Genomic DNA, 144,179 nt, shown 5'->3' on the forward strand with positions numbered 1-144,179 from the left:
TGCGGTATGCGGGCCTCTCACTGTTGTGGCCTCTGCCGTTGCGGAGCACAGGCTCCGGACGCGCAGGCTCAGCGGCCATGGCTCACGGGCCCAGCCGCTCCGTGGCACGTGGGATCTTCCCGGACCGGGGCACAAACCCGTGTCCCCTGCACCGGCAGGCGGACTCTCAACCACTGTGCCGCCAGGGAAGCCCTGTTGTCCATTTTAAAAGTTGAGTTGTCTTACTGCTGAGTTTTGAGTTTCAATTTCTCTATATATTTGGACACGAATTCTTTATCATACATGTGATTTGTAAATATTTTCTCATGGTCTCTGGCTTGTTTCTTAACTATATCTTTTCAAGAGTAGAAGTTTTAAATTTTGATGAAGTCCAATTTATCAGTATTTTCTTTTATGAATTGTGCTTTTGGTGTTGCAACTAAGAAATCTTTAACTCAGGGTCACAAAGATTTTCTTCTTCTGGAAGTTTTATAACTTTATGTTTTACCTAAATAGGTTTATAATAAACTTTGAGTTAATTTTTGCATATGGTATGAGGTATTGATCAAGGTTCATTTCTGTGTGTGTGTAAAGACATTAAGTTGTTCCAGAATCATCTGTTGAAAAGACTATCCTCTCTCTGCTGGATTGCCTTTGCAACTTTGTTGAAAACCAGTTGACCATATGTGTGTGGATCTGTTTATGGACTCTATTCTGCTCTAATGATTGCTGTGTCTGTCTTTACACCAATATGTCACTGCATGATTTATATTCTTATAATGTCTTAGATAAAGTGCTTTCACTGACAGATATAGAGCTGTGTTCATGATGTGGACTCTGGAGCTAGATTACTGTGTGCAAATCCTGGCTCTAGCACTTACTGGCTGTATTACTTTGGGCAAATTCTTTAATATCTCTGTGCCTCAGTTGACTCATCTATAAAATGGGGATGAAGACAGTATCCACTCATCAGATTGCTGTGATCGGTTTGTGTTGATACAAATAAAATTCTGTAGAACAACACTCAATAAAAGTTTTCTCTTATATAACTTCCTGAATAAAACAGTCAGAGGATTATTGTATAGGTATAGGTATAGGTATTATTGTTCCCTGAAATGTCTTGGCCAGTGTCACACAGATAAAGACTACACTTAGGTCTTCTGGCTCTAAACCCAGGGTCTTTTCCACTCCATCTCTGAGACTATAATGGAAACCCCAGTCTTTTTATAATCTAATCTCCGAGGTTATTGTCTATCACTTCTGCTGTATTCAGTACTTTAGAAGCTAGTCTTTAAATCTGGCTCACACTCAAGGACAGGGAACTATATGAAGTATAATGCCAGTAGGTGGGGACCATAGGAGACCATCTGAGAAGCTACTTATGACAGGTCCCTTCACTTTTCTAAGATTCTCACAAGTCTGGTAGGAAGTGTTGTGGTCAGAGGCTTCTGAACTATGGAATGAGAAGCCAGGGAGAGTATTCCTGAGCCAATGACCTAATAGGAGTCTTTGCCTTCCCCGCATGGAAAGAAAGCGAATCTTAGCTGCTTCGTTCACTGTTGCACACTGGCCACACCTTTTAATTAGGAAGTACAGTCTGAGGCTATGCCTGTGGAAATAAAGGAGGTATCAAGTTTGGCCAAGCAGTTTTCTTCTGCCTTTCAGATGACACTAGAAATGTGTTCATACGAAGCACAGAAGTGGGAATCTCACTTATGAAATAAATAACTTATTGATTCACCAAGATTTACTCAGCACCTACCATGTGCTAGTCCCTCTATTAGGCACTGGGGGCACAAGAGTTTCTTTTTTCATAATTTTTCTGTTGATTGTTAAGGCCACAAAATCAAGAGGAAATTACATTGTGTTAATTTAGGTTCTCTAAAAGTGGATACCAGGATAGGATTAGACATGTAAGAGATTTCTTGGAGGAAATGCCTATGAAGGACAAAGGGAGGGAACCAGAGAAGGTGGGGGGAGCTTTCAGACTGCATTACCGGTCTGACATCTGTGCAAGGCTGGGGGAAGGAAGGAGGGGCGGGTAGGGAGAGTTTTGCACTGCAGTGCAATTCCAAGAAAGGATGTGCCGGGTCCCTGGGAAGTGTCTGAGCCCAAGTCACCCATCAGAGGAGTCCTGTGTGTAACAGAAGTGAGCCTGGATTTGTATCTTCACTGTGCTCAGTCCTTGACTGGGAGCACCTAAGGGATATGTGGCCTCAGCTCTAGTGGAGCAGTCGGTCCAGAGGGACAGCAGCTAGGGATCTGAGCAGCTTCTTCTCACATCTGTCATGTGCATGTCACAAGGTATGACTAGTGTCATGACGAGGTGAGCATAGGTACTAAAGAAGTACAAAAGAGGTGCACCGAATCCAGACTTTCAGGGGTAGGGCAGGCTTTCTGCAGTGCAGTGGTCAAAACTGAGACCTGAGAAGAAAAGAGGAATTAGCAAACTCACACATACTGCTGATGCAGGTGCAAACTGGTACCACCCCTTGGGAAAACCATTGGTATCATGTAGAAAAGTTGAAGTTTTACATACTCTGCGAGGTAGCATTCCACTCCTAGGGACAGCAATCAGAGGAACTCTTTGCACGTGCACATATATGCACTGCTCTCTATGTAGAGGAATGTTCCCAGCAGTTTTATTTGTGATAGCCACCCACAAAGGAGACAACCCGTGTCCGTCAGCAGAGCAGATGAATTGTGGCACAATGGAGTAGTATCAGCAATGAAAATAAATAAATTTATAGCTACGTTAAATAACTTGGATCATAAACACAATGTTGAGGGGGAAAATCAAGATACTCATACAATACTTAACAAGCAGGCAGCAATAAGCTACGGCTTAGGGGATGCATACATTGATGGTAACGCCATAAAGAAAAGCAAGGAAAGTGGGGAGAGTTGGGGTTGTGTTTGTGGAGACGCACAGAAGAGGATTCTGGGATGTGCTATTCTGGCGTGCTCGTTGAATAATTCTTCTTTAAATTCTCCATATGTGTTTCATGCAATCTCTGTCTGTATATTTCATAATTTAAAAAAGGGGGTGGATAGGAGTAGACTGGGTGGAGGGAGTGGGATGTGTTCCAGGCAGAGGGCAAAGGACAGGGGGGAAGTGCATGCAGAGCTCAGGGACTTGCAAACACAATGGGGTGATGTGGTAAGGAGTGACGAGAGTGATGGAAGCAGACAGGAGGCCCCTACAGAAGGAGGGGCCTCATAAACCCCTGCTGAGGAGTTTGGACTTTACCCTGAGGGCAATAGGGAGCCACTAAGGTATTTAAGCTGTGGAGAGACTGAATCAGATTTACATTTCCAGAAAGATCCTTCAGCCCCAGTGTAAGGATGTGCCTCACAGTATCCAGGTGAGTGGCGATGAGGTGAGGAAAGGACGAGCGTTCCTGATCCTAGGTGTTGCTGGTGGCTGGTCTTCCTCACCATCGGAATAACTGCCCTGCTATGCTGCTGCATCTAGGGACTTGTAATTTCTAAACCACTGAATCATTAATAACAGGAGGAGAGTCTCCTATCTGCTTGCTCTCCAATGTCCATCGGTCATATTATTAATTGAGGTGAAAGTGTCATTCTGGGTCCAAAAGGCCATCTCATTAAGATGCTGAACATTTTGGTGCAGAGGAGAAAAGAAAAAAAGCGAAAGGATTTGTAAATAACTGATCATTCCAAAAGATAACCCTCTGTAGGAATCATTTAATAATAGCACTATAGGTAATGATTCTTTATCACTAAAATGACTTGTTCCATTTGCAGTGCTATTATAGATGAGCATGTGGTTAATATGGGAAAGTTTTCTTAATGATTATGTATTTAATGCTAAGGTCAGTTGTGGACTTCTTTATTCAAGTGAGGAACTAAATTCCCAAGACATTTCCTGCATGTTCTCTTAAGGCCTCAGTAAACCGAGGCTGAAAGTTCAAGATGATTTATTGTGGGAGGAACCACCTAATAGCTCCCAATTACCTTGTAATTTTAATTGCATGTGAGGAAAATTTTTTTCTTACTGGCAGCATGGATAGCTGCTATTGTTGCCATTGCGTTTATTTTTTAAAATATGGGCAATCTGAGAAAGTAGATACTCTCTAATATTGAAATAATATATCTAGATTTGATACTTTCTAAAGTATAAAGTCTTCCTCATAACAGCTTTGGAGGAAGTTGGCTACCTACTAAATACCTTCTCCAGTGACAATAATCATTTACCTCCTGAATATGTTCTCTGTTGGAATTCCCTCTGCCTCCTACACCCTCTTGCCTAGCTGTCATCTTCCTTTGTCAAGGGAAAGTCAACGAAGTTCAGATCAAGGGCACAACTCTGTTTTGCCAAGGCAAACTTGACCCTGAGTCAACGGGGGCTGCACAGCTATTAGGCGTAATCTAGTGCCTATGGGCTTTGCTTCTTCTTTTTTTTTTTTTCCAGTATGCGGGCCGCTCACTGTTGTGGCCTCTCCCGTTGCGGAGCACAGGCTCCGGACACGCAGGCTCAGCGGCCATGGCTCACAGGCCCAGCTGCTCCGCGGCATGTGGGATCCTCCCGGACTGGGGCACGAACCCATGTCCCCTGCATCAGCAGGCGGACTCTCAACCACTGCGCCACCAGGGAAGCCCATGGGCTTTGCTTCTTTTACTAAAGCTCTATTCAGTCCTGTCTGATGACAATGTGGGCATTCTTGCAAACGTGCCTCAACAGAGCCCCAGAAACACAAAGTGGGATAATCCTCACAGAGGGCTAGACTCTGAGATGGTACTTGAATGTATGACCTTCTTACCAGGAAGTGTTGACCGGTGGTGTCATGACACCCACCTTTCAACATTCCTTGGGTGGCCAGATCATTTAGGTGGTGCTTCTCCTGCAGGCTTCAGGACTGTCACTTTCTTTCTTTTGGTTAAACTCCTGAACAGGGAGACAATTTTGAGCAATAAAAAATATCACCTAGGTCCTCCAGAAGATTATAACATTGTTATGAAGATTTATGAAGGTAAGACAGTCAGAAAAAACACCAACACACTGAGTTGTAATATAAGCTTTATGAACCAGGAGCTGAGGAAACACCACATGGGGGTGTGACCAGAACTAAAGGAAATTCAGTCAAGAATGTTTGTTGCCATTGTTGACACGTGCCTCGCTAGCTGCCCCTCAGATAACTGATCAGTCTCCAAATCCTACAGATTCTATCCCTAATGCTCCTGCCTTCAACCTTCACAAGACTCCACCCCTTTTTTGGCCTGCACAATGCCCTCTGAGCTTGTCCCTGCTTGCACACGTGCTCACTTGCACACATGCCCCCTTTGAATCCTTTCATCCCTGATCACCTCCAGCCTCGAAACTCCTATGTGCTGAGCAGGGCAGGCTCATGCCCCTCTCAGGCCTCCCCTGAATGACTGCCCATCTAGCTTATTTTGCCGGGTGCTCCCACCTCTCCCAGAAAGCTTTGCCCCTCCAAGACCCCTGTAGAAGTGTTTCATCCACCCACAACCTTCTCCAGCTCCTGGCCTTTGTTTATTTTACTAAATCTCAAATCCTTCCACATGTTTTCTTCTGTATTTTGCACTTGTGGAGAAAGAACATAAAGCTTTTTAATATCTTCAATATTATTGCCATTTAACATTAAGAACACTTGTGGGAAGAGACCTTCAAGACGGCAGAGGACTGAAATGTGGAGATCACCTTCCTCCCCACAAATACATCAGAAATACAACGACACATGGAACAACTCCTACGGAACGCCTACTGAATGCTGACAGAAGACCTCAGACCTCCCAAAAGGCAAGAAACTCCCCAGTGTCCATCGGTCATATTATTAATTGAGGTAAAAGTGTCATTCTGGGTCCCAAAGGCCATCTCATTAAGATGCTGAACATTTTGGTGCAGAGGAGAAAAGAAGAAAAGCAAGAGGATTTGTAAATAACTGATCATTCCAAAAGATAACCCTCTTTCTTTTGTACCTGGGTAGGGCAAAAGAAAAAAGAAAAAACAAGAGACAAAAGAATGGGGACAGGACCTGCACCAGTGGGAGGGAGCCGTGAAGGAGGAAAGGTTTCCACACACCAGGAAGCCCCTTCGCAGGCGGAGACTGGGGGTGGCAGAGGGGGGAAGCTTCGGAGCCGCGGAGGAGAGCACAGCCACAGGGGTGCAGAGGGCAAAGCGGAGAGATTCCCGCACAGAGGATCGGTGCCGACCGGCACTCACCAGCCCGAGAGGCTTGTCTGCTCACCCGCCAGGGCGGGCGGGGCTGGGAGCTGAGGCTCGGGCTTCGGTCTGAGCGCAGGGAGAGGCGTGAACACAACCTGCAGGGGTTAGTGCACCACGGCTGGCCGGGAGGGAGTCCAGGAAAAGTCTGGACCTGCCGAAGAGGCAAGAGACTTTTTCTTCCCTCTTTGTTTCCTGGTGCGCGAGGAGAGGGGATTCAGAGCACCGCTTAAAGAAGCTCCAGAGACGGGCGCGAGCCGCGGCTAACAGCGGGGACCCCAGAGACGGGCATGAGACGCTAAGGCTGCTGCTGCCGCCACCAAGAAGCCTGTGTGCGAGCATAGGTCACTCTCCACACCTCTCCTCCCGGGAGCCTGTGCAGCCCGCCACCGCTAGAGTCCCGGGATCCAGGGACAACTTCCCCGGCAGAACGCACGGCACACCTCAGGCTGGTGCAACTTCACGCCAGCCTCTGCCGCCGCAGACTCGCCCCGCACTCCGTGCCCCTCCCTCCCCCCGGCCTGAGTGAGCCAGAGCCCCCGACTCAGCGGCTCCTTTAACCCCGTCCTGTCTGAGCGAAGAACAGACGCCCTCTGGCGACCTACACGCAGAGGCGGGACCAAATCCAAAGCTGAACCCCGGGAGCTGTGAGAACAAAGAAGAGAAAGGGAAATCTCTCCTAGCAGTCTCAGGGGCAGCGGATTAAAGCTCCACGATCAACTTGATGTACCTGCGTCTGTGGAATACCTGAATAGACAGCGAATCATCCCAAATTGAGGTGGACTTTGGGAGCAACAATATATATTTTTTCTTCCTTTTACTCTTTTTGTGAGTGTGTATGTGTATGCTTCGTTGTGTGATTTTTGTCTGTACAGCTTTGCTTTTACCATTTGTCCTAGAGTTCTGTCTGTCGGTTTTATTTTTATTTTTTTTCCATATAGTTTTTAGCGCTTGTTATCATTTGTGGATCGGTTTTTTTGGTTTGGTTGCTCTCTTCTTTCATTCTTTCTTTTTTTCTCCCTTTTCTTCTGAGCCGTGTGGCTGACAGGGTCTTGGTGCTCGGCCGGGTGTCAGGCCTGTGCCTCTGAGGTGGGAGAGCCGAGTTCAGGACATCAACCAGAGACCTCCCAGCTCCATGTAATATCAAACGGCAAAGGCTCTCCCAGAGATCTCCATCTCAACGCTAAGATCCAGATCCACTCAGCGACCAGCAAGCTACAGTGCTAGACGCCCTATGCCAAACAACTAGCAAGAGAGGAACACAACCCCACCCATTAGCAGAGAGGCTGCCTAAAATCATAATAAGGTCACAGACACCCCAAAACACAACACCGGACGTGGCCCTGCCCACCAGAAAGACAAGATCCAGCCTCATCCACCAGAACACAGGCACCAGTCCCCTCCACCAGGAAACCTACACAACCCACTGAACCAACCTTAGCCACTGGGGGCAGACACCAAAAACAACAGGAACTACAAACCTTCAGCCTGTGAAAAGGAGACCACAAACACAGTAAGTTAAGCAAAATGAGAAGACATAGAAACACACAACAGATGAAGGAGCAAGGTAAAAACCCACCAGACCAAACAAATGAAGAGGAAATAGGCAGTCTACCTGAAAGAGAATTCAGAGTAATGATAGCAAAGATGATCCAAAATCTTGGAAATAGAATGGAGAAAATACAAGAAACGTTTAACAAGGACCTAGAAGAACTAAAGAGCAAACAAACAATGATGAACAACATAATAAATGAAATTAAAAATTCTCTAGAAGGAATCAATAGCAGAATAACAGACAGAAGAACGGATAAGTGACCAGGAAGATAAAATAGTGGAAATAACTACTGCAGAGCAGAAAAAAGACAAAAGAATGTAAAGAATTGAGGACAGTCTCAGAGACCTCTGGGACAACATTGAACACACCAATATTCGAATTATAGGGGTCCCAAAAGAAGACGAGAAAAAGGAAGGGACTGAGAAAATATTTGAAGAGATTATAGTTGAAAACTTCCCAAATATGGGAAAGGAAATAGTCAATCAAGTCCAGGAAGCACAGTGAGTCCTTACAGGATAAATCCAAGGAGAAATACGCCAAGACACATATTAATCACACTATCAAAAATTAAGCAAAAGAGAAATATTAAAAGCAGCAATGGAAAAGCAACAAATAATATACAAGGGTATCCCCATAAGGTTAACAGCTGATCTTTCAGCAGAAACTCTGCAAGCCAGAAGGGAGTGGCAGGACATATTTAAAGTGATGAAAGGGAAAAACCTATAAGCAAGATTACTATGCAGCAAGGATCTCATTCAGATTTGATGGAGAAATTAAAAGCTTTACAGACAAGCAAAAGCTAAGAGAATTCAGCACCACCAAACCAGCTTTACAAAAAATGCTAAAGGAACTTCTCTAGGCAGGAAACACAAGAGAAGGAAAAGACGTACAATAACAAACCCAAAACAACTAAGAAAATGGTAGTAGGAACATACATATTGATAATTACCTTAAATATAAATGGATTAAATGCTCCAACCAAAAGACATAGACTGGCTGAATGGATACAAAAACAAGACCCATATATATGCTGTCTACAAGAGACCAACTTCAGGCCTAGGGACACATACAGACTGAAAGTGAAGGGATGGAAAAAGATATTCCATGCAAATGGAAATCAAAAGAAAGCTGGAATAGCAACTCTCATATCAGACATAACAGACTTTAAAATAAAGACTATCACAAGAGACAAAGAAGGACACTACATAATGATCAAGGGATCAATCCAAGAAGAAGATATAACAAATGTAAATATTTATGCACCCAACAGAGGAGCACCTCAATACATAAGGCAAATGCTAACAGTCATAAAAGAGGAAATCGACAGTAACACAATCATAGTAGGGAAATATAACACCCCACTTTCACCAATGGACAGATCATCCAAAATGAAAATAAATAAGGAAACACAAGCTTTAAATGATACATTAAACCAGATGGACTTAATTGATATTTACAGGACATTCCATCCAAAAACAACAAAATACACTTTCTTCTTAAGTGCTCATGGAACATTCTCCAGGATAGATTATATCTTGGGTCACAAATCAAGCCTTGGTAAATTTAAGAAAATTGAAATGTTATCAAGTATCTTTTCTGATCACAACGCTATGAGGCTAGATATCAATTACAGGAAAAAAATCTGTAAAAAATACAAGCACATGGAGGCTAAACAATACACTACCAAATAACAAAGAGATCACTGAAGAAATCAAAGAGGAAATTAAAAAATTCCTAGAAACAAATGACAATGTAAACATGATGACCCAAAACCTATGAGATGCAGCAAAAGCAACTCTAAGAGGGAAGTTTATAGCAATACAATCCTACCTCAAGAAATAAGAAACGTCTCAAATTGAGGATTGAAATCGAAATTGAGACTGTGATTAAAAACCTTCCAACAAACAAAAGCCCAGGACCAGATGGAGTCACAGGCGAATTCTGTCAAACATTTAGCGAAGAGCTAACACCTTTCCTTCTTAAACCCTTCCAAAATATATCAGAGGGAGGAGCACTCCCCAACTCATTCTACGAAGCCACCATCACCCTGATACCAAAACCAGACAAAGATGTCACACAGAAAGAAAACTACAGGCCAATATCACTGATGAACATAGCTGTAAAAATCCTCAACAAAATACTAGCAAACAGAATCCAACAGCACATTAAAAGGATCATACACCATGATCAAGTGAGGTTTATCCCAGGAAGGCAAGGATTCTTCAATATATGTAAATCAATCAATGTGGTAAACCATATTAACAAATTGAAAGAGAAAAACCATATGATCATCTCAATAGATGCAAAAAAAGCTTTTGACAAAATTCAACACCGATTTATGATAAAAACCCTCCAGAAAGTAGGCATAGAGGGAACTTATCTCAACATAATAAAGGCCATATATGACAAAACCACAGCCAACAACGTTCTCAATGGTGAAGAACTGAAACCATTTCCTCTAAGATCAGGAACAAGACAAGGTTGCCCACGCTCACCACTATTATTCAACTTAGTTTTGGAAGTTTTAGCCACAGCAATCAGAGACAAAAAAGAAATAAAAGGAATACAAATCAGAAAAGAAGAAGTAAAGCTGTCACTGTTTGCAGATGATATGATACTATACATAGCAAATCCTAAAAATGCTACCAGAAGACTATGAGAGCTAATCAATGAATTTGGTAAAGTAGCAGGACACACAATTAATGCACAGAAATCTCTTGCATTTCTATATACTAATGATGAAAAATCTGAAAGAGAAATTAAGGAAACACTCCCATTAACCATTGCTCCAAAAAGAATAAAATACCTAGGAATAAACCTACCTAAGGAGACAAAAGACCTGTATGCAGAAAACTATAAGACACTGATGAAAGAAATGAAAGATGATACAAACGGATGGAGAGATATACCGTGTTCTTGGATTAGAAGAATCAACATTGTGAAAATGACTATATTACCCAAAACAATCTACAGATTCAATGCAATCCCTGTCCAACTATCAATGGCATTTTTCACAGAACTAGAACAAAGACTTTTACAATTTGTATGGAAACACAAAAGACCCGAATAGCTAAAGCAATCTTGAGAAAGAAAAATGGAGCTGGAGGAATCAGGCTTCTGGACTTCAGACTATACTCCAAAGCTACAGTAATCAAGACAGTATGGTACTGGCACAAAAACAGAAATATAGATCAATGGAACAGGATTGAAAGTTCAGAGATAAACCCACACACATATGGTCACCTTATTTTTGATAAAGGAAGCAAGAATATACAATGGAGAAAAGCCACCCTCTTCAATAAGTGGTGCTGGGAAAACTGGACAGCTACATGTAAAGGAATGAAATTAGAACACTCCCTAACACCATACAGAAAAATAAACTCAAAATGTTTTTTTTGTTTGTTTCTGTTTTTGTTTTTGCGGTATGCAGGCCCCTCACTGCTGTGGCCTCTCCTGCTGTGGACCACAGGCTCCGGACGCACAGCCTCAGCGGCCATGGCTCACGGGCCCAGCCGCTCCGCAGCACATGGGATCCTCCTAGACTGGAGCACGAACCCGTGTCCCCTGCATCGGCAGGCGGACTCTCAACCACTGCGCCACCAGGGAAGCCCTCAAAATGTTTTAAAGACCTAAATATAAAGCCAGACACTATAAAACTCTTAGAGGAAAACATAGGCAGAACACTCTATGACATAAATCACAGAAAGATCCTTTTGGACCTACCTCCTAGAGAAATGGAAATAATAACAAAAATAAACAAAAGGGACCTAATGAAACTTAAAAGCTTTTGCACAGCAAAGGACAACTTAAACAAGATGAAAAGACAACCCTCAGAATGGGAGAAAATATTTGCAAATGAAGCAACTGACAAAGGATTAAATATACAAGCAACTCATGCAGCTCAATATCCAACAGGCAAAAAACCCAGTCTAAAAATGGGCAGAAAACCTAAATAGACGTTTCTCCAAAGAAGACATACAGATTGCCAACAAACACATGAAAGAATGCTCAACATTACTAATCATTAGAGAAATGCAAATCAAAACTACAATGAGGTATTACCTCACACTGGTCAGAACGGCCATCATCAAAAACTCTACAAACAATAAATGCTGGAGAGGGTGTGGAGAAAAGGGGACCCTCTTACACTGTTGGTGGGAATGTAAATTGATACAGCCACTATGGAGAACAGTATGGATGTGCCTTAAAAAACTAAAAATAGCACTACCATATGACCCAGCAATCCCACTACTGGGCATATACCCTAAGAAAACCATAATTCAAAAAGAATTATGTACCACAATGTTCACTGCAACTCTATTTACAATAGCCAGGACATGGAAGCAACCTAAGTGTCCATCGACAGATGAATGGATAAAGAAGATGTGGCACATATATACAATGGAGTATTACTCAGCCATAAAAAGAAACGAAATTGAGTTTTTTGTAGTGAGGTGGATGGATCTAGAGTGTGTCATACAGAGTGAAGTAAGTCAGAAAGAGAAAAACAAATACCGTATGCTAACACATGTATATGGAATCTAAAAAAAAAGAAGAAAAAAATGGTTCTGAAGAACCTATGGGCAGGACAGGAATAAAGACACAGATGTAGAGGATGGACTTGAGGATACAGGGAGGGTAAAGGGTAAGCTGGGACGATGTGAGAGAGGGCATGGACTTATATATATACTACGAAATGTAAAATAGATAGCTAGTGGGAAGCATCTGCATAGCACAGGGAGATCTGCTCAGTAGTTTGTGACCACCTAAAGGGTGGGATATGGAGGGTGGGAGGGAGACGCAAGAGGGAGGAGATATGGGGATATATGTATATGTATAGCTGATTCACTTTGTTATAAAGCAGAAAGTAAAGCAATTATACTCCAATAAAGATGTTAAAAAAAAAAAAAAGAACAATTCTGGGCCTGCAATAGGCAGTTGGGGATACTTCACAATAATGTTAGAAGAAAAACTAACTGCTTCAATAAGTGGAGATGCAGGAAGTATTTTGTCTTTTTAAAGTCATAAAGTTAAAAAATACATTAAGCATTTCTTTCCTAAAAAATAAGATATTGTGGTAAGGAGAACATCTCCCACAAACATCCCATAATTTATTTGCAGGCGAGAGTAGGCAAGGGTGCAAGTAAGAGAACATTCCATTTTAGGCAAACTTTGCTTTATCTTCTTTTTTTTCTTATAAGTGGAGCCCAAATTTGAGCTGCACCCCCCCACCCCCCAAAAAAACCTTATTTTTTCAAGATTAAAAAAATAACTTGGGGGCTTCCCTGGTGGCGCAGTGGTTGAGAGTCCGCCTGCTGATGCGGGGCATACGGGTTCGTGCCCCGGTCCGGGAAGATCCCACATGCCGCGGAGCGGCTGGGCCCGTGAGCCATGGCGGCTGAGCCTGCGCGTCCAGAGCCTGTACTCCGCAACGGGACAGGCCCGCATACCGCAAAAAAACCAAACAAACAAAACTTGGAAATTGGGGAATTAAAAGAGAGGAAGATGTTTAGGGAACTCCTCAAATGCCTGACCTAACAACATATGTAGCACACAGGATTTCATTCTGCAAGGCACACAACCAATAGCACATGCAAGCTGACGGGGTGAGAGAGGTAAAGATTAGTCTAGATATTTCTTAGAGGCTTGCTGAGAAGACAGAAAGAATCACAGGCAAATCAACAAGGCTGAAAGGATCTAAAAGGGTGGGCAAGGCTGTGGGTAGGGGGTTTAGGAAATACCACCGGTATACTGGTAAATCATTTAAAAACAAAATAAGTGTGAAATGTTGTCACTTGGGTGTGGGCCATCGGATGAGGAACAAAGGTACGTACTGAGCAGCCAGGCAGAGAAACAGGATTTTACAGGTCCATGTTCTGGGAGCAATTAGCGATGGAACAATCTCAGGTCTTAGTGAAGTGAGATACAGGATGGGGAGCTCACATTTGCCAGAAATGGTGGCTCCCTTTCATCAGCAAGAAGATGATAGGCTGATGAGAGTGATGATTGACAGCCTTAAATATGACTTGATTCCACCGTGGGATTATTTTCTCCGTTGATTGAAAACATTCACATTTCTTCACTTTCTGAGGGTTGTATTTAGAGATACAGGACTCTTTGAGATATCTTTGAGAATTAATGATCTAGTGTGACCCAAGGTCAAGCCTCATTATACTGTAATATAAAATAAAAGGGTAAACGTGATTAAACTTATGTAGGGCATAAGCTGAGGTTACTTTTTTGAAATAGGATCAGATTTTGACTTCTTATTTTTTCTTTTCTATTCCCTCTCATAAAAACTTACTTGAAAATGTATTATAATTTCTGGCTAATCAAATCTTAAACGTATACCATATCAAATCTTTAGGAGACTCTAAATTACAGAGTAATTTTTTTTTTCTTGTAGAACTGAAACTGTGTTCTTTGACTAACTAATACCTCCTCTTTCCCCTGCTTCTCCCAGGTCCTCCCAATCACCATTCTACTCTCTGCTTTTATGCGTTTAACTATTTTAGATGCCTCATATGAGTGGTATCATATAGTACTTGTCTTTCTGTGTCTGGATTATTTCACTTTCATAATGTCCTCCAGGTTCACCGATGTTGTCACAAATGGCAAAATTTCCTTCTTTTTAAAGGCTGAATAATGTCCCATTTACCACATCTTCTTTATCCACTCATGGACATTTAGACTGCTTTCCTGTCTTGGCTGTTATGAATAATGCTACAATGAACATGGGAGTGCAGATATCTCATTAACATCTTGATTTCATTCCTTTAGATATATACTCAGAAGAAGGATTGCTGGATCATATGGGAGTTTTATTTTTAATCTCTTGAGGAGCCTCCATACCGTTTTCTATAGTGGCTGCACCAATTTACATTCTCACCAATAGTGTACAGGTTTCCCTTTTCTCCACACCCTCGCGATACCTGTTGTCTCTTGACTTTTCGGTAATAGTTATTCTAACGGGTGTGAGGTGATATCTCAATGCGGCTTTGATTTGCATTTCCTAGATGATTAGTGATGTCAAGCTCCTCTTCATGTACTTGTTGGTCATTTGCATGCCTTCTGCTGAGAAATGTCTGTTAAGTTCCTTTGCCCATTTTAAAATCAGGTTATTATTTATTTATTTAGTGCTGTGAATAGTATGAGTTTCTTATATATTTGGATATTAACACCTTATTAGATATATAATTTGCAAATATTTGCTCCCATTCTGTAGGTTTCTTTTTCATTTTGTTGATTATTTCCTTTGCTGTGCAGAGGCTTTTTAGTTTAATGCAATCCCATTTGTCTATCTTTGCTCTTGGTGTCATATCCAAGAAATTATTACCAAGGCCAATGTCAAGGAGCTTCTTCCCTATGTTTTCTTCTAGGAGTTTTATGGTTTCAAGTCTTATATATACATCTTTAACCTATTTTGAGTTGATTTGTGTGTGTGTGTGTGTGTGTGTGTGTGTGTGTGTGTGGTGTAAGACAAGTCCAATTTTATTCTTTTGCAAGTGAATATCCTGTTTTTCTGGCACTATATGTTAAGAGACTATCCTTTTCCCATTGTGTATTTTTAGACCCTTGTTGAAAATCATCCATTGATCTCATATGTGTGGGTTTATTTCTGTGCTCTCTATTCTGTTCCATTGGTCTGTATGTCTGTTTTTATGCTAGTACCGTTTTGAGTACTATAACTTTGTAATACAGTTTGAAATCAGGAATTATAATGCCTCCAGCTTTGTTCTTCTTGCTCAAAATTGCTTTGGCTATTCAGCGTTTTTTTTGAAATTCCACATGAATTTTAGGATTCTTTTAAAGAAGTTCTCTAAAAATTGTCATTGAGATTTTGACAGGGATTGCACTGAATCTGTAGATTGCTTTGGGAACTATTGGCATTTTAACAATATTAATTCTTCCAACCCATGAACATGGATATCTTTCCATTTATTTGTGTCTGCTTTAATTTGTTTCATCAGTGTTTTGTAGTTTTCAGTATACAGACATTTCACCTTTTTGGTTAAGCTTATTCTTAAGCATCAGAGCAATCTTAAAATTTATACATGGATACTGAAGAAATATTTTATAATTCTAAATGATGACTATACATTGCACAAAAATCTTTTTTGGTGAATTTACATTTATAGTTACAGTAGGAAGACACTAAATTCGCAGCAGCATTCTCTATGATTTTATTATTATTTTAAAATGATCCCGCCAGCATTCTGCAGCTGTGCTTAAAAAAAAAAAAAAATTGAAGGGGTGTAAAGTTTATTAACAACAACAAAAGATGGAACAGTAAACAGCTACTGAACATGGGATACTTCCTTATTTACAAGTTTCGCTGCAGAAGGCCTGTTTTAATCAGCATTTCAAATAATCAAAGGAGTACAATGTTCCATTTTCTCCTTTTCAGAAGAAATGGAATGAGCCCTCAGGCAGCCACCAGCTTGGGAGAGTTGGGGGTGCTGACTGTGTTGGAAGCATTAGGCAATCAGGCTAATTTCCTTATGCTACTTCTCAGGTTAGAGGGAGGAGGAGAAGCAGCAGCCAGATTCTCACTCACCCCTGGGCACTGGAGGAAACTGTGGCGCTTCCTAGGTGGAATGCTAAAAGCTAAAGTCAGCTCTTGGTATTGCCCTGGTCTTTGGCTCAGCATATTCCTTTGGGGTCCACATGTTCTCATTCAAACGGGGACATATGATTGATAACAGGAGGGACAGTTGAAGTAGGGACCATCCTGGGAAACCTGTAACTCACTTCTGAAGGTCCAGAAAATTCCTTACTTCCTTATTTTATTTATTTACAATATTCTACTCTTTATATCCAAAGGCGAAATTACACTAACCAGGTAATTTGTATTAATACTTCTATGGTTTCTCTTTGGAAGAATATGTGTGGTGTAGTCCACGAAAGGAAAATGTTAAAATCCAGGTATCACAGAAGAGTTTGTGTTCAAACCATCCTTATCTCTGGTGATGGATGGGAGGTTGGGGATGAGAAATAGAAAGGTGTCTGGATAAGGTGACAAAGGGACTCGTTATTGGTTCACACAGAGCACGTCTACTGAATAAGAGTATGAGCTCAGTCTCCACAGTCTGGATGCAAACTTTGTCTCTGTTACTATCATAACCTTTGCGTGTCTGTATTTCTAAATCCCTAAAGTGGGGTTAAGAATAGTTCTTTCCTCATTGCAATGTAAAAATCGTAGCGTGGTGCCTGATCCATAGTTAGTGCTCAGTAAGTTTTACCTATTATTAAAGCACTTAAAAGTTGACAAACATTTCGCCTATGGACCATTTTAATGGGGCAAGCATGGGCAGAGGCTACAGTTGCAGGGGACTCCGACTCTAAAGAGTGCAGCTGGAGACAAATGCATTTAGTACAACTCCTGCCAGGGAGAGTACTGCCAACGGATGGAGGGAGGTGACCTCTGCGTTCGTGCTTGAGGGGGTAAGGGGTACACAGGATGAGGCTCCACTCCTTCCAGGGCACGCACGATCCTGGACAGTTACTAAGTGGCTTTCCAAGCATTCAGCTGGTTCTCTAAATGAACGCCCAGTAAACATTTGCGCCAAAGTCTTAGCCTATCCTTAGCAACAGCACGTGGGTCAGGCCGTGCTCATAGAATAACAAATGCCGGTCTGTGCAGGCATCGTTCTCAGCGGTTTAAGAGCATCAACTCACTCAGAGGCATCACAGCCCTGGGAAGTAGGTGCCCTTCGCATCCCCTTTTTGTAGGAGCCTGCCCAAGGTCAGGCAGCCCGCGAGGGACGGGCACGATCCGAACCCGGCGGCCCACTGCCTGCGCCTGGCGCCCACTTCGCCGCAGAAGGGGCCCCGGGAAGCCGCGCCAGCAGCCGCACTGGAACAGAGAGCTGTGGGCAAGGGCGCGAGGGGTAGCCGGCCCCCCAGCCCCTGTATCCCCAGCGGAGTGCGGGTGGGGGACGCAGAGAGAAGCGGGAACGTTCCGGAACCCAGGTGCGCGGCCGGGGGCGGAGAGAGCCCCTGGTCCGGCCGAGATCCCGCACGGAGCAGCTCAGCCACGGAGCAGGCCCCTCACGCCGATAAGTCGCGGGGTAGGGGCGCGCGCACGGGCCAGACCGCACCGCAGCGCACGCGCACACGGGGGCGCAGGCTCGCCCGCCGCCCAGGATGAGACGGAAGGCATGGAAAGTTCCAGCTGGTTCGAGAACTGTACGTAGCAAGCGCGGCGGCAGCGGCGGCGGCAGGGTTGGAGGGGGCGTGCGGCTGGCGCTGGAGGTTCCCGGCCGAACCCGCGGTGCCTCCCCCGCGCAGCACCTGCGGGGCCAGGGTGGGGGGTCCGGCGGGGACCGCGGCTGTGGAGGGGGGCGGCGCAGCCGCCTTACAGAGGGGGCGTGGCTTGGCCTACGGGGGCGTGGCTCGCTGAGGGGGCGTGGCGCCCCGTCTGCGCAGCTGCCAGAGCCTTAAAGCCCGGGCTCGCTCGGCCGGAGTGTGCTTTCGCCGCCTGGGAGCCTTCCGGCCCAGCATCCTGTCCGGTCCGTGCGGTCCCCGCCCTCCTGCGTCCCGGGAGCCGGCTCGGTTCGGAGCCGAGAGCTGCGTGTTCGGGCATGCCCCGCTACGAGCTGGCTTTGATCCTGAAAGCCATGCAGCGGGTAAGTGACCTTCCCCTCAGAACCCGCCTTCCCGCGCGGGCGCCCTCGCAGCCGCTAGGCCGCCGCCCCCCGCCCTCCCCGCCCTCCCCGCGCGGCCGGAGGGGGCCGGGGCCGCGGGCTGCGGGCGGCGGGCGTCCGCGCTGAGGGGGCGCGTGGGGCCGGCCGGCCCGGCGAGGCCGCGTGCGCGCGGCCGCGGGAGGGTGTGCCTCGCACGCGGCCGCCGGGCGGTCTGGCTGGCGGGCGGGGGACGGGGGGCGGGGCGGCCCGCGGGAGTCCAGTGGAAGGTCCGCGGGAGGACACGCGCCAGCGCCCGACCCCGGCCCGGGTCCCGCGCCCGCCGTCGCGAAGCTGCCTCGTCGTCGGCCCCGCCGCTGCCGCCCGCTCCGGCCCAGCTCCGCCGCCCACCCGCCTCCGCCTCGCCTCCGCCGGCCGCCCCGGAACTGTCCGCGCTCAATAAAACCTTCTCCAAAGCGTGTTTGTGCGATTGTCTGGACCACGGTCGCGTAGAACCGGCTCTCACGTCAAAAAAAAAATCTTTGACTTCTCGTTTTCTGACTTCAGCGACAGCCCTGCTCCGGGTGCCCTTAGCCCAGTTTCATTCATCCAAGTTGTGGCCTTTTTTGCGCCTTCCGGAAGAAATTTGGCTCCCTCTGCTTTTGATTGCTCTTGAGGTAGAGGATTTCAGGTTTGGAGGGATGTTAAGCGATCCTGCAGTCCGTTCACTCCAGGTAACGCTGTGGCCGAGGACAGGGACCCGCGGCCCGGAGGCAGCTCTTCGTTCTCTGTTCTGGGTCAGGTACTCCTCAAGCCGTCGCCGAAATCCCCATTCTTCCGTGAATTCGGTAACGTAGAGTGTGGTGTGTGCTTTTTTTCCTCCCCCCTTCCCTTCCAGGTATAATAATAAAAATGATAATAATTCGATGTTCGAACTTTGGGAAGGTAGCTTCCTACAGCGCCAGAGGCTTGGGCACATTCCATGTTTTGGGTCAGTTTTGAAAAGGAGCTGTTAGGAAGTTAAGCCTGGGGTCTTGGTCCAAGCGCTGTTGAAACGCTGCCAATCACAGAGCATTAGAAAATCGTTCCGTTCTTTGCACACTGTAAAGTGGAAAAGACACCAGTGTCTCTCGATCAGGTCTGGAGAGTCTGGTCAGGCATGCCATTGTGTCCCCAAGCTTGTTCTCCCTGAATTTGGGGGAGGGTAAGATTGCATTGTTTAGCCTCCTGAGTATTGCCCCTTTCTTGGCCCTCTTCTCTCTATACTGAAATACACTGCTTAAAGAGAATGGGAACAATGAAGAAAAGAAAAGCACAGTATTAAAAAGGAAACATTTAAAATTATGTGGCAGTTTAAGTCCTCCCTTTAAGTTATGCGTTTTAGGAGCTATCAGAACCTGGGAAATGGAGATACTGAAATTTCTTTTGTTTCACCTTGTTTTAGGGAGAAAACAAGTATCATTAAACAGTCAATGTATTTGAGTCAACGTATAGACATAGTATTTGTTCATTCCATAAACCTTTGGAATGAAAATTCAGAACTCTTCTTTGTCTTTAGCATAGCTGCCAAGTACTGTACATTTGTCAACAGAGCTTCAAGTATGTTAGTTAAATGTATTTCCTCTGTGTTCCTTTTTTTTTTTTGTATCCTGTAACAACCAGGATTCACAGTCTTTGGTGTGGATCATACATTTTTTACTCCAGTTCAGATAAGCCACATAGTACAGTGTATTTAAAATAATAATTCAATTAACCTTCCTTGAAATCCTGGCGAGGTTGGGCAGGGGCCCTTTGCAAATAATCAAGGTGAACTCCTCCCTGGAGGCGGAGGCCTCCATGGCTACAGATAAGGACATTGTAACAATGATGAAGTTGTGTTGAAGAGATCCTTGACCTAAATAAAGTAAGATTAAACAACAAAAAATTTCTCTTTTTGTATTGTTCATAAAACCTGTTTTTGAGTAGGTTGTCAATGGGTAACAAACACAAAGACTTACTGGTTTTGAACAGTTTTGCTTGCTTTCCATTTGGGGAAATTGGATCCTAAAATAAGATCCATACTTTGGGGGAAATGAATGAAAAATGCCACCATGAGCTTGTATATCTCTGACAGGCTTTGGGGAAGCCTTCCTTCTAATATGCAGTGGTTTGCAGGTCCGCTTGCAGGTAGCCTATTCTATGTAACTCCTCAACTTTAAGACGCATATCTTTTATATTTTTAGATTCTGAAATGTATACCTCTTAGTGTACCCCTTGATGACTTATTTTCCTTTTCCACCTTCCTCAGATCATTTATGTATCTTGGAATTGAGGAAATATTCTAATGTTAGACAACTCTTGTAAAAGATGTGGAAGTTGCAGTCTTTTCTTGGATTCCCAGAGAGGTTTTCCTGTTTCTTTTTTGTGGTACTCTGTAGGCCTGAAGAGCATTCCTCCTCTCTTTATGGTGAAAACTGAGCATAGAAGAGATTTAAAATTTTAGATGCAGGTACTGTGTTGAGGCTCTCACAGCATTTCTTGTGTTAAAGACCCACTGCACTGTAGCACAGACTCTCGTGGGAGTCCCCATTGGAAGATTTCAGGGTGTAGTATATAGAATGAATCTTTATTGAACTACATACAATTGTGTGTTAGTCACTTAGAAGTTTCAGTTCTATCTTTTTCTCAGTTTGCAATTGGAAGTCCATTATAATGAATCGCTGCTTGTGTTGCGCTTTCAAGTTTGTGTACTAACGAATGTAGATACCAGCCCTCGCAAGAAGAAATTTATTTGCAGGTACCATTTAGCTTGAATTTTATTAAAACGTGTGTATGTAAAGTTGTCTTTCTGTATTCCCCCTGTTTTTAATTTAGCGTGAAAAGTAGATAAATGTGGTTAATTCTGAAAGTTGATGCGGTAGAGTAATGGATGTTGTGAAACCAGACTTTTAAAGGTGATGACTAAAGCCATTTGAAAAGGTGGTTGCTTAGACCAGTTGTAGATTGTTACGTAGACGTGTCTCCAGAATAAAAAGGTATTGAAAAGTCTTGTCATCGGTCAGCATCGTAAGAGTTTTATTCCTTTCTGGCAAACACGGTTTTCAAGGCTGTAGTATGGAAGGACATAGCTGTAGAAGAAAGATCACAAGCTGCAGGGTTCCAGGCAGTCTCAATTCAGCATATGGAAAACCTTTTCTAACAACTGAAAAAGTAACGAATTGCCTGTGAGATGGTGAGTTTTCTCTCCACCTCTACCCTGACCTCTTGCAGTGGGAATGTTTAGGTAGATAGAGGAGGAGGGGTCATGCATTTGGTAGGTGAGATATGACACTGAGTTCTGAGGTCCCCTGAGAGTTTGAGAAATGGCTTGTCCTTTGATTTCACTTTGAAATTTGATTTAACACATTGGTATTTCATTTCAGCTAGGTAAAAGATAGATTGAAAAGACAATTTTTGAATTTTAAAGCCACACACTGTGTTGAAAAGCTGTGTGAACTTCGTAGAAAATTTTTACGTTTGGGATAGGCTCAGGAAGAGGAATTTTGAGGTTAAAAAAAGATCTATGCAGGACATTTATATATTTTGGTTACTTAGTTTAGGAACACTTTATCATGTCTTAGCACGTTTGCCCAGAGGATGATCACAATTGGCATATTTAGAGTTGTGAAAGCCCTGGGAAAATATTTTTTCCTGAAGTTTTCTCATTTCTACTTAGGAATTTTTACATGAAGAATTAAAGGTTAATGGTTTAAATAATAATTAGTTTAATTCTAAGTGAATATAGGTATGTACAATAAAATAGCATTTATATATCCTCTGGCATAATTTTTCAAATAAGAATAAAAATAGATAGCTACTTTGGAAATCAAATTCTTTTTCATTAAAAGAGATTTCACAAGTTATTTTATGTTTAATATCCTTCATTTTTAATTTCATTGAAAATCAGATTATATTTTAAATTTTACGATAACATTGAATTAGTTCTTTGTAAGTAAAGAGTTTTACGATGTACTGAGTTTAATTTATGACTTGGGTTTTATAAGTTTAGAAATAGGAGTGTAGTGATATTCCTAAAACTGCAAAGCAGTAGGTTTTCTGATAATGCAGTGAAGAGTCTCTTCTATTTCTCCTCAGTCAAGCCTTTTGGGTTAGAAAACCTGGCAAAAGTTGTGTACTCTAGAGTTGTGTCCCAAGTTTAGGATCTTGTGAAAGTAATTGCTACAAAATGTTTGCATTTTAGATACTTTTTGTAGGCATAGGGTCTAATAATGAACTCAAGTATGGCACTGGCCAACCGTAGGTCATTGTAGCTTGACTTGCTTGGCAACATTTGATAACTAGGAGCTAGTGATACTTTTGTTGTCAGTTGGTGGCAGACAGAAGTTCAAATGGAAACATATTTGTTCTAGTTGTCAGATGGCTAAGTTAGTCTCTTTTTCCTTCTGTGAGCCCTCCCTTAACAGCTTAGCTTGTATCTTTAATAATCACCCTTTGTGTTTTGTCTACTTGAAATCAGGCAACTTAAAATAGTTATCCAGTAACGAAAGACTTGAGCCTTGTGGGCAATGTTGTACTTTCACTTGGTACTAAAGTTTTCTTGGGTTACAGCTTATTGCCGCAGCAAGTGATTGAAGAAGGAGTCCTGTTCCTGCCCCTGAGCTTACAGCTAAGGTACAAGGAGTGGCTTGGGGGTAAGGAATCCTTCCTCACCAGACATGGTTTGTATGTATGAAGACTGCCTGTCAGAAGTTTGACATTCTGCACTAAATTCTTTGGTTATTCGTGACTCACACATTCAGTACAGCTGTTTGTTGCTTTTTAGAATCTACATGTTTCAGATGCAGACTGCTGTTGAATCTTCTCACCTTTAGATTATAAAATCACTTTAAAGAAAACTGAGTGTGAAAGCATTGAGGAAATTCTGAAGTAATGTTTTTCATCTAGTACCTTCACTGTATTTGTAGTTCAGGTAGAATTTGTCTGTTCAAGATGAGGAATACATCTTTTTAGTGGAAGGCAGTTCTAAACCAACAAGAAATGTTACCAACACATGTAGTTAATCTCTTAGGGGAATCAAATTTAAGGAATTAGTCAGATTTAAAGAAATCATTCAAATTTAATGAATGTTTGGTAAGTTCTCAATTAATCTAAAGGAAAAACTACCCTCAGAAGTTCGGAAAAAGACAGTTAATCCAGTCCTGTTATCCTTGTTGAACTTAGAGCAGGAGTTGGCAAACTATATGGTTCACAGGCCAAATCCAACCTGTCACCTGCATTTGTATGGTCTGTGAGCTTAAGAAAGGATTTTACATTTTTAAATAGTTGGGAAAAAATTAAGAGTATTTTATGAAAGTTATATGAAGTTCAAATATCAGAGTCCATAAATGCAGGTGTTTTGGAACATAACCCTATTCATTTGTTTATATTTATTATCTGGTCCTTTACAAAAAAATTGCTGATCCCTTATTTACAGACACATGATTTCCTAGGTTCACCATTTCTCTTAGCTTCTTACAGTGCTGTTTTCTGAGATTTCTGCTTTGATTCCTTCCTTTCCCTCTTCTTTATATACTGTACCTTTGCCTTCATGTAGTTTGACCTTCATATGGTTTGCCTTTTTTTTGGTAACAAGTCAAGAACTCTGGCATTTTGTACTCTTCTGTGCTGGTTATAGCCTCCTGGATGTTCCCTTGGGTCTGCAAACTCAATGTGGTTCAAACTTAATGAGTTGCCTACCCCAAAACTTGTCTAACTTATTTCTGTTTGTAGCTTCTGTTTTCTATCACATGTGGCTGAACCAATCCAACTCTTTGTTCCTTCGGTCTCAATCCCATATAGTCTCTTCTCTGCCCTAGCTGAACTACTTATGTTTCTTGCTTGGATTCTTGCAGTTTCTTAGGTGGTCTCTCTAACATATTGCTGGGGGGAGGATAATCAATGCCTGTAAATATGCTTTTTGGAGTGCAAGAATATAAGTTCTTGAGATACTTTGAAAGAATTAAATTGGGATGCATTTTTAAGGAAATAACACAAATCATTGTCACAAAGCATTGTATAATGATGCCTTTTTGATTACATCATTACCGTCCCATATCAGTTGATTGTGTCAACACCATTGCCAAATTACAGCACATTCAGAAATGTGCTCTTTTTCAAAGATATTCCTAATGAAGTCTGGCATCCAAGGCCACCTGTGATATGACTCCAGTCTTTTTTTTTTTAACCTCATCTCTCAATTTCTTTCATTCTCCATTTCGTATAGTACTAAGTAAAGAGAATTGCTGTAGATCCCTATAAATACCATTCCCTTTTATTTCCTTCGGTGCCTGTGTCACACTGCTTTTCTTGGAATGCCCTCCTGTATTACCCCATCATCTCCATGAAAACATGCTTCAAGTTCATTTAACTCATGTGGTACGTGAAACAAATATTGAGGACCAGCACTGTTATGAGTATAATATTTCCTTTGGACTTGCATGGTGTGTTTCTGTGTCTTATCACATGGACCACTTTCTACTTAGTATTACAGTTAATTGGTGAATGTTTCATATCTCCTTTGGTAGGTTACATGTTCTTGAGGGTCAGGTCTGTTTCATTTCTGTCCTCTGCTCTGCTTTGCACACAAGGTTGATGTTCACTTAGCTGCCTTATGGGGAATCCTCTTCTATCTGTCTAAAACAGTTCTTGAATGTGAGATAGCATGCTGACCTCTTGTGCTAGTAAGTTGCTTTCAAGTCAGTACACTTTGCACTGAGAGAGTTGTATGCTTATCAGAAGTTGTGTTGGTTTCCAAGACTCTTTCATGGCAGGTAATCTTGCTTTTATAATAATTTAAATATGTAAACTGATGAAATGAATGCAAACTTTTTTTTTTTTCCTGAAAACCAAGTTGGATTCTTTGGAAAAACTTGATAAAGGTGAGTCACTAAAATAACGGCTATAGAATTAGATATGGCTGTAATACCAAAGTTTTGGAGGAAGAATAACAATAATCCAGGATGATTCTGTATGTAGACTGCTTTACAAGATTTCTTAAAGCTTTCCACTTTAATGAAACTGGAATGGAGATTGTAGATGATGCATTTATAGGTACAGTTTAGATCAAGCAGCAGAAACTTCGGTCAGCAAGGAGCTCCACATCATCAATCCCATTCTCCAAGTGCTTGACCCCATATTAAGATTGGCAAATACGTTTATGTGTTAAATGAGAATAAAATGTTATGTATGTATGATTTTTTGATTTCCTATTTTAGCCTTAATCCCTTTTTTACTTACTACTTTTGTATATGATTGTTTTGGATACAAAGGCTTTTGCTTCAATAAGTGCTCCGATTTTTGTTTTCTAAATGAATAGAAGAAATTAAGATCCGAAATGAAGATCCTGGTTGTGTTATGTTGGAATAAACAAAGAACTGACACTGGGACAGCAGAAAGAGCTTTAGAAACAATGAACCTGGTTTTGGTTCCTGGCACCTACACTAGGAGTCTTAACCCTCTTGGATCCTCATTTCTGTCTGTAAGACGGGAGTGATCCCTCAGTTGGAGCGTCTTTGAAGATAAAATGGTAACACGACCTTAGAGGTAGTAGGTGTTCAGTATGTCATTAAAGTAGCTTTGTGATCTCAGGCAAGTTATCAAACTTTATTGTGTAGTTTTCCATTATTCCCACTTTCTTAATGAAGCGACTCCAAAAGATAAATTTTGTTATGTGTAAGCTACCAGAATCCAAGACTGAATCAAACCTGGAATATAGTACTTGCTCAGAAATTTTTGTATTAGTGAACATGAGCCCTATTGCATAATAGCTTGCATGCTAATTAAGCAAGGTCTAGCTTCTGCATCCGTGAAACGTAGAATGTGTGTGTGAGGGAGCCCATGAATGAACTCCACTGCTTGGAACGGCCTCTCTGTCAGACAGATGTGCAGCGTTTATTCAGTAGCTACTGGCCTTTCCCAGTCTGAGTGCAGTGGGGTTCCTCATCAACAACTAAACTGTTTGCAAGTGGGCTTTGTGTTCATCTCTCTCATCTGACCTTGTATAACTAGTACTTAGGTTTAATGTGTTTTTTAAGTGAGAAGGTTGGGAAAAGTGAAGAACAGGGAACAATCTAAAGAAAAGAATTACTTTAGATAGGCTAAGTGTCCAGGTGATTTGAGGCAGGTGGATGGAAAACTTAGTATTTTAATCTTCAGTAAATGTTTGATTGCTAATTGCCAATTGCTAAATCTTTAGGGATGACCCTTTTTCAGTAAAATCAATACATGGAGCAGATAGATCATAGCCTAATTGATTTCTGCTGCTACGTGATATCTTCAGTTAGTATTTTACTTTTCATTTTTGATGGAGCTATGTATTATAAAACTACATCTTTCCTTTTAATTGTTGATTTTGAGAGATTTTTTTCCACTCCTATTGGTACAGATATTTTTCTTACAAAGGAATTAAAATACAACAGTATTATTTTATTTTTTAAACATAGCATATGTTGCTGGAATGTATATGTTTCATTAACATTAACATGTTAACATTCATTAACACGCTTGATTGATTTTTAAATAATTGTCTTGTAAGCCAGGGGTACCTGTGATCCAAGTGAAAAATAAGACCATTTACAAGAGAATGCACATATTGTATTGATGTGTACTTAACTGTCAGTTTTTTAAGTCCAGCTTTGTTTCAGACTTAATTTGTGACTTTTTTCCTACCTGATTATTTTACTCTGAAGCTGCATAATGAAATATTGGGTGATGTAGGGTATTGGGTGCTGTATGAAGCAGGGTTGAGAAATATGTGTGTGTGTGAGTGTATAATAGTGGATGAAGAAACAAGAATGTGACCAAGAAGATCGAATAGTAATGCTGCTAACTTTGAAATCATTTTCATTGTGTTTGGAGATGGCAATGTGGAGTGTGAATCTATTCATGAGTTAATGAAAGCTGTTTAACGAAGTTGCCTAAGAAATGGAAAGGTTATATGTTGAATTCTTTTGACTACGGTGTTTTAAAAACTGGGTAAGTATGAATCAGCCTTATTTTGTCATAGTTTGGAGTGTTGTAATTCAAGACTGAAAGGAGTTAGGTGGGCCCGTGGTAAAATGGTAGAGCTGCTAGGGGTGGGGGGAAGGTAGGGGTGTGTGTGTGTGTGTGTGTGTGTCTGTACGTGTGTGTGGGTGCACACATACTTGTGGTGCTGGTGCTTACCACTACAGTCTATTATTGCCATGGGGAGTGTGGGCCAGGTTTTGCCAGCTTGTCCTTTTCTATCCTATTCTTAGCCAGAAATCCAGATTTTACAGGAAGTCTGATTTTTAAGATGTCGCAACTAAAAATATTTAAGCACCATGGACCTAAGGAAATGTATCTGTTGGTCAGGTATGGCTGCCATCTTGTAATTTCTAATTTAGATGATGGGCTTGAGATGTTCTTTAAAGACATCCTTAATTGCCTTTAGAACTCTTTTAGCATTTAGGTTACAAAAATTGCTGCTCACACATTGACAGAAACCATCTAGTTAATTGGTCATTGATTTACAGTAGAACTTATAATTAGTAAATGGCAGACATGTTCATGTCTTAAAAGTAGTATCAGTTTCTAGTTCTGGACTCGTGGATTATGTATGCCCATTTAGGCTAAGTGTACGTACAGACTTCAGAGAGCTGTACAAAGACTGAGGCGTTGACTTAGTATGAACTGTCAGAAATTGGTATTCATAGTCCACTTTTTCTTTAGATGTCTGGGTGATTGCTTATTTTAAGCATGGTTTACACCCACTGTACTAAAGCCTTACAGGTTTGAAATACTGCTTCCTGGAAAAGACTGCTTTATCTAGAAAATGACATTTTTTTGCTCAGGGTATATCTGTGAAATTCACATTAGCTTATATGACACATGATCCTTGGAATATAGTATTACTATGAAAAAAATTAGGTGCTCTTCTAGTCAGAGGATAGAACAAGAGGATGATACAATATTATAATTTTTGGTCAGGCTTCATGTTTCCATGGAATGGAAGCCAAGTCATTACCTTGACTGACTTGCCCTTTTTGTCTTTATTACTTCCCCACTCTCACTCCAGATACATAACAGCAAAAGTGCAAATAAACTCAGGTCCAGTTTGTTCTTCCCTACCTTTCAAGTCCAGGATACAGTTGATTTGTTCCCATCCCTCTCCCCCATCATTTTTATTATGATTACAGTGCCCTAGTTAAGGGAATCCTTACCCACTTTGGGAACATTTCAGTAGAGGTTGATGTGGATGAGAGCTTAAAAATGGAATTGCAAGTGAAAGTAGGGACTTAAAACCTCGACCTGGAGCTCCCAGTGCTCATAAAGTGGCATTTCCCTGCTTCTGTCCTAGCATCAAGAATTCCTGGTTCTGAATTCCCTGGCAGTCCAGTGGTTAGGACTCCGTGCTTTCACTGCTGAGGGCGAGGATTCGATCCCTGGTCGGGGAACTAAGTAAGATCCCACAAGCCATGTGGCGTGGCCAAAAAAAAAAAAAAAAAAATCTTGGTTTTGTCTTTGTTTAGACTTCAGTGTCTCCTTGACACCTACCTTGCCTATTATAACGCTTTAATTTTGTCAGGTGTAGAAACCCAAGTGCAGCTATAACAGCCAGATTGCTGTGGATATACTTCAGTATGAGAACACATTGACTGTGTGGTGGTCAGGTCATAGCTGAGCTTGGATTTCAGGTGCTGGGAAGGTCCTCGTGTGGGGACCCATGTGTAGTCTTTGCTTGTATTAGAAGGATGGAGGACCAAAGTCCCAGATACCTGTCCTGTTTTCAGTTGCTCAGGTGTCCTGTGTGCAAATTATGAATATAAGACATTGTTCAGTACTGGTTTTGATTCGGATTCAAGGTGAGTTTCTGCTGCTGAATAAAAAGCGAAATTTTGCGGTAAGGTCTTTGCCGGGCGTATGTTGCAGGGAAGGTGTACTTAAGTGTCCTTTTAAAAAAATTGCTTCATCCATTATTAAGTAAATATATGACCCAGTAGTAGGTTGTTTTGATTGTCATTCTTTTGTGCTGGTGTACTGCTTGCCTTCTGTTTTGTTGGCAGTTACATGAGAAAGCAGTTTTGTGAAGTATACTACCTTGAAAACCTTAGACACTGAGTTTCCATCAGGGATGATCTTTAGTCCACCAGACTAGTAGCATGATTGGTCTCAGGAATGCCATTCTTATGTATAGACTGAGGGCCAGGATTTTATGCAAATTCAGTTTAAGGAGATTAAAGTGAAGAAAAGAAATTCCTTCTAATATCATTTCCTTTATTAAATATTTTATCTGATTAGGATGAAATAATTGGAAGCTACTTATAATTTCAACATCTCCTACCTTCTGACATCCAAGGAAAGCACTTCTGATCTCACTTTTCTGGATTTTTATACCAGTCTACTAGTTCTGTCTTTGAAATGTAAGAGAAAAATCCAGCTGCGTTTGTAATCTACAAAACCATGCCTCAGTTTTATGTTCACTTCTTAGGTTCAGTTCAGGGCATAATTTCTTCCAGTCCTTCCAAATTCTGTTAAAGTTATCCTGTTCGTGGTCCTATTGTTTACTTCTTGAAAATCCTGTATTCCCTAAACCTTGGAGAAGATGAGAAGGTTTTAAAATTTTCTAACCAAAAGTATCTGCCTGAGGAAACATCCCAATTTCAGGATCTTCTATTTTATGACTTGGCCTCCTGGGAGAATTAGAATCTGGTCTACCAGGAAGACTCTTGTGTTTACATTTTCTGGCCTCAGTCTCATGGAAAAATGAGAAACTTCTTGGCCTCTGTTCTTCTAGGAACATAAAATTGGAGCCAAGTAGGATGAGAACAGAAAACATGACGGTAAACCACCAAGTTGACCTGGTTGGATGTCCGAGATCTGTAAATCTTACGGTTTGTAATACCTAATTCTTAGTGGCTGGTTTAAGCAGGGTGTGTGTGTGTGTGTGTGTTACATATATGTGTGTGTGTGTATTCCCTCCACCCCTTGAATATTCAGCCATCTTAAGGGTTAGATAGTGTGATCTCCATTTTACACATGAAAAAACTGAAGCAGAAAGGTACCCGGGACCACACAGCTCAGTAAGGGGCCAAGTCAGGATCCTAAAGGCAGTCTCAAACTAGAAGCTATACTTTTGATCACTGCATCTGTAGAAAACAGTGTACACTGTACTGTTATTAGAGCTATAAAGTCCCTTTAGACTGAAGGATACCTGTTTTGAGTGCCTAGTAGGTGCCAGCACTACCATGTGTTTGGGGAACAGAGAGTTAAACTGTAGGACAAAGTTCCAGCTTTCATAGGGCTTACATTCTAATGAGGGAGACAAACTAGCAAATGCTGTGAAGAGAAACAGCAGGATAAGGGGACAAATGTGGCCTTATATTTTCGTTATAGTGCTCAGGCAAGGCTGAGACTAAAGTGAGGGAGCGAGCCATGGCCATTAACTGGGGGCAGAAGAGCAGGGATGAGTGCAGAGGTCTTGGAGTGGTTATATTAACATGGCATTCAATTCAGCAGGCTTTTATTTTATAGGTCGTCTTCAAGCTTTCCTGAAAGAATTGACAGCATATGACAGTTTAATGCTTACTTTTTTTCCACAGGACTTTTATCTAGTAATCTATCTTGATGAATTTGGCTTGAGGTACATGTTTTTCTCATTTTATAGAAGTGAGAATTAAGATGTGGACTCGAGCATACGTAAAGGTGACTCGTTTAACGAATCTCCATATTGTACCCGTCACCCAGTTTCAGCAGTTATCACCATTTACCACTCTTGCTTTATCTCCACCACCCCTTCCCTTTATTTATTTATTTTTTTTGCTGGAGTATTTTATATTTATCTTAAAATTTTAAACCTTTAGAAGAGTTACCAGTATAAGAACCATTCAGTTAACACCTGTATGCTTTTCACCTAGATCACTAATTTGCCATATTGACTCTTTTTTTATCATTTGAGAGTTTCAGGCATTGTTGACATGCCTTTCTTAGGAATAAGGACTTTCTTCCTAACCATAGCATGACCATTACACTCAGATTTGACATCAGTACAATACAGTTATAGAATGTTCAATTTGTGTTCTAATTTACCTTGTTATTCCAGTGTTATCCTTTAGTTCTTCAGTCCGTTATTCAGTCAAGGCTCATGTATTTGGTTGTTGTTTAGTCTTTTTGATCTAGAGCAGTTCTCAAGCCTTTGTCATTAAGGACAGTGTCACTTTGAAGAGTCCAGGCCCTTTGGTCGGGAGAATCCCTCAATTTGAATTTGTCTAGCTGCTTTCTCATGATTAGAGATTAGGTTAAACATTGTTGGCAGGAATGTTACATAGGGATGTCAGTTTGTCCCACTGTTGGGGATGTCAAACAATTATTTGGTTTAGGTGATATCCACCAGATTGCTCCATTATAAATGTACCTTTTTTCCTTTAGTAATTATTAAGTGATTTATGGAGTGACAAACTTGATTGAGACTCAATATTCTTTTTTCCAGCAGTCTTCCACTGGATTTAGCATTTATTGATGATTCAGAATCAGTTATTGCTGGAGTACTGCAGCAAATGCAAATGCAGATATAAAATTTCTCCTATAAATATTTATCATGTATCTAAAAGGTAAGGGCTTAAAAAACAAAAACAAAAAACCACAGTGCCTTTATGCTACCTCACTACAATTCCTTAACATGTAATATCCATATTCAGATGCCCTGAATTGTCTCAGTTGCTTCTCTACAGTTGATTTGCTTGAATCTGAATCCAAGCATCCACAGGTTGTATTTACTTGATGTTTTTGCAAGTGTTCCTGGGTATAGCATTCATGTCTGCCTTTAGAGATAAGATTAATTCTTGATGGGTGTAGGTGTTGACAGCTTCATGCATCCATTCTGAAGTTCCCATCAAACTTTCTTTCACCTAAGCGTTCTAGCATGCATTGTAATCATTGCCTAGGGACATTACTTCATTAGGGATTACGAAAGGTGATTCTCAGATTGCATCATTCCTTCTGTATCGATGAGCAGATTTTTTTCTGACCTGTGTTTATTTCCACTTTTTTATGTATACCTTCCTGGGGAGAGTTGTAAAAGGATACATTCTTCATCTTTACAGAGGATGGTTCTGGACTTCCTTAGTAATTCTGTAATATGTCCTCAATTTTCTCATATGTAAATTTGGGGGTAATTATGCCTACCTCTTGGGGATTTTGTGAGGATTAAATGGTCTGGTACATGTAGCTTAAAAATGGCGCCTGGCACTCATGTTGGGGTAAGCGCTAGTTATTAAAGTAACTTTTTCATTTAATTCTTCAAGTGTAATGGAGAGGCAGAGATGGGAGAGGTTCTTCATGTGTTGACATCAGCAGGATGCTTGAATTTGTATAGAGTGAGCTGAGCGAAGTGCTGCTTGCCCACACCAGGCTGTCCTTTTTGACTGCATGGAAACAACCATAATACACGAAGCATATATCACTGCACACTGTGAAATGGATATTGACAATTGAAGAGGTAAAATCTGGAACACATTCTGAAATGGAGTTAGTACAGTGAAGGGAAGTAGGTAGGTAGGGAGGATGAGATGGTGGCTCCAGGTACAGGTTTTTACTATGTCACGGCCCTTTGAGATTTTTATCTGAACAAAGGGCAGCATGCTTGCCTAGTCTGATTTGTCTTGTTATCATTCTACACTCAACTAGAGCTGTTTCAGATTGCAAATCACTTTGGTAGGGGAGGAAATGCTTTACTTCTTCTTGGCCTTTTAATCTGCCTTCTCTTTCTGCTTTAAAAAAATCCCACTGTTGATAATTGTATAGAGTGTTGGAAGTTTAGCACTCTTTTTTTTTTTTTGCGGTACGCGGACCTCTCACTGTTGTGGCCTCTCCCGTTGCGGAGCACAGGCTCCGGACGCGCAGGCTCAGCGGCCGTGGCTCACGGGCCTAGCCTCTCCACGGCACGTGGGATCCTCCCGGACTGGGGCACGAACCCATGTCCCCTGCATCAGCAGGTGGACTCTCAACCACTGCGCCACCAGGGAAGCCCAGTTTAACACTCTTGATCAGGTGTTTAGTCATTAATATTTGATTCATTTATTTAAACATTTGAGCACCTGCAGTGTGCAAGATAGTGTTCTAGACACAGACCCACATCAGTGAGCATCAGAGACTAGGGTCTCTACCCTCCTGGAATTTACATTTTGGTAATGAGGTGACAGTAAATATGAGGAAGTTGTATAGTATGTTAGAAGGTGTTGAGTCCTGTGGAAAAAAATAAAGCAGGATAAGGAGAGATTGAGATGGTTAGGAAGTTACTTTTAAGCAAAGACAATGAGAGGAGAGCAAGTCTTGTGAAAATCTGGGGGTGCAGAGTGTGTCCTGCATAGGGAACAGCTAGTGTCAAGGTCCCGAGGCATGTTTGGTACATTGTGCATTGTGAGTGAAGAGGTGACTGCTTGCTGTGTTAATGCCCTGTAGTGGGCCAAGGGCCAGAGCTTGGAGACAGGTTAAGAGGCTAGGGCAGTTAACTGGATGAGATGGAATGGTGATTTGGGGCAGGGTGCTAGTGGTTGAGATTCTGAGTGGTCTGATTCTGGATATAGTTTTTGAGAGAAAGCTAACAGATTTTGCTAATGGATTGATTATGAGTGGGTTGAGAGAGAAAGTGAGCAAACCTTCAGGGATGACTGATAATTTTTGGCTTGAGCAATAGTAAGGATGGAGTCGCCATTTTCTGAGGTGAGGAAGATTGAGAATGGAACAGCTTTAAGGGGGTGAGCCAAATTATTCACACTCCCAAGGAAAAGGGTAGGTGGTTACAAACTCTTCATTCAGTAAGGACAGTGGTCCATAGATTTTGCTATGAGAACTCATATCTATAGATCATATAGCCAGTTCTTTTAACCTAATGTCTTAAGGATGTAAGAGTTAGCAGATGAAGGAAGGCTGAGATTCATATAGCCTGTGGTAACAAGGTCAGATGTAGAATAGACTTTGAGACTTAATTTTTTAATTCTAACACTGAAAAAGAGAATGGAGGCAAAAGCCTTGGACTTGGAGAGTGAGAAGCTGTTTGAGCCTTGATCTTCTAGCCGAATTTCCTGCTCTGTGTGTTTTTACTTATATGAGAAGCCTGTGCCTGGGACTACTTTTTGTTTTGAATCTCTTCGTTTTCTTCATACATATATTCATCACAAATGATCATACATAAATACTTCAGTTGGATTTTATCCTGTACACTCTTTGCAGTCACTTTCGTTAACATTTGTTATATATACATCTCAGTTGTTTTCTGTGCAAACTCAAAATTTTTAAACATGGGTGATATTGAATGATCTTTTATTAATATTGTTTGTTTCTATTAATAAATGTCCTTTTCATGAAAGATAGTATTGCATAGTGATTAAGGGAAGAAGCAATTTAAACCTAGATGGGAGTGCAAATCCAGATGTAAACACAAATAACTGTATCCTGGGGTGTTATACTACTTCATTGGTTTCAGTTTTGTGTGTAAAATGATCATAATAATTGTACTTATCCCATAATTGTTGTGAGGATTAAAGTAATGCATACAGCACTCTAGGTACAGTACCTACAAGGTGTTAGGACTTACTGCCAGGTAGTTATTTTTTATCTCCATTATTTATAACTCATTTATGATAACTAGTCGTTTGCAAGCAAATAGTGCTGAGCCTCTTGAATTCTTCCCATAAAAAGTTAACACAAAACGCTTGGTCATTGGGATTACATGATATGGTATCATAGGCTCTTCTACTCCGTTACTTTACATTTTCATTTCTCTCAAAAAATATAGGTTATTGGAGTTTGCTCCATACACATGTTCTGGTATCATCCACATAAATATTGAAACCAGTGGTAGTTTCAAATTTACCCCCATACCCAAAAGGTCTTCATTGCTGAGACTTCTTTCGAAAAATAAACAAAACCAAAAAGACCCCTGGTGAGCCACACTTCTACATTCTTCGAAGCAAATTAAAATGACTGTATCTTGGGGGATGTGTGTATATGGATGAAATGATAAATCTAGTGATTTATGAACTTTTCTAGGTGAATAAGATTTTATTTGAAGAAATGGCTTACTTACATGGGAAACCATCCCTCCTAACCCCCCACCCCCAATAATTTGCTAAAAGTAGAGCCGTTCTGGTTGGTAGAGGGTTGCTGGAGGGGTGCTTAAATCCCTGTTCACTCTGCCTCACCTCCCACCCCTGTGATGGGACACCCCCATGTCCCATCTAGGAACCCTCAATATAGTTTGAATGCCATTTGAGTTCAATCACGGTTTCATACATTTCTTACATACTTCCAAAAACTTGAATAGCAAGATTGTAGGTATAGTAGAAATGTTTTGCCAAAGAAATTTAAGGGCAAGCTCCTTAAATGTTTTAGGGACTATTATATGATTACATGTCTTCAGCTCCACTTGTAATTTAAAATTGGCTGGAATTCATATCTGTTGTATTAGAAACACTCATTTTCCTTTCAGTGTCACTGATAAACTGCTATCATAGCCAAGCTCTACAATTTTAAAGTTAAGCAAGGGTTGAGGAAGGCCCTGTTATGAGTATGTATATACCAAGCGCCAGTAACCTATTCCACTAGAGGAGTTTGCTTTGCTGGACTTTGAATCAAGATAACAGAAGTGAAAATGTGTCTGAAAAGTCCATAAGTAGAATTTTATATAAATTTAGTGAGTTTTTTTGTATTTAACTTGAATGAAGTGATGTAGATAGGAGCTAATAGTTGAGGTGGTTGGGAGCCTGTTTAAAATATTTGTGAGAGAACTGCATATTTAATACATTATTTTATTTAGTTCTTTTTATCTATAAACTTTTATGAGGCTTTTAAAACACCTGGGGTATCGTTGACAGTTTAATTTGAAAGGCGCCGATATCACCACTTCCAGTCTATGCAAGTTGTAGACAGTGAAGTGACGTTTACTGAGCACCTGCCTGTGTCACTGGGCAGCACACTTTCTAGGTGTTACTTATTCCTTATTAAACTATTAGGAGCTGCATGGTGCTTTCATTTTACAGATGAGACAGTTGAGGCTCACAGAGATTGTTACTTGCCTAAGATCCTGCAGTTAGGAAGTGACAGAGCTTGGACCCCCAGCCCTTCAAAGCTCGTCTGCTTGCTTGACTATGCCACCTACACATGTAAGTTTTCAGATGTGTTGGTGTATTCTGTACCCCTTAAATTACTAGTTAGTAAAGGGAATATTTTCCATTGGATCAAAATGAGCAAGACTTGGCAAGCCTGCTGTTGACAGTAGTGGGCTCTGCCTATTCAGATTGTCCTTTTGAATGTTTGGTTTTTAAATCGACCCCAAAGATAAAAAGGTTGTGGTTTGGTCACTTTGAGGGTCACTTTGTTCTACTCTTTGGTAGTTCACTAGCCTCATTGAGTTTATTATGACTTGCAGCCCTGATGGCTTTAAGGTTTGTTTTTCTTGTTCTTTGTTTGGTTTTTATGGCAGATGACTTTCTTTTAAGAGTGACCATACATCCTGGATTTTACAGAATGTCCCAGAATAGTTTCCTAGTTTGGAAGATAAACTATATGTTTTTCCTAGATAATAGAAGAGAGATGTTAGATTTGGTCATAACTAATTATGTTTTGATTATATTACCTGAAGGGGTTTAATAGCTGATTTAAATTTGGTCTTAACCTATTTTACTCTTTCTAGTTCAAACACAGCAAATATTTGTGTACACTTCTTTATTTGGATTAATTCTTTAACTGTAATTTAATTCATCCAAGTAAATGAGATAGTACTTTCATGTACCAAGATTGTATTTTAATTTTGTGCGGAACTATCAACAAAACACTGCTTTCTGAGACAGAAGCCCCCTCCTGTTGGGGAGAGTCTCTCAGTTTCACAACACCCTTGTGTTTGATTGAAATCAGCTAAATTTCTTACACTGGCCATCATAACTAGGGGACCGTTTCTTTATACATTCTACGTCTATTACTCTCATTATAGAAATAATCATTTTCTTAAAAATGCACTACCAAGGAGCCAACCCACATACTTATCATTACTATACCTACTTTTATTACTTGTCCCACCTTTCTCACTTACGGGATTTATCTGAACCGTAAACCAGCTTAGTCCTAGAAATATAAAAACATAAATTAAAAAATTTCATTTTAGCTGGAGAAAAAATTTTTCCATGTATATTCTTTCTAACAATAAAGGAACTCTGGATAGTGTTCGTTATATTTTTGTTGTAGAAATGTTTACTTCTTTAAAAGAGTGAGAAAAAATATGCAAAACTTGTATATTTTATTTGGAACCATTTTTTAAGAATTGCACAGTTTATCTCCTGAAAGCCTGTGACAGTCTCTCTTAATGACTAGAATGTGAAATTTGGCTGCATTGTATTATAGTATTTTATATCTTTCTGTAAACTAATTTGATCTGTTTTTGTTTTTGTTTCCTTTTCCAGTCTTTACTAGGTGCTGGTCTCTGGATGTTTTTTGTTTAAGTTGGAAAAATCTTAAATCTGTCCAGACTGATATGGTATCCAGTGAGATGGGGACTGTTGGCAGTGGCTTTTGAAGGATCTGAGGGGGCAGAAAGAGTTGAGAACTCGGCCTTGAGCTAGTGTTTGGCGTCGTCCTGCTGCCTCTCCTGTGGGCCCAACGTTTTTTCTCTCTAGCTTACCTGCCAGCTGTTCTAGGGAAGTTAGGGGTTAGACCAGTGTAAGCATTCATCAGGGAGCAGAATATGGCTTGGATATCTTACTTGCATCCTATTTGACAATGGGAAACAGTGTTGTTTATTTTAGCAGTGCTTCCTGGTGATCGGAGAAGGAAGGGCTTGTTTTGTTTCTGAGCACTCTGTTCTTTGAACAAATAGGCTGCTGCAGCAGCCACTACAACACATACCCGCTTCCACCTTCCCTCCAAACAAAAATAAAAACACTCTGGGTGTTTGTCCCTTCTTGAGGAGACAGATAGTCAAGTATTGCTGTTGAGAAGAGAGACACTTGAAATGGCCGTTCTGACCAGTAAGCTAGGCTTATCTGTGTGTAAGTTGGAACAAAATGGCAAGGGTATGGCTTGGATGTTGGATGGCAGTGGGAGCTCTGTTGGAGGCAGGGATCTCCTAATTGCCAACTACAGTTTTCTTTGTAACTGAGGACCTAACCCTTATACTGAAATGTTACAGGTACCCTTTTAAATAATTAATATTTATTAGTCACCTGATTAGATTTTATTAAAAATTTAGGTAATTCTTCCTAAATAATGTCCAAGTATTTTTTTTAATAACTTGAACATTTGGGGGTCAGAGAAAGTAGTCATAGAAATACAAGCAGCTTCAGGTTTTGGCAAGTATGAAGTGATACAAATACCAACTTTTAGTGTATTTTATGTTTTTGTGTGTGGCAGTTTTACTCATGCCAGTCATTATTGACACTGGCTTTTAGGAGGAAAGATTTTAGTCAGGTTTTTTTTGGTGTAATTGTTGTAGTGCTTTATGCTTAAAAAGGCATAAAGATGGGTTTAAGACATTTCTACGTGGCAGCATTATTAATTAGACCTAATAACCTAATTCGGTAGCATGTTTATCTTTAAGCATTATTTCCAGCTCTTTTCCTTACCAGTAAGAGGTTTGTTGTTAAGTGTTTAGTACTGTGGTCTATTTGGAAAAGAGGTGGCTTTTAGTATCATTTATAGAACTTAATGATTTTTAAAGGAAAGTATCTAGATTCATCAAAAAGCATCTGCTTTGTCAAGCATAAAAAAAATTACACTCTGAGGTTGCCTTATCTCGAAAGGAGAAATCACTTTAGGAGTTAACATGTGGAAGGCATTAGGTTGAATAACAAAATGTTTTTCATATTGGTCTTTCAGCTCCAATTATAATAACTTTGAAGATTCAGAATTTGTCTCTTTTTCCAGGAGAAAACCCGTCATATTCATAAACTCAATTTTAGGTAAATTTAAATGTCTGTTTTTCAATGATTTTCTTAATCCAGGACTGAAAAGATCTGATTGACTTATTGAAGACAATTTATTATCTAATGGTTTATAGATGTCTGTTTTGTTTAGGTTTGGAAGATATAATAATAATAATAATGACGTTATTTTTCAGTCTTCCAGAAAAATTTTCTATTTCTTCCTCCTCTCCTTGCTCTGTATACCCTTCAACAAGAAAGCATTAAAAGGAAAAATTATTCAGCAAAATCAAACCTTGAGTCAGTGCCTTTATCATCTCAGAGGTTCTCTTGGAAATAATGCCTGATGAAATGGAAGGGAAGGAAATGACTTTCTGTAACATTAAAAAAATCTTTTTTTCAATGTCTTCCTTCTAGCTAGCAGAGTAAAATTTTAGGGTTGTTTAGGTATGTTCCTAGTTTTTTTGTGTGGAACATCTTGTTTCCCCTTAGGGCAGGAGTCATGTCACAATTTCTAGGTTAATGTATGATGACTAGCACAGATGTACATTTGTAGTAGGAATTTAGGAAAATTTTGTAACAGTAGTCTGCACAGACTAAGCAGTACTTGGTATTGTGTTTGGGGGTAGATGGTAATACTTAGTAAATACCTGTTCTGTCCAGGACCCTAACTGGCTATAAAATACATTACTCTCAGGATTCACAGTATTTGAAGATTCATTTTGGTGTCCTTATTTATTATGAATAATTAGTGTCATCCCCCCGCCCCCAAAGTGCTTTAAGACCTTGGTGCCTTTCCAATCTGAGACTACCACACTAAGACAAGAAAGGGCAGTGTCATGGTGGGCATTTCTTAGTTGCCAGAGAAGTTAAGCCACTTAGTTAGGAGGTCAATTAATTTTTGTTCTTACTTCAAAATGATAAATATTCTCCCTGACTTTAAGTATCAGATGTGATAGTATGGATCGCTCTTTCCTGTGGAACTAAAGTACATATATTTTAAAAGTTTTTTTTTTCTTTTTATAATGTCTTGTTGCGCCGTTTTGCTAGACTGAAAGTTTCCTCATCGCTTGGTGAGCCCCTCCTCTAATTCAATCTTTGTCTTTTGTCTTTGCTGCCTTGCAGGGTTGGTACAGTAGGCTTCACTAGACTTAGCTGCAACTCAGAATTTCTCCTCCAGCACCTGAGTAAATGCTGATGGTCTTGTGGAGAGTGGATTAAGAGTACGAGCTAAGTTCTCAATCCCAATTAAGAAGCGGAGGAAAATTTAAACTGTCTCCTTCAAAGTTTATCACAACCGCCACCATCAAGACAGCAAACCAAAGGACAAAGACTTTGACCTGCTGTGTTGCTCTGTGTAGTCCAGTTCACGTACGGTTTACAGACTTGGCTGGGGTTACTAATGAGTAAATAAAAAGTTGGACACTTCTGTCATTGGACACTTTTATTCACAAAGTTACCAAAATGAGGGCTGTGCTGGAGACAGCAGACATTGCCATAGTGGCCCTGTATTTTATCCTGGTCATGGGCATTGGTTTTTTTGCCATGTGGAAATCTAATAGAAGCACTGTAAGTGGATACTTCCTGGCGGGGCGCTCTATGACCTGGGTAGCAATTGGTGCCTCTCTGTTTGTGAGCAATATTGGGAGTGAGCACTTCATTGGGCTGGCAGGATCTGGAGCTGCAAGTGGATTTGCAGTGGGCGCATGGGAATTCAATGCCTTACTGCTTTTGCAACTTCTGGGATGGGTTTTCATCCCGATTTACATCCGGTCAGGGGTATACACCATGCCTGAATACTTGTCCAAGCGATTTGGTGGCCATAGGATTCAGGTCTATTTTGCAGCGTTGTCTCTGATTCTCTATATCTTCACCAAGCTCTCAGTGGATCTGTATTCGGGTGCCCTCTTTATCCAGGAGTCTTTGGGTTGGAACCTTTATGTGTCTGTCATCCTCCTCATTGGCATGACTGCTTTGCTGACTGTCACCGGAGGCCTTGTTGCAGTGATCTACACAGACACTCTACAGGCTCTGCTCATGATCGTTGGGGCACTCACACTTATGATTATTAGCATGATGGAGATTGGCGGGTTTGAGGAAGTTAAGAGAAGGTACATGTTGGCCTCACCCAATGTCACTTCCATCTTGTTGACATACAACCTTTCCAACACAAATTCTTGTAATGTCCACCCTAAGAAAGATGCACTGAAAATGTTGCGGAATCCAACAGATGAAGATGTTCCTTGGCCTGGATTCATTCTTGGGCAGACCCCAGCTTCGGTGTGGTACTGGTGTGCTGACCAAGTCATCGTGCAGAGGGTCCTAGCGGCTAAAAACATTGCTCATGCCAAAGGCTCTACTCTGATGGCTGGCTTCTTGAAGCTTCTGCCAATGTTTATCATAGTTGTCCCAGGAATGATTTCCAGGATACTGTTTGCTGATGATATAGCTTGCATCAACCCAGAGCACTGCATGCAAGTGTGTGGAAGCAGAGCTGGGTGCTCTAATATTGCGTACCCACGCCTGGTGATGAAGCTGGTTCCTGTGGGCCTCCGGGGCTTAATGATGGCAGTGATGATAGCAGCTCTGATGAGTGACTTGGACTCTATCTTTAACAGTGCCAGTACCATATTCACCCTCGATGTGTACAAACTCATCCGCAAGAGTGCAAGCTCCCGGGAGCTAATGATTGTGGGGAGGATATTTGTGGCTTTTATGGTAGTGATCAGCATTGCGTGGGTGCCCATCATCGTGGAGATGCAAGGAGGCCAGATGTACCTTTACATTCAGGAGGTAGCAGATTACCTGACGCCCCCAGTTGCAGCCCTATTCCTTCTGGCAATTTTCTGGAAGCGCTGCAATGAACAAGGGGCTTTCTATGGTGGAATGGCTGGCTTTGTTCTTGGAGCAGTCCGTTTGACACTGGCCTTTGCCTACCGTGCCCCAGAATGTGACCAACCTGATAACAGGCCAGGCTTCATCAAAGACATCCATTACATGTACGTGGCCACAGCGTTGTTTTGGGTCACAGGACTCATTACTGTAATTGTTAGCCTTCTCACGCCACCTCCTACGAAGGAACAGATTCGTACCACCACCTTTTGGTCTAAGAAGAGCCTGGTGGTAAAGGAGAGCTGCTCCCCAAAAGAAGAACCGTACAAAATGCAAGAGAAGAGCATCCTGAGATGCAGTGAGAATAGTGAGGCCATCAACCACGTCATTCCCAATGGGAAATCTGAAGATAGCATTAAGGGCCTGCAGCCTGAAGATGTTAATCTGTTGGTGACCTGCAGAGAGGAGGGCAACCCAGTGGCTTCTTTAGGTCATTCAGAGGCAGAAACACCTGTAGATGCTTATTCCAATGGGCAAGCAGCTCTCATGGGTGAGAAAGAGAGAAAGAAGGAAACAGAGGATGGAGGCCGGTACTGGAAGTTCATAGATTGGTTCTGTGGCTTTAAAAGTAAGAGCCTCAGCAAGAGGAGTCTCAGAGACCTGATGGAGGAGGAGGCTGTTTGTTTACAAATGTTGGAAGAAACTCCACAAGTAAAACTAATACTAAATATTGGACTTTTTGCTGTGTGTTCACTTGGAATTTTCATGTTTGTTTATTTCTCCTTATGAACTTTTAAGGATATGATGAGACACTAACTTAAGAAAATACTGGTCTTTGAAAAAAACAAAACACTTATGTAACTGTTGCATCTCTCAGGCATTGTTTACGCTGTAGGTTTTAGCCAAATTTTACTTAGCAGAAAAATCATCTATTTGCAAGACTTTATTTTCCCAGAGATGGATGAAAGTAAAATTTCAATCTAAATGAAGTAAAACTTGTTTAACAGACTGAATTGTGCAAATGTGGTTTAAAATTTTCCATACCAAAGTAAGGAGAGACCAATTATTCTCATAGAGCACTTAGAGCAGAATATATGCTAAGATATCACGAATAAGATATACTGTCTGCACTGCCAAATCTTGGTAGGCCTTCTTACCCTGAAGTAGAAGACTTGCTCATTTTAAAGTTTTTTCTCTCTCTGTAATCCCTACTTCCATTTTAAAAAACTGAATTTGTAGACATTGTATAATCAATTATGTACTGAAAATCGCTAACATGTGCTTGTTTCAGGGCAAGTTCGTTTGCCAGGTTCGTTTTGTTAGCATGAGCCTATGGATTCTGAATGCTGAAAGAAAGGAAGAAGAATGTTTTCCTGTAGCTATTCTTGTACCGCCAGTATATGGAATGTTGGGAAAAAGTTTGTTCCAGTTGCTTTTTTCTTTTTTTCCTACTTTGAAGTTTAAGTGAACCATACTCAAACGACCACCAAGTCTGTCTTTATAAAGTTGTATGTCATGATTGTATTGTACATGATTATGGGGGAGAAAATGAAGTAAACATTGCTGATGATCCCCAGATTTACTGACCAAATTAAGATCATTTATATAGTTTGGAAATTAGCATCCCCTAAGCAGCATTTGATCGACTAAGCTGAACAGGTGATAGTCTAATACTAAATATTGGACTTTTTGCCATGTGATCACTTGGAATTTTCATGTTTTCATACTTCATTAATTCTCTAACTTTGTTCTTGTCATTTGGTAATATTCTTTATTAGCCAGGTACCTTCCCAAGTGGATCCATTTGGAAGATATGTCCGGAAATTTGAAGAAGAATTAACTCTGCCTTTGTGCTGGGTTGCCCTACTTGATTAGATTGTGAGATATTGCAGTTGAGTTTTTAGAGTGAAAATTTAATTCTCAGATCATATTGTATCCTTGATAAGTCTTTTTTTTCCCCGATTTACTTTTTTTTCAAAAGACTTGCCATGTGTACACAGCCTCTACATTTTTGTTTAAAAAGTTAACAGTGACTTAGAGTGTGATGATATTTTGTTGCAAACTGACCATCAGTAACAGAAAACTCAAGAGTGCATGCTTTGCCATTGGTGGATTGTCAGTATAGTTTTTCTGTAGAATGGATAGCATGTTCAAGAGGTGCCATGAACAAGAACTTCTACGGGTTTCATAGTGTGTCTTGTAGAGGAGATTACAGGACTTGCGTTAATTGTAGGACCCTCTATCTTGACATGGCTTCATACCCAGTTACAGCCTTCCTGGAAGAGAATCCATTTTTCACAGAGTGATTCCCTTCATGAGGACAGGGTACAAAAGACGTCTGAGAAGAGCTCTACAGATTAGGTAGTTCTTTGTGTGTCCTGTCCTTTTTCCTCCATGACAGATGAAGGAAACTAATTGTGTATCTACTTTGACTTTTCTGTAATCTCTGATATTTTTTAAATTGCATGATTTTATTAACCTTTATTCTTCAGGGGAAAATTATTACTTTTTTTAGATATTTTTGTAGATTTTGAATCAAAACTCAGTCCTAATGACTTTAAATTTTTTTGTACTTATAAACTAGTTTCATTATGATGGATTTGATTAGTTCAAAGTTGATTTTAGAAATTGTCAGGTAGCATAATGTCTTCCCATCTCCAGGGGGCTTTCTGAAGGACTGAGTCTGTAGATGAAAAAAATAATTCATGTACGAATAGTATGATTTCTGAGAGCTTATTAGAGTGCCTTGTGGAATTTTGTTCTCAATTTCATTCTTAAGGTTTATAAGCTGGGGGCCAAATAAAAATAAGGACCATCCTTTTCTTGTGTGGAGGCTGAGGCTGTGACATGTCCAAGGTTACAAAGTCTGTTGGGAAGAACAGAAAACCAGGTGTCCAAATCTGGATTCATGGTTTGTCCTCTTCTTTTTTCAAAGGAACTGTTCTTCCTTTGAGACAGCCTTTTGATATTTGGGGAAATAACAGGATCTTAGATTTTTCAAATTGACATTAAGTTGTAGGAATTAAAATTTTTCTTTGACTCTGAACACCTTGCTGTGTAACTCAGCAGTGAGGACTGACATATTGGCTGAGCAGCCTTCTTACCCCTTCTATTAAAAGCATAAATGAATAGGTGGTATTTAAGTGGATTTTTCCCCCTTTTATTTAATGTTGACTCCTAATAGTTTGGGATATTAGCATCCCCCTACCTTCTCTCTGCTGTTGTCTTAGTATGATACATAAAATACATCATCTTGTGTCTATTCATGTGTATATAGCAGTAGGTCAAGTTTAGAGTACTAATGTTTGTAAATAAGGAATGATTATTAGCATATCCATTAGGATTGTTTATTCTTGCCAGTATAAACATTTTATTTAGACTGAAGTCCCTGAAGCTTGCCCTTCTTATTGCCTCCCAGTAATAGATAATGTGCTTGAATAAGTATGTGAATTCCTGATTGCAACTTCATTTCAGGGGACCATTCTTCAGTCTGTATTTCATTAGAATGATTGTTCATGGAATGATACATGGTCTGTCTTAAAGCTAGCAAAATAGTCATACTTTACACTAACTAAATGGGTCCTAAATGATGACATTGATACCTAGACATTAACATGTATATGTTTTCATATTGGCTCAAGCTGAGGTTCAGAATTGGCTAAGAGTGATTGACTACAGTAGTTAGCTACGAGTCAGAATGAAGCGAGGACACTGGTCTTCAAAGGTGGAGAAAAATATTGTCTTATCTGCTGTTAATGGTATCTCCAGTTCTTAGATTTTTGTCCTCTCAGGCAATCTTAGTCTCCAGATCTGATGAGAAGAGCTTATTACCCTGACATGCAGAATGATTATTGGTTCCTTTGTGGTACCTCTAATTTCCCTGTTCATCTCAGAATATTTTGTCCTCCCACCCAAGACAGTAAGCGGCTTTTGAAACAGCTGAGCCAGTCTTTTCCCCCAGCCTTTCTTTCCTGGTGAGGTTATCACTCTTATCTTTTGGTTAGAGAAGCATCAAGCAGTAGCAATGGCGCTGTGTCCTTTGGCCTAAATCCAGCAGATCTGATCTCCCAAGGCTTCTTTTTCACTTGGCTCAAAGGATCCATTGTCTGTTTGCGCAAAGAGGCTGGCCTGGGTCACAAAGCCCTAGCTCTTGGGGATGGCAAGTCAAGTAATTAGTGGGGGCCCATCACTTCATGAAACTTCACATTTTAAGAACTGAGTGGGAAGGTTGTTACTCAGTTCTCTAACCTGAGGCTAAGTGGGGGCTTGAAAGTCTTGTCCAGGGTGATTAGAACCTTTAAGTCTCTACATTTCTCAGTCCATTGCTGTCTTCCCTATATTGGGTGTGTGGATCTTCCCCTCTCTTTAGATATCATTTAATGTAGCTTATGGGTTATTCTCATTCTTTACCACCCTATAGAGCTGCTATATTATTAGCTATTAAAAGGTTAGACCCATCAATGTTCCCACTTGGCAGTATTCGGCCTACTTGCTTTTCTTATACTTTACTCCCATACGTCATTTTCTTCTGAGGTATGATGGCTGAAAATGACCACATGGGTATCTAGTAGTGACACCTCAGCATTTCCTGAGTTTGGGTTGAGAGATGTATAAAGACCATTGTTGTTAAATTCCGTGAGTACGGAGACTTGCCAGGACAAAATTTTCTTAAGAAGTCAGAAACACTATTAAGTGAGATGCTGAGAAGTACCTGGATGATGCAGACTTAACAGAAGACAAAATTAGCTTAAAATGTGTTAGATGTAGAATCATATTCATTGAACTCTAGAACTTGAGGTATCTTTGCTATCAGCTAGTTTAAACCCCTCCGCATATAGATTAGGGTACAGTGAATAAGATCAAGCTTGTTAAACCCTGGTTTGATGTTAAATATCGTAAAGTATGAGTTTATTAACATATTTGAGGTTAAAATGACTGATATTTCATAATGATACTTTAGTAGAAAAAATACTTTTAGGTTTCAGTATTCATAAGATTTATCATTAGCCAGGTGTTAAATTGTTTAAGTCATTTTAATGTTGACATTAGCCTGAGCAGACTTTACAAATGGGATATATTCCTATTTGTGTGTATGCCTACCTACCATTCAGAGAGACTGGTTTCCCCCTTTGTCTTCCCTCACGTTGCTTTAATTATTCACCTATTCTTTCAACACTTAACAGATTCCTATTTTGATCTTTTGTCAGCTTAATTCACTTTGTTTCAGGCTTATTGTCATGGTGTGCAGAAGTGCTGCTTTGCCCCATATTTGAAGGTCTGGATCCAAATAGTGATTCACTAAATATAGTTGTGTTTAAATATACTAAATTTCTATTAGCTTAAACTGTTCTCAAGAATTGTTTTCTTAGACTTTGTGTTCACTAATAATAAAAGCCCTTAATAATTCATCAGTATTTTATTCTCGAAACTCAGTTTTCAAAAATTAGGAGGCAAGAATAGTTAAATTCACACCAGTCCCTTTGAAATGATGGTGTCACAATGTAGAGAGGAATGGAGTTTGTTTTGATGCCGAAAAGCCTTGTTCTTGCAGTAATTAAAGGTAAAAAGTTGGAACTAGTCAGTTGGCATATAGAGAAACCCTTTTGTACTAGTTAGGTATGAAGCTGGATTACAAAAGAAGTAATCTTTTGATCACTACATTTGGTTTTCTTGGTTGACTTAACTCAGGGCTGCAAATCCCTTTTCCTCCATTAAGCTAACTTCTCTTAATTTGGTATGCTTTTTGTCAAACTCTCACCTCTGTTGGAAGAGTAGATAGATACTCAACTACTTTGACTCCAGAACAGAATTTAGCTAAGGTTCAAAATAATTGATGGGCTTTGCCAGCATTGAGTCCCACACCATTATTCATGTTGTCATATAAATGTTTTTATTTAAACTTCTCTCCAGTGCTGGGAATAAGGCTTTAAACTACTGATTCACCTTTAAAGGAATGTTAAGAGAATTGATATAATTTATGTTTGTTTCCATCTCAAATCCTTTATAAAAGATAGGATTTAGCTTATTGTTTTGGGTTAAGCACCCCATTTATCTGATAACCAACAGGCTTAACCATTGGCATATAGTCTTTTACTCAGAAGTAAACAGAAAAGGTTTGATGTATCTGTATCATTACTCATCTCGTGCACTTTACTTTTTCGGGGAGAACCATAATCTGAGACTTGACTTAAACCAATAACCTTAATTTATGTAATGACTTTTAAAAGTTTGGTTTGGTTACCTGGATACATAGTGTGTTTGCAGAGAGGGATGCTAGAATAAATAAGTCAAGACAAAGCACAGTGGTCTCAGATTCTTGTTAGTGTAGGAGCAGTGCTTTGCTCTCCTCAGAGAAGCACTGTATTATAATTGTTGCCCAGGATAATGGAGCCCCCCACCCCAGTTCAAGACAGTTTACAGTAAGTGAACTCTGTCATTGAGGGAAATACATTTTCCAGTGATTTCGGCAACAGCACAAGTTGACAGTAGGTAACCACACCTTTGTTGGAGACTTATATTGGAAATTCACCTTGTACCCTAGTGCTGCTGGATAAAGGAGTGTTTACTTTTTTTATTGCCTCTGGACAAACTACTCTGGATAATTTTCCAATATATCAGTGTAGCCTATACCTCTATAAGTGGAATGTTCCTTAATAACTCACTTTTTTGTTACACTAGTTGGAAACTGAAATTAAGCTCATTGCTATCTATATTATTGAAACCCCCAACTGGCAAAGGCCATTCTGTAGGGTATATTCCATAATATAATCATCTTCTGAAATTTATGTTTTGATTAGTGCCTTCTGGCTGCCAATACTGAATCTGCTAGTTCACACCTTTCCCTTTCTTGATAGATAACTCTTATTTGTTACAGTTCCTCTTTCTAAATATCGTTATAGCTAGTGAAGAAAATACATTTATATTTACATACTTTATATGCAGCCTCTGTTTAAGTTCAAGGAACCAGGTAAGTCTGGTTTGTGTTGCAGCTTAAATGTTATTTATTCATCTGAATTTGTTTCTTTTATATCCTTAATTAAAAATTTAAGGTTACTTATTCTGTGGGTATATTTTAACTTTATCATTTTCCAGTGTAGGTTGGATAGGCATATCTGAGAACATATATGTGACAACCGTTTCACATTCCATGATAAGGAAAAAGCTGAAAGTAAGTGTCCATAGAAAGCACAAAACCATGTTCCCTCATATTTGTAACTCCACATGTAGAAAGCACAAGACTAACAGTATTCTCATTGTCCCACAAGTGCCAGGCATAAAAAGCCCACCATGGGTTTGTCTCGAGTTGTCAGGATGAGGACCACAGTACTGAAAGCCCTAGACAGTGAGGTACCTAAGATAGGGGTCCTAAATCATAAGGGATTCAGTGTTCTAATCTGAGTACGTTTGTACTGCTTTGGTGGAGGAGAGAATACCAATGTCAAGAATGCTGCAATTGTATTGGGGGGTTACTAGCTAAAATGGGGTCTGTGGGCTCTTTCCTACAATCTGGAACTTGAGAAACAGGGACAGACTTCTAGGTTTTTGGTGGGTGGAACATTTTGACAAACTTCTGCTTTAAGCTGTAGAGCCATTGGATTTTTTTTTTTTTTAATCATACATCTTTAGGAAATTTTACCTCCCGTCAATAGTACCTTGAAAACATGGAGAAATCTCACATTTTAATAGGGCAAATACTAATCTTTAATCTTTGCGTAAATTTAATCTAAACTTAATGAAGTTATTTTTTCATATGCTTCACTGCACTTCATTTTAATAGAGCAGAATTTGATCCAAGTGTTACGAGCATCAAACTAACAGACAGATCTGCCAAATGAAGTGCTTTGCTTTTCACAATGGTTGTAAGAGTCTAAAGGATTCTTTTGCCTGTCTCATTACCCGCTTCAAGACTAGATTAGATGAAATCTGTGAATATGCATGCAGAAGAAGAAAATAATGTGTTTTCTTGAACTCGACATTATCCTTATTTTACTCCTCACTTTCTACACCTGAATAGTCCCTGTTTGTAAACAATGAATAAATACATTTGTGTCTTGGATTTTGCCTGTATGTCAAAAGATGGAAGGACTCTCAGGATGGAGAGAAGTGACTAGCTTTGTTCCCACTCTCCTCTATTTTGTATGTTTATCTTCTTAGGGATAATCATCTTTAATAATATATGGAATGAAGATTAAAGCTGGTATAGACTAATGGAACATGTTTTAGAAGAATTAACCTGAGCACTTTGAGGGAGAGACTTACGCCCTCTAGCCAAAAGTTGCCAGGTTGTGGACCTGCAGCATTTTTTAAGAATGTAAAACCTCAGGCTTCGGTGGGGTTACTGGAGAGGAATACCAGAAATGCAGGAGAAAGGAGAGGTTTGAGGAACATCTTTGGCTTAGCAATATGTGATAAGGCAAAGCAGTAATAACCTGTTAGTCCTGTGTAGAATGTGTTCTGTACCTTTAAATTTTGTTTTTAAATTTAAAATAGTTTTTAAGAACTTAAAGGATGCTTTTGAAGATTCCTTTGGCAGAATATCTTTCACCTGTAATTCCATGGAAAATTGCTTTAATTAGTCTAGGTGAAAGTAGTCCTAGCGGTGTAAATATGTATAAATAGAATTTTCTAATTTCACTGTGAGATCTCTAACTTTTGAGTGGCAAACAGATCAACAGGTCTTTTGCTCATGGACTTTTCTGTGGGGTTGTTAAAATGCAAAAGCTTTATTTTTTAAATAATGACATATTACATTAGTGTCAGATGATGGTATGGAATCTGTTGCCCTGCTTTCCCCCACCAATAATGCTTCAGTTTATAGATTGCCAACAGAGTTCCAAAATAAAGCGAGAATTTACCCATTCTTTGCTTGGACATCCCATTTTCTGTTGCCTGGACCTATGTTGGCAATCACATACGAACTATGTTATGCTTCTCAGTGCTTCTTCTTCTCCTTTTTTTTTTTGATAAGGTGGATATCAAAAATAGTTGCTGTGCAAAAGTTAGTAGTCTTCTTCAAGAAGAAAACCAATTCCTTTTCTAATATCCTGTGAAATTGCTTCATTCATTCCTTTATTTTTAAGCCAAATGTCAGCAGAGTACTGCTGCTTTTATCTAGTAATTTTGATATGTAAGTATTAATGCATTTTTAAAAGATGTCTACATTGAAAAATGTTTTTCCCAGTGTCCTGCCTCTTAAGCTTTGTTCAAATGTTCTGTGAGAGACCAGTCTGTGCACTGGGGTTGTGTATTGTATACATGGATTGTTTTGTCAGTTATGCATTGTAGACCAAATGTGATTTTAAATGAAGTTGTTGGGTTATTGGTGAGTTTTTTGAATTGTAAACTGATTTCCAGGGTACCTTCATTGTCCACAGCATTTTTTTTTTTTTTAAGGCTTGACTGATCAGGTCCATCTCACTGTACAATGTTTTAGTTGCAAGCAGAAAGTAGAATTTGATATAAACCAGGTTACTTCCATATTGAAAGGAATACAATTAAAATTGTAGATTTAGGATTGTTAACCATACATGACAATTCTAACTTTGACTTATTCTAACCTATTGTATACAATCTTATTTTTTAAATTGTAGACATGTATGATCTTGGTTTAATGTGTTTTTAAAAGTGTTAACTGTTTAAAAATGAAAAAAATGAAGCAAATCTGCTAAAGAGCTGTCAGTTTTCATTACTGACTCTGTAAAATACACTGTTCTTTGTGTACTATGTGTTATTTTGCCAGCTGCTGCATTAGCCTTTAAAAGTATTTGGAAACTTAAGATGAACTACATTTCTTGCAAAGTATATTCCTTTCTGTGGTATTTTGTCCTGTAACTGAAGTATAGTAATTATTTTATGGAAATGTTAGCACTTCTGTACCAACTTTGAATAAAATGAAAAATTTACACTTCTGTGACTAAGTATTTTCAATATGAACACATGTCTACCCTCAAAAGGTTGTATCTCAGTTCCTTTTCTCTTGGCTCATGAAGAGTTCCGGTGGGTTTCCCCCACCAATTATTGCCATTCTTTACCTTGGAAAACATGGACTTGCAAATACTGACTGAGAATTGAGTTGTATATAAAACATTGAATAAATAAAAATATTCTTGGTTTTTTCATTTCTAATTTTGAGATAATTCCAAATTATAGGAAAGTTGCAAGAATAGGTTGAAGAACCCAGGAATCATTTTCATCCAGATTCATAGAGGTTAACATTTTGCCACAGTTGCTTTGTCATTCTCTCATCAGACACTTTCCTGAACAGTTTGAAAACAAGTCACAGACATCATTCCCCTTTACCTTCTAAGTACTTAGGGATATATTTCTTAAGACAAGGATAATCACAATATAATCAAAATCTGGAAAGTAACTGGTACGATATTTTAATCTAAAGTCTTTATTCAAATGTTGCTGTTTCAATAATGTTCTTTTATAGCAACTTTTTTTTTTAAGTTTGGAAACCAGTTCATTGCATTTAGCTCTTATGTCTATCTCCTTTAGTCTGAAATAGTTCCTCAGCTGTTCTTTTTGTCTTTTGTGGTATTGATATTTTTGAAGTGTAGAGGCCAGTCATTTTGTGAATGCCACCCCTATTTAGGGTTGTTTCCTCATGATTTGATTCACACTATGCATTTTTGGCAGGACTACAACGTAAGCAATAATATGTCCTCAAAGCCTCACACTGAGAGGCATGTGTTGTGTTGTCTCATTATTATTGACATTAACTTTTGATACTTGATTGGGGTGGTACCTACCAGGTCTCTCCACTGTTTAGTTAATGTTTTCCCCTTTGGTAGTAAGTAAATTGTGGGGAGATAATTAGAGTTTATGTAAATAACTTATTCCTCATCAAACTTGAATCCCTAGTTTTAGCATCCATTGATAATTCTTTTTTTTTAAAATAAATTTATTTATTTTTGGCTGTGTTGGGTCTTCGTTGCTGGGCACGGGCTTTCTCTAGTTGTGGTGAGCAGGGGCTACTCTTCGTTGAGGTGCTCAGGCTTCTCATTGCAGTGGCTTCTCGTTGTGGAGCACGGGCTCTAGGCGCATGGGCTTCAGTAGTTGTGGCTTGTGGGCTCTAGAGCACAGGCTCAGTAGTTGTGGCACATGGGCTTAGTTGCTCTGTGGCATGTGGGATCTTCCCAGACCAGGGCTCGAACCTGTGTCCCCTGCATTGGCAGGAGGATCCTTAACCACTGTGCCACCAGGGAAGCCCCAGTGATAATTCTTGCCTGAGTAAGTTATTACTGTGGTGGTGTGAAACAGTGATTTTTCTAACTTTTTTATTTTTACTATACTGAAATCAAGAGTTTCCCCTTTTCCCCATTTATTTATCAGTTTGAACTCATGTATTATTTAGTGGGTTATAATTCATTACTGTCATTTTGCTCAGATGTTTCCAGATTTAGCTAGCAGGTCTCCCTTCAGGCTAGTTTGTGTCCTGTGGCACGTTCCATCGTTTTTTGAGTACTTCCTTGTTTTCCAGCACAACAAAGTGTTACAGGCTCATCTTGTACTTTCCCTGACCCATTCAGGATCAGGCATTTAGTAGGGTATGGTATTTAGAAACTAAGGTCTGGGTGTGCTCATTCTTACAGAGGTAAACATGGTCAGTGTACAGAACTAGGAAGTTCGCGTACACATCTCCTGATGTCTCCAGTTGTAAACCAGCACCAGAGGTTTCTTTTTAGCCTCCCCTTTCTATGTTTGTATCTCCCTTCTCCAACAGCAAGAATCTGATAATACTGATGCATTTACTTATTTTTTTTCAATTTTACAGTGCCTTAGAATTAAAATTTTTGCATGTCTAAAAGTGTTTTTATTCTACTCATTTGTCTGAAAGTTTGGCTGAATATAGAATTCTGGATTGGGAAGTAGTTTCCTTCAGAAATGTGTAAACATAAGGCCATTCTTTTCTAGCTTCTAATCCCTGTGTTTTAAAATTTCATGATCATGTGCCTTGAAGAAAGCTTTTCTTTCACTTGTACTGGCCCTCAGTGGCCTCTTTCAGTTTGTCAACCCCGTGTCCTTCAGTTTGGGGGTAATTTTTCTCCTCTTTTGGAAGTTTTGTTCTTGTCTTGGATCTTCTGGACTGGTCCACTTGGTTTCATACAGTCTTTTAATTTTCACCTTTGTCTTTTTGGTCTTTCTAGAGGTGTATCTAAACTTTATCTTCCAACCCTTATGTTAAAAAAGAATTTCTTTTAAATTTCTGTCAGGTTTTTAATTTTTAAGAGATCCTTTGTTCCCCAAATCTTTCTTTTTTATAGCCTTGTTCTTTTTTCATGTATGCTGTATTTTTCTCATCTTTGAAGATGCTTAAGTTTTCTCCTTCTGCATTGTTTCCTCCAGTTTTTATTTTGTTTGTGTTGGTCTCACATGTTAAAGGCTTTTCACAAATGTGTTCTGATCTTTGGTGGTTTGCTTATGTTTAACGGGGTGGACTAAAAAATGCTCTGAGTGTGTGGGTGGAGTTTGTCGGCCTCATTGTTGGGCCTTCAGGGCCTGGCTGTTGGTTGAATGACTACTGCAGTCTCTTTAGAACAGGTCAGATTCCCCACAGAAAGTTCTTTGAAAGATAAAAGGCCTTGGGCCATCATTCTGGAAGCCAGTCGGGAGGAAGAGCACAGGGGTCTTCAGCATGCAGTGTGCCTTTTTTTCTTAATTCCTTTTTGGTATAATGTCTCCTCTTACAGCTGTGCCTGTGTCCTGCAGTCCATGTACTTCTCTGTTTTACCCACTGCAGAGAATCAACCTCCAAACATGCATCTAGAGGTCCAACCAACTTTCATAAACTTTCAACCAACTTTATTTTAGTCCCCCACTCACCCCTATTTTCCGAGGTGTACTCAGTGTTACCAATTCCCAGATTTTTTGGGGAATTCTACAGTGTAAATATGGTTGACTCTTGGTTTTCCCCATTGCTGCTTTTCTCCATCTGCTTTTTTTCTAAAATTGAATTGCTGTTTTCCCCTCCTTTCTCCCTCATTCTTGCAAAGTTGTACGTTAAAAAAAACAAACAAAAAAACCACTCCTTTACAGTAGTTCTAGTAGGTTTTCAGGAGGGAGCATAACATGCTTATGTTGAATACTCCAACTTACTGGGAAATCCTGGTATCCACTCTTCACTTAGCATTTGAAGCTTAAAATTTCAGAGCCTGTTGCCAGTTTCTGCCTTATCCTAAAAGAACATGTTGTCAACCAGAAGCACAGTGGGAGTTTAAAAATTCTGCTTATCTTAGGAGTTATATGTGACCTCCAAGTTTGAATGCAGTACTCCAGGGTAGATGCTGCTGATTTTAGACTGGAGGGAGAAATAAACACAACAAAATTGGGGCTATCGTTACTTTGGGTTTTACTCTCCTTCCAATTCTAATTTGAAATTTTATTGTCATGCCCTATGGCAGATTCTCTGTAAAATATTATTGTCTCTACATAAGGCTTGCTGACTAAGTTACCAGATTTCATAGGTTTTTGGAGGCTGAGTTTTGTTGTAATATTCTCTGGTACACTCTAGGAGTCGAATGTCCGTTGGTTTTATTAGTAGTTCCAAGAATCTTCAGAAGTTTGGAGGCACCTTTACGTGTCTCTCACTATGGTTTTTCTTTTCGTTTTTGTTTGTTTTTTTTTGCGGTACGCGGGCCTCTCACTGTTGTGGCCTCTCTCGTTGCGGAGCACAGGCTCCGGACGCGCAGGCTCAGCGGCCATGGCTCATGGGCCTAGCCGCTCCGCGGCATGTGGGATCTTCCCGGACCGTGGCACGAACCCGCGTCCCCTGCATCGGCAGGCGGACTCTCAACCACTGCGCCACCAGGGAAGCCCCTTTTTTAAAATTAATTTATTTTTGGCTGTATTGGGTCTTCGTTGCTGCGCACGGGCTTTTCTGTAGTTGCTTCGAGCGGGGGCTACTCTTCGTTGCGGTGCGTGGGCTTCTCATTGCGATGGCTTCTCTTGTTAAAGAGCACGGGCTCTGGGTGCGTGGGCTTCAGCAGCTGTGGCTCATGGGCTCTAGAGCGCAGGCTCAGTAGTTGTGACGCACGGACTTAGTTGTTCCGCGGCACGTGGGATCTTCCCGGACCAGGGTTCGAACCCGGGTCCTCTGCATTGGCAGGTGGATTCTTAACCACTGTGCCACCAGGGAATTCCCGCCCACTATGTCTTTATTTCCACCTTCCACCTGTTTGTTCCTAGTTCCTTGACCATATACATCTCTGTTTTTGACTAACAGGATATGCTTAACTTTATTATGTATCTCTGCCTTTATATATATATATATACACATTATATATATGCATTATATATATATATATGCTGTTTTTGTTTTTGCAATGAAGATCTTATTTCTCCTTGAATTTTATTTCATTTTTTGGTTTAATCCTTTCTTCCTTTCTAGTTGAATTAAGTACAGTTAGTAACTTCCATCTCTCATCTGTCTTTCCATTTATTCTTTGATGTACGTATTCATCAAACATTTATCGAATGCATCCTGTGTGCCAGGTTCTTTGAATCTCCAGCATCTAGTAAAGATGAATAGGAAGCAACCTTGAAGAGGCTTTGTTAGGGAAGGACATGTACTTCTAAATAATTACACTTGCAAGATAGGATTAGGGGAGGAAAGGCACACTTTTCCTAGGAAGTAGCTGAATCTCGAAGGGTGTTTTGATCCCTTCAGTTCCTCTGTGCTTTTATGCCCTTTCTCCTCCCTGCTCTTTGGAGCAGTGTAGTCCCGTAAGTACCTTCCTCCCACCACTTGAGTTAATACACACCACTGCAGTGGCTTAGTTGGTGATGACACTTTTGGTGTGTTGTTCAGCAAGGTATGCAAATCTGACTGTCTTGCCAAAGCCCAAGGTTCTGATTATTTCGAGGCATATTTTAAAAAAATTTCTCCTAACCCAGTCAGACTGATATTTTTGCTAAACCCATACGCTGATGCTTAGAAGATTCACAGAATCTAAATTGGCTTTTCTCATAACCCTTTTGTCTCTACTGTCAATATCCTTTGCTGATTCTTACCTCCTTGGTCTCCCTGTCATTCCAGTGCTGTCCCCCTTCTACTCTCTGAACAGGATGAAATATAAGGCGGAGGCAGTGAACTGAATTGTGCATGAAGGAGAGCAATCAACAAGACAGGTACAGCTCCATGATGTCTACCTGATGCCTGCTCTCACTATCAGTTTCATGAGCTGTGGCATTTCATTTACTTGCTGCCATAGTAACCAGGACTCCTGCCAATCTTCTTGTTTCCCATCTTTTATTCATCTGTAAGTGCATCTGGAGGGGAATGAGGAGGAAAGAAATGGAAATCTCTCAGTAAAAGGATTGTGGATTTTGGAATGTTCTCAGAGTAGCAAACATGGGTACCTTAATTTTGGCATTTTCCCAGCTGTTCAGGCAGTATTAACCACAAGTAGTCACCTGTTGTGATTGTCATTTCACATTCAGGGAGGGCTCCATTATTACTGTGAGAAAAGTGGAGCATTTATGTTCCTTAAATTAGAGTTGAAGGAGATCATTGCTGAAAATCCTTTATAAACTACAGTTCAGCCAGAATCATTCATCTTTGGAGTGGTGAGAGGCTAGCCAGCTTCCTACTAGAATGTGGTTTTCACCTTTGTCCACACCTGGGGAGCTTTGAAAAATCCTAGTGCCCAAGATTTTTGAATCCCCAATAGACCAATAGAATCGAAATATCTGAGGATGAGACATAGGCATCTCATTTTAAAAGCGCCCCAGATGATTCTAATGTGCTCTAGAGGAATGCCTTGGTAATTTTGCCCTTTTCCTTTGACTTACCCGAATCACAAAGGGAATGGTTGGTTATATGCAAATGAGCCCCCACTTTTGGCCTTAAATGGCCTCTGAATGGCATGCTTTGAGTTGAGACCTTGGAAAGAAGTGGGTTTATTAAGGAACAAAACTGCATTATGGTTGAACTACTCATGTTTACTGATAACCTAGGCACATAAGTAATTGACAACTAGTAAATTCACGTGAAGTTGGATCTCATGTAATCATGACTTCCTTCTTTCTCTCTGTGTTAGTTCTTTAACTTTATTCATTTATAGCCTTTTGATACCAATGCCGGTATTTATGTCTCTATGTGGACTAGCTGCAGGGGTCCCTTGGATGCCCATTGCATTTAAGGTAAGTCCAGTTTATGATTTAAAGACATTCTGCCTACCTTGCAGCTGAAGTTACTTTACCGATCATCCTATTATTATTTTTTTTATTTATTTATTTTTTGCGGTACGCGGGCCTCTCACTGCTGTGGCCTCTCCCGTTGCGGAGCACAGGCTCCGGACGCGCAGGCTCAGCGGCCGTGGCTCACGGGCCTAGCCGTTCCGCGGCATGGCATGTGGGATCTTCCTGGACCGGGGCACGAACCCGTGTCCCCTGCATCGTGTCCCCAGCAATTGGCATAGACTCAGGGGAAGAAATTCTTCTTAAAACAGAACAAAACTGAATTCGCTCCCACCCCCACCCCAAAAGTTTTTAAATCACCTTTTCATTGCTCATTGTGAGAGAAATCAGGTAATAAAGTGCAGAAGGAAGAGAATAGAATACTCCTCTCATCTTACTACCTAAGGAAAACTGGTATCATTTAGCTGTATATTCATCCAGACTTTTAAAATATATGTATCTTAGTACTTTTTTTCTTTTGGAAAAAACTGGACTGACCCTACATGCTGGGTTTTTTTCTTTATTATTATAATATTTTCATGTCAGTATGTAAGGATCAGCATTCCTTTTGTTTTAATGGCTGCATAGTACTTGTTCAATCAGTAAAAATAATTTATTGAACCAGACTCCTATTAATGAAGAACTACATTTCCATTTATTCACTATCCTAATAATTTTGTGGTATTTTCATAGCTAAATCCTTGTGCCTGGGTATGACAGTTTTCATAGAGCAATTTCCTAGAAGTGGCTGTAGCATTGAAGGCATACATATTTTAAACTAATATATATTGCCAAATTGTCCTCCAGAAAGTTTACGTTTTTACCAAAAGTGTGTTTGAAGAAACTAAATCTTAACGTTCTGGGCAAAAAAAATATTGCCGCGAGTGGAAAAAAGCAATGGCTTCTACCTGTACCGAGTACAGTGTCCACATTGATTCTACCCCAAATATAAATTCCATCAGAACCTTCTTAATCCAGACCTGCTCTGAGAGGACCCTAATAACGCTCCTTCTACCTCTTGAAGAGGTGTTCTTCAGCCTTTAGAGTCTGGCTGAGGTCTGCCATCTCCAAACCACCAGTCAGAAGTGTTTCACCCTCCCTTTATTAGTTACTTATGTGTGTCTGCATATCTACATCACAGACTTCTAAAGGGCAGGGACTTTGTATTTCATATCCCCGTGGCTATCCTTTTGGAGGTGGATTTCACAGTGAGCAACTTGGAAATACCTGTCTTGAGGGAGACACTTTGAGAGGACTGTTTGTGGATAGCTATTAGGTTGAGCCTTAAGAAATGGTCAGTATTTGGACTGTTCTTGATCCTCCCAAATGGCAGTTTCGTAAGGTTCAACCTATAGTTCTGATACTCACAGAGTTTGATATATTTATAAGAAGTCATCCAGTTTGTACTCACTCCATTTCCAGATGTGGATGTATACACCTTCTCTTTTACAGCTGATTTATGCCATTAAGATTATTTTAAAATTGTTCTGCGATGGAGAGTTCTAGATGCCCCCGCATACTTGTTTCTCATGAATATGAGTGTGTATATTGAATATCATATTCATGAGTGCTTTTCACTTAGTACATGCTTCAGCAACTCCTAGGGCTCTATTGCTTTAACGGTTAAATGACCACTTGATATGTCTGAACTGTGAATTTGCAGTATTTAACATTATTTTAAAATTTTGAGATATTTTCGGTTTGCAGGGTACACAACAGTGGCTTATAAAAAGAAACAGGTTTTCACCTCATTAGAGTATTTGTTACTTTCCCAGTACACTTGATGTGTATTGGTTCCCGTCTCTTCTCCTGTCCTCTCCCCCGCTTTTTAAAGTCTGTTAAGTCTTTTTTCGTAGTTGTTTTATATTTTTTTAAATAAATAGTTTAATGATTCATGGGCAAAGTAGTAGAGCAGTTAAAAGATCTCAAGTGTTTTCTATCGTTGACCTTTAAAAAATCTTTAAGAGTTACTTTTCTAGTCACTTACCTACAAGTTATAATAATGTATAATAGTTCATTATAGGTAAGTATAATCATGTTCCAGCATGTATTTATGTATCTTTACTTTTTTTAGTGTTCTAGACTTGCCCTTACTGAATTTTATTCTAATTTTTAAAATAGCTTCTGTGCTTAGTAATTTTTATCCTTAATTACTGGGAGGACTGCAGCTCTTGATTCAATAAATTGTGGGGCAAAGAGGTTCTACTGAGTCATAAAAATATTTGATAAAACAGTTCCCATGGAATCATTCCCAAAGTTGGGCTCTGTAGATGTTAGGCAGGGCTGGCACCTCACACGTTTTGAGGTAGGTGGTGTCCATTCTCTGCTTCCAGCTGAGGTCTGCTAGTGGCAGAGCTTTCCCTGGAAGCTGGTTCTTCTGTTGAAAGCTGTGCTCACAGATTTTCTTTTTCAAATTGCTGTGAGACTCTCAATGTAGAATTTCCAGGTACATTCTCTCTATTTGGAAATGTAAATTTCAAGGAAATTTTCTTAAGGAGATTAACCTTGGAATTAAGATGCAGCGTTGGTTGGGAAAGGCTTTTACATTTACATTTTCACAGGTTTTGACAGTTTTCTGACCTGGCTCCACCTTCCCTAAATCCTACTTGCTCCTGGGAGTTGCACTACTCTTTGTAGAGTGAGAAGGGTGAGGTGTAGGTAGATGCTTCACGCCATTAAATGTTGTGGATTCTATGTGGTTTTCATTTCCTGGTGGGCCGTGAGGGTGTTGTAGTGATAGCTGGGTGCACCCGAAGGCCACTGGTTCAAAACTGTCTTTGCCAGAGAGTCTAATTTACAAGATAATTTTGTTGAAAAGCTTCTCTTCTGGGATGAAAATAAGTTTAATTAGATTAAACACTGGTCGTTGACCGATGGTGTTTATGATAGTCCCATGAATTCTTAGCTTATAAATAACCTTACTGAATGGGGGTTTTATTTGAGGGGCAAGTAGAGATGGCCTTCCTTTTGTTTTCCTCATCTCCTTGCTCTTTATTCTTTTTTACAGAAACTTTGTCCATTAGAATCCCTAGAACTGCAGTTTGCAAAATGTGATCTGAGGAGCCTTGGACTTCCCAGAGACCTTTTCAGGGGGTCACTGCAAAAGCAATAGTGGGTAAAACAGCTGGTGCCTTCACATAAATCTAGGCACCACCACCAAACTTTACTAGTAGTGTGTTCCTCACCACCATGCAATTGTCGTGTTTGTAAAAAGGCGGCTGCACTTCAGAATGTCCTTCAGAATGATGAGTGGTGTCAGAATAGTATTGGAATTTAATCTCAGCAGGGCCTTTAGAAGTCGAAAAGTCTAACTTCCCACCTGGTGCAAAGATTGAAATGACGGTCATCCCATATCTTTGCATTTCGAGTGATGGGAAGGTCAGTTCTTCACAAGGCAGCCTATTTCACTCTCATATAGCTGTAATTTTCAGAAATGTGTTCTTGTTTATACATCAGTGCTCTGTTTCTCTGTAATTTTTACCTTTTGATTCCAGTTTCTCAGTGTCCAATCCAAATAAAACATACCTATCTTTTACATAGTAGCCCTGAAAATATTTGAAGTTAGCTGTTGGGTTTTCCCAAAGCCTTCTTTTGTAGCCTGAACACCAGTAGGTCCAGTAATTAATAATAATAATATCAAAATTTGGTTTTAATTTTGTCTAGGATGAACTTTCTTTAAGTATTGTTTAGTGTAAATTCTTTGGATAGTATTATATCTTATCACAGATAATTAGAACAATCCAGGTTTAACATTTATGTTTATGTATGTTAGTACTTTATATTTCTGAAATACATGAAATATTTAGTTTCACTTCTATTAGATGAATTCTGGATTCTTTTAAACCGTAGTATTGGTATTAACAGCGTTTTGGCACTACATGAAATAAACAGAAAAACGCTAGTACTGTAATGTTGCTTCAGTATTATGGTCACTACCCTGATAGTGAGGTATGTTGTATATGAAAAGTGGCTTCAAATTGTATTAGAGAAACGAGGAAACTTCCAGTCCCTCAGGGGGGAAAATGAGAGTAAGTAAGCAAGAGACCCTGTTGGGGAGGTACATTTGATAACACTAATTTATTCAACCACCATTTCTAGCGCCCGCTCCAGACTCTTGTATATTTGGGGAGTACAGTTTTGTGTACAAGATAGACAAAAGTGCTTGCTCTCCTGAAGCTTACATTCCCGTGATGAAAGGATATTCATAAATTGCTGTGTAGAAGTAAATGAGAATGACATAAAGAGTCCCTGAGATGGGTGGGGCACTCTGGGGTGATGAGGATATCAGAAGAAAAGAGAGACTTTTTAAAAACTTTGTGCCCCCAGGATATTTTGAGAATTGTGACATAAATGTTGTTTGTGAGAGGCTTATAGAGACAGAAAATTTGTTGAGAACCACTAATTTAGCACATGAGGAAACTGAGGCACAACTTTAAAATGGATACATTTTAATAATTTATTATTAAATTTAATAATTTAAAGAGTGGCATAGCATTAGTGAAGGAGCTGCGACTGGAGTCCAGGTTTCCTAGTTCCCGTTCACATTTCATTCACTGTTTCTTTTCCATACTTTTTTTGTCCAAGTGAACGTTTTTGGCTCTCCAATCTGTGCTGTAACAGAATTGTGTTTCATTGACATATGGTGGGTTGGAGGAAAGTCTTAAGGAGCTGCTTTCAGATGGGGTGAGAGAAGCCCGTAAGGAGCACATGCGCACAACCTCTCTTAGAATAGTTGGAATTAAAGGGTTCAGAGACCTTGTAAATGACAATTACGCCAGCAAGATCGTGTGCTTCCTGTAGACCATATGTTTTTACAAATTGAACATTGTGCTGTGTTGAGCAGAGCTTTTTTTTTTTCTTTTGGAAGCCTAAAATTTTTATTTTAATAGACTTAGAAGTTTCACCAATAAGGGAAGTTGAAAGCCTGGATTGATTAGATTAGGAGCTTGGTGGGTGGAATGGTGATTTTGTAGAATCCCTTCTGAATCCTGTGGTGATTTGAACAGTCAGGCTGATGTTCCTTATTAGGTTGGCGCCCTGTGTTTCTGCCTGCGGACCCATCCCATGGGGAACTCACTGTCTGTAGCTCAGTGGCCCAGGCTCATGGTATTATCTGTGGTACATTTTAGGGTGAGTGGATTGAGGCCTTGCCAGCTTCCCTCAGTCCATTACACTGTAGAGCAGAGGTTGGCCAGATAGTAACTAGTTTAGACTTTGAGGGTCATATAGTCTCTGCTGTAATTTCAAGTCTGCTTTTAGCATGAAAGCAGCCATGGACACTATGTAAATGCATGAGCTGGCTGTGTTCCAGTAGAACTTAATTTGCGAAAGGAGGTAGTGAGCTAGATTTGGCCCACAGGCCCTGGATTGCTGACCCTTGACTTAAGAGTGACGAGGTAGGTATATGGGACTAGTTGAGCAGCTCCCTTAATAAACAGGAAGTCTTTTAACCCCTCCTTCATCTTTTTAACTTTTGGGTAATTTGAATTACAGTGAAATGAATGTGGCCATTCAAACAGTCTGCAATTTGACCTTGACATGCCGAAGTTAAAATGTGTTTTGATATTTTCCCAAGTTACATTCTTGTTAGGTGGCCTTTCCCCTTTTTTGGACAGAAGCAAATCTTATTATACAAGCTCTTACTTCAGAAGAGGATGCTCCATGTTTCATACTGTAAACTCTTCAGTTGGAATTTAAACAAGAGGCATTGAGATATATTCCTTTTTAATCAGGCAACACTGAATTAAAATTTATGATTTGGGTAGCTAATCAGAAGACTGTAATCAAAGTGTGGTGTGTGTGTGTGTGTGTGTGTGTGTTTGTGTTCTCCCTTACCCATTCTTTATTTGGATAGACTGTTCATCTACTTATCATAATTTAATTGATGCAATATCGAGTCAAGAAATAGCATTTTTAATGAAATGAAATATTACCCTGCTGTTAGTAATGAGGTTTCTGCAAAATACTGAAACGTCTGTGAACTAATGAAATGTGAGAAGAATTTAGGCTCTGTTTGATTTAGAACTATATAAAAATATTTGTTTACAATCGTAAGGAGAAATTGCCATAGACTTTTTACCTAGTTCGCGTTAATGCAGAGATTTTGGCCCTTATTTTTGTTTTCAGGAAGTTTCTGTTTATCATAAGGCTGCTTAAATATATAAATACACATAATTTTCAGTAGGAATTTAAAAAATCCCTAGTAGACTACAATATGAAATAAAAGTAGAAATTTTATTTCTACACCTTAAAACTAATACTTAGTGCATTCACAGCATTTTAGCAGTATTTGTCAGAAAGAAAATATACAGGTATGTAGGGGATTTTCTTCAGTTACTAGAGTGTACACTTAAAATTGTTCTGCAGTTTTCTTTTCATTTGATCCAAAATGAGCCACTGGAAGGTAGCCTTTTCTTAAGTTCACTCCTGCATTGAAGATTTCTCTGCTTGCATTTCTTCACTTATGTCTGAGGAGAAGTACTCTTTTCCTTGCCAGGGTGTCCTCTGGCCTCCTCCCCCGATTTGACTTTTGTCAGTGTTCCTTTTCTTTGCATCAGGCTCTTTCACTTGTTAACTGCCATGTAATCTCAAAGTCATGACATCTCTCAGAGGCCCAGTTTCCAAATCTATCAACCTTCTTGGCTCCTTTTTTTGTGTGTGGTGAAGATTAAATATGTACCAATAAAACACTAGATCTGTGTTGATCACGTAGCAGTTACGCAGCAAATCATATTGGCCATCGATGATGATGTTTAAAACATCCGACATTTTATCCTTCGACTGGTTCATTCCCCTTTAACTGCTAACTTCCTTGTGTTTTCTCTCTCCTCAAAGTTGACTCAAATTTGTTTGCCCCTCAGGCTCTAGAGCTTTCTCTTTCTGTCACCTCTACCTTTGCAATCTAGCTTTTAGCCCCATCTTGCTAAGTGACCGTGCAGTCACTGTGCTGTGGTTTTTTTCTTCATCTCCATCCTGTCATTCTGGAGGCTGCCTCTTCCCTTAGTTTCTGTGACAAGGGAGGTCTGGTTTTCCTTTTGCTGTTTGCTTCTCTGGCTTTGAGTCCTCTTGTCAGCCCCCAAATGTTTGCACTCCCCCCGCACCCTGTTCTGTTGTTGGTCTCTTTTCTTCTCTCCCCACCCCCTCCCTCAGTGCCCTCACTCCTCCCAGGGTTTCAGATAGCCTTTCTCTGCAGATGACTGTTAAATGTGTAATTCTAGCCTGCCCTGTTGTTTTGAGCTTAAGGTTTACATCTTGAGAGGTCAGCCTGGAGGAACTGTGGGCATCTCAGACTCAGCATGTCCTAAACCAGAGTCATCTTTTGTGTCCCCAGCCAGCTTGTCCAGATTTCCCTTTAGCTGTTAATAATAACCGCATTCTCCCAGCCACCATGTTTGGTGCCCCTCTTTTGCCACGCCTCTCCCTCATTTTCCACATTCCGTTAGTTGTGTCTTCTCAAGTTTACCCCTATAAATTGTCTGTTCTTCCAAAAGTTTTTGGTGTATACATGTGCATAGAGGGCTATCTGGAAGGAAATTCACCAAAATATTTGAAGTCCTTTATCTCTGGATGATGGGATTTTATATTGTTTCAATTTTGGTTTTTAGTAACAGGTATTGATTGTTTATATACTTGGACCCAACCTACGATCTTAACTTCTCAGTCCTCCTTGTCCTGTACTTCATCAGATGGGACTCCTAGCTGTTTCCTCAATACTTTCTTGTCTCTGCTCTTTTACTCAATGCCTGGTTTGTTTGTTCTTTGCATCTCCCGTTGTCATTTTCCAGGGCTCCCCTCCAGACCGCTTTCTTTAATGGAACCCTTCTTCCAACTGAATGTGCTTTCTCTTTTCATGAGCTCTCTGGTCCCTATGTCACTTCCGGTGTTCTGCCTTCTGGCCTTCTTACATGGGTTTTTGAGTTCATGTCTTTCTTAGATTGTAAGCTCCATGCGGGCAGAGATTGGGTCTTACTCATCCTTTCTCCCTTTTGGTTACAATCTCTCAGTTTTTCTTTGGGAGACAACCCCTTTTCCCACTGGCTGTCTATGGTTTTGGTGAGATGGTCAAAGTGTCCTGCCAAGAGGATGCTCTTTCCCTGGAATTTGAATTTTGAATCATGGGCTACAAGGACTGACAGTGATTGGCGCTGATTCATCCTGGCCAAGGTGCTCTGAAGACAACACTCATTAGTTCCTGCCTCCCAGATCCCTGGAGCTGCTCTGGTCCCTGAACTCTCCAAGGCCTGCTGCTTCAGATTTTCCTTCGTATCTGTGAGCTATCTCATATCCTTATGATAAATGTGTCTTTCTCTCTCTTTTTTTTTTTTAAACTTTGTTAGCCAAAAGTAGTTTCTGTTGCTTTTACCCAAAGATCCCTACCAATAGAGCTGTTATGATTGGAACTGACCACACTTGATCATTTCTAGTTCTTACATTGATTCTGATGTGTTTTTTTCTTCTTTTTAAAAACAAAAACCAGCCAGAGACCGCTGCTGCTTTGAAGCGTACACTTGAAACCCTGATGGACAGAGGGGCTGTGGTGAGGAACTTGGAGAACCTGGGCGAGCGTGCGCTTCCTTATAGGATCTCCGCCCACAGTCAGCAGCACACCAGGGGAGGGTAAGTCCTTCGTGAGTCACTGGACACGTGCCTTTGGTGGGCTCCGTAAGGTGCGCTGTGTAATTCATCTCAGGAGTTATTAGACGCTCATAGTCAGATCCCCACTGCGCCAGGTGGTGTGCAGTTACGTGCCCCAGCAATGTTGTGTTGCAGATGGGATGCATTTATGCTGACCCACAGTAAGCTAATCAGAGCTCCCAAAGAGGTCATGCCAGCAGTAATACATTTATAAGCTTTTGATTGTGGGAAACTTTTCTCGTCAACTTAAGCACTGTTTTCCCCTGGCATTTCTTTAACTTTCGCCTTTAAAACACCTCATTGAGCAATGTGTTGTCCACCTACTCAGTGCATCCTTTGTAAATATGAAGGTTGCAGATAACAAGCAAAATGTACTTACTACTAATGTGTATAACCAGAGCCTAAGATCCCCAGTAGGAACATGGTGTTACCTATTCCAGCCAATTTTAATCACAATTTTCTGTAATGGGACCTTTTTCTCACATAGTATATAGCGAGTTCCTCAAACATGTCAAGGATTTGATTTTATAGTGATACCTATCCTTGTAGAAATTCTTCAAGGTCAGTTTGTTGGGTTGGTTTGCCGCTTCTCTAAACTCATGCCCAAGGTTTCTGGTTTGGAGGAAGAATCTTATTTTGTTGGGTTTCCTAGAAGTAGGTGATAGAGAAACGGGAATCAGTTTTTAGCGGAGCAGGGAAAGTCCAGGACTAGAAGACTTGATTCTCCTTCTGGGGCTCCCAGCTGTGTGGCCTAGACCAAGTCACTTGGCTTCCTTGGATACTGAACTCAGGTGGTCGTTCTCCCATCCACTTTGTCACAGTGGTCAAATGAAATAACCTCTGAAGATGTGCTCTGTGGACAGTACTGGGTGTTGTATGATGCTGCTTTTAGTCATGTGGGGCGAGCAGCCTTGTGCAGGTTTGCTACACGTGATGGGCCCGAGTAAAGTCACACCTGACGCTGGGCTTTCTTACTGCTTGTAAACCTTCTGCCGAGATGTGGCACAGACTGCACGTTTCTTTTGATTGCTTCACCTTGTTTTGTGCTAGCGTTCAGCTTCTTGAGAGCACCTCTGAAGAGTGTGCCTGAGGCGTTGCTAGGCAACCTGAAATGCTGGGTGGCTTATTCCTCTCCACAATCATAACAACAGTAAGCAATGGAGACTGTGTGTATAACATTTTTTTTAAACTTAAACCAAACAAAGGGGTTTGGTTTTAATAGCAAGGCTATGAATCCTTTTGCCTTTTTTTTTTTTTTTTTTAAGAGAAGCATATAAAATTTGGCCAAGAGTTATTAGTCAGGTTCTGTTATGTATGGAAGGCACTGAACAGGGAGAGAAGTCAGTTTCCTCATTATGTGCTTTCAGGGATGTACAGTAGGAATGCTCTCTTCTGCTCCCTTTCCAAGTAGAGGATTTGACCTTGTTGAGGGCTAGTGTGACCAGCATCCTGGAATTTGCATTTCTCACAGTGCGTGGGTAGCGCTGCTGCTGCTACTGTGAGGACCACGCTATGAGAACTGCCGCATTAATTCATCTAGTTTTCAGGCCTCTGTGTGCGGTGCTGGGGTAGGGTGGTACTCTTTCTCCTTTATGGATAGAATAAACTCAGATCTGGGAAGAGCTCACCTGGAATCAAGCCAGAGCTGCTGACAACCCCAGACCTACATTCCAGATTCCTGACAAGGTGCCGGTGCCCCACCAAGGGCTGTGTTGCCGTCACTTAGTTCATTTATAGTTAAGGATTTTACTTCTGGGTGGTTTTTCTGTTGGTTTGTTTTTTTACTTTCAGACTCCTCAGAGAAGAAGCAGCAGCATCCTTAAAATATACCATACTGTGTCTATTATACATCAACATAAAAAGGTGGTGCCTAGCCCCAGTGGGGGAGGTTCATGTTTTAAGTTTGCTTTTCTGAGGATAAATCAGTATCTGGTATTTATTTTCTTGAGGTAGTATTTTCCAAAGTGTGGTCTCTGAAATGCTAGTGATACAGATATGCTCCACCAAAAATGGAGGGTGTGTGTGATCAGTCAGATGTGGGAAGCCTTTAAAAAAAAAAAAAAAGTGAAAAAAAGTGACTTCCCTGGCAGTCCACTGTTAAGACTCTGAGCTTCCGCTGCAGGGGGCGCGGGTTTGATCCCTGGTCGGGGAACTAAGATCCCACATGCCGCGCATACCGCGCAGCGCGGCCAAAAAAAAAAAAAAAAAAGGTGTGGGAAGCCTTGCATGATCTAATCCTGGAAATTCACAGCACACCTTAGCGTATAAATGGTGAGAAGCCCTTCCATAAGATGCCCTAGTTTGTCAATTTTACTTGACCATGTTACTTTGTTTTTGTAACACTCACTAATGTTCTTCACAGTGGCTTTTGGTAAATGAGACGAGGGGCTAGTGTAGTTGGGAGTTCCCTGGTTTGAAGATTTAAAATTGAGTGGCGTGTCAGATGGCTGCATTGTGGAGCTTAAGCTTAGTCTGATATTCCCTTAGCTGCAGCCAGTCCTCCCATAGTCACTAACCCCAGTGACGTTTGTAGTAGGCATTTTGTTCACTTGTCAAGTTCTTTTTGTGCACTGACATAGCCACAGAAGGCATTACAAGCACGTACGAAGGAGACTATGTGCCAGGGTGTGTTAGGTGCTGGGAAGGTTCACTTTTATGAAGTGGTTGAGAAGAAACAGGGTGGACTTGTGTGTTATGCATTTATTAGCATTCAGAAGTTTTTGGCTCTTTTCAAACAGCCCTGGAGGCCGTGAAACGTATCTGTAATTTTGGTGGGGCACTGGTTTGACTCCTGAGGTTGATATGTTGAGAGCCGGTTTTTTAACTGGCTAACGAGTGAGCCCTAGATGCCCTCCATGAATCCACATTGCATTGTGGTCCTGTTGGTTTTAAGTGTTTGTTGCTTTTACATTTTGTGGGAAGAAATGGTATATCCTAGTGGCATTCCTAGGTCTCAGGGTGGTTCTTAGGATCGTTGTGGTTCTTGATCTCAAGGAGTTTTCACTTGAATTAAAGACATGACTGCACATGGCTAGCCTAGGCACCAGCCAAGGGGCTGTAAACACAGGGGCCCAGTACAGAACCGTCCCTCTGACCGAGGCTGACAGCCAGGCGTCTCTCTTGCAGTTACTTCCATCATGTTGAGTGATTGCCTCCCATCTCACCTCCTTCCCCCAAATGCATACCCCTGCTACACACATGCCAAGTAGGCCTGCCCGAAAGAAGAATGGACTGAGAGGTGCTTAGGTAGGAGAGATAGTGCTACTTTAGGGTTATTTGGGAAGCTTTCCAAAAGGAGGAGGTGGTACCTTGAAAGTGGTACCTGGTGTTTATTATTATATCAAGCCTATTACCAGTTTATGCCAAAAAAAATAATCATTATATTCCAAATATTAATGTAGTCAGTCCTGACTTCGGGAACAGGTTACATTCTAGGAATTTGTCTGTAAGTTTATTGTTTATAACTGGGAACCTACTTTCCCATTGGAACAACTTGATGGTTAAGTTCCCAGGCTGATCCACAGAAACTTACTTAAACGCATAATCTCTGAGGGTCAATAGAATTGGACGAGTCATTTATGTCCCCTAGTGACAGGGAAGAGTTGACCGGATGCCCTCTTGCTGTTTGGGCCAGGTTGGGATGGTTGGGAAGTTTGGGTCTTCGGACCGTTTTTCCCCACAGAGGCTTCTGGCCTCACTCACCACCCATTTCACGAGGCAGTGTCTGGAAACCACTGGAGCATGATTAAGAGCTGGGGGTAGAGTGGGGGGTCGGGGGGGGGGATGGTCTTAGAGGGGCTGGAATTTATTCTCAGCTCTGGATTTGCTTTGGTCTCCTGGGGGCCCCCCCAGATTATCTTTCCTTTGTGCTTTCACATGCTCACCTTCGTACCCTCATCAACTGTCTGAGAAAGGCAAGGTGGTTGTTGTGGAAAATTCTTTCTGTATTCCTTGGTGTCTAAAAGGGGACAGTGTTACACAGGCAGAAGGGAGTAAGTGCTCATTTAGACCCTTGCTCAGAAGAGGCAGGTTTTTACTGAATCATAGTATCAGTCACCCTCTGCCAGAACTGCCTTAGCATCTTCCTCCAGGGCTGCACAGACTGGTTTAAGGCTCTCTTTCCACTAGATGGGGCTGGACTGAGACTAAGAGGGATTTCCGGTGCAGGAGAGGGAACCTTAGAAGAAACCGTAGTCTATAATGCAGCGATGGGCTTGTGCCTGTTTGTAAAGGATGCCCCAGATTGCTTTGACTGTTTTTACCACCTCTGCTTTCACTGCAGTGCGATTGGGCTGACTTCAGAATGTGTGTGTATGAGAACTCTTAAGTAGTGAAGGAGGTTTTTCTTGCCTGTTTTGTCCCTCCTTTGTCTGTTCTCATGTGTTTAAAATGTGAATAGGTGCTTATAGCAAAGATCTGCGGGCCTACATATAAGACACCCTTCTGTTTACGGGTAAGCAGAATGATAAAAATAACTGGCTCTATGGTGAATCAGTGGAATTTTACTGACTTGCTCTCCAAATGTGTCTGCAGCTAACTCCAAGAGTGCTGGCACCCTCTCTAGAGGAGATTGATTCTCCTCTGTAGTTTTCCCGTTAGCTAACGTTTCTATGTTCTTGTGCTTTCCTGCCAGCGTTAAGTCCAGGCCAGCATCCTGACCCCATTCTTGTGTGTAGGTGCTTCACGATGGGGTTTCAGGGCAGGGCTGCTGTGGCCTTGGAGGTTTCTTTTTAGTGGCAGTGTCCCAAGATTTGTAAGAATTCTGCAGCAGGTTTGGTAGTTTTTAAAATGTATGAGACCCAACGGATTTTAAAAAAGGAATGGGGCTTTTCCATGCAGAGGCTGTCTTGCTTTTAAGGAGAATAATTCACTGCTTCAGTGAAGCCTGAATCCAGCAAGGTTTAACGGATACAGTCTAGGAACTGGCATTCAAACGGATCTGTTTCCTATGTTCCAAAAGGCTTGAAGAGGCTTCCTGGCTGCAAATTCCTCTCCTCTCCCTCCCCCACCCCACTCACGGGGAGCCACTGAGCGCTTCAGTGGAAATTTCCACTCATCTGCGAGGGGGAGGGCGAGGCTGTGAGTGAGTGTGTGACTGAGAGAGACAGACAAAGAAAACTCACATTCAAGCAGGCACTTTCTATGGACAACTTGTAACTGTAGGGTGAAGACGGAAGTGAAATAAAAACCAAATAGAACCTTTAGTGTTTAGGTGCGTTGCAAGAAGCCACTCGGGTGGGTGAGGTCTGGCAGGCTGCAGAGCATTGTGTCAGGAGGCCACTGAGTGGTTTGCTGGTCTTGTTGCCTAGAGAGGGGGGCAGAAAGGACGCTGAGGGCTGCTGGCTCCCTCGAGAAGCTGAGCTGGGGATGGAGTATGCTTGGTGGCACTGGGCTCAGTCTGTCCTGGGCAAGCCCTTTCTCTGGGTCTTCTCAGATCTCTGTGGGGTTTCAGTCATGTAGTGGAGAGTTTTGTAGTGCGTGTCTTAAGAAATATAGAAAGGGTTAACTGTTACCTTCAAGACCACGTGGGCAGTTCTGCCTACGAGATGGTTCCCTGTTCCTCCAACTTTTGAACATGGGACTGTGATGAGAAAGGCACTAGTGTACTAAACCTTTTTTTGTCCTTTCTCTCCTTGCCGGTATCCATCATTTCCTTGCTTCTACTTCTGCAGCGTTGGTGCCACCTAAAATCCAAGTGCTTTTCTATAGAAAAGAGAGAAGCTGATGTCTACCTTGCGGATGAAGTGATTCTATAATGAGAACCACATGTGGGACAATACACCTTGAAATGTCAACACCACTGGGATTTGTGTTGAAGGCGAGAGCAGTGCTACCCTGGCTACCTGGTGTGCAGAACCATTTCACTGGTGCTACTGAACATGTAGTTGGAGGTGCTGGGAATGTAGACTGTAGTTAGATTTGAGATTGCTAAACTGGATTTTTCCAAAATGATTGGTTCATATATTGATTTAATCGCCGATTAGAGTAAATGTGGAGAATGGAAAACTGGCTATTTGGAGAACTTAATTTTTTTTTTTTTTCCTTATTGGAATGTCAGCTTTTGGGCATGTCTAGGCAGTTGTAATTATAGTCATAATTGTAAACTACCTTGAGTGAGGAGCTTATCCCGAGAATGGAGATGCGAGTCTACATGTTAGACGTGTTATGACGTTTGGTCTTGTGTTTTGATTCTGCGTAGCTAGGTTAGGGGAAGAAGCAAATATTGTTATCTCATTGTGGGATAAAGGTGGAGCAGATTCCTCTGGAGATACCGAGCCCCTCTTTTGGCCCCCTTCCTTGAACAGCAGCTCGTCTGTATTTCAGAATGGCTTCTCCATGGCAGATTTCAGTGGGATGTAGGGAGTTCCGAGGTTGTTTTGTCAACCTAATTCCTGTTTTTACAGGTCTGTTATGGACCTGTGTTGTCATGGGAAGGGGATCCTTGTAGGCATCAGAAGCTGCCCAGACCTACAACTCCAAGTAGGCTGTTTCTGGGCTTCACTTCTCATTGTCATTCCTTAGGTCACCTGTGGTTAGAAAACCCCACTAATATGTATAAAATAGGTAACTAACATTAGAACCTGCTGTATAAAAAAATAAATACAATGAAATTCAAAAATTCAAAAAAGAAAAGAAAAACCCAGTAGCTAGGAGTGAGGTGTCCATGACCGCCGCGTCATTTCCACAGTCTCCTGCGGGACTGGGAGATGTGTGCAGGTCTTGGAAGCCTGGGTTTCTGCTAACACTGTGGCCCTTGTGACTTCTCTCCCCAGCTGGACTCAATGTTCCAGGGGGTCAAGGCCATGTGTACCTCATCTTTTTAGTCTCCTGAGGTTTGCCCATAGTAGATGTTCATTGATGGTTAAGTTTGTCCAAGATAAATCAGTGAGAAGAAGAATATATCCTGGCAGTAACCAAGAATTGGTCAGTGCATCTCTGTGTGGGAAAGCCTTAAAGAACTATTGACCTGTGTGCTTGGGCCGCTAAGGCAGATAGAGGTTGTCCTGGACTCCTGCTTGTTTCCCTCACAGTGGGGAGGGACAGCTTGGTTCCCTGGAGGGAGATGTGGAGGTAAGAGGTTAGCTATTTTTTTAAATTAAATTAATTTATTTTATTTTATTTGTTTTATTTTTGGCTGCATTGGATCTTTGTTGCTGCACCCGGGCTTTTCTCTAGTTGCAGCAAGCAGGGGCTAGTCTTCGTTGTGGTGCGCGGGCTTCTCATTGCGGTGGCTTCTCTTGTTGTGGAGCACAGGCTCTAGGCATGTGGGCTTCAGTAGTTGTGGCACACGGGCTCAGTAGTTGTGGCTCGCGGGCTCAGTAGTTGTGGCTCACGGGCTTTAGAACACAGGCTCAGTAGTTGTGGGCTTAGTTGCTCAGCAGCATGTGGGATCTTCCTGCACCAGGGCTCAAACCCGTGTCCCCTGCATTGGCGGGTAGATTCTTAACCACTGCGCCACCAGGGAAGTCCAAGAGGTTAGCTTTCAACTGTGAATGTAAGGTTAGCTTTCAACTCTGAATACAGTAAGATCTGCCCATCTCTGAGCCACTCCTAGCCCCTTCTCTGTCTTGGTGGTGTTTCCTTTTTGTGGAAATTTCCACAGTGCAATAAGGAGCATGGGAGTAGAAGCAGTCTTGCCCACATGCGCCCCAGGCGTAGATCAACAGTGTGATAAGCATGAAGTGACTGTCACAGCTGTGGCTGTGGGCACTAACCCATTTGCATCTTGGCCAGTGCTTTTGTTTGGGTTTGGTTGCTGGATGAGTGTCCTGACTGGTAGAGGGAAGGCAGAGTAGCTAAAAGAAGGTAAAGGCTGGAGGGGTTTTGGTAGTAACAGAGCCTCCTGAAGCCAAGCTTAGGGTTCTCAGACCTTTTTCTAGTGCTTTTCTTTATCCTTGAGAAACCTTCAGAATGCCAGTTGCTGGCTAGCAAGAGATGTAGTTGACAGAGTGGGAGCTGAGGGGTCTGGAGTCTGGATCCTGCCTCTCCCTTTGTGACCTGGTGCAGATCAGTTCCCTTGAAAGCAGCGGAAGGGGTTGGACTGCGTCGTCTTCATGGTCCTCTCCCCATTCACTGGGGTTCTGTAACCCAGTGATCCCAAAGTTCTCTGTGGCTTCTTATGTCCTGGAGTCAAAAGACATACTCTTAGAATCCTGGCTGAGGCCGCTTAGTAGCTGAGTGACCTTGAACTAACGACTTAATCATTATAAAATTCAAAGGAGATAATGTGTAGGAAACCACTTTGAACAGTGCTAGTTGTTGCTGGGGAGAAGGCTGCTGGGCCCACACCAGCACCCAGCACCACTTCCTCTTGCACTTCCTGAGTTGCCACATGGAGTGGAGCTTCCACTTCCTCCTCCTCTCCCTCAGGAACTGTGTAAAAGAAAGTTCTATCTAAGACACTTGCCTTTACATTGCTGAAGTAGTATCTGGCCTCTAGTTTCCATCCTTGGGTATTCTTTTTACCCTTATCACAAAATGGTATCCAAAAAGCTTTGGGTTATTTCTTAGCATTATTTGCGGAGTGCCAGTGTATGGAGGATACTGCTCAGGAAGACTGCACGATAACGGATTTGTGGGCAGATGAGTTGCTTGTTGGCTATCGTAAACACACTCTCTCTTAGCAACATGTTTAGACTCAGAGGCTAGCCCATAAAAATACCTCTGTGGTGTAGAAGAATGGAAAATGGAAGAAGACAATGCTTGCTGAACCCCAGATATGGTATCTGAGTAACTTGAATACTTGACCGTAAAGACGGGCAGGCTTAACTCACTAGAGCAAGAGACACCTGTGTACTCTCTGGTGGGGGGATGTGGAGCATTTGCAGGGCTGGCAGTGGTAACTGTGCCCAGAGCATGTCAGGCCCTCGCTAAGCATTTCCCTCCGTATGTTACCCTGTGTAATAGATGGCATTTCACAGTGCACTGCCTCCGGCTATCAGGGCTTTAAGTGGAGTAAAGCAAAAGAGGAAGACACTTCTAGGGAAACTAGACGAAAAGCAAGGAAAGAGGAGGGAGCTCAGAGAGGACGTATATGTGTTTAAAGAAAAACTGCCGCTATAGAACGAAGTATTGTGGGATGTTAACAGACAGAGGGTGAGGTCATAACTTGTCCATGGTAGCTAGGCAAGACATTTTGATGTATACTGGATGAAAGAACAGATGGATAAAAAAAGGGAAGAGAGATGCTGGAGGCCATGTTGAATGAGAGCGTTCCCAGCCCTGGCCACCAGGCGGCCATAATTATTGGGGGTTGGAGGAGTGGGAAAAGTGCTGAGAGTTGACAAGGAGAAGGTAATTTAAGGTCGATTACACTTTTTTTTTTTTAACATCTTTATTGGAGTATAGTTGCTTTACAATGGTGTGTTATTTTCTGCTTTGTAACAAAGTGAATCAGTTATACATATACATACGTTCCCATATCTCTTCCCTCTTGCATCTCCCTCCCTCCCACCCTCCCTATCCCACCCCTCCAGGTGGTCACAGAGCACCGAGCTGATCTCCTTGTGCTATGCGGCTGCTTCCCACTAGCTATCTATTTTACGTTTGGTAGTGTATATATGTCCATGCCACTCTCTCACTTTGTCACAGCTTACCCTTCCCCCTCCGCATATCCTCAAGTCCATGCTCTAGTAGGTCTGTGTCTTTATTCCCATCTTACCCCTAGGTACTTCATACACTTATTTTTTAAGCTCTAATTCAGAGCCTTACTCAAGGTAAGTAATCAATAATTAACCATTGAACAAATGAGCAGTTCTTAAGTTGGGTGATTGCAACCATAGTGCCTGCTTTGTGGAGTAGAAATAAACAAGTAGAATTAAACCTTGGAAGATTTGGCCAGGTTGGTGTGTAATTTTCAGAGTAAGCCCAAATGGTGGTCTCATTGTTGAGCACACGTGCAAGTCAGTGATCAAGAAGTTTGCCAGGTCGTGGAGGAATTGGCATTTTTATTTCATTTCTTCGTTGTTTTTTTCTTGCGGTACGCGGGCCTCTCACTGTTGTGGCCTCTCCCGTTGCGGAGCACAGGCTCTGGACGCGCAGGCTCAGCGGCCATGGCTCATGGGCCTAGCCGCTCCGCGGCATGTGGGATCCTCCCGGACCGGGGCACAAACCCGTGTCCCCTGCATCGGCAGGTGGACTCCCAACCATTGCGCCACCAGGGAAGTCCTTTATTTCATTTCTTGAAAAACCCTCGGCGTCTTCATCAGCTGTAGTTACTCCTCATCACCACCATTCTATATCGAGTCATTGACCAAGTCCTGCTCATTCAACTTCTACATACCATTTTAAAATCAGCAGCTTTGTAGAGGTATAAATGACACATAATAAACTGCACATATATGTCAACCCATGAAATCACCACGATCAAGATGATAAATTGGTCACCCTAAAGTTTCCTCCTGCCTCTTGTGATCCTTCCTTCCACTTATCCACCATCTGATCTCCTTTCTTTCACTATAGATTAGCTTATATTTTCTAAAATCTTATTTAGATAGAATCAGACAGTATGTACTCTTTTTTACTCTAGTTTCTTTTACTCAGCGAAATTATTACGAGATTCATCAGTGGTATGTATTAATAGTTTATCCCTTTTTATTGCTGAGTAGTATGCCATTTTATGGATATACTACAGTTTGCTTATCAGTTTACATGTTAATGGATATTTGTGTTATTTCCAGTTTCGGGTTGTTACAAGTAAAGCTGCTATGAACATCGATGTAGAAGTTGTTCTGTGGGCATATGCTTTAATTTTCTTGGGTAAACCTAGGAATGGAATGGCTTGATCATAATGGCAGGTGTATGTTTAACTTTTTAAGAGAATGCCACACTGGTTTCCAAAGTTGGTTGTATCATTTTGCATTCCCACTAGCAGTGTATGAGAGTGTCAGTTCCTCTACATGCTCACCACACTTGGTATGGTCATTTTTTAGCCATTCTAGTAGGTAACTCTTTGTGGTTTTAGTTTGCATTTCTCTAACGACTAGTGGTATTAAGCATCTTTTCATATGCTTCTTCGCCATTGTATATCTTCAGTGAAATGCCTTTTGAAATTTTATGTCCATTTTTAAAAATTGTTTTTTTAATTAAACTTTGAGAGTTTTTAATATTCTAGAAATAAGTCCTTTATCAAATATGAGTTTGCAAGTCCCAGTGCATGGCTTGTCTTCTTATTATCTTAAGAGTGTCTTTCAAAGAGCAGTTTTTAATTTTGATGAAGTCTAAAATATCGAATTTTTCTTTTATGGATTGTGCTTTTGGTGTCATGTCTAAGGAATCTTTGCTTAACCCAAGGTCACAAGCATTTTCTCCTGTGTTTTCTTCTAGTTTTCTAGCTTTGTGTTTTATGTTTAGATTCGGGTTCTAGTTTGAGTTAATTTTTGTATATGGTACAAGCATGGATCAAAGAGCTCATTTTTTTGCCTATGGATATCAAATTGTTCCAGCACCTTTTGTTGAAAGGACTATCCTTTCTTTACTGAATTGCCTTTGCACTTTTGTCACAAATCAGTTGTGCATTTGGATCTATTTCTGAACTCCCTATTCTATTGATCTATTTGTTTATCTTTATATAAATGCCATACTGTCTTGATTACCATAGCTTTATAGTAAGTCTTGAAATCAGGTAGTGTTAGTCCTTCAACTTCATTCTTTATCAAAGTTGTTTTGGCTGTTCTTGGTCTTTCGAATTTCCATGTGAACTTAAGAATCAGTTGTCAATTTCTAACAAAAAAGCCTTAGGATTTTGACTGGGATTCTTTTTTTTTTTTTTTTGCGGTACGCGGGCCTCTCACTGTTGTGGCCTCTCCCGTCGCGGAGCACAGGCTCCGGACGCGCAGGCTCAGCCGCCATGGCTCACGGGCCTAGCCGCTCTGCAGCATGTGGGATCCTTCCGGACCGGGGCACGAACCCACGCCCCCTGCATCGGCAGGCAGACTCTCAACCACTGCACCACCAGGGAAGCCCCTGATTGGGATTCTTTTGACTCTTTATGTCAGTTTGGGAAAACAGACAACTAAACAAGTTGAATCTTCCTACCCACGAACAAAGTATACCTCTCTATTTACGTATGTTTTCTTTAACTTCTTTCAGCAATGTTTTATAGTTTTAATTTACAAGTCTTGCACATCTTCTGTCAGATTTATCACTAAATATTTAATTTCAAGGTCTGATTATTTGTTGCTAGTATATAGAAATACAGTTGATTTTTGTTTATTGATCTTGTATCTTGCAACCTTGTTAAACTTACAGTCTGGTATCTTTTCCATAAGCTTCTTCAGATTTTTCTGTATACACGTTCGTGACATCTGCAAATAAAGACAGTTTTACTTTTTCCTTATCAACCTGGATGGTTTTTTTTTTGTTTGTTTGTTTGTTTGTTTTTCGCGGTACATGGACCTCTCAGTGTTGTGGCCTCTCCCACTGCAGAGCACAGGCTCCGGACGCGCAGGCTCAGCGGCCATGGCTCACAGGCCCAGCCGCTCCGTGGCATGTGGGATCTTCCCGGACCGGGGCACAAACCCGTGTCCCCTGCATCAGCAGGCGGACTCTCAACCACTGCACCACCAGGGAAGCCCAACCTGGATGTTTTTTACTTCTTTTTTTTCTTGCTTATTGCACTGGCAGGGCACTTCAGTAAAATGTAGATAGAAGTAATGAGAGTAGACGTTCTTGTTTGTTCCCACTCTTAGGGGGAAAGCATTCAGACTTTGACCAGTTAGTATGATGTTAGCTGTAGGTTTTTCAAAGATGCTTTTTATAAGGTTGTAGAAGATTCCTTCTTTCCTGAGCTTGCTGAGAGTTTTTATCAGGAATGGATATGGGATTTTGCTAAATGCTGTTTTCTGCATCTATTGGAATGATCACATGGTTTTTCTTTTTTAGTTTGTTAATATGGTGATTTTCATTGACTTTCAAATGTTAAGCCAATCTTGCATTCTTGGACTAAATCCTACTTGGTCAGGATATATTGTCCTTTTTATATATTTTAGTAGTCAATTTGCTAAAATTTTGTTTAAAATCTTTTCATTTATGTTTATGAGGGATGTTGGTCTGGTTTTTTCTTTTCTTTTAGTGTCTTTGTGTGGTCTTGGTACCAGGGTAATGCTGACTTTATAGGACAAGTTCAAAAGTGTTGTCCTACTTTCCAGACCAATTTGTATCAGAATTGGTACTTTTTTCTTAAACATTTGGTAGAGTTTGCCAGTGAAACCATTTGTGCCTATAGTTATCCTTGTGGGAAGGTTTTTAACTACAAATTTAATTTCTTTGATAGATATAGGGCCATTCAGGTCATCTGTTCCTTTTTGAGTGAGTTTTGATAGTTTGTATTTTTCAAGGAATTTCAGTTAGGTTGTCAATTTATTGCAAAAGTTTTTTTTATGATATTCCCTTACCATTCTTTTAATATCTGTAAACTTTGTAGTCGTTTCACCTTTCTCATTCCTAAATATCGGTAATTTGTATCTTCTCTCTTTTTACTGATCAATCCGATTGGAATTGTATCAGTTTTATTGATCTCAGGGAACTAGTATTTGGTTTCACTGATGTTCTCTATTGTTTTTCCTGCTTCATCATAAAAAATCATAAAAATCATAAAAAAATGATTTTTATTATTTTCTTTTTTGGTCTTACTTTGCATTTAATTTGCTCTTCTTTTCCTAGTTTCTTAAGGTGGAAGCTGAGGTCATTGATTTGAGGCCTTTCTTCTAGTCTTACATAGATGTTTAGTGCTGTAAGTTTACTGCGAAGTACTGCTTTAGTGGCATTCTCCAGATTTGATGTGTTGTTTTCATTTTCATTCAATTCAAAGTATTTTGTGATTTCCCTTTTGATTTCTTCTTTGACCCATAGGTTATTTAGATGTATGTTTAGTTTCCAAGTATTTGGGGATTTTCTCAAGATTTTTCTGTATGACTCGAATCCCTTTAGATGTATTGAAAATGAGCCCATATTCTGGGCTCATTTTATGACCAGAATATGGTCGTCCTTGGTAAATGTTTTGTATGCCCTTGAGAACCAATATGTATCTTGCTGTTGTTGGGTGGAGGGGTCTATAAATGTCAGATCCAGTTGGTTGAGGGTGGTGTTTGCTTCTTCTCTAACCTTGCTGGTTTTCTGTATACTAGGTCTGTTGATTACTGAGAGGAATGTTAAAAGTTTCCACCTATAATTGTGGATTTGTCTCTTTCTCTTTTCAGTTCTGTTAGTTTTTACTTTCTGTATGTTGTAACTCTGTTATCTTTAAGTACACATTTAGGAATTTTGCGTCTTCTTGGTGAACCCATTGTTAAGTATTGTCTCTTTTTTCCCCTGATAATTTTTTTTTGCTCAGAAGTCTCCTTTGTCTGATATTACTGTAGCCACTTCAACTCTCTTTTGGTTAGTGTTTTTGCATGATATATATTTTTCTGTGCTTTAACTTTTAATTATTTTTACTTGAATAACTTTCCCACTAGGCTTGTGAATGGTCACATGGGAAGTTGGGAATTTTTCATATGAGTTTTGAACCCTCTCCTTGTGTAGAACTACACAAAATGCCATACTTTTTCTAATAACGTTCTTCCTTGCTGAATTTGTTCATTTTTACTTTGGTCTTTCCTGCTTTCTGTGAGAATTCCACCTTTCATGCCAACACACCACTGTGAAATATTTACTGTGGACCTGATGTACGTTAGCCTATGCTCAAGGTGCTGGGGATGTAGCAACAAAGTCCTTCTTCCTAGGGCAGTTACGTTTCAGTGGAGTGAGACAGACTGTAAACAAATACACACTGTGTTAGTGGTGATAAAGTGCTCTGGGGGAAAACAAAGCATTAAGAAAGGGAGGTAAGAGGGATGAGGCTGGGTGGGTGGGGCAGAGGGCTGTCTGACAAGGTGACTTTTGGACAAGACGTGATGGAAGTGAGGGATGAACTGTGTGGAACTAGGGTGAAGAATATTTCTGGTAGAGGCACAAAGAGTGCAAAGACCTAGGATGGGAATATGCTTGGGAGAAGAGTGTGGCTGGAACCAAATAAGTGGTGTCAAAGGTCATCTGAACCAGCTGGAACATTGTAGAATTCTGAAATACTGCACTGAAAACTGTCCTTTAACAGCACCGTGTCCAAACCAAACAGTACAAGTGAGGCTTCAACTTTTGCAACAGAGCATGGGTGGGGTGGGCAGGGAATAGAGACACTTATTCCTTTGCATCGGCATACAGCCAACTACTGATAAAGTTATTAAGACTGAAGACCAGTGAGCTGTATGAGATGTCTGCCTGTGTTAGTCTGGTCTGAGTAGATGAATGTTAAATTCTTTCTGTCACCCAAGAGTCAAGCGCTTTTCTTTTGTTCCTTGTCAGTTCTTGAATGTGCTGGATAGTCTTAGATGAGTCCCAGGCCTTTCTTAACCTTTTTCTAGTTTGTGAAGTATGGCTGATACTTACTGTATCTCTTAGGTGCGTTAAGTCACTTGTAAAATCCTTTGGAAAATTAGAAGACTCATAGAGTTTTCACAAAAATCATCAACTAATGGATTGAAAAATTCAGTGGAGTGTAATGGGAAAGGCCGTAGGAAAAGGGAGGTCGGGCACAGCACTACACTTCGGTTCAGCTGGTCAGCTCGCAGTTTCTCTTTTGACAAAGATGTGTATGTGTGTTTGTAGGTAGTTGATGTCTGTATGTGGAGAGGAGTAAAACAAAAACATAGACCAAAATAGTGAGATTACTGTATTTCACAATGCAGCACATTCACAAATTTTTATTTTATTGCAGGTATTTCTTGGTGGATTTTTACGCACCGACAACAACTGTTGAAGGCATAATGGAGCATTTGTCTCGAGACATTGATGTGATTAGACCAAATATTGTAAAACACCCTCTGACCCAGGAAGTGAAAGAGTGTGAAGGGATCGTCCCAGTCCCACTTGAAGAAAAGCTGTATTCCACCAAGAAGAGGAAGTGAGAAGATTCACCAGATTTTAGCCTTCAGTTTAATTCTCTCACTTTTGAGCACCATGGATTAATAACTGACCAGCCTGATCTTTATGTAAGAGGGTGCTTTCAGGGCCCTTTGATTTTTCTAAGGTACTTTTAGTTCTTGATCCCCTTTGCTGTGAAAAGTCGGGGAATGGCCTCCTTAGAGCCACATTGTAATATATGGCATCAGCGCTCCCTGCTCGATTGCGTTTCACGAATGTAATTTGTCAGTGAGGACTTTGCCCTACAGCAGCACTAACACTGCTTTGAAGAGCAAAGATTATAAAAACCACTTGGGATTACACGCTAGTCATTCAGACTGTATACCACCATGCAAAATAAAAATTTAAGACCATCGTATTATATGAGTAACTTTTGATCAGAGTGAAAGTCTGTGATTTTAAAGAACTTTTGCCTCGTCACCTCCCCCAGCACTGTGCCCCATCCAAAGCCTCACAGCTCCGGTCTGCCCAGAATGCTGGCAGCATGTCGGCGGGGCTCCCGGTTACCAGCGCAGGTTCAAGACTGGGAGAAGCCACGGTGAGGGCAGGTGGGATGTGTCTGTCCCTTGACTCCTGGGCAGTCACTTTTCCTTTCCTCTCACAATTAACTTGTCCTTGTGGTGGGTGCTGCTCTTGGTAGAGGGGCGTGTGTGTTCTGTGGCAGTTGGTGGTGGCACTGCTTCCTGTCATTCCTCTGCCAGTAGCACTGCTTCCTCACTGTCCCCCGGGCCTGCAGACCTCTTTGGGGAAGTGGCCACCTGTGAACTCTGCACCTCCTCCCTTCTGCCCGTTACCCTGATGAGTCGGAAGCCAATTGCTGTTGAGTTGGGGATGCCCAGAGAGCTAGCTGGCGCCATGCCTGTGGCTAGTGGCATGCTGAGCTCTTAAGTTAGGGGGACTTGTAAGAAGATCCATCTTTTTTGTTGTTGTTTTTATTTGATACTCGTAGACATATTTTTAAAAACATGTCCTGGAAATAAAAAGACAGGTTTTGCTTTGAGAGATTTTTGTTAGCAGGGGAAAAGTTGGGTTTGAAATGTTGTTGTACTTTGAGACTAAGAAGCAGCTAGTCTTTGCTTAAAATTGATTTAAGTAGGGTTATCATATTTAGCAAATAAAAATGCAGGATGGCCAATTAAATTTGAATTTCGGATAAATAACGAGTCAGCTTCCACATAAGTATGCTCCAAATGTTGCAAGGAAGTACACTTACAGCAAAAAATGATGCATTGTCTACTTGACGTTCAGGTTGACGTGGGTGTCCTGTATTTTATGTGGTAACCTTGGTATAACTCACATAAAGGAATAATCAATACCAAGCCAGAGACAGCAAAGCTGAGAAGAAAATAAAGTCAACATCCAGCATCCTGGCTTCAGCTGACCACACTGGCAACGAGGCAAGTTACGGAAGAGAACCCGGTGGGTGTGCCTTAATGTGCCCCAAACCCTTGTGCCCTCAACCTACCAGAAAACTGATCTAGAAACCAACTGAAATTTCATTTCTGGTCAGTGCCAGATAATCTGTTCTGTGAGCCTGAATTTACACCACAGTCTGAGAATTCTCCTTTAAAAAGTTCCATATGTGGTCTCTGCCCCAGGCCTGGGACGCTGAGGACCTGGGGTCCCTGGCAGTGGGCTGGCTTCTGTGGTGGGTGAGGATGAGGCTTTTTGCTGGAACAGTCACTGGCATCTCCTCCTCAGTCTCCTCAGAGCTGGTGAATTGGAAGAAATTGACTGGCCTTTCCATCTTCCCACAGCGGGGCCCTGCACAGGGCGTCCATCAGCAGCCCAAATGGCAAAGCTTCTGCACACAAGTTGTTGGGGGAGGTGCCAGTTACTAAGTCGAATCTCTGGTTGTACTAATTACACAGTCAGATCATATTGAAGCCGGAGGGAGCCCAGAGATCTGGCCTCTGTCTGTTTTTAATGGTGAGACTGAAGCACAGACAGATGTGCAAGAGAGGTGCCCCAAGAGCCAGGAGGAGCCCAGCTCCAAACTAGTCCAAGGCCTCCTCCCTCCGGGATGCTGCCTGTCTCTGCCCTGGACGATCAGATTCCGCCCTTTGCTTAATCTTAAGAGCCCGGGCAGCATCCAGCTTCAACTTCCTTCAGAAGCAAAACTATTAAGAAGTCTCTTTGAAGAGCAATAGTTCAGTCAAGAGGGTCATTAAGAACTGTACACTGGAAATAAAAGGGATAAAGTGGAGATTATCGGGGAAAATATGCTTCTTCCTGTTCATTAGGGATTTCCTGAAAGCGCAGGCTCTCAGCCAGGGCTCGAGGGATCACAAGCTCCTCCACCAAATGGCTTGAGTCTCCATGTACTGTCACTCAGGTGCTATCTGAGGTGCGTCTTGCGTTTTCCTTACGGTGTATTATGTGCGTGCTGCGTGCCATATGCTGTGCTGCTGCACACACTTAATCTGTTACCTCATTTAGCCCTTTCAGCAGCTCTGTGAGGGAGTGGTGTTACCCCTGTTTTCTGGATGAGAAAACAGACTCCAAGAGATTTGAACTTGACCCCACCAGTACCAAGTGACAGCTGGGATCTTGAGCTGGGGACCCTGACGCCATGGAGTCTTTTCCATCCGGTAGCACTGAGGTTGTCATTGTTCTCTCTGGTTAAACCAGGCACCTGGGTGTCAGGGGTGAGCTAGTGTCACTCAGATAGTAGCAGTTGTCCTCGTGTCCTGAGTGTGGTGCTGACACTTTCTTCTCCTGCACTTGCTAGCCCCTAGGAAATCGACGGACCCCGTTGGGCATTCCAGGTCATCGAGTGTTCGGAATCCTGTGGCACAGTTTAGAGCGGCTTAGGAAGGAGGCTGGCTAAGTAGGACAGCTGTGCTGTGTGCCAGTTCCCCTCCAAAAGGAAGCTCCAAAATGAAGCCACTGTCCCTTCCCCCTGAGGCGCTGATTCATAGCTGGACCTTCAGCCGCTAAGGGGCCCTTGCCCCCTTGCAGCCTGTTGGGATGCCAGGGTTTGAGCAGGGCCTATGTGCAGGTCACCTCCGGGCTGCTTCTTTGCCCTGGGTCCTCTTGCCCAGGTTGGCAGCAGGCAGAGGCACTGTTTGGGTGGTTTGCCCCTTCAGTGGACGGTTATCAGTGAAGTGCTGGGAGTAGAGCGTGGGCAAAGACAGGCTGATAGCTGGGAAGGCAGAGCGGTGTGGGTGTTGCCACATGGGGGGCGCTGCAAAGGGCAAGAGCAGAGGACGTGGTCGGGAGGGGACAGGGAAGCCGAGACCTGCAGGATGCGGAGCCAGTCCCATGATGTGATGGTGTCGGCAGATGGCACAGCACGTGCAGATGCCTCGAGGTCCTGAGCTGGAGACCAGAGGGTGGAGCGGGCAGGATGAGGAATTGGGGGGCCAGATCTGGGAGACTGGATGGAAACTCCTGAGAGTAAGCACGAAGGGATAGGAGTCTGCTGAAGTGAAAGGAGACGCAGAAGCATAAGAGGCCAGGTGTCGGGGTGAAGCAGCAACTCCAGAGTGCTCCCTTTGGGGGCCTCTTCCTCAGATTTGTTACCCTATTTGTGGTCCACTTGGAACAGGGTTGAGCTTCCAGAAATCCTTTTTTTTTTTTTTTTTTTTCCTGCATAAGGTGGGCTCAGGAAGGTGGAGAAAGATGGAGGCTGTGGACCCAAGAAGCTAGTCCCAGGGGTGCCTTGGAAGCTGCTTCCTGGAGACGTTGTCAGGTCACGGAAGCATCTGAACCCGAGACGATGAAGTCCTGTCCCGTGGAATGTCCACAAGGAAGGACCACTAGGCCCAAGTGAGCCTTTTGCTGAAAGACCAGGTTTGTGTTGATTGAGATGAAATACCAGTTAAAAGATAGAGGAGCACTGAAAGCATGAGCTGCGTGTCCATGCTTCTGGTTGAGTCTAGAAGAGTAGTTATCCACCCTGACACACCTGAGGGATACCACACACACCTTCAGCAAAAGCTCAACATGGACATTATACCTTTCCCCTCCTCACAACTCCCTGAGGCCAGTGTTATACCCGTTTTACAAATGGGGCACCCAAGTGCTAAGAGAAAATGAGTGACTCCTCCAAAGCTACCAAGGGAGGAGTTGGGATTGGGAATTTGAATGTCCACTTTGGGCACACTGCACCCTTCTAGAGGTGGCCCCTGCCAGTCCCTGCAGCCCGGGCCACGCTGACTGACGTGGTACCCTGTGCCCTTCCTGTCCCACACCTGGACCAAGACCCCGGGCTTCATCACTATAGGAGGGGAGACAGTGGATCTGGGACTCCTTGGGAGTGCTTTTAATCTCAGGTCTTCAAAGGGAAGTCCTGAGAACACTGGAAGAAAAGTTAGCATACCCTGGAGATCAGGCCTCCTTTTGTCATGTTTTTCCAAACTGCTCCATAATTTCCCACAGAGCTTTTTTCTCTCCACATTTCCCCAGGGGTGTGTTTATAGGACACACACATGGCAGGTGCTGCCCTGGGCAGGATACAAAGACGAATGGGCTGTGTCCCTGACCCCAAGCCTCTCACAGATGGGGGAGGTGGAAATATTCAGCCATCTGAAGACAGGCCATAATAAAAACAATCACTGAGGTTCATACCAAGTGCTGTGGAAACGGAGAACCGGATTCGTTAGTACTTGGAGTGGGGGGAGGTGGAGAGTTTTCCAGCAGAGATGGCGTTTAAGCTGGCATGGGAGCAACTAGTGTGGAGCATGGGTGGTGGGAGATGGGAGGTGGCTAAGGTGTGTTTTGGAAACACCTGGGAACGGGCAGGTATGGTGTGATGGCGGGAAAGGGCTTGGGGTGCAGGAGAGCCTGGAAATTCAGGGAGGGTCCAAGTTGCCATCTGTTGGTGAAGAGACATTTTGTGGCTGCTAAGGGTTTCTTGAAGTGAAGGGACCATTTTGAAGAACCAAGAATGAGTGCTATGCATATTAACTTGTTCTGAAAGGTGCCTCCTAATTGACCAACCCCCCATGCTGCCCACATGTTCGTGAGAACGAAATGATTATACAGACTCATCATGGAGAAGTACAAAGAGGGCTGAGGCCAGGTTTTCAGATGTCCCCCAGCAGTAGACAGAGTGGACTAGACAGTGTAGTGCTTGCCCCGTGGCCCCTACCTGACCTGGGGGCGCTCTGAAATGGCGTGAGGGAGCATTTGGAAAGTATGCAGCATCCTCTCCTTGTGGTCTGGAGGGCTCAGTGAGAGATGACTGCACCTGGCATCCACCCGGAAGGCCACCTGCCACCCCCTGCCCTGTTTTCTGCACCCGGAAACAGGCCAGTGTGGTGCTGATAGTGGGGAGTTTCCAGGGCAATTTGTGAGATTCTCAGTCACCTTGAAAAAAGCGTAGTAGTGGGATGAGTGTAGAACTTTGGGTCAGAGACCTCCTCAATGGACCACGTGATCATGGACCGTTTCTTATCTTCTCTCAGCCTCCAGTGCACAAGCTGGTCTCAAAGAGCCTTCCCAAGCCTATCAGGCGCTGGACCAGGTCCACTGTCCCCCCAGTTTGGTGGGGTTTTGGGTGGAGGGTTATTCAGTCATCCTGCTGGTTGGCAGGATAAGGAGATGGGGAAGGGTTAAGAGAATTTCTCAGAGGCTTTGCACACTCTTCATCTTCTGGTAAGGATAGCTGTTTCCACAGCCTGCCAGGGGGTTCTGTGAGGCTATTACTCTAATTCTAAACAGAATAGGCGCTGTACTTGATCACAAGAAAACAGCAAAGGGAGCTCCAGAGGCCAGCATGGTCATTTGCTGGGCTTGAATTGCCAGCATTCTTTTTGCTCTGAGAACAGAGTTTTAAGGCATCTGGACTTAGACCCAAACATAGGCACAAGGCATCCTGTGAGTCCACAGGAGGAAAACGGTGTGGTGACCAGGAAGTTCTTGGGTGGTGGTGAGGTCTGGTTTTTGGAGAGCTGCGCCATGACCCCAAAAATCAGCCCCTAAGTTTATAGTAACAGCAGCAATACCTAGATAACCTTGCACACTCCCAGCTACCCGCAACCCAACAGGGAGATTAACAAAAGTCAAACTCCTGAAGCCAGACCGAGTGTCCAAAGTGCTCAAGACCTTTGGGTTGCTGCCAAGGGGCAGAATTGTATGCGTACTGCAACTGAACCCTTTTCTCCAGAACACCTGGGGCTAAGCTGTGTCTCCTCTGGGGGAAAGAAATGTGATTTCACTTCATTTCCCAGAGATTTGCCCCGAGATGATTGCATTGTGAGTGAAGACAAGGATACATTGTTCAGCGGATAATGCCAGAAGTCAGGATTGTGCAAAATGGGCTCTTGACCTCTCCATTCCAAATAAGTGGGTGACTCCGTTGTTTCCATAAACTTGTATTGAGCTAAATGATGTGACTTGGATGTAGCACTGTTCGTCCATGTGGATCCCCAAATGTGAGCACGTCTTTGTGGAAGATTAGATTTTGCTTTTTGGACAGAGATTAACTGGTACAGCCAATGCTCATTATTCAAAGATTCTGTTTTTGTGAATTTGCCTACTCGCAAAAATTTATCTGTAGCCCCCAAATCAATACGGTGTCTTTGTGGTCATTCACAGATACAGTGGCAAAATTTTGAGTCTCCGGTGAATCTGTTCACAGCCAAGGATGAGCAAGTCTTAACACTGTAGACAAGTGTCTTTTTCTCGGTCAATTTAGTGTTGTGTGTTTTGCATTTGCGTGCTTTTTGTTGGTGATTTTACTGCTTAAAATGCCCCTACCCGTGTGCCCCGCCCACTGTGTAATGCTGAAATGCTGTCTGTTGTCCCTAAGCACAAAAAGGCTGGGATGTGTCTTACGTAAAATATACATGTGTTAGGTTAGCTTTGTTTTGGCCCAAGTTATGGTGCTGTAGGCCTTGTTCAATGTTAATGGATCAACAATATATATTAAGTAAGGGGTCATTAGAAAGAAACACACAGATAAAGCAAGATTATGTATTGACGGGTTGACACAGATGTCGTGCCCAGAGGCTCGCAGGAGCCTAACCCTGTATTTCCTCTAGGAGCAGTGGTTTTATTGTTCTCTAAATCAGCATTCGCAGCAACTGTATATGACAGAAGTATCAGGCATGACGAGAACTGACTGTATTTGACGTGGGTTTTGTGCTTTGTTTTTCTGCTGAGCACCTCTTTGACATCTTCCAATAATTCTCCAACTTTTATTTGCAACAGAGATTTTTATTCCCACCACTGTTCTTATTCTGCTTGTCTGGTTTGTCTTTCACCATCCTGCCTCCCCCACCATCATCACTTTCATTCTCCTCCACCAGCTCCCATCCACTAGAGAGCCACATGTCTGCATGAGCCAGGGGCCTTCTCTTTGAGGGGAGCACAAAGAACCTTGACAGAAAGGTTTGGTGATGTGGCCAGAAAGAGCCTGGACACTGTCCACTTGTCTCCCAGCCTTAGAAGCAGGCGATTCAGTGGGTTTAGTTAAGGGACAATTAGATTAGCAGTGGAGCAACCCCTTCCCAGGACTCTGTGATATCTCAAGGGTTTTCATAACACTCTTCAAATCAAATACTTTCTTTTTTAAAGATAGCATTTTAAAAATTATTTACTTATTGGCTATGCGGCATCTTTTTTTGTTTTTATAAATTTATTTATTTTTGCCTGCATTGGGTCTTCATTGCTGCATGCAGGCTTTCTCTAGTTGTGGCGAGCAGGGGCTACTCTTCGTTGCAGTGCGCGGGCTTCTCATTGCTGTGGCTTCTCTTGTTGCGGGGCATGGGCTCTAGGCACGCAGGCTTCAGTAGTTGTGGCATGCAGGCCCAGTAGTTGTGGTTCGCAATCTCTAGAGTGCAGGCTCAGTAGTTGTGGCGCATGGGCTCAGTTGCTCCGCAGCACGTGGGATCTTCCTGGACCAGGGTCCCAAACCCGTGTCCCCTGCATTGGCAGGCAGATTCTTAACTACTGCACCACCAGGAAAGTCCCCGGCATGTAGATCTTTGTTCCCTGACCAGGGATCAAACCCGTGCCCCCTGCATTGGAAGCAGAGAGTCTTAACCACTGGACCGCCCGGGAAGTCCCAATCAAATACATTTTAATTACCTTTACAACAACAGCAAAAAGTTGTTCACAAAGCAGAATCACAAGGAATTAAAGATGCTGATTTTATGAAGTAGGCAGTTATGGCCAATGTTTTGAAAGCTTGTTCCTCTTCCATTTATCTCTTACCAGATCTAAATATAATAATATGGAATAAGTTACTTAGTGTGGTTAAGCAAAATGTTAAAGGAATCTCTGTTTGCTCAATACTCCCTTATCCCTCCTAATCCTGAAATGGTTCTCGGTTAAATCTCTATTGTGATGAAACGTGATTGCTCTAACAACTGTGGTCCTCACCTTACAGCACTATTCACACTCTGCTTGCTTTCTTAAAACCTTCACATGGATTGATACACTAGAAACATCCTACTTTAAAAAGAACTCAAACATCCCTAAAAGAACAGAAGATACTATAACAAACTTGAGGTCCTTATCACTCAGATTGAACAGATATTGTATTTTTGCTGTATTTCTTTTAGTTATTTTAAAAAAATGAAATGTTAGATATAGTTGAAGTCCTTTTTTTGTCTCTCTTCTCATCTATTCCTTCCTTTCCTTCCCAAGAGGTAGCCATCATTCTCAAGTCAGTGTGCATCATTTATATCCATCTTTTATGTTTTATTATGTACATATTTGGTCATAATTCATGATAGTGCTTTGTGGATTTTTTTTTTTTTCGGTACCTGGGCCTCTCACTGTTGTGGCCTCTCCCGCTGCGGAGCACAGGCTCCAGACATGCAGGCCCAGCAGCCACAGCCCATGGGCCCAGCCACCCCGCGGCATGTGGGATCCTCCCGGACTGGGGCACGAACCCGCGTCCCCTGCATCGGCAGGCGGACTCTCAACCACTGTGCCACCAGGGAAGCCCAGCTTTGTGGATTTTTAATGAAGTAACTGGATTTTTAATGAACTAACTGGATGTGGAGGCTTCAGCAACGTGCTTGTTTTCATTCAACACTATCCTCTTGAGATCTATCATGTAGATCTAGTTCATTGATCTCTGATGTTCTATAAGGTACCATGTGTGACTACAACACACTTTAGTCACTTGCCTCTTTTTTTTTGTTTGTTTTTTGGCTACTTTGGGTCTTCATTGCTGCTTGCGGGCTTTCTCTAGTTGTGGCGAGCAGGGGCTTCTCTTTGTTGCAGTGCGCAGGCTTCTCATTCTGGTGGCTTCTCTTGTTGCAGAGCATGGGCTCTAGGCTTGTGGGCTTCAGTAGTTGCGGCATGCAGACTCAGTAGTTGTGGCTTGCGGGCTTTAAAGCGCAGGCTCAGTAGTTGTGGTGCACGGGCTTATTTGCTCTGCGGCATGTGGGATCTTCCCCGACCAGGGATCGCACTCGCATCCCCTGCATTGGCAGGTGGACTCTTAACCACTGCGCTACCAGGGAAGTCCAGCCACTTGCCTCTTAATGGGCATGTCTAAGTTTACAGTGTTTCAAGCAAAGCTCTAGTGAACCTGCTGGCAGATATCTCCTAGGGCATACATGTGAGTGTTTCACTAGACATTGAATTGCTGACTCATTGGGTATTTCCATTTTCTTCCTTACTAGTTATTGAAAAATTTCTCTCCAAAGTCATTGTACCAGTTGACACACCCAACAGCCAGATTTGAGAGACCCTGTTTTCTTTTTTTGTTTTTCTTTCTTTTTTTAGTCATTATTATTTTTTTACATCTTTATTGGAGTATAATTGCTTTACAATGGTGTGTTAGTTTCTGCTTTACAACAAAATGAATCAGTTATACATATACATATGTTTCCATAACTCCTCCCTCTTGCATCTCCCTCCCTCCCACCCTCCCTACCCCACCCCTCCAGGGGGTCACAAAGCACCGAGCTGATCTCCCTGTGCTATGCGACTGCTTCCCACCAGCTATCTATTTTACATTTGGTAGTGTATATATGTCCATGCCACTCTCTCACTTTGTCACAGCTTACCCTTCCCCCTCCCCATATCCTCAAGTCCATTCTCTAGTAGGTCTGTGTCTTTATTCCTGAAGAGACCCTGTTTTCTAACATCCCCCAATACATGGTATTGATCATGTTATTTAAAAAACCCCCACAAAAACCAAAAAAACTTTACCAATCAAGTGTCGAGAGCTGTCTCTCTTTTAAACTTACATTTTTCCCTATTATTAATAAGCATGAGCTTATTTTCACGCTGATGGTCATTCTGTTTTTTCCCCTGTTAATTGCCTTTTCATATACTTCGTTAATTTCCTTCCTGGATTTTTCGTCATTTTTCTAACCTAAGAAACCAAAGGCAATGCTTTCTATACAAGTGCAGTTCAAAAGAAGGCCTAAGACCCCACCCTGGCTTCACCCCACCACTGGCAGGAATGAAGAAGGGCGTCCCAGATCCCAGATTCTACATGCTTCTGGCAACACCCGCATTCATTCTTGCCTTCCCCCTTCCTCCCCTCCCCCCAGCCTGGCTCTGCTACTGCCGTGAGAATTTGGGACTAATATTACGATGCCCTTTATTCTGGTTTATGAGAGTCGCCACGAGCAGGCTAGGATTTCCAGATCGTCCCTCACTCTCGGCAACCCAGTCCACATTTAGCTCAGGACGTACCGTCTTTCACCTCTCTCCCTCCACTCTCAAAACCTACTCTCTGTGCCCCTGGGACTCACAGTCATCAGTCAGATCTCTTATCTCTTCAGCTTGTTCTAAAACATCTCTTTCTTCTTGTTGCCCCAGCTGAAACTGGGATCGCCCCTGAGCCCCTGCTTCCCCTGGAGCCCTCTCAATTGTGACTGTTTTCTCTCCCATCACCCCTTTCCCACTTGGCCTAGAGGCAGAGCAGCCATCCTCCTTGGCTCTCTGCCCCATCCAGACCATTGCCCGTCCTGTCCTAAACTCCCTAGACTTCTGTCATCTGAGGACCCCAGGCTACACCCTCTTGTTCCTTGATGACTTCAGCTCCTGGCTCACTGTTACTCTTTCCACCCAATTTCATATGATTCTGGGTGATTTCAGTATCCACTTAGGTGATCCTCTCTGATACGCTGGCCTCTCCATTACCTGATCATCTCCTCTGCTCCAGTGGTCATACCATCCATCTTCCCTTTGTCACCTGCTCCCTGGTTATACCTTAGACCTTGTCATTACCAATAGCTACATCACCCAACATCTCAATTTCCCTTTCTTACCTTTCTAGGTCACTCCCTCTTGAACCCCAGCTCCCACAATCCATTCTGTCAACCCCTCCGGGACCTACCGATCCTACCATCTTTCCTTTGTGTCTCGTCTCCCTCACGCCATCACTTTCCTCCCTACTCCAGCTTAAATTCCATCGCTGTGGTCACCGCTCAAGTCTCTAGATCCTCTCTTGCTGATTACAGTCAAATGCTTCACCCGTTCTGTGCCTGCACCTGTGCAGCTGAATGTGGCTGGAGAAAAACCCATCTCTGCTGAACGGTCTCAGAGACCTGGCACAGCGCCACACCCCTAGTCCATTGACTGCACCCCCAGGCAGATATTTCCTTCCTTCCCTTGTCAGACTTCCAGTATCCTTTTGGCCCAATTTCACTCTCAGCTGATGACCTCACTCCCTATTTTACTGAAAAAATTAAGGCAGTTAGAAGAAAAGTTCCACAAATGCTCAAACCACACCTACTGTCCTCCCGGCATCTGTAACCACATCCTCCAACCCCTGTCCTGGGTGAACGGCCCGTGATGCTACAGAGGACTCACGCCTTCCCTGTGCCCAGAGTTCTGTCCTCTCGCACCTGCCGAGGCATCACCCAGCAAATTTCTCCCCTCCCTCCTGCATCATCAGATTTCTCGGTCTTCTGGTCATTCCCATCAGCAAAAACATGCTGTTAATTCTCTCTGAAAAAAAACTTCTCAAAAGAGTTATCCACGTTCGTCCTTTCTTCTCAGTCTCAATGAAGATAATGGTGAAAGGAGCAAAAAGAAGCCCAGCCTTTTGTATTCAAGTACATCCCCCGCCCCAACCCCTTGAACTCGCTTTTGCCCCCTGCCTCACTCACTGCTCCTCTCAGCCCCATTTCACTCTCCCATCAGAGGCACTGGCACAGTTGCTCACTCCCTCCCCCTTGAAAAGCCTTCCTCGCTTGGTTTCTAAGGCATCACAGACTCCGCTTCTCCTGACTCTGTTCTCCTCCGAGGGCCCTTTGCTGGTTCCTCCTCAACTTCCCTGACTCAGCGTCAGGCTGTTCCAGGTTCAGGCCAGACCTCTCCTCCAGCTGCTCTCACGCCCACACTTCCAGGGTGATGTCACCACGCTTCTGGTTTTAAATATATATTCATCTCTATACCTTGGAAACATCCTGTACTCCTCACTTTCCTCCACATCCCCTATCCAGTCCCCATCCTGTTTTCTCACCTTCAAAACGTATCTGGAGTCCAACCAGTTCTCATGTCCTCCACAGCCGCCTCCAGGGTCCAGACCACATCATCTCCCCGCTAGACCACAGCAAGCAATTCCTTTATTCTTTTCCTGGGGCTGCTGTAACAAAGTACCACAATCTGGGTGACTTAAAACAATGGAAATTTAGTCTCACAATTCTGGAGGCTGGAAGTATGAAATCAAGGTTTGCAGCTGTTTTATTGACAAGTATACATTTAGCACAAGGAAATAAACACCGATATATGGAAGCCTAATTAACAACTGTGCAGCAATATGTATCATTTTGATGATTACATTATTTTAAACAACAAACTGCCCTGAAAACGAATGCGATAAAATTTTTGGTCATAATGTTATTAAGAAATAATATTAAGAAATATTGTTAAGAAATTATATATTGGTTTCAATATATAAATTGAAAATATGATTGCTTAAAATGTGACTCCCTCCAGAGGCTCTAGAGGAGGATCCTTCCTCGATGCTCCCAGCGTCAAGTGGTTCCTGACGTCCCTTGTCTGTAGCTGCATCTCTCCCATCCCTGCCTCTGTCTTCATGGGGCCTCCTTCCCTGTGTGTGTCTGTGTCCCCTCCCCTCCTCTTAGGATACCGGATTTTGATTTAGAGCCCACCATTTAGTCTAGGGTGATCACACCTAAAGATCCTCGTCATCTGCAAATCGTCATCTGCAAAGACGATTTCCAAATAAGGCCACATTCTGAGGTTCCGGGGGACGTGAATTTGGGGAGACACTGTTCAATCCACTCCACCTCGTCTCAGGTGCCCTCGTCCTACTCAGCACCTCCTGCTCTGACTTGCAGCCCACAGCCTGGGCACATGGCTCCTCGGCTTAAACCCTCCAGAGGCTCCTGTTTCACCCGAGTAAAGGCCAGTGTCCTTCTAATGGTCTAAAACCCGACCTCCTTCTCTTCCCCTCCCCCACTCCGCTTTAGCTACACCAGCTCCCAGGCCTTGGCTTCCGGCAGTGCCCTCTGCCTGCCTGGCCCTTCCTCGAATCTTCCTATTTAGCAGACACGCATGTAACATTTATTATAGGCCAGGCCCAGTTCTAAGTATTTTATGAACATTAACTTAGTTAATTCTTCTTGTTCTCTGAACATCCCTCTGCCACGGGGGCTGACACCCCTCGTTTTACAGTGGAGGAAACCCAGGTACAGAGGAGTTAAACTGCTCTCTCAAGGCCACACAGCTTGTGTGAACGATCAGAGTGCATGATCTTGAGGGGGGCACAGCACCACCTCTCTTTGAGGGGTTGGCCAAGTATCACCTTCCCAGCGGGGCCTTTCCTGACCACCCTGCTTTGAAATGCAGCCCACCTCCTTCCTCTGCTGTATGTTTCACCACTGCACGTGTTTTGCCATCTGATACGTGTGTTATTTACTTGTATCTATAGTGTCTGTCTCCTCCCAGGTGGAATGTAAGCTCTGTTGGGGTATGAATTTTATCTGGCTGGTTCATGGATGCATGAATAGTGCCTGAGGTGGTGCCTGGCACATTGCTGTTGGATGAACGAAGAGGACTTTTCCAAGAGAACATGATAGATCTAAAGTTAGTGTCCTAGACTTTGAAACCTCCCGTCCTAAGAGAGCCAACGTCAGTGGCCCTGTCTTCCATGTGTCCCAAGGGGCAGAATGGATTGGTCAAAAACTGGATAAAGATGAATAAGGATGAGTACAGCAAAATACCTGTGGATGTAAAATGACAAACTACCAAGAGTAAGTTGGCAGCAGGTAACGAAAACCACCAAAAAATGCATGGCCTGTGGCCCAGCAATTCCACTTGTGGGCATTTGCCTTGAATCATGATTGGCGCACAGAGTTAAGGTATGAGCATGGTCACCACATTGTTCTTTGATAAAATCAAAAAGTTGAAAAATCACCTAAATGTTCTGCAGTAGGCGACTATTGAAATAAATTGTGTGTGGACATACTGGGCCACCATTAAAAGAATCAACATATAACAGCATGAGAAAATATTTATGACATATCCATGGGAGTAAAGTGAAATGGTATCTTAGATACATAAGCTTAATATGAAAATAAAACAGATTTGCCCCAAAAAAGAGAACCAGATTGACAAAGATAGGAAAAAATACATAGATGGGTCAATATAATATCAATGAGAGCTCACGGATATAGTAGAAAATCGGTGTCTGGTCTAATTTCGAGCACAGAAACAGCATGAGGTTGGCAACCAAATTGGAAGAAAAGCAACCAGCCTGAGGGTCACCCACAAGGAAGGACTGGGTAGCAAGCTAGTCTAGGACGACAGCCAACCCTTCAGCAGCAAGGATCCACTGGTGCTCACGCGAGGGCCCTTATGGAGCAGCCCGGTAAACCCACTGTGGGGACCAGAGTGCCCCGGAGAAGGTCCCTCGTGTAAACCTGGGTGGACTCAGAAGATGGAACAAATGAGAGGTTTTGGTTTGAATAAATATCTCAGCCCAAGTCTTCTCAAGTGCTTGTTGGTGTTTCCCTCCATGTACTGGGCTGGTTCCTCTTCAGGTTAAATAAATCAGCATTGGTAGATTCATTTCATTTTGCCTCCTAAGCCAATCTGGACTGCTGCTAGGACTGATTCTGAGACTAGGAGGTGCTTTTGTGTTGAAGCGGGTTGTAGTGATGGTGACCCAACAGCCGGGAAAGAGTGAGATGGCTCTGAGCAGGGGGACAGCGTGGGACCCCGTCCGTTATTGGATGAAAAAAGTAGCTTGAGAGCAGTCCAGTCCAGTCTGATCTCTTCTTAAAAAAAGAAAAAACTCAGGATAAAAGACCGAAGTGCTGAGTACCACCCTACCAACAGTAGTCTCTGAGAAGTGTCATGATGGTGTTTTTGATTTTCTTTTTTTTGTTAACTATCATTGCTAATTTTTAAAAAACGATGGCTATGTGCTGAAGAACACAGTAGAAATATTTGCAAGAACAACGAAGAAATACTGAGCAAGCAAAACAGCACGAGAAACAACCTGAAGGGTCATCACAGCAACTTTCCTACTCTGCAAATATGATTCAGAGAAAGCTCATATGGCACGGAGGATAGTAGAACTGGTTTGTGAAGTCATCGTCTCTGGGGGCTTTATTAAACTCTTCCTGGTCTTAGGAGAGACCCAAGAGGGCTCAGCAAACACAACTAATAATAGAATTAAGAAGATGATAACAGTTTGGATTATTTAGCATAAAAGAAATTGGGGCTTAAAAATTGTGTGTAAAGAGGTTTTAGATGAAGACACTGATCAATTATGAATCATTTTCACAGAGGACAGAAGAGGAAATGGCCTTAAATTGATTAAGAGAGAGCTTGAAGAAGAGATCCTTGCTAGGGAGGCTGTTGAGAGCCTGGCATGGGCTGACCTGACCGTGGGCTTTCTCAGTCCTGGGAGGACTAAATATAGGAAACACCATCTGTCCTAGAAAATCCAGGGAGACTTTCCAGAAGGTTCCTTAAAGTTCCAATCCTATGATGTCTCAATGAAGGTATAAGCTCACCCAATCCATTCTTGAACATCCTATCCTGGAACTCGACGTGTCTGTGTCCTTGGCTAGGACTGGTCTTGGGAGAGCTGGTGGCGATCTCATCTATGTGATGAGAAGGCTGCCAGAACACCAGTCCTCCCACTGAGTCATGCTGTCTGAAGTTCTACCAGGTGACAATCATTCTTCTGTCATCAAGAGCCCAATGGAGTGTGAGTGATGCACTTAGGGTTTTCTTTGTTTCTATTCTTAGGTTCGAGAAGGAATAAATGTGGAGATTTTGAGATAACTAGTTTAGAATTTCTTTTAGGGATTGTTAAGAAAAATTATCCCAAACTATTTGCCTAGAAATAAGACAAAAGGGCATGTCCTCTCCATGTCACACAGAGGCATTGTTAAACAGGCTCACCCAAGGATTACTTAATTCTTGAGGAGAATGTACCTGTGTTTGACTTTACTATTTACTAGTTGACAAGCCCAGACACAGTAAAGTTGCATGTTAACTTGTCAATCTCTGTCCCTTAGAAAAGATAACCACGAAGGTTATGGTTTTATTCTCACATAGGGCATTAACCAGTTTTGTATCTAACAAATGATCCAGCCATCATTCTGTTTTTAAAGGTCAGTAAGTTCCACAAATGCTCTTTGAACCATCTTTCCTGTCCCACTGGTTGGTTCATTTTCACGAGTTAAATAAATCTTGGACACGTGTTCATTCTATGTCTTTATGGGAGTCATGGGCTTAACTTTTTGAAAATCAATACTTGGATAGGAAGGAGGAGAGCTAACATTAGGAGAATAGCTTTAAGAGCATGACACTGGTTCTCATCTGTATAGATGTTTCTGTGGTCATTCTTGGAAGGAAAAGGATTCGTCAGTTCCGTGTAATCCATGATGAGACAACCCTTGGTGAGCAAGAGGTGACTGGATTTTTTCCAGCCTTGACAGCTAGCTGAGAATGCGGTCTGCAGGATTGGGTGTGGGGGATTCTGCGCAGTAGAACGGTTAGGGGTCTGAAATGAAAACCCTGGTGGATGCAGACGTCAAACTGGAGAATAAGATTTCAAAGGCAGAGGGATTCAGGGGAGGTCAAGGTCCTGATGTGAGTGTGGGAGAAGGTGGCTGAAGTGGGGACTGAAATTCACCGGAATCAAGGAGTTCAGGCGGAAGGTGGCCTGGAGCCAAAGGAGCCACGTGTGGGGATGTTGAACTCCTCTCTGATGGTGACAGACCCTGGCAGTGGCAACAGGAGCACTGACCCTGGGATGCTGGAAGGGAGTGGGGTACCTGGAGGAGGGCCAGGCCTCAGCCATGGTCAGAAGGTGGAGGGACTCAGGGGGGCCGAGGATGACAAGGAAAGGCCCCTTTAAACAGAATGGGGGCGGGGATGCTGCAGAGCTGTGTAGGGGGATCGAGGGGCCAGTAGAGAACTGGCGACCCGAGGAATAACAATTCGGGCCGTACCAGCAGCTCCCGGGGTGAGGGCGGGAGGGGAGGAAGTCCGCCATGAGCGGCCCAAGCATCGTAAAAACTGTGTGGGTGACACAGCGGGGCTGAGTGTCCGAGTGAGGTCGCTGCCGGCCCTGCCCCAAGGCACAGACGCAGGTAAACCTCAGACACCTCCTTGTACCGTGTTGACATCTCCTTCTAGGCCTTTTTCAGAAAACAGCCTCCTTCGCCTCACAAGGGTCCACGGCTGGGGAAAGCTGAGGAGGCGCTGGCCCACGCTTTCAGGCCTTAGAAGGCAGCACACAGCAGCTGAAAGCTTTGGCCCTGCAGGGCTGGGTTTCACTCTGGGCTGGCAGTTTCTAGACTCTGTGCCCCGCCCCCCATGCTGGGGCTGCTCATCTGGTCCCTGCCTGAGGCTCAGATGCCACATCACACAGCAGGTCTCAACTGTGGAGTGTCTGGGGCCCTGGCTCCAGGGATCGGAGGCCCTCATAGGCATCTCCCGAATAAAACAAAACACCACACTTCTGCGCATTCATTGTGTGTGGCCTGTTTCACCCCATGGGCGTCTCTCTTCACAGCTGCAAATTCCAGGTTTATCTCTGTTCTGTTTTTGAACCTGTTTGCTTTTGATTACGATTCGGGTTTGAAAGGGAAGAGGCACACACTCTCCAGCTCCCTGTTTTCTTTCTTGGATGGAATAACACAGCTTATTTATAGTGGGATTATTTTTTCCATTATGGCATATGTACTTTTATTACTCTACCACCTTATGTTTTGAATTGCATGGGGAAAGAAACGCATCAAAGAATACTCCATTGTGTGTGTGTGTGTGTGTGTGTGTTTTCCTCCTGTAGTTGATAGTGGAAAAAAGTGTAGCATCCAATTAGTCATCCTGTACCATGATGGTTTTTTGCCCCGACCAGCAGAATTACATTTTACACTCAAAAGAATTCTCTGTAGGAACCCTTTCGATTCAACATGGGAGGAGATAAGATTCAACGTGTGGCCAACCCCATGCATCACACCCAAAGTCCATTTCTTCTATGGTTTAAAAACAAATTTTTTTAAAAAAATTAATTAATTTGTCTGCCTTGGGTCTTAGTTGTGGTGCACAGGCTTCTCTCTAGTTGTGGCGCTTGGGCTCCAGAGGCACGGGCTCAGTACTCATGGTGCACAGGCTTAGTCGCCCGCGGCATGTGGGATCTGAGTTCCCCACCCAGGGATCGAACCCGCATCCCCTTCATTGGAAGGCAGATTTTTAACCACTGGACCACCAGGGAAGTTCCTCTTCTGTGGCTGATGATGCTCTCCAAGGATGCAGTGCGCTGTAGAGCATGAAGGTTTAGGCTTCTGCAGAGAAGTCTGGGCATGCTATTCCTTTTTTCTTTTTTCTGTTCAAACCTGTTGAAGACATTACTTAACTAAGCATTTTGCTACTGCCCTTTGCTTATAGCCACCTTGGCTCTCCAGGTCACTTCTCCATCACCCTGGTCTTTGCTTTCTTAGGCCTGGAAGGAGGATAAGAAAAACGTCTCTCCTTGGAATCAAGGAGGTTCCTTCATTGCTCAAGCAGGCTTGCAAAAGATCTGTTTGTATATCACGTGAAGCCTTGTTACATGTTATAAATCTTAGGTTTCAATCCTACCATGTCTTCTACCTATTTTGGACTGAATAGGTACCTTCATGAGATGCTTCTGCGTCTGTCTTCATTTCTAGAAGAGAAAATGGAATCACAGGGGAGGGTGCTTGCCTTGCCTGGAATCCCCACAATTTAGGAGAAAGACTTTGAACTTTACTATTTCTGTTTCAATTTATACAAATAAAAGGGAAGCAGATCTTTACCAACTTGTGATGCTCTCCAGGAAAGAGGTGGGGATGCTGAATATCCCATTTTTCTGTAGTTCATTTGCTCTCTGGTTACTTTAAAAAGCATCCTACTGACATGGAGAAATTGGAACCCTCATATACTGCTGGTGGGAATGTAAACTGGTGCAGCTGCTTTGGAAAACAGTCGCAGTTCCTCAAAAAGTTAGACGTACAATTACCATATAACTCAGCAATCCTAGTCATAAGATTCTACCCAAGAGAACTGAAAAACTTATATCCACACAAACACTTGTACACAGATATTATAGCAGCATTATTCATAATAGCCGAAAAGTAGAAACAGCCCAAATGTCCTTCAACTGATGAATGAATAAATAACATGTGATATATTCATACAATGGAATATTATTTGGCAATAAAAAAGAATTTTTGCAAGCTATGTAAACCAAAAATAAAAATAAATCATTGGGGCAATTTAACTTCAGATCAAGGAACCTATTTATACCTAAACACCTAACAATAATAATGATAATAAGAATAATACTCATTTGTTTACTATACTTACTATTCTACATATTTGATTCTCATGATAACCTTCAAAAATACATATTATCATTCCCATTTTCAGACGAGGAAACTGAGGTTCCAAGAATACTTTCTGCAGCCCCCAGCACTTTCATCTCCAAAGCCTGCCCTTCTTAGAGTTTCTGAAATGTCTGTCACCTGCCACAGAAGTGGCACCAATGGTGGCATTTTCAGAAATGTGACATCTCCTGCAGGATGCACTTGACCTCGGGCGGGCAGAGCAGTATGGAGGTAATGATGAAAAGAACGAGTTACAGTGTGGTTTCATGTTTTCCAACAAATATTTCTTGGGGTGAAGAAGCAAGACACACAGACACATGCAGTTTCTGTAGTTCTGATGGGTACAGTTCCAGTTGGTAATTAGGTAAAAGACTCAGGCACCAGGAAGTAGTTTTGCACCTGCACCCCAATAATGAATGTGGGAGCAGTTCTGAATTCATGGACAGGAGGAAACTTTGTAGCATATTCATTCATTCACTCCAATTACCCATGGGTCACTGTTTTCCCATCCCTGGCTTGGTCTGGCTCTGAGGCAAGCTTCCTGGATCCATGGGTAGAGAGTTCTCTCGTTTGGTTTCTGGAGACAAGTCACTCTTGGTAACTCCTGACTTCATGCTGGCGGCTCATTCAGCTCCCCACCTCTCCTGACACGGCAGCCTGGGCTCCTCTTCCAGTATGGTCCCCCAATCCCACCCCAGATGTCCAGGCCTATGTTTGACTCTGGGAGGCCTTGGACTGTTTTCAATACTTTTGCTATCGCTCACTGCTTTATGTCACCCCCTTTTTTTCTGGTCTCTCTCTGTTTGGTTTCGAGCTCAGCACTGTAACAAAATTCTGTTATATTTCCATCCATTTGGAGCAGGGCATTCTTTCTAATCATCTCAGGCTTCCACATTGAACAGAATGTTTATATCTATTTTTACCTTTTCCTTTGTGGCCTAATTGTTATGAACTGAATGTTTGTTTTCCCCCAAAGTTCATATATTGAAGCCCTAATCCCTGGTGTGATGGTATTAGGAGGTGGGGCCTTTGGGAGGTGATTAGACCATAAGAACAGAGCCTTCTTGAATGGAATTTGTGCCCTTATAAGAAGAGACAAAAGACCTCTGTCTCTCTTTCTCTCTTTCTTCCTCTCCTACAATGAGGAGACAGACCTCACCAAGAACCTGACTGTCTGGCCCTTGATCTTGGACTTCAGCCTCTAGGACTGTGAGAAATGAATGCTTGTTGTTTAAGCTGCCCAGTTTGTGGTATTCTGTTAGAGCAGCCTGAAATCATTTATGAGTGTTTGAAGAGAATTTGTTTTCTAAATTTAGTCTGAAGTTCTACGCAGATGGCATTTGGCTTATTGGGTATTCAGTGTCTCCACGTCTTCACTTCTTGTTTGACAACTTGATCTGGTAATTTCAAAGAGAGCTGTTACCCTACAAGGACTGCGGATTCATCCGTTTCTTTTATCTTGGAAAAGTTATGCCCTATGTATTTAGAAATAATGTCATACGGAATATATAATGGTTCATGACTCTTTCTATTTGGAGTTATACCTATTATCATTATAAAATATTGCTTTTTGTCCTATTTAAAGCTGTTGGTCTTAAATTCCACTTTATCTGATCTTCATGTTGCCTCCATTCTTTTGTTTACTCTTGCCCAGTATATTTTCCTATCTCTTTCTTTTCAGGCTTTTTTTAGAATTTTGTTTGGCTCTTTCTCATAAATAGCATATAACCAATAGTGCTTTAAAGCTCTATTTCAGAATATTTTTCATTCAACGGAGGAATTTAATCTAGTCACATTGAGATGTCTAATATCTTTGGTCATTTTTTCATCTTACCTCTTTTTTTAACGATTTATTAAAGTTTCTTCTTGTGTCTTATTTTTACTTTCCTTATTTTTCCTGGAGTAGTCAAGGTTTTTGTTTTTAGATTTTAATTCTTCCTACCCATCTTGTCGCCATGCTCATTGGTAATTGGAAGTTCAACTGTGTATCTTCTTTTATGATTTGATTTTTCCTAATCTCATGTACTCCTAGTCTTTTCTTAAAAATGGAACATGGGTAGAAATTTTTTAAGTCCTTGCAAAGTGCCAAAGTGTCTTTCCCTGGCCTCCTGTATGCATGATATTAGCCAGGCAGAGGGATCTTGGACCAGAGCCTTATCTCTCAAAAGCTGTAAGTCTGGCTCCACTGCTTGGGGGCTCTAGCTACTTCCAGTGAGGATCTGGTGCCATTCAAATTTCCTTCCCTATGTAAATATTTGCTTTTGTTCTCTAGCAGCTGGAGTTTGGGAATTCACCAGACTTTGTCCGGGTGTGAGTTTTTTTTTTCTTCAAATTATTCTTATTTATCTTGCTTGGTGCTTGGAGTGTATTTACATTCGGTCCAAAAATTGGTCTTTATTCAGTTAAGGGGTGTTTTCTTCTATTTACTTTTCAAGTTTGCTTCTTCATATCATTCTTCTCTCCTTTTCTGAAACTCCCAATATTCAATAGCCAATATTCTCTCAGTTTGCAATATTATTGAAGATGTACTCACCAGCTCTCCTATTTTATTCATGACTTTCATTTTATTGAATTTGTACTCTATGTTCTGGGGCAATCATATCATTGATCATTCAGATCAAGTTGTTTACTGGCACTATCATGAGGAAGTGGAAGGCTGAGGGATGGATAGAAACTGTTAACACTTTTTTTGTTTGTTTTTTTTGCGGTACGCGGGCCTCTCACTGTTGTGGCCTCTCCCGCTGCGGAGCACAGGCTCCAGACGCGCAGGCCGTGGCTCACGGGCCCAGCCATTCTGCGGCATGTGGGATCTTCCCGGACCAGGGCAGACTCTCACCCACTGCGCCACCAGGGAAGCCCTGTTAGCACTTTTTATACTAATTGCTTGGGGATGGTTTATACCTGGAAGGCAGGAGGATCCAAAACCCCTTGATGGGAAGACTACATCAGCAAGGGGGCAGCTTCAGATTCAGATGTCGTCTTCAGTCTGACCAAACCCAGGATGAATCCAGTTTCTAGAGAAAGTATCAGTGTTGACAATTTTGAAGTTGAGTTTATCCTTAGAGCTTCTTAATTATTTCCTGGAATCAAGTCATTTCTCCCTCTGTGCTCTGTTATGGGCCCATAAGCTTGCTTATCACCCCACCCTGAGTTCTGAGTATTGCTATCCTTTGTTCCTGTGTCAGCTTCCTCCTGAGCCAATGTCCTCTGTTCACCTCCCACCTGTATTAGTCAGCTCAAGCTGCCACGACAAAGTACCACAAACTGGGTGGCTTAAACAAAAGAAATTTATATCTCACAGTTCTGGAGCCTGGAAGTCCAAGGTCAGGTGTTGGCAGGGTTGGGGTTTGGCGGGCCTCTCTCCTTGGCTTGCAGATGGCTATCTTCTTGTTGTGTCCTCACAGGGTCTTTCCTCCTCACATGGTCTTTCCTCTATGTGTGCATGTTCCTGGTGTGCCTTTTTGTGTCCAAATTTCCTCTTCTTTTAAGAAACCAGTCAGATTGGATTAGGGCCCACCCTAATGACCTCATTTAACCTTATTTACCTCTTTAAAGGCCCAAACACAGTCCCATTCTGAGGTATTAAATATTAAGGCTACAACATATAAGTTTGGGGGACACAATTCAGTCCTTAACACACCCCTGGACCTTAGTGCAGGCTCGGTCTGTAGTAGATGCTCAGTAAAGTTTTGTTTATTGCTTAAATGAAAGTCTCCCAGTGTGTTCTCTTTCCCTATTTTGATTTTCAAGCAGGTTGTTATGCATGAAATGGCAAATGCTTTCTTAAGATAAATTAAATGAACTACCTCTTTATTGTCTATTTTATCCGTAGGCAGTCATATTTTATGTAAAAAAAACCTCTATAGTGGTGTGAATATACAGTCCTTTCTTTATTTTTTCTTCTTTTCCCCAAAATATCCTGCTGTTGCATGGTAATGAAATGAGCTCTATGCCTGAGGTCAGATTCAGCCCATAGTCTCTGTGGCAAAGCCACTGAATTTCTCACAACAGGCCTGTGTTTGTCTGTGGGGATTTGAATCTGTGTTATTGCATGCTGGATTTACCTGCCTTGGGAATTTAGTTCCTTTTTTATTTCTTGGCATACTATCTCTGTTTCATCGTATTTATTTCCATTTTCTGCCCCCAGCTCTGACAAATCTGAATTTTTCAAAAAGCACAGAGAAATGTATTATACTGATTGTGTCAGTTATTTGTGGTTGTTCTTTGAGTTTATAATAATGAAAAGATGGAATTTAAATTTTTTCCTTTGGCTATTTTATTCTTTTGCATTCTTAATTTTTGTATTTTGCTTTCAGTCTCCTTACTGAATTTTTGATCTCTGAAAGAGCAATTTAAAATAGCCATCCAATGGTATATGTATCCACAACAGAGGTTGTTGCCAAGCATACAAAATGAATGGATTCCTTATTGAAATGTGAAATGCCTACACAGCAGAGTCTATGTATAGAACTGAGATGGAGATTTGGAGTTGGATTCTACCATGGATATCATCAGGATGACAGCTTCCAATGGGCTTAGAATTTCATTGAATTTAATAGTCTACCAATGCTGTCTAATGAAGCAATGTGATTTTCTTCTGCCATGGTCTCAAAAGCCAAGAAGAGTTCATGTCCTGGCCATTCTAAACTACTCGCTATGATCCACACTTTCCACACTCTGGTTCTTTTCTGGCTCATGAGCATGACTTTCCATTTGCTGAGAACACTCTTCCTCCCCTGCTCACTGGGCAGCCTTTCCTAATCCCAAACTAGCCTACATGCTCTCCAAGGGCTCCCAAAGGTCCTAGCCGCTCCTCCTGAGCATATATAATGCTGATTCGAAAGTCGTTGCTGACATGTCTGTCTCTCCCTTTTGACTAAAAATCCTACCTATGCCAGGCACCACTTTGGAAGCTGATGTGGCCTATGGATCTTACCTCAAAATTATGTTTTAAGTGCATGAAATAAAACACATTGGGGAGGGCAAGATGATTCAGGGCAAGATGGAGTAAGCACATTCCAACCTGTCTGAAAAGCAAATGGTAGTTTGCAAACTGGTGAAGAAGACAGAATCTGAAGAATCCCCAAACTTGTGGTGAGTTACCATTTTTTCCCCTCCAGAACCCCCCAGCCTAAAGTAAGTACAGCTCTAAACCCAGAAATGGGCACTGGTGCCTATAGAGAGAGTCCCACTCAGGTCCTTCCATAGGGAGCAGGAAGGAGGTCTCCTAATACTGAGAAGTGGTAGAGAAATCCCCTGTTTTGTTTTCCTTTTCTCCATTCTCTTGTGCCCCAGACTCCAAGCCATCCTGTGGTGTCAGGGGCATGAGAGCTTGTAGGATCCTAAAACTGAGGGAGGATAATCATCCCTCTGATCAGAAGAGCTGTGGTCCCAAGAGCATAGGGCAAACTCCCAATGCTTTTTTTCTTTTTTTCCCCTTTCTGCTACCACTACTGTCCCTGGACACAGATGCAGTTGTGGAAAATGCATGGAAGAGCAGGCTAAGTAAAGCCCCAGCTTTTTGGCCAGGGGACCAAAAAGTTGAGCCCCTGGGAACTGGAAACTACCATAGGGAAGGAGGAGCTAGGGAAAGCAACCCCAGAAAGTTGTTGATGAACTTCTGGGCTCACCCCTGAGATGCACAAGAATAGACCTGACCTCAAATAGCACACCATACATTTTGAGAACAGAACTACAAAATAGACCACTGCCTAGGTTTCAGACTGGCTACTGAATATTGTACACAGGCTGAAATCTTGTAAAATATTTCAGATCTGAAATCTTATAAAACAGGACTTATATTAGAATCATAACCCATGGAAGACTGGTTGGAACTCAACCTGGTAGACTCTGATGAAAAAAAAAAATCAACATTCTCCATAGGATCTAGATAAAATCTAGAGTCTTGTAACATAATCATCCAAATGTCCAGGAAACAATTAAAAATTACTCAGCACATATGAAGAATTGGGAAAATCTCAATTTGTATGGGAAAAGACAGTCAACAGAAGCCAATACTTAGATGACACAGAATTTAAAGCAACTATTATAAAAACACTCCAACATGTAAGAACAAACATTCTTAAAATGAATGAGGGATTAAAAGTCTCAGAAAAGAAAAAAAACATATAAAGAAGAACCAAAAGGAAACTTTAGGATGGAAAAATACTACAACCAATATAAAAACCTCACTGGATAGGGCTCAATAGCAGAATGGAGATGACAGAAGAAAGAGTCAGTGAACTTTAATGTTTATCAATAGAAATTATAAAATCTGAACAATACAGAGAAAAAAGATTAAAAGTAAAAAAGAACAGAGTATCATCAACTGGTGGGAAAGTGTCAAATATTCTAACGATCTTATCCTAGGAGTCCTAGGAAGAAAGGATATGGTGCATAGAAAATGTATGAGGAAACAATGGCTAAAAACTTGCCAAATTTGTAGAAAGGCATAAATCTACTTGCCAAATTTGTAGAAAGGCATAAATCTAAAGACTCAAGAAGTCTAAGAAACCCCAAAGAAGATAAACCCAAAGAAATCCATGCCCAGATATATCATTACCAAACTGTTAAAAACTAAAGAAGAAAAAACAACATGTAAAGCAACCAGAAAAAAACAACACTTCACTTATAGAATAACATGATTCAAATAGCCATAGATTTCTCCAGAAGGAAATGGAACATTTTTAAAGAATATTTTAAAAGAACTGTCAACCAACAATTCTATATGCAGTAAAAATATCCTTCAGAAATGAAGATGAAATAAAGACATTCTTAGGTGAAAGACACGGAAGAGAGACTTCATTGTCACCAGCTCTATTGCTTCAGGATGAGAAATGACACCAGATGGAAGCTGGAACATCAAAAATGAAGGAAGAACAACAGAAGTGGCACATACCTGGGTAAATATGACAGACGGTTCTTCTCTTGAGTTCTTTAAATGTGTTTGATGGTTAAAAACCAAAATTATAACATTGTCTAGTAGGATTTCAGTGTATGTTAAGGTAACAAATACGACAATGGCAACATAAAGGAGGGAGGGTAATGGTGCCTACACAGTGGTAATATATCGCTTGAAGTGGTAAATATTGATTCTACAAAGACTATGAAAAGTTGAGTATGTATATTTTAATCCCTAGAACAGCAGCTTAAAACTTACACAAAAGAGTGATACATGGCCCCAGCCATTTTGAATTGCAGTGTCTCCACAGCACTTCTGTGAGCTGAGGTATCGGGCATAGCTATTCGCTGAAGGATCTTTGGTTTGAAGCTGAGGGCAAGACCTCTGTATGCGGTACCCTATGAGCAAGTGAAACTGGACTAAATGCAATTGAGAAGAAAAAAAAGGAACTCATGTTCCCTTCTTCCTGCTGGTGTTCCCTTCTTCTGTCTGCGGTACTACAGTATCTGGTGCTACAACAAGTCAGTCGCTGAGCTCTCATTGGCTGCCAGCAGCCAAAGTACCAGTTTACCCATCAGCACACTAACTCAGGAGGGCCTTCAAGATGGCGGCGGAGTAAGACATGGAGATCACCTTCCTCCCCACAAATACATCAAAAATACATCTAAATGTGGAACAACTCCTACAGAACACCTACTGAATGCTGACAGAACTCATACATCCCAGAAGGCAAGAAACTCCCCACGTACCTGGCCGTATGGCTGACAGGGTCTTGGTGCTCTGGCCGGGTGTCAGGCCTGAGCCTCTGAGGTGGGAGAGCCGAGTTCAGAACATTGGACCACCAGAGACCTCCAGGACCCAAATAATATCAATTGGCGAGAGCTTTCCCAGAGATCTCCATCTCAACGCTAAGACCCAGCTCCACTCAAAAACCAGAAAGATCCATAAAGACTGAAAATGAAGGGATGGAAAAAGATATTCCATGCATAAAGGAAACCAAAAGAAAGCTGGAGTAGCAATTCTCATATCAGACAAAATAGACTTTAAAATAAAGACTATTACAAGGGACAAAGAAGGATACTACATAATGATCAAGGGGTCAATCCAGGAAGAAGATATAACAATTGTAAATATTTATGCACCCAATGTAGGAGCACCTCAATACATAAGGCAAATGCTAACAGCCATAAAAGGGGAAATCGACAGTAACACAATCATAGTAGGGGACTTTAACACCCTACTTTCACCAGTGGACAGATCAACCAAAATGAAAATAAATAAGGAAACACAAACTTTATATGATACATTAAACAAGATGGACTTAATTGATATTTATAGGACATTCCATCCAAAACAACAGAATACACTTTCTTCTCAAGTGCTCATGGAACATTCTGCAGGATAGTTCATATATTGGGGCACAAATCAAGCCTTGGTAAATTTAAGAAAATTAAAATAATATCAAGTATCTTTTCCGAGCACAACACTATGAGAATACATATCAATTACAGGAAAAAAAACCATAAAAAATACAAACACAAGGAGGCTAAACAATACGCTAATAAATAACCAAGATATCACTGAAGAAATCAAAGAGGAAATAAAAGAATACCTAGAAACAAATGACAGTGGAAACATGATGGCCCAAAACCTATGAGATAGAGCAAAAGCATTTCTAAGAGGGAAGTTTACAGCAATGCAATCCTACCTCAAGAAACAAGAAACATCTCAAATAAACAACGTAACCTTACACCTAAAGCAATTAGAGAAAGAAGAACCAAAAAACCCCAAAGTGAACAGAAGGAAAAAATCATAAAGATCAGATCAGAAATAAAAAGAAATGAAGGAAACAGTAGCAAAGATCAATAAAACTAAAAGCTGGTTCTTTGAGAAGCTAAACAGAAATGATAAACAATTAGCCAGACTCATCAAGAAAACAAGAGAGAAGACTCAAATCAACAGAAATAGAAATGAAAAAGGAGAAGTAACAACTGACACTGCAGAAATACAAAGGATCATGAGAGATTACTACAAGCAACAATATGCCAATAAAATGGACAACCTGGAAGAAATGGACAAATTCTTAGAAAAGCACAACTTCCCGAGACTGAACCAGGAAGAAATAGAAAATATAAAGAGACCAATCACGAGCACTTAAATTGAGACTGTGATTAAAAATCTTCCAACAAACAAAAGCCCAGGACCAGATGGATTCACAGGCGAATTCTATCAAACATTTAGAAAAGAGCTAACACCTATCCTTCTCAAACTCTTCCAAAGTAAAGCAGAGGGATGAACATTCCCAAGCTCATTCTGTGAGGCCACTGTCACCCTGATAACAAAACCAGACAAAGATGTCACAAAAAAAAGAACACTACAAGCCAATATCACTGATGACCATAGAGGCAAAAATCCTCAACAAAATACTAACAAACAGAATCCAACAGCACATTAAAAGGGTCATACACCATGATCAAGTGGGATTTATCCCAGGAATGCAAGGATTCTTCAATATATACAAATCAATCAATGTGATACACCATATTAACAAACTGAAGGAGAAAAACCATATGATCATCTCAATAGATGCAGAAAAAGCTTTTGACAAAATTCAACATCCATTTATGACAAAAGCTCTCTAGAAAATAGGCATAGAGGGAACTTACCTCAACACAATAAAGGCCATATACAAACCCACAGCCAACATCATTCTCAATGGTGAAAAACTAAAACCATTTCCACTAAGATAAGGAACAAGACAAGGTTGTCCAGTCTCACCACTATTATTCAACATAGTTTTGGAAGTTTTAGCCACAGCAATCAGAGACAAAAAAGAAATAAAAGGAATACAAATCAGAAAAGAAGAAGTAAAATTGTCACTGTTTGCAGATGACATGATACTATACATAGAGAATCCTAAAGATGCTACCAGAAAACGATTAGAGCTAATCAATAAATTTGGTAAAGTAGCAGGATACAAAATTAATGCACAGAAATATCTTGCATTCCTATATACTAATGATGAAAAATCTGAAAGTGAAATTAAGGGAACACTTCCATTTACCACTGCAACAAAAAAATAAAAATCCTAGGAATAAACCTACCTAAGGAGACAAAAGACCTGTATGCAGAAAATTATAAGACACTGATGAAAGAAATTAAAGATGATACAAACAGATGGAGAGATATACCACGTTCTTGGATTGGAAGAATCAAGATTGTGAAAATGACTATACTACCCAAAGCAATCTACAGATTCAATGCAATCCCTATCAAACTACGAATGGCATTTTTCACAGAGCTAGAACAAAACATTTCAAAATTTGTATGGAAACACAAAAGATCCCAAATAGCCAAAGCAGTCTTGAGGAAGAAAAAGGAATCTGGAGGAATCAGGCTCCCTGACTTCAGACTGTACTACAAAGCTACAATAATCAAGACAGTTTGGTACTGGCACAGAAACAGAAATATAGATCAATGGAACAGGATAGAAAGTCCAGAGATAAACCCACGCACATATGGTCACCTTATCTTTGATAAAGGAGACAAGAATATACAATGGAGAAAAGACAGCCTCTTCAATAAGTGGTGCTGGGAAAACTGGACAGCTACACGTAAAAGAATGAAATTAGAACTCCCTAACGCCATACACAAAAATAAACTCAGAACGTTTTGAAGACCTAAATGTAAGGCCAGACACTATATAACTCTTAGAGGAAAACATAGGCAGAACACTCTATGACATAAATCACAGCAAGATCCTTTTAGACCCACCTCCTAGAGAAATGGAAATAAAAACAAATATAAACAAATGGGACCTAATGAAACTTAAAAGATTTTGCAAAGCAAAGGAAGCCATAAACAAGATGAAAAGACAACCCTCAGAATGGGAGAAAATATTTGCAAATGAAGCAACTGACAAAGGATTAATCTCCAAAATATACAAGCAGCTCATGCAGCTCAATATCAAAAAAAAAAAACCCAATCCAAAAATGGGCAGAAGACCTAAATAGACATTTCTCCAAAGAAGATACACAGATTGCCAACAAACATATGAAAGGATGCTCAATATCACTAATCATTAGAGAAATGCAAATCAAAACTATGTGGTATCACCTCACACTGGTCAGAATGGCCATCATCAAAAAATCTACAAACAATAAATGCTGGAGAGGGTGTGGAGAAAAGGGAACCCTCTTGAACTCTTGGTGGGAATATAAATTGATACAGCCACTATGGAGAACAGTTTGGAGGTTCCTTAAAAAACTAAAAATACAACTACCATATGACCCAGCAATCCCATTACTGGGCATATACCCTGAGAAAACCATAATTCAAAAATAGTCATGTAGCACAATGTTCATTGCAGCTCTATTTACAATAGCCAGGACATGGAAACAACCTAAGTGTCCATCGACAGATGAATGGATAAAGAAGAGGTGGTACATATATACAATGGAATATTACTCAGCCTTCAAAAGAAAGGAAATTGAGTTATTTGTAGTGAGATGGATGGAGCTAGATTCTGTCATACAAGTGAAGTAAGTCAGGAAGAGAAAAACAAATACTATATGCTAACACATATGTATGGATTCTAAAAAAAAAAAGATGGTTCTGAAGAACCGAGGGGCAGGACAGGAATAAAGACACAGATGTAGAGAATGGAGTTGAGGACATGGGGAGGGGGAAGGGTAAGCTGGGACGAGGTGAGAGAGTGGCATTGACATATATACACTACCAAGTGTAAGATAGATAGCTAGTGGAAAGTAGCCGCATAGTACAATGAGATCAGGTCAGTGCTTTGTGATCACCTAGAGGAATGGGATAGGGAGGGTGGGAGGGAGACACAAGAGGGAGGGTATATGGGGATATATGTATACATATAGCTGATTATTTTTGTTATACAGCAGAAACTAACACAACAGTGTAAAGCAATTATACTCCAATTAAGATGTTTAAAAAAATAAAAAATATAAAAATGAAAATGAAAAAAATTACACAAAATAGTAAAAATGCAACAGATAAATTAAAATAGAAAACTAAACAATGTTTAAATAACCTAAAAGAAAGGAAGAAAAAGGGAAATACAGAAACTAAAAATAGAGAGACGCAGAGGAAACAAATAATAAAACGGTAGACCTAAATACCAATAATGACATAAAATGTAAATGAACTGAACACACTAATTAAAAGACGTGTTGTCAGAACAGATTTCAAAAATGACTCAATTATATACTGTTTATTAGAAACTCATTTCAAATATAGTGACTTAGCTAGGTTACAAGTAAAAGATGGAAATATATATATTTCACTATTCCGAAGAAATCTGGAGTGGCTAGAGTAATATCGGAGAAATCAGATTTCAGAGCAAAGATAATTACCAGGGATAAAAAGGGACAATACATGGTGATAAAGGGGTAAATTCACACAAGAAGTCACGCAATCCTAAATGGATGTGTACCAAGTAAACGAGCTTGAAAATGTATGAAACAAAAACTAACCGAGCTGAAACAAGAAACAGACAAATCTACAGTAATAACTGGAGACTTCAACATTCCTCTCTCAGTAATCAATGGAACTGGCAGACAGAAAACCAGCAAGTATATAGTATACAAAACTGAGCAATACTATAAACAACTGGTTCTAATTGACATTTATAGAACACTCCAGCCCAAAACAGCAGTACATACATTCTTCTCAGGTGTACATGGAACCTTTACCAATATAAACCATATCTTGTGTCATAAGATAATTTTTTTTTAAATTTAAAAAGTTGGAATCATACAAAGTATGTTCTCTGACTATAACGGAATTAGACTAGAAATCAATAACAGAATGACTGGGAAAATTCCAAACCCTTGGAAATTAAACAACACACTTCTAAATAATCCATGAGTCAAAGAGGAAGTCTCAGGGAAATTAGAAAAATATTTTGAACTGAATGAATATCCAAATATAACATATCAAAATTTGTAGGATGCAGGAAAAGCAGTGCTTAGAGTGAAAGTTATACAATTAAAATGTTTATATTAGAATAAAGAAAGGTATCAAACCAACAGCCTAAGCTGCTACCTTAAGAAGTTAGAAAAAGAAGAGTAAAATAAACCCAAAACAAGCAAAAGGAAGGGAATAATAGAAGTAAGAGTATAAAGCAATGAAACTGAATAAAATTTAATACACAATAGAGAGAAATCAGTGAAATTAAAACTTGGTTCTTTGAGAAGTTCAATATTATTGATAAATCTATACAGAGACTGCAGAGAAAGAGAGTGCAAAAATTACCAGTATTAGGAATGAAAGAGGAGTTATCACTACAGACCCTGGTCATAAACTTGACAATTTAGATTAAATGGACAAATTCTGCCCAAAACACAAACTACCAAAACTCACTCAAGGTGAAATATAGATCAGTTGAATAGCCCTAAAATTATTTTGAAGACTGAATTTGTAATTTAAAACCTTCTGTAAAAGAAATCCCTGGACCCAGACAATTTCACTAGCGAATTCTATCAAATATTTAGAGAGGAAATACAATGCATTCTATACAGTCTCTTCTAGAAAATGGAATAGGAGGGAACACTCCCCAACTCATTTTATGAGGCCAGCATTACTTTGATGCCAAAACCAGAGAAATATGGTACAATAAAAGAAAGCATATGGAACAATATCTCTCATGAACACAGATGCAAAAATTCTCAACAAAATATTGGCAAATATCCAGCAGTACATAAGCCTATGAAGAGATGCTCAGTATCATTGACCATTAGAGAAATGCAAATTAAATCCTGAAGAGATATAACTACATACCTAGAATGGCAAAATAGAATGGTGAAAATTAAAAACTACAGGCAATACCAAGTGCTCAGGATGATGCAAACCAATTGGGACTCTCATACGTCGCCAGTTTGGAAGGGCAAATTGCACAACTACTCTGCGAAACCACTTGGCAGTTTCTTATAAAGCTAAACACACACTTAGCTTATGACCCAACAATCATACTTCTAGGGAATTACCCAAGTGAACGGAAAATGTATGTTCACACAAAAACCTGTACATGAATGTTTATAGCAGCTCTACTCATAATCATAAATACCTAGAAACAATCCAAATGTCTTTCAATGGATAAATGGGTAAATAAACTGTGGTACATCCCTATGGAATACTACTCAATTTAGCAATAAAAAAGAATGAGCTACTGACACCTAACAACTTGGATGAATCTTGAAGTTGTTATGACGAGGGAAAGAAGCCAATCTCAAAAGTTCTACATACTGCATGATTCCATTTAAATGAAATTCTATGAAGAATTTTATATGAAAAATTAAAATGATAGTGATGGAGACAAATCAGTGTTTTCCAGCAGTCAGAGGTTAGTGAAGACAATGTTGTAACTTTTTTCCCATCCAAGTTCATGAACCACTTTGGGAGAAGGTCTGTGGGCTCTAGGTTAAAAACCATTCTGTGCTATATACTGTGTAGAAAAGTGTCTCTTTTTTTTTTATCCTTCTATGCCCTGAGCCTAGTAGAGTGGACTGGCATACAGTAGGCATTCAGTTATTTGGAGAATAAAAGAATAAATGAATGAATGAACTACGAAATGACTTATTAAACATAAAACGATGCATTGAGAGACTCTAAAGACTTTAAGAAAAATGGACATATTTTGTTTAACCCAACATATGCTCACTTTTGATAACTATGCCCTGGACCCTCTCCACTGACTCTCCTGTCTTGTGTTGTGGTACCTGCATTGTTTCTGAGCATCTCCTTCTTCCATCCTGTAGAGGGACCATAGTTAAATATACAAATCGTTTCTCCAGAATTATGCAGCTGTTGTCATCAAAATGGTAAATAACTGTCCAAAAAAGGTACACATGGGAACTTCCCTGGTGGCGCAGTGGTTAAGAATCCGCCTGCCAATTCAGGGGACACGGGTTCGAGCCCTGGTCCAGGAAGATCCCACATACCACGGAGCAACTAAACCCATGCGCCACAACTACTGAGCCTGCGCTGTAGAGCCCGTGAGCCACAACTACTGAAGCCCGTGTGCCTAGAGCCCGTGCTCTGCAACAAGAGAAGCCGCTGCAATGAGAAGCCCACACACCGCAACGGAGAGTAGCCCCCGCTCGCTGCAACTAGAGAAAGCCCACGTGCAGCAACGAAGACCCAACATTGCCAAAAATAAGTAAGTAAATAAATTAGTTAATTTTTTAAAAAGTACACATGGAAATTGGTGTTTGAGATTTCTCATGCCCTGTAGGGCAAGACTTGGTAGATGCAGTGTTGAGACAATAATGCAAACGGGAATCATTCAGGCTTAACAGGGAGTCTTGGGTGAGGGGCAGAACTGAGCAAGCACACATGGTACTTTGCATGGGGGGTTCCAATGGGAAATTTATGGAGACCTGAAAGCTAAAGTTGGAATTGGAACTGGAGAGCCCTTCTGCTCAGCCAGTAGCAGGGGCTGGTAGAGAACTCAATCACCAGAAGGTTCTGGAAAAGTTGCACAGACTGGATGAGTTGCTACACTTCACTGACCCTATCATGTACCAACACTCTCCTTGGTGATCCATAGACCTGAATAAAAGATTGGAAGAGGCTAATACCTCATTTCATTAAGTCAAGTCTAAGATACCCTTGATTGTAAGCTCTACCATCATTTTATGCACCAATAAGAAAGGAAAATCACTTCCAATAGACTATGACAGGTGCCTTTAACAACAGTCCCGAGAGACATATGAATCAATCATATCAGATTCCTTTGAAATTAATTTTCATCTCTTCTGAAGGATTTGGCAATGAAGCAAATATTTTGATAATAGAAAGTAACACAGCTTCCCTGACTTTGTGGGTATCTTCCTTCCTGCGGATTCTAAGGTACTTGGTTGTTCCTTTACAAGAAAATGTGGACTTATGATCATTCCTCTATGACAAGTACTCTTCACTAATATCACATTGACATCCTACTGCTTGGCTTCTGTGCCTTTCTGAGTACAAAATAGCTTGTCATTTCAATGCTGAATCATAGTGAAAATTTTTTTGACGACATTCTGAATGACAGTTAAGTGCACAAGTTAACAGATGCACATACCTCAGCTGAAGTGAGGACAGTGTAAACAGCTATGACCAAGTGAATGCATACACAAAGGCCATGGCCTCCATGTCATGACCGCCAGGTGGCTGATGGCTTTTGAAAGGCACCATTGACTCAGATGCACCGGATTCCAGAGATGTTAAATTTTGCAAAACTGTATATCTTAGAATCAGTAGAATACAGCAATTTTGTTAGATTCCATGATCTGGGAGAGTTCTGCCCCTAAGACATGTTTCTTTTTTATAAATTTATTTTTTTGAAGTACAGTTGATTTACAATGCTGTGTTAATTTCTACTGAACAGCAAAGTGATTCAGTTTTATATATATATATATATATATATATATATATTCTTTTTCATATTCTTTTCCATTATGGTTTATCACAGGATATTGAACATAGTTCCCTGTGCTATACAGTAGGACCTTGTTGTTTATCCATTCTGTATATAATAGTTTGCATCTGCTAATCCCAAACTCCCAATCCATCCCTCCCCCACCCTCCCTCCCCCTTGGCAACCACGAGTTTATTTTCTATGTCTGTGAGATTGTTTCTGTTTTGTAGATAAGTTCATTTGTGTCATATTTTAGATTCCACATATAAGTGAGATCATATGATATTTATCTTTCTCTTTCTGACTGACTTAGATAATGTCTAGGTCCATTCATATTGCTGCAAATGACATTATTTCATTCTTTTTATAAAAGTAATATTATAATATTCCATTTTATATATATATATATATACACCATATCTTCTTTATCCATTCATCTGTCGATGGACATTTAGGTTGTTTCCATGTAAGACACATTTCTTGAATGTCCTCTGCCAGGAAATGTTCTAGGGCTACAGTGGAAGACAGGCTAGAGGACTCCCTTGACCACATGGAGCTCACATTAAGTAGGGAGAGCAGACAGTAAATGAATAAACAGAAAAACAATCACATTTTTAAAGTGCAACGAAGGAAATAAACGGGAGTGGGTTGAGATGGAGACTCACGGTGGGGTGTGGGTAGGGTGTATCGTGCATTTGTGATGAGCTCTCTGAGATCTTGCTGAGTTCCAACTAAGTCAACATTTGAATTTTGGTCTCTGAGAGTCATTGATAGCCTGCAGGGTGATCAACTGTTTCGAGGTTTGCCTGGGACTGGGTGGTCTCCTGGGACGTGGGAATTTCAGTCCTAGAGCGAGCATTCCCAGGCACACTGGCAAGGCTGCTCACCTGATAGAACCCAATAGGGGTTCTAACTCTGTTTCCTTTTAGTTTAATATTTGCATTACTATTTCCATGTCTAAATTTGATACTAAACCTTCAACTGTGGCTTTTATTTTCTTTCACTTCCATCTCTCCTATTTTCTTTGAAAGAGGTTAATTTGACAAACATGACTTAAATCTTATAGTTACTAAATCCATTCAATTCAGTCACTCAACAACACTGATTAAGTTCCTACTTAAAGCCCTGTAGGGGGCTACAATGACAGGTCAAGGTGGCTGCCAGGGGTGAGAAGACCTGTCCACAAATGGCTAGAGGAAGATAAGGTGGTAGCCTAAGAGAGCGTCCACCACAGTCTCCAGAGGTTCAGAGAAGGTGGGTGGCTGGTAGAGCAGAGATGAGGAGGACAGGGAAAGCTGCTTTCATTTTGTAATTTTATTTTACTTTGGATAAACAATGAAAACCAACATCTCTGAAGAAAAGTAATTTTCTTTGCCTTTGAAATGAGTTAATGGCAAAAACAACTCCATTCTTTCATGTTAGGAATCATTTTGGTGTAGCCTTCTGTTTTTCAGTTAAAAGGCTAACTGAACTCTGGATTGCAAATGCTTTCATGAGTATTGGAAATATATATATATATATATATTATTTTTTTTCTTTATAAAACAATGAAACGTATATTCTTGGCTTTCCCTTCCAGCAAGGGGCCCTCACATGGAGAAGTCATTTTCGTGTCTGTATACAAATGGGGTGATTAGGTTGTCAGCGATATTACAATCCTTATTAGTTTTCACAAACCCTCAGTGAACTTCATGTTTGATCTCTGCCTTCAGTTCAGGGTTGACATGTAATGACTCACACACCTGCTGGAATATTCCAAAACTACTGTATGAGTCCTTTGCTTCCCTCTTACCCCTCTGCAGCTCGTTTTCCCATCATAGCTCATAAACATACTCTTTAACGACTCATTGCCTCGAATGCCATGACCAGACTTAGAAGCGTTTTAGTCTGAATGAAGCAATCAAACTCTCCACTCCTGTTTATTGTTATTTTTTTAAAGATGAAAGTTGTCAGATGGAAATGGGGGTGTTAATTCCTTATCCTATTCTAAAACTTTTGCTCAGATATGCCAAGAAAAGAGAATGTAAGTGTGAGAGTGTGTGTGTGCGCTTGAAGCAATAGCTTAGAGGAGACCAAAAAACCTTAAAGTAAAATTTGGAAGCAACATTTAAATTAGGTATGCTTTACAGGCTGATGTTATTTGAAATCCGAAAGCTGATGTCAAAAATAGATTTCCCTTTCTTTCCAGAGTGTGGCAAAAAATAACCACATGCCTTCTTGGACTCCTGACTCTCACCCCAAAGGGTTTTCTTGTATAGGAACCAACAATTCCTTGGATGGAAACACTGGATAGGCTAGTCATTATTTTGAGATTCAGAAGATTGCAGATTCTTGGCAGACCTCGGTTGTTTTTCTAGTAGTAGGCAAGTGGTTGGACAAAAAGCAAGAAACGGATCCATGTTGCTGGCTTTGGGTTCTTTGAACAAATGAGACAGGTGAGTAGCGCCTTGCTCATCCCCCCTCTTTGTTTGGAGAGGAAAGGTCGTGGTGGCTCCGATCCTGCCGTGGGCTTTTGGTTTCCTGTTAACAATGGGTCCCTTCCCCTTTGCCTTTGGGGTTACCGGCCACTTGAGGAAGACCTAAGCGATGTCTGCCTTTGCCAGCACAGCTCATGGAGGGGTTAGAAATAGTAGGATTGCTTGTGGAGGGAGAACAATCACTCCATTGTCAGATTTTTTTTTTTCTCTTCATCCAAAAGCTGGGTTGCTTTGTAGCGCAGTTGGAGATACTGTGTTGAGAAGCCTTTGCTCATGGCAACGTTTCCTCGTTTCGTTTTCTGCTGCTTCTTGCATTGGAAAATTCCATGCTTTAACACTGGGATTATATGTCACCATTGCTGAAATCATAGACAGAGTCCACTTAATTGGCTGCAAGCATGAGAGATAGCCAGAGAGAATGGGAGACGCAGAGCGTTCCCTTGTATAAAGAGAGGATTGAACGAGGTCAGTGAACCAAAGAACCAGCAGGTCACAAACCCTCAGGGGGTCATGAAAATCTTCCCGGGTTTCCTGTCTTTAGAAGCAAAAATGATGCCTGTTAAAATTTTTTAAAAAAGAAAACGTATTTAAGGTTGCCCATAATCGAGGTGGGTGAGGTATTTGAGGACCCATTATTCTAATACTTTGTATATTTTTGAAAATTTCAGTGAGAGAAAGTTTTTAGAAAGTATGTAAATACTGCTATTTTTCATCTCAGAACGATCTCAGAGCCCGCGGGTGGGTATCATGTACACATGCGCGGCAGGGAGGGGGGCTCGACTGAGCATGCTCGCTCTGGAGTGGCCTCGGCCGATTTCACGGGGAGCTGAATCCCCCGCTCCCACCACAAGGCTTCTAACGGAGGTATTGATACGGTTTCCAATGGCCTTTATTCTTCGCCATATGTTCTTTGGTCCATATCCTGAATGGATCATTTGTTAAAGACTAGAAGCATTAGCAACACAGATGCTGAAATTCATGTTAATAATTCAGTAAATTGCCTGATGATAATGTTCACTTTATCTAAAGATGGTCTTTTTTGCGTCAAAATCTGTCCCTCTGAAGAGGCCCCTGGACCTCAGCAACAGTGTTACAGAAAGAAAAGACAGTGACAATTATGTCTAAATTTGGTTTTCACTTAATCAAGAACAAACGATCATACAGAAGTGATTATAAATAGCGACTAGTTGATTTTTTAAGCACAAAATATAAGAATTTCAGACATGAGGTCATGAAAGCAAGTTTTGATGCTCCAAACCTATATTTTAATGTGAGTGCCAAACAGCTAACACAAAGTAACTCTTTTATTCACTTCCTCCTTGTATCTGATGGCCTTGATGGTGGTGATCAGAAAACGTACTGTTTAGTCAGTGTTTCCTAGTGACACTGGGTGCAGAAATGGTACAAGTTTCTAGAAATAGGGCATGTAGGCACACTGGAAGGTTTCTGGGTTTTAGACACACTCCTGAAATCCAATGTTAATCCTCCCATTTAATTAAATGTTTAAATATGCTGAATATTAAAGATTATACTAATATGAGATTTATAATATATGTGGATAAAATATAAACATGTTTTTTTACTCCTAGTTTCTTCTTTTTGATAGTACACCATCTTGGACATCTTCTGTGCACGTCTCTCACCTTCTGGCCCACCTTTGATGCCAGCTGTTGCTGGGGAACCAGCTTTGTGCAGGTGCAACCCGATGGTGCCTTGTTTCAGCTGCACCCTGTGTCTCCCTTTCAGCCCTGGCCTTCTCTGGGACGGTATGCTGATATACATGTGTGTGCAACCTGGAAGTTGTGAGGGTGTCAGCACTTCATGTGACAACGCTCCGAAAGGGAATAGGAGTCTATGGGTTAAAGCTTCTCTTTTTCTTCCATCAGGCTGAAAATTCTGATGTGCATTCTACACAGCTTCTTAGAGGGTCCTTGCCAGAGACATGATAGACCACATGGCCACCTTATCTCCCCCCTTCCCCCCTTCACTCCCTCCTGCCCTTGACTCCTGTCTGCTGGGACCACTCTCCAAAATAACCTTCCTTTACAAAAGCTCTGCTTTCTGTAGGGAACACAGGGTATAGTAAGATGCTAGGATACACTAGAATGAAGACAGAAGACGAATTGCTAAGGGATTGGTTGGATTCTGTATGTCTGTGAATGGGGTTCAAAGAGAAGTCTGGGAAACCCTGGACCAGATGGCCATTGGAATCATGGCATGTAAAATTAGAATTGTCAGGTCCCCATCCAGCTCTAACAGGTTCATGAGTGCCTGAGTCTTACATGAAGAACAGTAGGAGAAGATCCCCAAGCCTTGTCAAGCCTGTTGAACAGCTGTGAGTACGTGTGACATCGAGGAGAAGCAGAGAACAAAACCAAACAGTGCAGAAACATTCAGAAATCCCACTACCCTGGTAGACTTCTGCACTATTACTAGATCTAATTATAAAACTGCAAGTGATGCTGGCCTATTAGAAGGAAATTGTTGATCTCACTCTAGGCATGGTGTCTGTCTACAAGTAAAAGTGGAGGAGACCCAGTCAGGGAGGGCTTCTTTGCCTCTGTCATGATCCATTCCAGGGAAGCGTGGCCTTTGCATCAGCCAGGTTGTTGGCTGGACACTCGGGATTCTGAAAATCTAGTTACCTCCCTGTACCTGTATGATCTAATACAGTACTTCTGACCCCTGGATGAGACCATCTTTTTCTGAAGGCACATTTCCACATGAGGGAGGTTAAAAATTCCACTTCTTGGATCCCACCCCAGATCTTGAGGAATCTGTTCTGATAAGCCTTCCAAGTGATTCTGATGCTCAAGTTTGAAAACCATGGCCCCGGGGCTTTCCCTTCACACCCTGGCTATCGAGCTTTGGTGGTCTTCAATATTGATTTCACACTCCTTCCCCGAGAATGGGCTTAGGGAACAAAATATTACTTGATTAGCCAAGAGATCAGAAAGGGGCTAGGACTGTGTAGGCAGCTACCCAACTTACAGATTATGCTCTGGACTTTGGAAGTCAGCTGCTTGGAATATGAGCTGTCTTCCTGGGAGTGATAGATATGTTCCCATGCCAGCGTATTTAATCCTGGATCCAGCTGAAATATTGCTGCATCACAATGAAATAGGGCAGATCACGATGCACCTGTAGCATTAGAAACCAATCAAAACAGAATAGGGCAATAAATGAAACAGGGATAGTATTTTCTTTATGCTAATATTGGTGGTGGAAGGAAAGGTTGATTTGGAGGTGGATGAAGAGGTAAATGGGGATTTGTCAAGATTATAACGGAGTGGCTGGCCTTTCTCTTTAGAATGTCATGAGACTAATTCCTTTCATTAGATTTGTCTTAAACGTGGTTCTGGACCGTTAATTTATCTTTTTCTGAAGTCAAATTTCTCACTAGGAGGGAGGTAAAGAATGCCGAGACAAGTTGGCAAGAGTTGAAAAGGAGAGGAGAAAGAGTGAGGGAATCAAAGAGAATGTGGGCTTGCTTTTTATTAACACGAGCATCAACGGAGACAAAATTAACTTGTGAGCAGTGAGAGATGGATGGGCAGAGAGAAGACAGAAAGCAGACCAACTGACCACACAGTTTGGGAGCTCCTGTTCTGGAAGTGTTCCCTCCCGTCATATTGTCCTTAGAATTGGCCCTTAATAGTCACATTTCATGTCATCTTGTTCCGTCTCTGGCCACAGATGGGCGGCTGACCAGAGGCCTTGACAATGACTACTGATATGGTGCAAGAAGATGAGCTGGACCAATCCGATGTCCCCCTTTTTCCTTCTGGGCATTCGAACTCAGAAATAGCCAGAATGTTTGTCCAATCCTTGATGGAAAGAAGTACATGGCTGGCTGTGAGCACTTTACATGTTCTCAAATCAAATGCTTCTAGCTAGGTTTCCTGTGGTGGCTAAAATACTTTCTTTGGGGGTTCAATATCCATTTATTAACCATTCTATTTTTGTACCATACAAATTATCCTTGCTGATGGTTGAATGGCTGGATTTGGGGAAGTATGGTAGCCCTAATAGAATTAATTAATTGAATAATATTGCCTGACAAATGACTCTGTATACCAAAGAGGGATTGAGACTTAATTACTGATGTCATTTATCTCTCTATTTGCACCCCAACAATAAGTGACTCGTTTCTCATTAACGCTGGGTCATCTTCCAAAAGGAAGAAAAGAGGCCAAAATATCAGGGAGGGAAAGAAAAATCGATGTCTTTTTTCCCCACCTCATTATCCCGATAAATCATAACAGACTCTGTTAATTAAATGGGCAGCTTTAACTGGCTGACTCCTGTCCAGCAATTACCTCAGAGAGAGGCACCACCGGGAGCGTTTCCTTCCCTTGGGAGGATATGAAAGGAAGTCTGTAACAAAGGAGGGGATCCTTCCCCGGCCATGCTGGGGGGATCACAGGTGTCAAGGCGAATTTCTGGACTGGAGGGCTGGAGCTGTTTCAGGGGTGTCCCATTATGGTGACGGTGGGATGTCTGACGCTGCCCTCCTAATCTAAGGCTTAGGTCAATGTCCCCGGTGCCTCCAACGCCCTGGGAAGATTAGAGCCTAATTAAACAGGGGAACAGGTGTAAGAGGGCCTGATTTAATCTGGCCAAATTAATTGCTGAGATTGGGCTTGCATTTGGTAACTGGAAACAGTGAATTAACTACAGCTGGAATACAGCTAATCCCTCAGTATTGCTGTGTCTGTGTATAAAACAGACTGGACTTGCTGGGAACACAAACAAAGAGGGATTTGAAGTGAAGGTACAGTGCATCCTGGCCTAGGAAAGGCCAGACAATGAACCTCGCCACAGACGGAGGCCATAAGTCTCAGACTGCACGCCTAGGACAGTCCTGGTTTATGCCCGTTGTCCCTGCAAAATTATTAATGGTACCCCCCTTTCATTCTTATAAAACATCCCAGTTTGGACTATAAATAAATAGTTACCATACTTCAATGTCAGTTTTAAGCTGCCTTTTATTTCTCTACCTGAAGAGTGATATTATAAGTTGAATTGTGTTCCCCCAAAAGATGTTGAAGTCCTAACCCTTGTACCTGTGAAAGTGACCTTATTGGGAAATTAGGGTCTTTGTAGATGACCAGCTTAAGATGAGGTCATCTGGGTGGACCCACATCCAATATGACTGGTGTCCTTATAAAATGGGGAAATTGGGACAGAGACAGACGTGCACACTGGGAGAATGCCATGTGACGACAGAGGCAGAGATTGGGGTGATCTTCTACAAGCAAGGGGTGCCAAAGATGGCCGGCAAACCTCCAGAAGCTAAGGGAGAGGCCTGGGGCAGCACTTTCCTTGTGGTCCTCAGAAGGAACCAACCTGGGGACACCTTGATCTCAGACTTCTGGCCTCCAGAGCTCTGAGCCAATCCATTTCTGCTGTTCTAAGCCATCCATCTGTGGTATGTTGTTACGGCAGCTCTTGCAAACGAATTCAAGTGGGTACTGGTTTCAAAGCATCTGAAAACCCTCTCATTGTTCTTAGTGTTTACAGTTCATAGACATGAGCTGTCTTGGTGTCAAAGGCTGGATGCAGCTCTAGGCTGAGGAGTTGGTCAGTGAACAAGCACCAATTTCTCAGGGCGAGGTGCTGGGGAGACGGTGAGGGAGACAGACCTGGTTCCTGGCCTCTGGGAGCCAGCAGTCTGGTGGGAAGGGAGGCAGCGCGGATGACCTTGTACTTGATTAGTTAACTATGAATTTCTATCGAGTGTGCTGAGGTGGGGAAAAGGCACGTCCCTGGGGGTGGCACCCCAACCTGGGCTGGAAAGAAAAAGGCTCCCTGAGAAAGGGACATCTGAGCTGACCTGTGAAGCAAGGTTACTTGGATAAAAAAATGGGGAGAGGGGAGCACACGTGAAGGCTCTTGGGCAAGAGGGAGCAAGAAATGTACCCCGCATGTCCAGAGAAATCCACCAGCAGCAGCAGAGAGAGGACCCGGGGGAGGGCTAAGCTGTTATTCATCTCAGCATTCACCACCTCATCCATCACAGATTTAAGGCACACTTACCTGTACCAGACCCCGAGCTAGGGGCTGGGGGGTTCCAATGGCAGAGCCCAACATGTGAACGGCCAACCAAGCAGTGGACGGCCCAGGGCTGGGGAAGAGGTGGGAACAGCCGGAGAGAACAAAGCCATGACTTCGGTCAGGAGAGCTCAGAGCAGTGGAGAAGGCTGCCTCTGAGATGAATCTTCAGGAAAAGCTTCGTGCAGTGGCTAGAAAAAGAGATGGGAGAAACCGAAAATGTTAATCCCGGGTTAAGAAGGGGAGGACCCTTTGGTCCTGGATCTCTCTGGCCAGTAGTTTTCAGGTGACTGAGCTTGGAGAGGTCACATGTCACGTCCAGAAACACTAATTCTTTCTAAGTGTAGAATTTGGGTAGCTGCTTGTCTAGGTTACATTCAGGTACATGGCAGGACATTTCAGAACATTCCACAGAACACCTTTGCGATGGTTCCTTATCCCTGAGGCTTCATGCCCCACATCCTTGGACCCGGATTCCCAGGATGTATGATGGGTGCCATCTTGAATTTAGGTTTTCGTCCCCTTGGCCAGAGTCTGAGGAAGTAATTGAATCTATAGACTCAGTCCACACTGTGCCTGTATGTTTGAGCTCTTAGCTTTGGCAGTTCTAGTGCAGTCCCATCAAAAGGGGTCATTGAGAGTGCCATTTTCAAGGTGGATTTCTAGATTGGATATTAGAGGCACCGTTTGTCTTCTCTAGTTGACTCCAATTATCTGTTTCTGGTGGGCCCAGGACAAAAAGTTTGGGTAAGGCAGAACTGGGCTTCAATTTTGTAGGCATGGCATTTATTATGTAAGCATACAGGTCTGCATTTCAAAATGAAAAAAACAATAATAATTAAAGTTTCTCTAGGCTTCTCGTGTCCAAACCACTCTTGCAAAACCACCTTTGGATGAGCTTTAAGTGTCAAAAATCAGAAACATGTGGATTTAATTTCCTTTGAAATACACCAGGGGGACAAGGGGCGGTGGAGTCTGGCAGCCAGCTTCTTAGGGTTTGCCAAACCCCAAACATCTCACACTCTGTGACAGCCATCCTGCTGGCCCCCAGCAGTCTCATCTGGCTGGTCCAGCCACTGCATTTCTTGCTGTACCATCTAGGTTTTCTCTAACCATTAGGCCGTTCTCTTGGTCCATTTTAGCTGCCAGAAGGATGCTGTTAACACCACCCACATGCTTAACAGGACTTTGGAAGAGGGACCAATCCTGCAATGAGGTGTCAGGTTGGCTCTGGGCTTATCTGGACCAACAGGCCATCTTTGCAGGCATTACTGTGATTTTAAACTCCAAACCAACTGTGAGAGAGGTTTTCCAGCTTGGTTTCTGGATGGGAAAATATTTTGCTTTTATGGACGATGATGGTATCAGGTCCCAAATGTATTAGGTTTCCCTATCAACCAACACTTACGTATATCATGTAAAACATATACATACCCTGCAAAGACCACAGCCATCCTAACATTAGGCTCCATGGTAAATATGAGCCCACAAACCTCCTGGGGAAATAAAGAATTTTCCCTTCAGGGAGAGGAGCCCCACAGTCCAGTAGGTCTGATGTCTCCCTGAAACCCCCAGATCCTGGCCTACTAATTTAACAGTGAAGATGTGCTGACAAGGTCTGTGTTATTTTTCTTTCTTGATATTAATGCCTCTCTTTTTCCTCCTATCTATGTCCAACAGTCTCTTTCGCCTAAAATAATAATAAACGTTAAATGTAAGAGACAAATCGAACCTTTAAACAGTACCTTTTTGCATCCAAAACAACTAATGCTTTGGTGCCTGCCATGCGTCATGTACGTACATATGCTGACCCTTTCGTTACCCCCATCTTCCCAGAGAGGCATTGGCGGCAGCCCCGGAGAGACTCGAGTAACCTGCAAATCACACAGCCAGCAAGTGACAAAGCTAGAGCTTGGCCTTGGGCTGTTGGGCTCCAGAAACGGGCCTTCTTTCAGAACTCATGCTGCCTTTTGCTCCATTGTGATAGTTCATTTTATGCGTCAACGTGACTGGCCCACAGGGTGCCCAGACACTATTCTGAGTGTTTCTGAGAGGGTGTTTTTGCATGAGATCAACATTTAAATCGGTAGACTGAGTAAGAAGATTGCCCTCGCCAGTAGGAATGGACCTCATCCAATCAGTTGAAGGCCTGAATAGAACAAAGAGGCTGATCCTCTCCTGAATAAGAGAGAACCCCTCCTGCCCGACTGCTTGAGCTGGGACGTCAGCTCTGTCCTGCCTTTGGACTTGAACTGAAACATCAACTCTTCCTGGGTATTGACCCCACCGACCTTTAGGCTGGAACTTCACCAGTGGCTCTCCTGGTTCTTAGGCCTTTGGACTTACACTAGAGCTACACCATGGGCATTCTTGGGTCTCCAGCTTGCCAACTCAGCCTGCAGATCTTGGGACTTGTCAGCATATATTATCACAGGAGTCAATTCCTTATAATAAGTCTCTCTCTCCATCTCCACCTCTATCTCTATATCATCTTGGTTCTATTCTTCTGGAGGACCTGAATCTACTCATTTCTTATTTGATCTACCAAACAATCCTGTGAGGTGCGTGGGTCAGGTACTGTCACCTGGAAGGTGAACATGAGTGCATGCAGGTTCACACGTACACGCACACACACGTACGCAACACACTTCACACGTACTTTGGGACACAGATCAGAATCCAGGTCTGCTCATGCCTTTTCAGTGCTTCATCCCCAAGGCATCCACCTAGCAGCCATGGGTGGCAAAGCTGGGTCACTTAGAGTCATTTATCTCCAGACTTGTGACATCAAGTCCTCTTTTATGCAGAAAGATCTGCCTCTGAGTACTGGCCCTACAAAGGAGCCACTGCAACTTTTTTGTTCTTCAAATTCCACATTGTAAATTCCGGCTACAGAAAGCAGTGCAACAGGGGAGGAATCATACTTCCCAACCTCCCACCTGGACACACACAGTAAATACAGGGAAGGGATGCTGGAGAATAAAATCACTCTCTGAAAAACTGAGTCCCAAGTGGGACATGGATATCTGACTAGTAGAACTTCTGTGTAGGCGAGGACAAACTCTCATTGTCTTTGTTAGTGGATGTAATCTCCAAGGCCGTTCAACGTATCATAGCCTTGATACCACTGGCACTTGGTGAGTACTCAGTCCCTTCTCTCTCAAGGCTTTCTGTGTTATCAAGCCACCCTTGTCTCAGAGTGAAGGAGAACTCGGGTTCTGCCCCCGCCCCCTCTTGCCTTTCCAATGTCCATGCTGGCAGTTGAGCTGTTAAACTTAGAAGATGTATCCTGACTCTTCATTGAAGGGAAGATTGGTGAAGGAGTGTTTAAACATCTTCAACTGCTCTTACCAAGTGGTCAAAAGTTCAGGAGGCGGCAGCTGTGGCCTTTGACTGCTGTTTCTAAGTAGCAGAGGAGAATTCTGTTCTGGGTTTCAGCAGCCACAAGATCCCCGCACAATCCTCTGACCCTCCCCCTTTCTCCAGCCTCCCATCCCAAGCATGTTTGTGTTGACACTTCTGCAGGAAATGGATGGGGGAATGGTGCACCCCCGTGAGGCGTGCAACTCCCCTCACACACCTACCTCTGGTTCTGCAGGAGCCGAGAGGCTGGTGACAGAGAAGCGTGGCTGGGAAGGAAGGGCTGGGACGGATACTGCAAAGATGGGAGAGCAGGTGGGACCTGGTGCCTGCAAGCAGGGAGCTTTGGTTTGAATTCATGACATCTGGCAAGTTCGCACCTGGGGACAATGAATGCAGGAATCCCTGGACTGAATAAGTGGATGGGATTCAGTTTGGCCAAGAGGACAGAAGAAAGTTCTCATCCTTTGAAAACCTCTGTCTCTCCCAACCCCTTAGTCCTAGAACAGTATCATTTTCAAAAGGTCTGGTATGGGCTTCATACCGGGAACTAGTTGCTGTGAGCAGCGAAGAAGAAAAGAGCAGTTTCCATTTAGAAAATGAGCCTCAAACTCTAGTTCTGCCTGAAGCCCAAAGCTCTTGACTTCCACCAGCTTCCCTCTAATGAATAATGGGTAGTTTTTCATACTTTGAAAATCGCTGCTTTTTTCTCTGCCAGTTTAGTAAGCTCTCGTAAGGGGGGTTGAACAAGAAACGCTGTCTCATGGAAGTGGTTTTATTTCCATGATACCCACATACAAGCTTGTTTTCAGAGTGACTCAAATGTGCTGGACAATGTACTCTGAATCGAGGGGGAAATGGAGACGACTGAAACATTTGCTTTGAGGGAAGAAACCAAGCAAAGAGATCTATTCATTCACATTGACCTTGGAGATAGATATCAAGTAATGCTGTTGTTCTGCACTAATTATTCGCTGAGGGGCAAGCAGGGCTCCTGTTCCATGCGTGGTAGCTGTGATCCTCTCCCACGGGGAGCCTCAATGTCAGATGCTGTTCCCAAGCCGGCCGGGACGGTCCTGGCACTGCCTGGTCACATTCCATCTCGGCAGAGTTGTCCTTCCAGCCAGCCAGCCCTGGTGTCATTGGGAACAGCACAGAATAACATATACCTGGCTGTATAAAATTGGTGGCTTTCTACCTGGTTCCCTTCTGGAATATTTGCAGCCTGCAAAGGGGTCTGATTGCACACTAGATGAACCTAGGTGGCCTTTAAAAATATTGATTCAAATTGAAATCACTAAAAGAAAATTCAGATGCCTAGCCCCACCTCAGATCCACGGAATAGAATCACCTGGGAATGGGGCCTGGGCGTGAGCATTTCAAAAATCTTCTCAGGTGGAGGCTTGTAAGGTGCCAGGGCCAAGAACTCCTGAGCTTGAGACATGGAAGCTGTCTCTCGACTGTGTTTCCTGGGATCCTGGGTCTGTTGTCTCTGCAGGTGGTGCTGTGATATTCGTCGGTGTGGCGTAAGGGCCACTAAAGCGTGCTCATGTCCCTGGGATGAGGCTTCACTGTTTTCAGGTCCTGTTAGGGAAACAGGCATTGTGAGGGCTAAGCCCACCTGGCAGGGGACACACACACACACACACACACACACACACACACACACTCTTCCCAGGTTGAAAGGTCCCACATTGGTCACCTGGCTGGAAATGCAGGTTATCCAGTAACCATGGGAACTGCACTCTTGTGACCTCAACCTGTAATCTAGGGAATGTTTCTCACCCATATTCTGGTTTCTCTTTGATGAAAAGGGTACTTATGTACTCTGCAAACTCAAAGCATACATAGAGAGCTCGTGTGGCTATCTTAGGATCCAGCAAAGCAGGCTTCAGGATAAGGAGTATAGACAGAGGTAAGGCCCCCCGAAGCTCCCTTCCCATCCCCCTTCACCCACCCCACCCCACCCTCACCGCTTTGGCACTGGGTCCTTCACACCCTGCAGTTCAGCTGCATCCACAGGGACAGGGATCTGGGTAGCGGTGCCTGGGGCCACCCCTCTGACTGCGCCCCCCAGGACCTCTGACGTGCCATCGCCTCCCCAGACCCCGCAGTTCCTGCTTGCACGGCCCCGCCACTCTGGATTCCTTCTCCCACTTTTTCTCCCTCCTCTCATCCTCCAGGCCCTTGGCATCATCTCATCCAGGGGTTTAGCTTTTACAAAAGCAGGGAAGAATCTTTTCAGCTGGCCTGTATCCCCTAAGCCAGGAAGCGTGAAGCTTGGCTACCAGCTGGAAATGGGTGTGGGTGGGGAAGAAGGGAACCAGGCTCAAATTCATATTTTAACAGACGATCCTGCCGTATTGTCGTGCCACTATCCCCAGGTGCCCACCAGCAGCGCTCATGGTTTCTGCTCTGGGCTGTTCCAGTCTCTGGGTCTCTGTTTGTTTGGACAAGAACTGCAGAGGTGATTGAGTTTCTTATCCGCCCTGCCCTCTCCCACCCTGCCCCCAGCCTGCTCAGACTTTAACCTGTTTAAGGCAGCCCTCACTTTTCCTAGGGACCTCCCAGCTCACTCAGAAACCTCCTGTTGAATTGAGCAGAACTGAGTTATTCCCTCTGCAGCAGTGTATGGGTGTAGATTTGACTTGGGGACCAAATCCCCACTGGAGATGTTTGGTCCTGACCCTTCTCTGCTAAGGGAAGACAGCTGCTCTTACTCAACTGTACAGATGTATGCTGTCTTATGATGCAATTGCAATGCTGGGGCGACTAGGAACTCTACTCCAAGTGAGTTCTGTGGGCCAACAGCACTGCATCATCTGACAGCTTCTTAGTGATGCAGATTCTCAGCTGACCCCAACCTTGTCACATAAGAACCTGCATCTTAATAAGATCCCGGGTAATTTGTACACACATTAAAATGTAAGAAGCACTGCTCCAGAGCATTCAGGTCCCATTGATAAGAATGGAAACAAGATGCTTCCGTTGTTTAGAAACATTTTTCACAATTCGGAAAAACAATCATGAAGAAATTTTGCTTATTAAAGTAGCAAAGATTCAAAGTAGAAAGAAATTATACCAATGTCTTTGTCACTTTTGTTACCAACACCTTCACTGGGAAGTTTTAGGACAAACCACAGAATTGTTCTTTAAGGGAACAATTTCATTTCTGGGACTTGATCTTGTTAAAATTTAGGTTGTGACGTAGTTTCAAGGATATAGCAAAAAGGATTTTCAGACAATGGTTTAGTTGTTCCCATCTTCTTCCTTAGTAACAGAACCCCAGTTTTTGGGGGGAGGAGTGAGGTGCTTAGCTAAAAATGTTTTCTGGACTCTTTGCAAATAGAGGTGGACAATGAAGTGTAAGCAGACATCATTCAGAGGCATCTCCAGGAAAGCCCTTTATGAGGGGAATCAGCTCAGTTGCCAGCCCTCTTCTGACCTATGACTCTGCCCCCCTCCCCCCTTTTATCTTGATGGGATTTTGGAGACCCATTAGCCACTAACCTAATGTCAGCACTTCCTCCTTCCAGATTTGTCGTTACATGAGGAAAAAAAATCCTAGTTTGTTTAAGTTGTGGTGTCTCAGGAATGTGATATTTGCATCTGAACACAACTCCTAACTTACATGCAACCTAACTGTCCAAGAAGAGAGCTTTGGTTAATACATTATCATTTATCCACGCAATGAAGTACCATATGACAGAATCAGGTTGAACTGTGGTTTCAAATTATTTCTAGTAGTGGACACCTCCTCCTTCTAATAGTCAGTCTTTCATAGGATCCTAGTATACAGAACTGAGAAAAGTAGACTATTCTGGGTGAACCGAGGGTGGGAACTCATATCTTCTCTTCCACCTGCAAAATCTACTCTCCCTTCTGTGCGGCCCTGAAGCACCTTCACTAGTCCCTAGCATTTGAAAACCATTGTTATAGTTATCTCTTTATCTACATGAAAAAAATACGAGGTCTTGTTAAACAAAGAAAACAGTTTACCAATCAAATCATGGTATGATCCAATTTCATATTTAAAATATACTTTATATTTATATACTATATAAACACACACACACACATATATATATAGTATATACATACACTAATTTTCCCAGGCTTCACCGGTCTTTGGAAAAAATGGAGTCACATTAATCATAATTACTCAGATTCCCCTGGCTGGTGACCTCATTTGCATAATGGTAGCACCTTCCTCCTCAGTCTCCCCCAGTTCTCTCTGAGCGGGCTTAGGGGCGTTTCCTACCTAGTAGGACCATGAGCCCTAAAATTCTCTCTCTGGCCTCTGGGTTTCCATCATGGACAGAGGTGCACGAGGACAGTCCCAGCCCTCGCTCTTGCAGCTGGTGCCTCAGAGAGGTCTGCCACAGGTGCATGCCTCACTCTGCTGCACGCACTTGCCTTGGTCCTGTGCAGGGTGGGTCAGCTGCGTTCTGCAGAGAAGGAGGCAGATGAACAGGGGCTGTTCCACAGGGCTGAGCTGTGGTTCTGGGCAGGCTGGGGACCGGTGGCCATGCCAGCAGTCACGCTGGCCTCGTTTTCTACATGCTGGCTGACCCCATGCCTCCATGCCTCTAGCACCAACCTCATAGCTCTCTCCACGCCCAGGTGAGCTCATGGGGGCGCCCAAGCTCATCCTTCTCTGTCGGTCCCCCATAAGCGTGAAAGTACACGTACATGCACGTGAGTATTATTAAAGCAATGTAAATTAGAATTTAAAATTTTAATGGTAATAATTCCCGAATGGCAGGGGCAGGGTGCTTCAATGTTTAAAAAATTTTTTTCTTGCTTACTTGTGTTTTTTGAATTTCTACAATAAACATGTATTACTTATATTGAAAAAATTAAGATGCACCTGAAATCAGTTATGACTCCAAATCACTGAATCCTCTTAATTGCTTAGTACGTTTAACTGTGAGTTTCCTGCCATCCCAGGCGAAGTACTTTCCCTGTGTCAATGTTAGAGGGCTGGGGTAGGATTGGGAAGGGAAGCGGGGGTGGCAGGGGGTGGCAGGGTGGCGCGAGGGGAGATATACAATGGGCATAAAAGAAACATGTAGAACTGTGATTTCAAGTTATTCCTAGTAGCAGACACCTCCCCTTTTTTACATTCTGTCTTTCATAGGCTCTCAGTATCTATATACTGTTAACAGTTCTGTATTGTGTACCTATATCTTTTTTCTGGCTTTATTGAGATATAATTGACATACAACATTGTTTAAGTTTAAGGTGTGCACATGTATTGCATTGATACACTTGTTATCTCTATCTCTTATCTTTTTATCCATGTGTGGACAAAAAAAAAAAAAGTTGCCTGCCATTTCAGTAAACAACGACTATTGCCAGCCATCAAGCCATTAGCCACTGCAGTCACCCCAGTGGTGCACCGTGAGGGGCATTCAGGTTGGAGAACAGGATACTGGCCCTAGATAGTTAACATGCATATCAAAGGAATAATTTTGATGAGCCCAGACTCTTGCATCTTCCCATACATAGAAAAGCACCAAAATTATTAACTTGGATGTCTGTTTGTGATTAACTGTACTCTTTTGATGTTCGACTACTTGTTTTCTCCAAGGATATAAAAACTCCTGTATATCCTGGCTCCTCCCTTACTTCTTCAGAACGGTTCCTCAGAACCATCTGAGAGGCTGTCTCATGGGCTATAGTTCTCAGTAAGCACCCCGAATAAACCACAACTCCCAACTTTTAGGTTGTGTGGTTTATTTTTATTTTCAGTTGACACATGAAAGGCTGAAGAAAGTCTGAAGACAATGCTTTCCAACAAAACCCAAACATCACATACTTTGGGGGCTTGGTGACCTGTTTTCTCTGGAGCGCCGGTTCACTGGGTGCCCTGCCCTATAACTGGGGGGAACTGGGCTTTGGGGACACAGGCTGACCATGCTGTATTGCAGGCCAGTGCTTTCTTTGGGGCACCACTGGATTCTCACACTGACACATCACTGATGGGTGGGCCAGGCCAGGAGGCCTCCAGTTACAGTGAGGGAAGTAGGACATGAGGACCATGGCTGATATTACAGATGCTAAGTCAGGGGCACCATAGAAAACCAAAAAATGTTCTAATTCCCATTAAATTCTGCTCCATGCAACCCTCCCTTTTGCTGCTGAAGGCTGATTTGCAGAAAGATTCACTCTCATGATGAGACTTTCAACTCTGGTGGAAACAAGATGAGTTCAGGGACGCCTGCATGGCGGGACTCTACTGAGTTGAGTTCATTAGTGGTTTTCCTCTGAGGGAGCCTGTTTGGCACAGCTGATTCTGCTTGGAGAGCTGCACTTTCCCAGTTTCCTGTCACAAGGGACAAAATTCCAGTCCCTCTCTTACTGTTAAAACAGAATAGCCAGTCCCCTGCCCTGTGGAGACGCCTGAGTTTCTGTGTCATCCCCACTTCTGAGCCACTCCCAGTACTGACAACTCCTCCTTCCTTAATTTTCAGAATAATCCCTTTGATGGTCGACTTCTCCTCTGCCTTCTTGACATTGTCCTGTCCCCCAATTTCCCCTACTCCTTTCCACCCGGCAGTGCTGCAAATTGCTTAAAGCAACTTCAAAAACAACTTCAAAACGCCCCCTTTTGCTTTAAGTGCTCCAAGTAACCCCTTGCCTGCCTCATCCCACCAGCCCCCCAACAGAGCCCACACGCCCAGTGTTTCTTGGTCATTGCTTACCTTTTCCTTGCTAACATTTGTTGAGCATATACTCTATTTCCAGCACATGTGTTAATTCGCTGACTTCTGACAGCAGCCCTATGCTGAAGGTACATCAATGAGCCCCACTGTTCAGATGAGGAAACTGACTCTTGGCAAAAGCCTTCCTTAGCTGGGGGTCCCACGCATGGGCAATGGGAGGGCTGGCAGCCCAGGCCACTAGGCTCCCAGCCTCAGTGGTGAGACAGCCCCAGTTCTGTGGTTGTTCCTCTGAGGCACCTGTATGAAAAATTTTAAAGACTCCTATCCTATCATTCAGCATTCTCATTGTTTTTTTTGTTTGTTTGTTTTTGTATTTGTTTTCTGAAGTATAGTTGTGCTAGTTTCAGGTGTGCAGCAAAGTGATTCAGTTATATATATTCTTTTTCAGGTTCTTTTCCATTATAGGTTATTACAAGATATTGAATATTGTTCCCTGTATATATGCAGTAGTACCTTGTTGATTATTTTATATACAGTAGTGTGTATCTATTAATCGCAACTCCTAATTTATCCCTCCCCTCCCTTTCCCCTTTGGTAAGTTTGTTTTGTCTGTGAGTCTGTTTCTGTTTTGTAAATAATAAGTTCATTTGTATCATTTTTTAGGTTCCACATATAAGTGATATCATATGATATTTGGCTTTCTCTGTCTGGCTTACTTCACTCAGTATGACAATCTCTAGGTCCAACCACGTTGCTGCAAATGGCATTATTTCATTCTTTTTTATGGCTGCATAATATTCCATTGTATATTCCACTGTATATACGCACCACATCCTTTATCCATTCATCTGTCAATGGACATTTAGGTTGCTTCCATGTCTTGCCTATTGTAACTAGTGCTGCTATGAACACTGGGGTGCATGTATCTTATTGAATTATAGTTTTCTGAGTGGGATCACATGGAAACTCTATGTTTAGTTTTTTAAGGAACCTCCATACTGTTCTGCATAGTGGCTGCACCAGTTTACATTCCCACCAACAGTGCAGGTTCCCTTTTCTCCACACCCCCTCCAGCATTTATCACTTTTTCGGTGGTTTTCATGGTCCCTTGAGGCTTTCCTGCCTGCAAGACAGGCCATTGTGGAGCCTCCGGCGCTGGGGCTTAGATCAACACCATGAAGCCCCCTGTTCTCACGGATCCATGTGACCCAGGGCATAAGGTAGAGGGAATCAAAGAATAAGGTGTTTAACTTGCTCTAACATCTCTCCATAGATGTCACACTTAATCCTCAGTCAGGTTTTCTTACATTAGCCCCATTACATTTTTTGTATCGAAGTGAAATTCATGTAACATAAAACTAAACATTTGAAAGTGAACATTTCAGTGGCATTCAGTACATTCACAATGTCGTGCAACTGTCGACTGAAAAAACAAAAAAACCCACACAACCTAAGAGTTGTGAGTTTTGATTTATTCCAGGACCTTCCGAAGAACGGAAGACAGCCTCTCAGATGGCACTGAGCAACTGTTCTGAAGAGGCAAGGGAGAAGCCAGGAGACATAGGAGTTGGTGCTGAAAAAAACCCATGTAGTGGAACATCAAAAGATTACTGCTAATGAACAAAACCAGACATCTCAAGTTAATGATTTTAGTGCGTTTCTATATATGGGAAGATGCAAGAGTCTGGGCTCATTGAAATTACTCCTTTGATATGCATGTTAACTATCTAGGGCCAGTATCCTGTTTTTCTCCAAGCTGAATGCCCCTCAGGGTGCACCACTGGGGTGACTGCAATGGCTGATGGCTTGATGGCTGGCATCACTCCTTTACTAGAATAGCAGGCAACATCCTTTGTTTACTGAAATGGCAGGCAACATTTTTTTTTTTTGTCCATACAACCACCACCTTTACCTAGTTCCAGAACATTTTCATCACCCCCAACGGAAAATCCCATACTCTCATTAAGCAGTTATTCCCTATCCCTTGCTCCCAGCCCCTGGCAACCACTAACTGCTTTCTGTCTCTGGACTGACCTATTCTGAACATGTCATATACACGGAATCGTACAGTAGGCGGCCTTTCATGTCTGTCTTCTTTCACTTAGCATAAAGTTTTCAAGGTTCATCCATGTGGTAGGGTGTATCAGTACTTCACTCCTTTTTATGGCGGGGTACTATTTAATTGTTTGGACAGTCCTCCACATTTTATCTGTTTCATCCATCGATGGAAACACTTGGGTTGTTTCCACTTTTTGGCCATTGTGTGACTAATACTCCAATAAACATTCCTGTACAAGCACCTGTTTTGAGTACCTGTTTTCAATTCTTTTCAGTATATACCTAGAAGTGGAATAGCTGGGGCAAATGGTATTTCTCTACCTAACTTTTTGAGGAACCTATTAGCACCATTTTAAAAGCAAGGAATCTGAGGCTCAAAGAAATTGAGCTGCCTGAGGTCACACGACTAGTAACTAACACAACCCGCACTAGGACCCAGAAACTCATACTGCTGTCATTCTAAGGACCAGGACTGCAGGGAACATCATTCATTCACTCCCCAAACATCCATTGAGGGCCAGAGCTGGCCTTTGTGGCAGATTTAACAATAACTCTCAGAAGGAAGCTTCCTAATGCCAGACTTCAGGAGAAAACAAGGGGAGTATTTTTTTTTTTAATTTTTTTTTTTTTCTTCTGCAGTGTGTGGGCCTCTCACTGTTGTGGCCTCTCCCATTGCGGAGCACAGGCTCCGGACATGCAGGCTCAGCGGCCATGGCTCACGGGCCCAGCTGCTCCGTGGCATGTGGGATCTTCCTGGACCGGGGCACGAACCCGTGTCCCCCGCATCGGCAGGCGGACTCCCAACCACTGCGCCACCAGGGAAGCCCAAGGGGAGTATTTTAATCATGAATCAACACAAGGATCTCACACATAAATCCCATTATGAGAACAATCTAACTGAGCACAGCGACAGTGTCTCAAGTCTTGCTGCACATTTTAATGTCAGTGTGGGGAGTTCATGCTGATTCTCCAGCAGACAGAAAGGAGTCACTCACTATTTCTGTCTTTCGCTGTCTTCATTTCTTGACTGACCCCCCGGGTGGGAGGGCGGGCGTTCGTGGAAACTGATTTGGTTCTCAAGTTTTTATTGGATGGGGGAGTCTGTGAAAGTCACTGTCCAAAGAGAATCTCTTGACGGCATTGCTGCTCAAAGGGTTAAATGCCAGGGCCAGACTGAGACTAAAGAGAGGGGCGGGGGCGAGGGATGGGGGAGGCGTCTGGACTTGGGCATCTGGGCATTTTCCAGTAGTTTCTAGGGGAATGTTACTATGAAGAGGCAAATTCTCATATCTACCCTCGACTGTTCCCGGCTCACTGGAGCATTTTCTGCGTAGAAAGGTGACATCCAAAGGCCGGAGTTTAGCTGGGTTTGAAAACAGACGCGGACTCCTCCCGCCTCCCACCCTCCCTCGGCTCCCCTCCCTGGCCCCGCCGACCTGATTAATCAGAACCCTGCCAAGCCCACTGAGGAGGGCTCCCAGGCTAATCTAATCTCCGTCCCCTTGCGGGGACAGACACCCCCGCTCGGCCAATGAGACGCAATTGTGCAAGCTCGGCTGGGCGGTGGAAAATTCCACACGCCGGGCGGGTGGCTGCGGCGGCCCCTGGCGGCGGCGCGCGCTCAGCATCCTGCAGCTCCGGGTCCCCAGGTGCCCGGGCCCGGCCCCGGCCCGCTGCTGTGGGGACCCACCCTCCCCACAAAGCCGCCGCGTTTCGGGGCGTTGTCACACGAGTCACCGTCCAGGAGCTGTTTTTTCTCTTGTTCTCCCCACCTCCCTGCGAGAGATGCTTTCAGCAAATCAAAGAAAGTCTGGCGATGCCGGAATCATTGCGGGGTTAGGGGGGAGGGGGGCTCTGATGGCATTTTCCCCTCCAGTGTGTGTGTGTGTGTGTGTGTGTGTGTGTGTGCGCGCGCGCGCCTGTAAGTGTTATAAACCACCGCCCCCAGCACCCTCCTCGCCCACCCAAGCAGTGAGTCCTGTCCGCACTTGTCCCCCACCTCCGCCAGGCTTTGCAACCCAATAAGTGTGCGGAGAATGAATGAGCGGGGCTCCTTTCTAGATCTCTCCACCCGTGAACTACGGTGCCCTTTTAGAAGTGGCCGGTGGGTCCTAGAGAGCGAAGGGTTAGGAGTCTGCAAAGGTGTGTATTTAATGAAGGTGCGGAGGGAGACCCAGCTGCAACGGAACCCAGTACAACAGGATCAGTGCCCTGATCCAGAGACGCACAGAAAATTGCAGGGCCACAAAGGAGGGACGTCTTGCTCAGTCTGCCATTGCGGGGGAAGGGATGCAGGTCGGAGCTGGAAGGAGAGAAGTTAGCCAGACAGAGAAGGGGGAGGCGCCGGGAGCCTGTGTTCCAGCCCCCCGGAGTGAGGCTGCTGGACAGGCCTCTGCGTTTCCATGCAGCTGGACTGTGTTACGAGATCCCTTCCTTAACTCCACGTGAATTATTGCAATAAATCCCCATGATTTCAGGGGATCCAGGCCTGTTTCGGCTCCTCGCAATGTAAAAGAACCTAGTGAACAGAGTCCAAAAATTAGAATGCAACCTTGCCCAAGAGCGCCTCTGCCAGAAGACAATCACAAAGACTTCTTCTGGGATTGGAAGGGGGGAGGGGGATAACGGGCCCCAGCGATCTGGGAGGGGGAAAAGAGAAGGAAAGGAGAAAATGCTGGGTTTTCTTCTTAAGGGAGAGTATGAAGCTTTAGGAAGAACCCACAGAACAGAGAGGTAGGAAGGGGCCATCCTGGGTCCAAAAGCCTGAGGTAGGTGAGCCGAGCTGAGCTTCAGGAGATGGGAAACCAGCCGCCCCAGTTCTGCTAGTGACCAGCTGACGGTCCTGGAAAATCTCCTAACTTCCCTGAGTCTTAGTTTTTACCTCTGCAAAATCTGGATAATAATCCCTGAGACTAAAAGAAAATGAAATGATGTCTATAAAACCGTCAAGAAATCTATGCAAGTGTTTTTTATCCACATGCATAAACAATACGTATGTTTATCTAGTTGAATTAACTTTGATCAAGAGTCATGGATAAATCAATCAATACATGTATTAATATAGTCGGTAAATACTTACTGAACATCTACTCTGTGTCCGGGGATACAGCACTGAAGAAAACACAACTAACCTGCTCTTGGGAAGCTTCCATTGTCATGGGGGAGACAGGTAAGAAAATAAATAAGAAAACAAAAGAGTATTTTTGATGCTGATAAGTGATATGGAGAAAACTACAGCAGGTAAGAGGGATAGGGGGGTGATTTTGAATAGGGTGAGGGGGAAAGGCCTCACTGAGAAGGTGGTATATAAGCAGAGACCTGACAGGGAGGTGAGGGGGTGATTTCTATGGATTTCTGGGGGAAGAACATTCCAGGTTGGGGGGTGCCAGAGAGTGCAAAGGGCCTGAGATGGGACTGTGGTCCTCCCTGTTGGAGGAACAGGCACGGTCCCCAGAGGGGAGTGAATGATGGGACTGAGGTCAGGGGCTGGCCGGGTGGAGGTGGGGTTAGGAAAGGCTCCTTGGGCTTTGAAGGTGGCCCTGCCTTTCACCATGAGGGTTCTGGGCAGTCATTGGACAGCACTTCTGAGGGGCCACCTTGGGTCTTAACTGATTGCAATGCAACTTGATTTCTTTTTTTAAAGTTTTTAAAAATTAATTAATTAATTTACTATTTATTTATTTTGGCTGCACTGGGTCTTTGTTGTGGCACGCGGGACCTTCGTTGTGGCATGCAGGATCTTTAGTTGCAGCATGAGGACTTCTAAGTTGCAGCATGCATGCAGGATCTAGTTCCCTGATCAGGGCTTGAACCCAGGCCCCCTGCATTGGGAGCGCGGAGTCTCACCCACTGGACCACCAGGGAAGTCCCGCAACTTCTAATTTGGACACTGAGAAGCCACCAGCAAGCATTTATCAAAAGCTTTGTTGTGTTTGAGCGTGCTCTGGGGGTCTGGAGAACACAAGGAAGTAGAATGCAGAGGCATGCCTTAAGGAGGCCACAGTCCTGTCGGCAATATAGTTTAGCTGCAAAAAAAACCAACTAGTGGGCTTCCCTGGTGGTGCAGTGGTTGAGAGTCCGCCTGCCGATGCAGGGGACATGGGTTCGTGCCCTGGGACGGGAAGATCCCACATGCCGTGGAGTGGCTGGGCCCATGAGCCATGGCCACTGAGCCTGCGCATCTGGAGCCTGTGCTCCGCAATGGGAGAGGCCACAACAGTGAGAGGCCCGCATACCGCAAACCAACCCCCCCCGCAAAAAAACAATTAGTGATCAATACAGGACAGTTTCTCATACTTGCTAAATTGTGTGGAGGGACCCTGAAAACAGGAGGAAACTGGGAGCTTTGGGAACCCCAGGGGCACCCAGGGATTGTGCTGGGATCACAGTAGGTGCCCAATGATGGTTTGTGAACAGAGGGAATGCCTGAAGTTGAGAAACAGAGAGGTCTCCTCCTCTCCCACGTCGGGATGGCCTGCAGTCCCTGGCAGCCCCTGGCAGCCCCTCACACGCGGGCCAGTGTCGCCAGCCCACAGTCGATGCTGCTTGGATGGTCCTCCAGCTACAGGGTGAGAAAAGGCCTCGACCTAAATGACCATGCTGGTAACTGGATGGAAT

At 42.3% G+C, this 144,179-nt stretch overlaps 2 protein-coding genes across 2 annotated transcripts; both read left to right on the top strand.

Moving 5' to 3' along the window:
• Nucleotides 1-17,395: 17,395 nt before the first annotated feature.
• Nucleotides 17,396-83,233, top strand: MRPS6 (mitochondrial ribosomal protein S6). The gene is made up of 4 exons (XM_082655146.1): nt 17,396-17,927; nt 18,168-18,367; nt 66,737-66,876; nt 82,649-83,233. Exons 1-4 carry the CDS (start codon nt 17,900-17,902, stop codon nt 82,836-82,838), a joined length of 558 nt encoding a protein of 185 aa, XP_082511272.1. The 5' UTR covers nt 17,396-17,899; the 3' UTR covers nt 82,839-83,233.
• On the top strand, nt 40,711-43,675 carry SLC5A3 (solute carrier family 5 member 3; the record flags this gene model as incomplete). The annotated part of the gene is made up of 1 exon (XM_082655594.1): nt 40,711-43,675. The coding sequence occupies one exon, from the start codon at nt 40,711-40,713 to the stop codon at nt 42,865-42,867; it is 2,157 nt and encodes a 718-aa protein (XP_082511720.1). The 3' UTR covers nt 42,868-43,675.
• Nucleotides 83,234-144,179: the final 60,946 nt, after the last annotated feature.

The sequence above is a fragment of the Grampus griseus genome (genome assembly GCF_964374135.1).
Source record: "Grampus griseus genome assembly, chromosome: 5".
Lineage (NCBI taxonomy): Eukaryota > Metazoa > Chordata > Mammalia > Artiodactyla > Delphinidae > Grampus > Grampus griseus.

What these genes read in the sequence shown, in the direction of transcription:
- MRPS6 (XM_082655146.1), top strand. Translation starts at nt 17,900, where the DNA reads ATGGAAAGTTCCAGCTGGTTCGAGAACT. An exon ending in TCCTGAAAGCCATGCAGCGG is followed by an intron (nt 18,368 to 66,736) that starts GTAAGTGACCTT and finishes AACAAAAACCAG; the next exon opens with CCAGAGACCGCTGCTGCTTT. An exon ending in CAGCAGCACACCAGGGGAGG is followed by an intron (nt 66,877 to 82,648) that starts GTAAGTCCTTCG and finishes ATTTTATTGCAG; the next exon opens with GTATTTCTTGGTGGATTTTT.